Source organism: Haemaphysalis longicornis, unplaced genomic scaffold (assembly GCF_048455015.1).
Source record: "Haemaphysalis longicornis isolate Haplotype H1 unplaced genomic scaffold, Haemaphysalis longicornis Haplotype H1 scaffold_13, whole genome shotgun sequence".
NCBI lineage: Eukaryota > Metazoa > Arthropoda > Arachnida > Ixodida > Ixodidae > Haemaphysalis > Haemaphysalis longicornis.
Window position 1 is genome coordinate 65,062,643 of NW_027526233.1, and position 144,179 is coordinate 65,206,821.

General features: G+C 48.2%; 3 protein-coding genes across 4 annotated transcripts; 1 reads left to right on the forward strand and 2 right to left on the reverse strand.

The window, feature by feature from the left end:
- Nucleotides 1–50,327: 50,327 nt before the first annotated feature.
- LOC144164319 (uncharacterized) lies at nt 50,328–74,006 on the reverse strand. Of its 2 annotated transcripts, XM_077694814.1 has the most exons (9): nt 73,710–74,006; nt 71,401–71,496; nt 65,965–66,043; nt 63,559–63,642; nt 62,881–62,928; nt 59,371–59,441; nt 59,186–59,265; nt 53,811–53,872; nt 50,328–50,443 (listed from the first exon to the last, which is right to left on the reverse strand). In XM_077694814.1, the coding sequence occupies exons 1-9, from the start codon at nt 73,744–73,746 to the stop codon at nt 50,389–50,391; spliced, it is 612 nt and encodes a 203-aa protein (XP_077550940.1). In that variant the 5' UTR covers nt 73,747–74,006; the 3' UTR covers nt 50,328–50,388. The 2 variants fall into 2 exon arrangements, with proteins under 2 accessions (XP_077550940.1, XP_077550941.1); XM_077694815.1 differs by lacking the exon at nt 63,559–63,642 and having other exon boundaries at nt 73,710–74,004.
- LOC144163870 (uncharacterized) lies at nt 73,888–110,650 on the forward strand. Its single transcript, XM_077694548.1, has 6 exons — nt 73,888–73,896; nt 74,633–74,732; nt 75,227–75,250; nt 79,075–79,194; nt 92,737–92,892; nt 106,893–110,650. Exons 1-6 carry the CDS (start codon nt 73,888–73,890, stop codon nt 107,090–107,092), a joined length of 609 nt encoding a protein of 202 aa, XP_077550674.1. The 3' UTR covers nt 107,093–110,650.
- A 2,807-nt stretch (nt 110,651–113,457) lies between these two features.
- LOC144164320 (uncharacterized) lies at nt 113,458–120,450 on the reverse strand. Its single transcript, XM_077694816.1, has 2 exons — nt 120,012–120,450; nt 113,458–115,143 (listed from the first exon to the last, which is right to left on the reverse strand). The coding sequence occupies exons 1-2, from the start codon at nt 120,291–120,293 to the stop codon at nt 113,938–113,940; spliced, it is 1,488 nt and encodes a 495-aa protein (XP_077550942.1). The 5' UTR covers nt 120,294–120,450; the 3' UTR covers nt 113,458–113,937.
- Nucleotides 120,451–144,179: the final 23,729 nt, after the last annotated feature.

Genomic DNA, 144,179 nt, shown 5'->3' on the forward strand with positions numbered 1-144,179 from the left:
TAGTGCTAGAGCTACTGCAAAACGGAATACCAGAGTCGCTGTTGTTTGTGCTGACTTCATACAATATCTCGTAGGTCTTCTAACCACAGCCGCTTTCCATTCACCTGAACCGTGCAAGATGAAGAGTTCCCAGATATCATCTATATTGCTTTTGAATTGTGCACCCAGTCATTTCAATTTTGAGCGCTTTTATTGATATCGATTAATCAAGACAGTTATATAGAGAGGTCCGGCATTAACTACACTGCTTTTTGCTTCACTGATATAAATACCCCTACTTTATTTATGACCACATTTAAATTACCGCAGCTGCTCGGACATCTCTGCAGCCTCCGTTATCGAGCGGTCGTGCCTCTACTATACGGGTCCCCTAATGAAATACCAGATGCCCCGACGCGGAGAATTTAGTAAAACCCGTATCATCACCCGCTGTTGGAATAGAGACAAAGCGACAAAAAAGCGGCACATGTCCTCCCGAGAGTTCCGCCAGAGTCCTTCAATGCTTTACTGGTCACGAAACTTCGGCGCTCGTTTCATATAGGGACCGCGCGCGCCACTAGAGGCGCCACCGCCGCACGAAGGTCATCCAGCCGCCGCGCGTGCGGCGTATTGGCCAGCTCTTGGCGTGCTAACGATTGCTGCTTTTGGTGTGTGCGCGCTGATTAAGTGTTTTTTTGTAGTAGTTAGCGATGAATAGTCCAGTCATTGTGTATATCACCTGCCTTCAATGGGGTTTTATTTTTCGAAGTAAATTACCGTAGACTTCAGCCGCGAACGGCAACAGCTTCTGTGTACTCTGGCACAAGCGCTGCGCCGTCATGTTTACGGATTTTAAAATCTATTTTGCTTCTTTTCTTAAACCAAAGTTGTAATTACCACTTATACGGTAGCTGTGTAGTCACGGACTGCTGCGGGCCTATCGATAATACAATAAAAAAAAACTGAAAGAAACCAAGTACGCGTCGTTCAGACTACGCTTAATGAATCCGTTGATTGCTCTGGAATGCACAGAACGCTAAAAGAGGTAGCCCAATAGTATTGTCGTTTCGATGAGTGGGTACAAACTTGAGAACATCTAAAAACGCTGAAGAAACACGAAGGATCAAAACACGAAGAGATATATGTTGCACCATGTGTCTTTCTGCATCCACGCTTTGCAATACTTGCAAAAACAGGAAGCGAAAAAAGAACAATAAAACTGATTTTATCACACGCAACAAAATATTAATGTTACGAAGGGAAACAAATGAGCGTGGTCCAGCGTAAAAAATTTATTTTTTCCCGCTGCGATGTGCAGCACACTGAGGAAACGGAATGTTTCCGCGTAGCCAAGAACGAAGCAAAGGTTTTCTGAACGCAGCCAGCTAGCGATCTCCTGCACTACAAAAGACTAGAATGAAACACAAACGTCGAAGAAGCAGTCCGCAGTGTGACGTGCACAGATGAAAGTCGATAAAGTGAGTTGCGCGGCGTTTGCTATGCATGCATTACTCTCGGAACGTTATTAATTTGAGATCCATAGAAATAGGATCGAGAACATTGTCGAAGAAAGAAAAAATCAAGTTAGCGACAAGGTGGCATCCTTCCCATATCAAACATTTCCCGACGGGACGTACGACAAACAGAGCAAATGGGCGCTCCGGTTGAAACGCCACATAAGAAACCGGAATCGGCCACGCGCGGTTACAAAACAAAACGAACCCTAAGGGATAATTCGCAGAAATATGAAAATTAAAAGCACAAGGACGTCCCAAAGCTCTTTTACACGCGAGCCTGAGCGCAAGGTAATACAAGTTTGCAAACAGGTAATGAAGCACCGCTACAACCTGACTGATATGACAAAAATCCGGCTTTAAGTTAGCCTTGTACAATTATAGGTCCACGATGCTCTCAAAATGGTACATTGCTTTTTCCATTCTCACACACAGTGCATTTCCACACACTGTCGCACACTTATAATCGAAGCTGAAATCTCCCGTTGCTTGCCTTGGAATGGCGCGCCTCCAATTCTCACGCAGCTGCCCGTCGCTCGGTCAACAGAACAAGGAAACATTTTCTGTGGTATCGTTGTACAAGGAACGACATCCCAGGACGCAATACATGTTCGGCACCGTTGTTGCACTAAGTCGCATCATGAGAGCGCGATATGCAGATTACATTTTTTCCCCGCACAAAAGAAACACAACTCGCCGCGGCTCCGCCGTTCGAGCCAGCGCAACGCCGCCCGAGGAGTGACCTCAGTTAGGGTGTCTCGAAATGGCGGCGGCGCCTCCCGAGAACCGGTCTTGGCGGCGCCGACCCCTTCAAAGAGTGGCGCCACCCTCAGCGGAGCGGGCGCGCATCGAGGCACCCTAACCTCAGTGAGAGGGTGGCGCCACCGCGCGGCGGCCAGACGCAACATATGAAGCTCTCCCATTGAGTTACGGAGCAGAATCGTGACCAGTAAAGCATTGAATGACTCTGGTTCCGCTCTTCCTCACCTCAACGCACTCCTCTAATACCTCCCCTTAAGTTGACCAAACCGGAGCGTAAAGGAAATGATAAAAGACCGCTTTACAAAAAGGTTATTTAATAAATTAGTGCAAAGGGAAAAGGAAAAACGTGAAAATTTTTAGACACTTTTGTTAAAAACAATATTCGCTATTTTAGTCCACAAATGTTCTTGAAAGCGAGCTAACTCGCCACATAGTTTTATTATAACAGTTTTGTTTTGTTAAAACATTTTATTCTCTAGGGTATTTTGTTCGCATTTATTTCTAAAACAATTTAGTGGTTTGTAGGAAAAATTCATCGTTTTATTATGGTATTATGGTATTACAATGGTATTATGGTATTACAATATTTCATCTACGAAGTGCAGCCACTTCGGTGTTTCTCCCTACCAGATGGTTTCAAAGATTTGAAGCGAATCGGTCGAGAACCTTTTCTCTATAACTGTACCCTTTATGAGTTTCCTAAGCCTTCTGGGTGCTTATTATGATTGAAAGACAGCCATATCTAGCTCGCATTAAAAACAAGGAGTTACGAAATCAGTGTTTTCTGCGGCTAGTTGGAACTAATATAATAGAAAGATGAATGTTGTTTTTGTCACAACTGCTGCCCACACCCTTTTGCATTCTGGGTGCCTGTTACGTGTGCGATAACATGGTCCGGTTATTTCACTGTGGTAGGCTGTATGTTCTCCGTTTGCATAAACAAATGCTTGATGGTGTTCCACAAAAATTCGCGGACTGTCCGCAACGTGATTAAGGATGACCACAGAACCTGGGCGCAGTTTAAAGGGCGCATGACACAAAATACATTTTTTTGTAATTTGCGATCGAGCATTGTTCCGCCAAAGCGCCTGACCCCTGTTATCTTGGCTGTTGAACCCAGCCGCCGTACTGATAGGCCGAGTGGAATGCAGCCCGGCTACCCAACGGCCCGTGCGAAACATGCCGCGGCCTTCATGGGGCCAGCCAAACTTGCAACTGTGAGCCTCCGCCGCCAGAATGGCGAAGCGTCTGATGCAATACCAATTCGTCGAATTGAGACAGCCTCGAGTGGAGGTTCGTCACTGGGGAAATTTGAAGGGCTGGAGGATGAAACGGATACATGGGGCTATAAAAGCCGGAGGCGCGTGAGGGGGGGCTATGACGGCGCCCCGACGGAGGACGGGGACACCAGGCTGGGACGTGCTCTGCGAGCCACTTATCTGCGAGCTAGTTAAGTCACGCCCTCGTATACATGTCGACACCTATAAATATAAGTGTTCAACTGAATGACTGGCTGACTGACTCCCTTACTCACCCACTCACTCACTGAGGGACTCATTGATTGACTGACTGCCTGACTGACTCACTGAATCATGGATACCCAACCGAAACTACTACACCTAGAGACAGAATTCTTGGAGTTCATCTGTGCCGGGTTGTAGGGGCTCACTAAGGCAGGATTGTGCGAAATATTAATTAAAAACCAGAAAAAAAAGGCGAATTTGTTTTCGTAAATACGTCCTGATCTCGTGCACCCGTTGACATATCGAAGTGCTTTTAGATGCCACTGCATCTCATTCACTCGCCTTGTCCCTCCATACGGCGTTGTTGTTGTCCGTCCACACCCCTCCCCCATTCTCCTCGCCGCGTGAGCTGCACTCTCCGCCGCTCACCCCCTCTCCTCTCCGATAGCGAACACTCTCTCGCGAAAGCATTGGATTGGATTCGATTGGCTTGGCTTGACTTGGCTTGGCTTGGATTGGATTGGATTGGATTAAAGTGGATTGTGTTGGATTGTGTTGCGTCATAGCCGCGCCACGTTGCGTCATAGCCGCGGCAGGGGGTTCAGACGCCACGTTTCACGTGATGGGAGAATCAACCTAACGGAAACAACAACGGAACCCCCTATGCGTCGCATCTACACAGGGGTTCCCGCGCGGGGAGGTGGGAGAAATTTTTTGCTCATGTGTGTAGCCTTTAGAGGAGTGCTGACACGAAATTTCCGTGTTACGTTTTTTTTTTTTTTTTTGCTGCTATGCGTGTCTACCAGCCCTTTAATAATAGAATGGCTCATTAGATTGTCAATCGCAGCGTAAACAATCATTTACGGCGTCGCTCATTCGTGTCAGTTTCGGTTTCGACAAAACTAGAATGTACTAGAAGTTTTAGAGTGGCCCGAGCGGCGGCCTCTCCCATTGCTCCGCCGGGTCGACTTTCGCGCAGAAAATAAAACCGGTATAGCGGCGGCGCTGCTGTCGTCGACAACTGAACAGCCGGCGCTCCCCGGCAGCAGCTCCCAGCCTGCGCGTGACAATATTTGCATTGCTCGCTGCGATGTTTAGAGCTTGCGAAGCTGATTTGTTTTGGATTATGAGGTTTAACGCGCCGGCGCTACACAGGCGATGAGGCAAGCGGTACTGGAAGACTCCGGATTAATTTTTACAACCTGAATAACTTTACCGCGGGTCCAAATCTCGAAGACAGGGGCATTTTTCGCTTTTATCCTCCATCACAAAAGCGGCCGGGAAGCGAGCCTGCGCCTTTGGTCGGCTGATTTATAAAGTAGACGCAGAAACGTTATGACTCCGCTTCAGCAAACTTTAAACTAGTACGACCCGACATAAATTTATGTCTGGTCCCACCCCCCAACGATATTTTCTCATTTTTTATGCGTTTTCTGAAAACGTTAATTGCTGATATACAGTATTCTCTCGTTAACTCAAAGTCGTAAAATTAGCTGAAAATTTTGAGATAAGCGCGGTGTTTCGAGTTAAGTCGAATGCAGAAAATTTGTAGCCAGGTCCCTGAAATAACAGCTGGGGCTGCTAACAAAAGCACTATTGCACAGGGGAGATTTCGTAATAAAGGCAAAATAATTCGCAGGAAAAAGAAACTTTTATTATTACAGAAGAAAGAACTGTGCTGCGCTCGGCTGTTTCGCGTTCGCATCTGCATCCAGAAAAGCGTACCCGAGCTTCTCAATGCATCGCATGAATCGGTGGTCGCCACCGCTGCATTCTATCTTGTTACAACGCAGACGCAGCATGTATGCTGTTTCTGCCGTTTTAGGCACTTCTGGAGGCTCCTCCTCGTCCGCATGATCAGCTGCGTCGTCCACACTGCAGCTACCTCAAGGATGTACGCGCCAGACAGCATTCCGGTAACGGGGTCGCGTAGTCCGCGCAAACGTGCACTTCACGACCGCGTTCGGCGAGTAGTGGGAGTAATCATTCGAACGGGGACCTTATCAGCTGCCTGCAGCGGACTTTGCCTTGTGTCCTCTCTGCCAGTATTTCGAGACATCCGTAGTCCTCCGAAAATACGTTTCGAGGTAAAGCGGGCAAATGCGTAGCGCCTATGGGAGGTAAACACACGGTGAGAAATAGTTTCGAGAAGATATTTTGAAATAGCAGAGTTCAATTAGCGAGGGATTAATTTGACATACAGGCAACAGGAATACTTTTCCCTTCCCCTTCTTGACTCTGCGCATGAAGCAAAAGCGGCAGGGCGCACATTATTTAGGCTGCAAAAAGTTTACTGTTTCTTTACGTTCCTATTTGGAATGAAAATACCAAGAGCCTTCTTCTGGGATACCCCTACCATTGATGCTTGTACTATCGTTAGTGGTCTTTCTTATATTATTAACCGGCTATGCCGCATATTGCAGGCACTTGGTAAGGAGGTGTGTACTGAAAACGAAGCGCCAAGTCTGCTCGATCACCAGGGGAAGATGCCGCTGTGTTTACTACCTCTTGTAATTTGGGGGGACTTCTGAATCCTTCCGTGCATTTTTTAAGGTTTATTATCGATCTGAACGTCGTTTTTACGACTGGCTTCGGCGACAAAGAGCTTCACCATGACAGCGTTATAAATGTGCTGCAGCCCTTATTCAGAACAAACACCTTAAGGGTGTTGGTTGCGCCCAGCACGTGAGACCTTGACAGCAAATTTGGTTGGGTTCTGTATACATTGTTACACGGATTCATTTCTATATAAAAGGTTTAAACAAGTTCCGTGATTACATGCGAAGGTGGGAGCAACACCTTAAACTTAGCTGTCGCTAATGATCGAGGGCGAGTTATGAAAATGCGTTGGCCAAAAATGTCAATTTAAATCTCTATGTTAGCGTTAATCCTAAACCTTTACCTGTGTAGACTTTGTGCATGATTTCCCGCGTTACATTTCATTTGCTGGGCTAATGAAAATGAAAACAAATGTGTATTTTGTTCCAGTTCCGTTTATTTGAATCTCCATGTTAGCGTTCTTGAACCTTTACCTCTATAGTAGACGTGTTATATTTCATTTTTGTCGCGGTCAATATATTTTCTGATCCATGTTTTGCATTTGTTTTATGTGCGTGTAACTGTACTCTCAGCATACTTGTGAATTAAATTTGTGTTAATTTGATTAAACTCCTTTCTTTGCCGAGTCAGGTGAAAGGTGGTGCAATTAATAGAAGGTTGCGGGAATAGTTCTATGAAAGACGATCATTGGGACAACGAAGCTAACCGCTGGGCTAACCCCTTTTTAGTTATAAAGATATCTCGCTCGCGCATGTCATTTTCTGTTCGGCCACCACGGTGACCCGTAATTATCCCAAGCCGGCCACTGCTTAAATACTGCTATAATAACCACTCACGCAATAAAAAACAAACGCAACTTATAATATTAACCCACATAACTCCAGTCCGAGTGTAAATTGCAAGACAATAAATAAGAAATTCCTCTGAGAAGCTATCATCCCAGTCCTCATATTTTTCCGTGTCATTTGCGTAGGCCAATTATGTCCATCAAGCAGCGCAATAAGGACACAGCCATACAGCAATCATGAACTGGTTCATATCAGGCAATTTCACGCAAAATAATTTTTTGGGGGAAATTGGAATCGCGAAAATGTCGCTGCGATTACTTTATTTACAAATCCGTTACGAATGCTGCACCAAAAAAAAAATCCGTAATTTTCCTTGTTGTTGTCGAGCGGGAAGGCCAAACTAACGCAAAATGAGCTGCAGCGTTTATTTTTCATTTCGTTATTCACAGTCCATTGTACCTACAGTATATTTAAGCAATCGGCCGACCCACAGAACAAATTTCGAGCGCTCCGCGCGTAACGCAGCAGGCTTTCCTGGCCCGACTGCTGGCGCGCGGCCGTGCGCGCGGCCGGCCGCCGCTTTCCCTTTCAGTGGTCGTTGACTACAGCGCCGCCGCTATTTTCTGCGCGAAACGAGCACCTCTCCGGGCGGCCGGTCGGGCCACTCTAAAAGTTCTAGTACACTCTAACAAAACGATGCCGAGCGGCCGCCATGACAGTAGGTATCACGTGACGTCACCATTCTTGCCGTACTGCTGCCGCTCTGGACGCGCGCGTGCCCAGACCCGCAGAGGTCTTAAAGGCCAACTGCATTCAAATTTTTTTTTGTCGAAATAAGTAGGCTATGGTCCTTAAATCACCATGGCGAAATCCTTAGCTTCGTAATCACAGAGAGCGCTAGGTACCGCCGTTCAAAGTACCTCCGAGCAGACGACGTTTGCACCTGTCGGAGAGTCGCCGTAACAAGTTCCGACCGGCCTGTGACGGAGGTTCGGGAACCTGTCCCGTGAAGCTCGCGCTTCTCCGGCGACTTGCAGGGCGCTCCGCCGGGCGCAGGGATGCGTTCGCCCAGGGTTTCTCTGCTACTCTCGCGCGCTGTATCCGAGTCGCTATCAAGTGTTTAAACTAACCGCATAGGCAGTAATATCCCCTATTTTTCTCAATGCAAAAAAAATGATTAGAAGCCTAAACCTATTCAGGCGCTTGCGAACGTGTTGGAGTTACCAAAACTCTTTTTACTTGAAAGTAATGTTTTTACTCAAAGAAAAAAAATAGCGCGAAAGGAGCACTTGCCTTACATTTGTCATTCCTATTGCATTTACCACCGAAAAAAAAAGATATATTATAAATTATTGACCACTTGCACTTCCGCGTCCAATATTGGCCTTATTTGGGCTGGCCCAACGCCACCTCTATCCTTTAGACATCTCCAAAAGTTTTACGGCCCAAATAGAGTTCCTGTACACGCGGCTATAAACATTTGTGCGACCTTTGTCTCCCTAGCTAAGTGAACCAAAATCAGCCTTTCTCGTAGTAACAAATACACCCGCAGAAATATTGGCCTTCGTATTTGGGAAGTGCGAAAACTAAACTGCTCCTCTCCTAAACAATAGATTATATTTTTGTTCGACTCCCAAGTGAAGTATTTACTTTGAGCGTTAGATTTAGTTTATTTGAAAGTAAAACGTTTTCAACAGTACCTGTCTCTGGTTAAAGTAGAAAACAGCGGTAGATAGGAAGTGTTTTCGTGTTTTAGTGCGTCATTTAGCTCTGGAGGCGGGCTTATAGTTTCAGATCCCTTTTATAATGCGATTCTCGACGTGCACACAGGGGAAAAAATACTGGGCCGATATTCACGAAGCTGTTTGCATGTAATGTATAGTAGAAATAGTGATTTATCTCCGCCCGCGTGCGATTTGTTCCCTTCAGAGAGGGCGACGTGATGGCCGAGGGGTCGGCTATAATAAAAGGTGCTTTTCGATATGGTATACGAGCAAATAGCTTTGTAAATCAGGGTCCGTTTTCTACTTGCAATGCCAAAAATTGCTATTCCGGCAGTTATTATGATGGAAAAAACTACTGTCGGGTGGTCTACTTCACCTCGATTGATAGCAACGGGATGCCGGAATTGCGCCCAACTCCATTATCATGGGCAAACGTTAGTGGAAGTTCTTCTGTGGAAATAAAAAAGCGAAACGCGGCGCTACCACGCGCATTTGAAGGCGGCTCTGAGCGGCCGCCGGCTCTGGCGCGGTCGCTTCCGTTCCCTCACGTACGTCACGTCCGGCCGCCGCTATGGCCGCCTTTTCTATTCAGTTTCGGTTCCGAAAACGCGAATGTCGCGAGCCGTTTGCGTCGCGCGCGTTGATGTTTGAAGCGCAGTATTTGGCATTTCGCACCTTTTTTATATGAACTGTTTAGGTGACATTATTTTTACGTAGTCGAAAATTTGAGTGCAGTTGGCCTTTACCCGCCCCCACGCGCCCGGGCAACATGACGTCATTCCCTAAACCCTGGCCTGTACACATACCGGAGCAGCGCGCCAACCAGAGCCAGCGCGTCTGCTTCGTCACGGGAGCCTCGACGTCGGCAGTTTGGGGCAAGTAGCAGATGATGTCATGTCGGCGCGCTGTGGGCTTTCTCGAGCGGGCGAAGATTAAAATAGACTTAAAATATCTTACGCCGAACGGTTGCTGTTGAAACTTGCTGGGAGATATCTCCTGATAAAAGGAAGCATTTTACATTTGCTACCTCAGCTTTGAAATTTCGTGTCAGTACTCCTTTAATTTAAGAATATCTAAAAAGTAGTTTTATGGTTTCGCCCTAATCAATAGTACTGGGGTGATTTCGCATTTCGTAACAGAATCGGTATTCTTAAAGGACCTACAACAAGTGTTTCAGGGATTGATTTATCGAATCGGATTTTGGTAATAAACGTTTCTCGCATGAATGCACAAAGAAAATTTTAATGATTTCGTCCTGCAACGTCGCTAAAAGAGAAAATTGGGTTTTTAAATACGCACCCAGGACAGGCCGCGACGAAAATCACCCGCCCGTCTGAAATATACCTGGGCTGAGTGGCTGAATCGGGAACTGGACTGCATGGTTTGGCACCCTGGTGAGACATTGTTATGTCAATGACATCCGGTTTCCGGAGTTATGTCAATGACATCCGGTCTCCGGAAACCAGGTAGAATGTTACCCTGCAGAATGTACTTGACGACCTCGTCGTCCAGATAAAGCCGCCGGCCCTTAGCCCCACAGCGTATGACGAACTAAAAGATATTGTCCTGAGCCACTACGGCGTGAAAACCCGGCCGACGACAATGACAACACAACCTGCAGCCGTTACCACCACCCGCCCTCCTCTATCGCCTCCCTCGGACCCTGTATCGGAACCATAAAAAGGTTATGGGGCCGTGATACTCAGAAGACATCCAAAGCTCCCATACCTCTACGGCCTTTCGGACATCTGTGCAAACCGCTGCGAAATCTGGTTTATTCAGTTCGAGAGCTACTTCTTTATCAACAACGTAAGCAGTCAACCTCTATGCTACCACCTCGCACAGAAGCGACTACCTGACTTGCTTCTCGCACAGTTACGGCTACCACCATCTGGGCCACAAATGTACGAAGACTTGAAAAAGGCTGTTCTGGAGCACTATCGCGGCTCAGGCAGCACCTTTCAAAATTGCAGCGGCGGTCCTGCTGACATGCCCACCTCCATCACGCCTACACCGACACCAACGTCCACACCCTCGCACCTTCCAACATCACCTGTAGATACAACTTCGCGGGAATGACCAGCCTCGCCTCATCGAGAAACGCGAGCCCCGGCTATGACATTCAGCACTATAAAGTCGACCTTTCATTTCATGTACTCGGCACAACACCATGACGCAGCGCCACGCGGTGTTGCATCTGCTGCACAAAGCCATCGAAGTTTGGAATTCTTTGCCGCTCGCAGCTGGGGAACTCCACCGCCGTAGCCGCACAGCACGGGTGCGAGTGATCTCCAAGACCACTCAACTCCCGGTGCACGACAGCCCTCTTCCTCGCGCCAGGATGTACCGCCTCCAGCAGGCACCTACAGCTCGAGGACTCTGGAAGTCGAAGTTAGCCTCGAAGGACGCCAGCTTGCCATAGACAATCCTCACACCCTGGCTGCGATGACAGGGTCAGAGCAAGGATTGCGCGGCAAGCCTACAAACAAGAATCCCCGGAGGCTAAATCACGTGCCCGTATGCCATAAAGAGACGCGTGACAAGCTGGTGACCAGACGTGGACCGATTCCCTGCTCAAGGTCAGTGTTCGCCAGAGGCTTTATAGGAGCTCAGCTGTCTGTCTATCAATCAGACGAAACAAGCTCGCAGGATGGGAATCTGATGTCATTAGAGTTCAAACGCAACTCATCATTGCAAGCCTTCGCGAATCCGCCTCCCACCGAGCGGGAAGGCTGCCCAGGGAGCGACGAAGCCACAGAGCTCACCACGAAGCACAGTCAAGCCCGCCCGACGGCGTCATTGCGCCGCAACACAATCATCTCGTCGCTGTGCTTCGAGTTAAGTCTGCCCTTCACTGCATCATCCATTGAAGCCGTCGACATCGGGCAACGCGTCGACGGCCGCACTGCCAACCTCGACCATAAGAGGTTGCCCCATAACCCCAGACATTTCTCGCCGACGACTAGGTCCGTGGCGTTCATGCCAAATGACCACCACCTGCCCCGATACTCGAGCTACGGACAGACATTTTATATGCCTGTTAAGATCCTGTGCCTCTAAAAAAGTGCCTCCTTTGACACACGCGCGCGTTAACGTACCGTACTGCCCAGAACTGCCGCTTCCTTTCGTTCGGCTCATTTTAAAACATTCAACTCTCGTTTTTTACGCCGCCCGTGCTAGGAAGGAGCCCTGTAGCGCCGCCATCATCATCATCACGTTCATCAGCGCCAGTATCATCATCATCAGCAACTGGCTCATGCTCGGAACACCCTTGGCAGCCGGCCTGGTGCAGCACCCTGTTCTAAGCTCCCCGTCCTGGCCATGGCAGAAACGCCAACCTCAATAAACGTGGGCTCAAGCATCCCACTTTGTCCGCCGCTTTCAGTATACTTGCCCGCTCCGAAAGTTGCTCATTAATGTGTTTACGCCCCGACTGCTTGATCGCTCAGATTTGCGGTGCCATCTGAGCGGGCTCAGTAAAGCACCTTCACCACAGCATATTTCGTAGCCAATTAGCTAAATGAAGCTTTTAAGAAATCCAGCTTTATTTTAATGGGCAAACATAGGGCTGTAGATTTCCCTCCGGCGTCTTAGGCACCTTACTATATTGGTAGCATGAACGTCCTGGTTAAAATTACCATTAGCACAACGGGCATGTCATGTGTGAGACATCAAACCTAGCTGCACTTGCCCGCCTTTTCCTCTATCCACCCTTGACCCGTGCACGCAGAAATAGGCAAACTGCGAAGTGATCCTGCATAGACGTAACAGACATCGGTGGTATTGTCGTTAGTAAAGCCATTCTACTGTACGGGAATTATTGGCTCCCAGCTACGTTTCGAACAGACAAAATGCTCTCTATCCAGGAGGGTTCTCCAGCTAATTAACCAGCTGGACTTTCAGGCGGCAACGACAGTGGTTCCGCCTTCTGCAGCAGCCGCCTTTCGCTGTCTTCGTGCCCATTTGCGCTTCGGTGCGTGCCGACACTCCTTCAAATCCAGCTCTTCTTCCTTCGAGCAGAGAACACGCTTCCGTTTCATATTGAGTTCAAAGTGTAACTGGTGATAACGCCGCCACCAATACGTCAGTGCAAAGTTACAGAGTTGAGGCGCAGACTTGTGCTTTCTGAATGCTGATTACAATAACCCTAAAAAGTGGTACTCCGCGGACCTCAAAGACCCAAGAAACGGTTCGGACTTTAAAGTGACGGAGCAACAGTAAGTGCGTAAAAACAGTAAGTAAAAAAAGAGACGGAGCAACAGTAAGTGCGTAATATAAAACTATAGGCGTAGTAAATAAAAGGGGACAAAAGAAAGCCCGTCAAATTAATAGCTGGGCCAAAACTAAACTTAGATGCGCCTGTACTGAGGAATCAAATTTTGTTTGTTTATGGTGTTGCCTGGCAAAACCGATAATGCTACGCTTAAGCTCTTTCATGCCGACACAGCTGACAATTGACACAAACAAGAACCCACAAAATGTGATTTTTCGTGCTAGAAAACCATGCTTCCCTCGTGGTTTCTCTATCTCCTCCACAGCGGAACGGGCGCAGTAAATATGGTTACGGCAGGGCCCTGTTTAAGCGTCCATAAATATTTTAAAATTTAAAATGGTGACTTTCCATGCTAATACTTAATAACTCCATTATTCGAGAGAAACAACAGAGTTGGTTCTATGAGAAGAGGTGTAAAAATAATTTTCGTTTTATTGTTAACACTTTGCCGTTGGAGCGAAACTATGTCTTACCATTAATTACTATTGGGTTAACCTCGAATTCAAAATGATGTCACACGCCTATTTTCTTCAAAGCGGCTTGTTATTCTCCTATAAGCACAACATGCTCCGCAACCTTGCCGAGGCAGGACGTCAGAGAGATCGGTCTGAGGTTTTTAAGTCCGAGAGGCTTGCCCGGCATAGGAATGAGTATCATATTAGCGTGTTTCCAAGTATCTGGGACGTAGCCCTCTCTCCAGATATTATTGATTTGTCTGGTTAGATAGCTGATGGAATTATCCTCAAGATTGCGAAGAATTCTGTTCTAAATACCATCAGGGCCAGCAGCAGATTTACTGTTAAGCTCCTGAATAGCAAAACGAACTTCTCCATCCGAAAAATCTCCGTCAAACGCGTGGTTGGGAGAACCCGTATACACTACCGGCGGAGGGACGAAAGTCTGCGTTTTTATAAGTGGCAAATACTGACCGGCTAGATCTTCCAAGAGCTCGTCATCCTTAGTTTCCTTCCGCGCCTTGTGAATTATTTTGCTCTGTAGCGACCGCTGGGTTGGCTTAGATCTGGAACCTCCCTCATCTAGTAGATGTCTGAGGAGCTCCCAGCCTCTCCCTTTGCGAAGTTGGCCGTCTAAGGAATTGCATATCTCATCTCATTGTTGTTTACATAGAACTTTACAGCACTCCTCAATCTCTCTGTTCAGCAGCGCGATCTTTTTCCTAAGTCTCGTGTTCAGTCGTTGGCCTTTCCATCGTGCTAGTATTGATTGCTTAGCCTCAAGGAGATTAGCTAATGTGTGGTCTATCTTCTCAGTTCCAACATCCGTGAGGATGGTTCTTTCTGGCGCGTGAATGTCCAGCCCAAGCTGCTCTATCCAGCTCTCGAGCGGAGGATCTGCCTCATCGGGAGAGGCATCGGGATTAGCCCTCAATTTGTGGAACTTATCCCAATCAATCAGTTTAAACTCCCTCAGCTTCTTACAGACTACCTCGAAGCTGACGACTACAATATAGTGATCGCTGCCTAGGTCAATATCAGTATTCACCCAGCTAGGTTTCTCAATTCCCCGGACAAAAGTTAGGTCCGGCGTCGAGTCCCTGCACGTAGAAGTGCTGCATCTAGTTGTTCAAGTTCAAGTTCAAGTTTATTTTTCCAACATTACAGTGTTGGGGGTCCACCAGGCGAAAAAGCGGTCAGTGACCACTTCACGGGTGCCCAGCAGCCCGTAAACACAGCAGCTGTCTGGTAAAGGTAACAAGCATACACATGCTAATATATACGTGAAATTAACAGATATATACAGATGCATAAGTGTACATGCAATAACAATGCATAAGTGCACATATTCGTAGATAATATTAATCATGACATACATTAAGTAACAATAGAAAAAAATGCATAGACACAATAAACACAATTCTGAAATATAATAGAACCAGCTATACCTTATCCAAGGCATGCGACACTTCACTGTGCGAAAGAAAAAGAAACCAGTACAAACAATAAAAGCCTATACAAGTGCACAAAAATTCCCCGCATTTCCCCGAGGGGAAGAATGTGAAAGTGCGAATGCACGAGTTGAATTTGCGCGGTTCGGTAATGTTCGCGAAAGAGAGATCACACACACACACACAACTACAAAGAAAGAAAGATGCATTTATTCACAGACACCTATTTGTGTTGTCGTTGTACTTGATTGCTAGAGCGGATCTCAGCTTTGAAATTTCGTGTCAGTACTCCTTTAAGCGGGTGCATTAGCCCTTCTCACGCCCGATTCCTGGCCAATCCCCCACGTGGGTATGTGCCATGTCAGCGGCCAGGCAGCGCGCGCCCATCTCCCCTAGTTGCTAAGGAAGACGAGGAGCGCGCGCACCCGCAGCTGTTGCTATGCGGACTACGGCGGCGGACGATTCAGGCTCGCTTAAGAAGTGCATTCGCACTTAAAAGTTAGACCAATAACTATCTGGCCACAAAATATTTTCGCAGATTCGTCGTCGTACACTTTCTGTAGTCGATACCATCTTTTTGGAATTTGTTAAGGATCGAGGGAAATGAATATTGCAAGGACTGTAGAAAATACCCGGTGCGCCGAAGGGAAACGAGCCACCTGTCACCGCTGCGTGTGCGAGAGTCGCTTGCTTGAGGAGTAATGCTTGAAATTGTTGTAATAAAGTTTCTGAACTTGTCATTAGAAAAAAGATACGAATTAAGTAGACGGAAATCATAGTAATTCTTCGCGCTAACTATTTCATGTCGGGAAAACAGCGGTGCACTAGGATCTCTGAAAGGGACATTTGAAATAAATCGAAGTGCTCTCTTTTGCAGGCGTAATATTAAGTCTAGGTTATGCATCGTAGTTGTTCCCCACACTAGGTGGCAGTAGTTAATGTGTGTAGCAAATAGGGCGTGGTAAATTTTTAGCTTAATGTGTTCTGGGAGAAAATGGCGACATCGCGATATCACACCAGCGGCGGATGACAGGGATCTAGCTAGCATTTCAACGTGCGACGTCCATGTGAGATCTGCAGAAAAGGTGATACCTAGTATTTTATGTTTGTCAACTATTTCAACAGGCGTTCCCCCTAATGTTAATATACTTTCCACCTTTGCTGCTTTGTTCTTAGATTTAAATAAAACTGCCTTGGTTATACCCGCGTTAATTTTAAGTCCATTGGTGTTTGACTATTCAAAAACTTCAGTAAGTGCTTTTTGAGCTTTTAACATGATTTTCTCTATATTACTGCCCGAAACAAAAAGACTGGTGTCGTCTGCATACAACAGGAAGGTAGCATCACAAGGAATGTTAACGATGTCATTGACATATGCATTGAAAAGTAAGGGCCCTAGAATGCTTCCTTTGGGTACACCACAGGAGACTGTTTTGAAAGAAGAATAAAAATCGCCTATCGCCACGCGTTGCAGCCGATTAGAAAGATAGGACGTAAAAAGGGAACTTGACACGCCGCGTATTCCGTAGTCATACAAGTTATTTAGTAATATTTTATGATTTAGATAGTCGAAGGCTTTGCTAAAATCGATAAATATTCCTAACGTCATTTCGTTTTTTTCTATGTTGGCGATTATAAGCTCCTTCTGGGTTAATAGCACCGTCTCTGTAGATTTGCCTTTCTGAAAGCCATGTTGGCATTCCGAGGGTATGTTATATCTACACAAAAAGCTGTTTACGCGTGAGTAAATTATTTTTTTCTAATCCTTTTGAGAAAACCGGAAGTATGGATACGGGTCTGTAGTTATTAGGGTCATTAGCATTGCCACTTTTGAAAAAATTCCCCCGCATTTCCCCGAAGGGGAGTATGAGGAAGTGCGAAGCACGGGGTGATGCTATGAGGGGGAGTTTGTTGAAGTTTGGTGGCATTTTGCCCGTTAGTTACATTAACACCCCCTCGTGATCACGTTCGGCTTAACACGCCTCGTTTGTCCCTCTGCGGAAATCTTGGTGAATTAACGTGTATGTTCGAGAGGAGGAGCGCACCGCACCGCAGCGCACCGCAGCTGCGAAGCGCCGACCGGAGTGAAGGGAGAGGAGGCGCAGTCACGTGAGAGAATGCAGAACTAGCGGGTTTGTAGTATCACGTGTACACCACGCAGTTATCAAGCCGCTATAACGCCGCTGAGTCGCCAACGCACGCCGCTGACGACGTAGTTTGAATGCGTTAAAGATATAAGGCGCGTTACTAACACTGATATCAACGTCGCGTCCGTGGACCTGTGCGCAGTGGCCCCGAAGAAGTTGTACTGGGACCTGGTGGAACAGATCCTTCCACCACCCATGTATCGCTCACCACCTCTTGGGCGCATGAAAAGTGACGTCCTCCGGCGAGTGCGGAAGCTCCCCATTCCTTCTGGTTCGAAGGATTTCTTCTTCCGCTTTCACACAGGGGTTCTACCCACTAAGGCAAGACAGGGGGAGAGGGGCTTCTTTCTTCCTGGAGGGACCAACTGCTTGTTGTGTGGAAGGAGGGAGACGGCAGGGCACGTCTTTTTGGAGTGCAACACGGCGTCGTATTTCTGGGACGAGCTGCAGTGCTCTTTCGACACGTACTGGCAGCTCACCTGGATGAACTTGAGGTTCTTGGAGGCGGCCTCGGAGCACCCGCTCCTCCGTGACTGCGTCCACGTCATAGGTCTCCACTCGCTATTGAGGGCGAGAGTCGACGTGGTTGAATGTGCCGAAAACCCGCGGCCAGCGTGGAGGCACTTTGTACAGAAGGCGCAGTGGGCAGTGGCCGCCCTCGACGGGCCCGATTCAGACACTGAACTTCGCGACTCACTGGCGCGGGGCTCACGAGCCCTCATGAAGTTTAAGGTAGAACAGCAAAGGAGATGGGACTTGATCTGAGGGTCGGAAGAGGGACAGCACCATGGGCCACTTCTGCCCACCAACGACTTCTACGCCCAACCCCTCGTCCCTATTACATTACCGTATACTGTAAACAAATGACACCATCGCCCATTTGTAAGTGTTTCTAATAGGAACCACGCCACCACTGCGTGGCTTTGCTGGCACTGTCTACGAATAGTTTCCACTTCCCTGGCGAAACACGCTGAATCTTGTCTTGGCTTGTTCAGTTCCCGAACGCGATTATTTGTCTGTGTGAGCAAAGGATGTTGCACTGTTCTCTGAAACCTCTGTAACCACTTCATCTGGCCCTGTATGTATATTTGTAAATAAAGTTACTGTTACAAAAAAAAAAAAAGTCGCGTCCGTGGCTTAGTCGGTAGAGCGTCGCGCTGCGGCCGCAAAGTCCGCAGATCGAAACCTGGCGCCGGATGCTGTTTTTTTTTATATAGTGTAGTGGCCTGGCTGGCGCGCCGAGAGAGGGTGTTGCGAGCTGGAGAATAGTAAAGGGGCTTTAGGAGAGTAGGCGAGGGGGGAGAGGAGGCGCTATGCGAGCGCGACGATTCAGGCTCGCTTAAGAAGTGCATTCGCACTTATTCCTGGCCAATCTCCCACGTGGGTATGTGCCATGTCAGCGGCCAGGCAGCGCGCGCCCATCTCCCCCCGTTGCTAAGGAAGATGAAAAGCGCGCGCACCCGCAGCTGTTGCTATGGGGACGGCGGAAGGTTCGGGGTCGCTTATAAAGTGCATTCGCACTTAAAAGAGAGACACTTTCGCCTTCTTCATAGCACGTGGGAAACAACCGGAACACAGAACGAGATTAAATATATGTACAAGGCACGGCACGAGAATATCCATTACATGCTTAACGGGTTTTATTTCAATATCGTTAACATCTTTAGCCGTGCTGTTTTTTAAGCCCATAAATGTCCGGTAAACCTCAAGTTCATTTGTTGGACTGAGAAATATTGTGTCATCGTTCTGAAAATAGGTTGGGGAGAAGGTAAGGTTTTTTGCTGGTCGAACCATATTTACAAAATACTCATTAAAATTATCACACAAAGGAACGCCTTCTAAATTGCGGCCCTCTACAACTATGTTAGAAAGAATATTTTTTTCCTTTTTACGTCCTAGAGCTTCATTAATAATTTTCCATACTTTATCAGGTCGTTGCTCTGAAACGTTACCAAAAAGCTTTTGGTGGTATAATGCTTTCGCCTTCTTTAGCTCAGAGGTTACTTTGTTCCGATATTTCTTGAACGTCGAAAAGTCAGAAGGATTTTTTGTGCTTAGAAACGTTTTGAAAAGTTGGTTCTTGCGTTTGATCATGTTTATGTGTTGTGGTCCTAACCAAGGCTTCCTTATCTTTGTTTTAAATTTTGCACTGATCTATGGAAAACAGGCATTGTAATGTTTACAAAAGATGGACAAGAATTTACTGTAACTAGAGTCTACATCGGTCTCAGCGTAAACGGATGACCAGTCTTCATTTACCATGCACGTCCGAAATAAATTAAGGTTGTGGTTTGAGAACGATCTGAACTTTACTTTAGCTTTAAGCCTGCGAGGTTCTGCTAGTACGCTACTTGAATAACGAATAAAAATAGGACAGTGATCGCTAAGGCCGCAGCTTATCGTACCAGCCAAATGAACCTCGGTGTCTGCACTAACGATAAAAAGATCAAGAATTGATTGACCAGATTCTGTTACACGTGTCGGCGTTGAAATAACATTCTGGAATCCGTACGAGGAAATATGATTACTAAATGTCCGGGAACTAGCGGCATTATCTAGCAAATTGATATTAAAATCACCACCGAGCAGCATTTGGTACTGATGAAAGGAAAAAAATTCAAGCAGTTCTGCTAAGAATTCAAAAAATGCAGTTACATTACCAGAAGGGGGGCGATATAAGACAGCGTAAATGTTGCTACCATTTGTCAAGCACAATACCTCGTAGTCCGGAGTCACACGTGTGTACTGTTGTAGCACATCGCACTGCAAACGCTTTCTAACATGTATCGCCACCCCACCACCGCGCATTCCAATTCTGTTGATAAAGTAATGATTACATTCATCTAAAATTAACATGTCACTATGTATGTCGTACCAGGTTTCAGATAGCATTATGATGTCGAACATAAATTGAAATTCAGTGAAAAACATGGTCAGTTCATCTTGTTTAGGCGAGGCGGAACGTGCATTAATGTGAAGAGCAGAAACAGTGCTCTGCGCTTTTGGTGCAACTGCAATTTCACATGGCAAGGAATATTCATGATAAAACATGCGACAAAGAAGATAAAGAAGGAGAATGGGAGCTACTCGCTAAATCAGCAGATTTTGCTCAGGTCACGGTCTGTCTCGATGCGAACTAAGCCGCTTCCTTCTGACTGGCGTGCAAATATTTTCCCGTTCCGCGTCCAGACAAAGCGCCACTGACACTGCCTCTTCCTTCCTATAGCCAGTGACAAAAGACGCTTCAAAGCGGGACAGAGATGCTCATTCAAAAAAATTTGGGCTTCACTTGACAGACCAAGTTCGCTACTCTTAACGCGATGGGTGCGTGCCTTTGAATAACTACGTTTGTCTTTCCTGGTTCCCGAGTCGGCACTCGGTGGCACACTTCGATGTCAGCAGGCAGAATAGATTCTTCGATCGCTCCACCGATCTTGCCGACGATTTCAATGATATTTTCGTCTCCGGTTTCTACAAGCCCTTGGATTTCCAAATTCGACCTGCGTGAATACTGCTCACAAAGTACAACTCTCCTACGAAGTTCCTGAATCACGGAGCCTTGACTGGCGCACTGCGCACGCAGCCCGTCATTTTCCTTTTTCAAAGCCTCTCGTTCATTGCGCTCAACAAGAAGTAACGCCTTCACTTCGTCCATTGCTTCTTTCATTGCCTTTAACTCACTGCGCATCTCACGCAGGTCATTTCGAATTTCCCTATCTGTTGGCGAAGCGTTCTTTGTCATTTCCACACAAAAATTTGATTGCTATATACAATACTGAACAACCAGGATAAAACTAAAAACTGAAAAATTAAAACATAAAAAAACTACAAATAAAAATACAAAGAGCAGCGACACAACTTTTCACAATTTGGCAGCAGCAACAGCAAGGATCCCGTCTTGTGAGGAAAAAAAAGAAATGACACCAACCAACCTGCAATGCGACCAAAACTTGATTACACAGTGCGTCCACTGGCTGTTGCCGCTGCCAAATGCGTCGTCCGGTGTGGGTCCTCCTTTTATAGACACTTGCGGCGGTCGCAGAAGATCAACGGAGCACTTCCGGCGCTACGTCAGTTCCTGGGCAGAAGGGGGATTCCCATGCTGGAACTCGGCCACGTGCGTGGTCTGGTCAGCTGGGCTGATGACGATCTGCTCCGGCTGCAATGCGACCAAAACTTGATTAGACAGTGTGTCCACTGGCTGTTGCCGCTGCCAACAGACCCGGTGACCCGGGTCTGTAATGAGAGTGAGACTAATGTCCGAGGCGTGCGTCCATAACCTTTCACCCTTGCCGGTGGAGTAAGGGTATTTCCACGCTTGGTGAGGGGCATTGAAATCCCCACCAACGATCAGAGGAGCGTTACCGGCTAGCCGTGCCACTTTAGTTAGGATGGCCTTAAAGCTCTGCCTCGATTCTTTAAGGCTACTATACAAATTGAGGAGAAATACACTGCTGCTGTTGCCTATATAATTATTACGATAACCACATCTTCGGGATCCAAACTAATTAACACTGCGAAAGCGGGCATTAAGGACGGAGCCGATAGGAACACGGTTACTCAGCACGGTGACCGCAGCGCCCTCTCCAAGATGGGGGAAAGCACTTCGCATTGTAGCGTCTCCGGTGACGCAGAGGGCGTTCATCCACTGCGTACACTTCAGCTAGTGATTGTTACGATTTCAAGCCGCGCTGGAATGCTTATCCGACGCATTCTGCAGCTGATCATCTGGCAGAAGTCCTCTATGCCGATTCCTGAGATATTGAGTATGCCCAGCTAGCAATATTGTTGGATGCCAAGCATTTTTCAAAAGCGGAACCGAAACTGGTTTGAATTCTAATCTTGGCCATCGTCCGATCCCATTCCATCTCCAATAAGCGTCATGCACTGCTGTTAGCTGTTGCGGCTGGGCAAATGTACCATGGCATTATTTTTTCTTTCATGCTTCATAAATGTTATGCAACTTTATCGACAGGCAAAACGATGAAAAGTGTGTTTGTATGAAACTGTATGCTTGATTTGGCCGCTTATCTCCTTCCTTAATTCACTTCAAATATCGTCCACAGACGCTAATTTGCCACAGCCACTGCTACCTTAACCACCTCTCTTTTCTCCAAATCTGACCCTTCATCCGCTATGCCCTTTCTTCTCCCATGTGGAATTCATCCAATGTTTGTGCGACTCAGTTTTCCCGATCGCCTCAATTTTTCCTGTTGCGTGGAATGCCACGCAGGACGTATCTTTTGCAGGGACGCCGCGCGTGGTTTTCGTCTTTTCTTATTCACGAAGCAACATCTTACGCGTTTTTTTCTATCTAGCCCCTCTTCGGCACAATGGTTTAGTACGTAGATATTTTTGCTATCGTTGAAACAGACCAAAGTTTTTTTACAAGAGTTCTTAATAGGAGTGTGCGAATAATCGAAAATTTCGAATATTACTGTAATATTAAATATGATATATTCGTATTCGCTTCGAAGTCTGTGTATTCGAAATATTTCGAATATTCCAACGGGGTCGAATAATCGGCTATTATCGAATATTTGGGTTGATTAGTATAAGGGGGGACGCGTCTTTCGACTTGGGAAAAAAGGACCACAACATCATTTTTTATTGATAGCCACATATCCGGCTTCTATGTTTTCTATCCTGTGCATTTGCAAAGTTTTTCTGCCGAAAACCGTCGCAAAGTGGCACAATGTCAGCGCAAATGGGCGAAAAAATTGACTTTCTGGAGGGCTGTATCTCCGCAACGGTGCCACCGATCGCGGCCATTTTGGTACAATTGGATCGGCCGAGCGATCCTCTTTTCGGTCCTTACTACCTCTTTTATCTTCGTTTATTCACAAACGCACGAATGGCAGAAAAAGAAAGGCGCACAAACAGAGTGAGATACAGATGCCGAAGCACGGTTGGCCTTCCTGTCGGCGCGCGTTGAAACGGCCCTCCTGATTGGGCGTCGCTGCGGAATTTCAAGATGACGGCCACGTGAACTGCGTAATGCGCTTTTCTGAGTTCATTTGCACCGCTTCGCTGGGCCAAGTTTCTGTTCAATCATTTTATCTGCTTTGGTATTCAAACAAAGACATTATCGCGATGTGAATGCCTGAGATCAAATTCATATTACGGGAAGTTGCGTGGCTCGAAAGGCGGATCGGTCACCGAACGCTTTTCGTGGTGCGCGTGACTTAAGCCTTGAGGGGGAAACGCGGTGTGCGCGCTTGTGATAGCGGTTCGCGCAGTGAACTTTTAAAGACGGTAGTCTTTCTTGGGCTACTTAAACCCAGAAATTTTGGTCTGTCTGTATGTCTGTCTGTCTGTCCGTCTGTCTGTCTGTGACTCGATTCAGCCACCCTTTTTTTTTTGTATTTATTGCCTGTCTTTGACAATTCACAACAGATTACATCTCAACACTGCAAATATGTACACATACAAGAGGTGCAGTTGCCAGCCACTACAGGGCTAACGTTGTCCATTTAAAATGCCCTCATATTGATTAGTTGCTCTATTTGCGGCAGCCAATCAGGTACTTCCTGGTGGAACTTAATAACTTCAACAAATCGCCCAATGCTCTATTTGAAATACTCCCTTGCACATCGCGCATCAACATCATTGTACAACCTTGCTGTACGAGAGCGCCATATACTATGGAGACCCAGTGCCATAACTAAATCGTAAGGCACCCCATCCTCATTGTCTATTGCAAGGAAACGTATACCGTGAGGATCTAGAGGAAAATCTTTGTGTAATGTCCTCTGTAGCACATCCCAAAAATATACTCCCTCCCAACAATGCAAAAATACATGATCTATTGTCTCGGGGGATTTACAACTAAAACAATCTGTCCCCCATGGTACGAATAACCCCCTTTCTTCCATAAATGTTCGTACTAATAATGTTCCTGTATGTAACCTAAACATAAAGGATTTGACCCCTGGTTGAATCTGCATTCTTTTAACCCTCTTAAGCACATCGCTACCGGGCCTTCCAAAGTACATAGCCCTGTACATGGGAACAGGGAACACAACATCGACAATATCATGGTACAATTTCTTACGCGCAACCGTAATTAAATACTCTTTTGAAAATCTTGCGTTTAAAAACTTTACGCTGGCCACGACCTCCTTAAAATATCCAAAGATACCTCCCGTCATGTAATCAGTCGTAATCACAAAATCGGGGAGAACCCTACCTAGCCTTAATTGACACACTGTACGAAGAAAAGGGTCCCTTACTTCTCTCAAAAAAAGAAATCTATTTACTAGTTGTCGCACAAATAAATGCGCTAGCCCCACTCCTCCATCTTTCACACGCCTAAAAAGGTTGTTACGACTGCACCTCTCCCAATTCGAGGCCCAAACAAAAACAGCGAACACTCTATGCAACTTTTGCACGTTCATGCGTGAGCAGTGCAACACCTGCATCACATACCACAGTTTGCATACTAAGACCAAATTACACACGGTCGCCCTAGCAAACGTGGACAAATAAGCCCCTTTCCATTTGTCCGCTTTCGCGCGAGTTTCTTTTGTCTGTTCTCGCCAATATGGTTCGCTATCCCTATAAAACTGTAGGGGGGCTCCCAGATACCTAACTGGGGTTGTTGTCCAGGCTACGTTGGCAAAAACGCTGGGGGTGGATTGCCATTCGCCATGCCAGAAACCAAGACATTTTCCCCAATTTACTAGGCTTCCGGTTGTGGTACTGAACCGTTTTGTGACCTGGACTACTCTATAAATGCTCTCTTTGTTTTCACAGAACACAGCAATGTCATCCGCATAAGCCAGCAGTTTCACTTCGGTCTCCAGGAGGCGGAATCCACGAATCTCTACGTCATTTTGGATACGCAAGCACAAAGTTTCAATGTAAATACAAAACAATAGTGGGCTAAGTGGGCATCCCTGGCGCACCGAGCGTTGTACGTCAATGGGCGCTCCCAATGTCTTATTCACCACTAACCGCGTAGTGCAGTTTCGGTACGCCAGAGCCACCCCATCTTTGATAACAGAACCTACATTAATATAATCCAGTATACAAAGCAACACTTCATGTGACACACAATCAAAAGCCTTCTCGAGATCCAGCTGAAGAACCGCGACACCTACTTTTGCGACATCGCTACACTCAAGCACGCACCTGGCCTTGTGAATGTTAGTACATATAGATCTCCCTCGTATACCGCAGGTTTGATGAGAGCCTACTATTTTATGGATCACTCCCTGAAGTCTACTTGCTAATATTTTCATAAAAATTTTATAATCAACATTCGTGAGTGAAATGGGCCTGTATGAAGTCACTTGTTTAAGTTTTTCCCCATCCTCTGTTTTTGGGATTAATATCATGTGAGCGGATCCATACGAAGGTGGCAGGACATTCAAATCAAACGCTTCATTTAAAACTGCAGTTAGAACTGTAGCTATTTCACTTTTAAATTCTTTGTAGAATGCCGCACTTAAACCGTCCGGCCCTGGCGACTTCCCCGGTTTTAAATTGTCAATAGCTTCTCCAACTTCTCTTACTGTTATTGGCTGCTGTAACAGCTCCTTCGTTTCACCATCCAGTCTTGGCATGTTGCCAAGGAATTCTTTCTTGAAGTTTTCAATATCAACTTCCCGGAAAGCGAAAAGCGATGTGTAGTACTCGAAGAACGCTCGCTCAATGTGATTGTTATCGTCTGATGTAACGCCATTCCAATCAATCTCGCTTATATGGTTCCGACTAGCGTGCGCCTTCTCCAACCCCAAAGCCCTCTTTGTAGGCCTTTCAGCCGTTATCACCTGTTCTGCTCTTGCTCGCACTAGCGCTCCTTGATAACATTCCTCATCTATTATTTCTAGTTTTTGTTTTGTTTGTCTTATGTCGTCTCTGTAAGCCCCCGGCTGTTTGCTTTCTTGTTCTGTTAATGTTTGCAGCAAAGCTCGTAGCGATGTTTCCTTCTTATTTTTTCGTACTTAATGCAGCTGCCCCTTTCGATAGCTTTAATTTTGACTGCTTGTTTAGTTAGTTCCCACATTGCCGCCACCGTATTTTGGCCGTCCTGTTCAATTTTGCTAAGTTTGTCCGTGACTAAGCTAGTGAAAGATTCGTCATTTAAAAGCTTTGCATTTAACTTCCATATGTCCCATGTGAAACTATTACTCCGTTTTTTGCACCCAATCCTACACTTGACCATACAATGGTCAGAAAAGGACATTGGCAGAACACTGTAGTTGCAGCACTTCGGAACCAGTTCTAAAGTTATGTATATCCGGTCCAGCCGGGCGTGGCTTGTACCTTGGAAGTGGGTGTATTGTACGCTTCTGGCTCCCTCCATACATTCAGCAACATCCTCCATCCCGTATTCTACAATCTGCTGATGTAACAACTCAGTGCTCGCATCCCTAAAAGACCGGCTGCTTGTCTTATCACGTGCGGTTAAAACACAGTTAAAGTCCCCTAATAATATTATCATCCTATCATTACATAAATGCCTGCCTATATTCGCAAAAAAATCTACCCGCTCGTCGACTAAATTCGGCGCATAAACACACACAATACGCCACTCAACCTTACAGAAAGACAGATCGCACACAACAAACCGTCCAGACGCACAAGCGATAACAGATTGGACCACTAAACCCGGCAGCTTTCGCACAAAAAGTGCACAACCCGCCGAGGTTCCGACTGCATGACTAACGCACACGTAGTATCTCGCCGTGAACCGTCGCACCATGCTCTCAGTCTCTGCCTCCCCCTGAATTTTGGATTCCTGAACGGCTAACACATCAACGTCATGCTCAAATAACAGTCTGTGCACTTGACTTTGCTTTCTTTTGCTTGCCAATCCCCTGACGTTAAGCGTAGCTATGTTCAGGGCGGGGTCCTGTGCCATTTCAGTTCAATTTGAGGCCGAGAGCATGGCGCCTACCTTTCGCGTCACGTGACGCGCTACGCGTTCTCTCCCGCTGCTGCACTGTCACTCGGGCTGCGTTGCCCGGGCGGCGTTTCGGCAGGGTTCCTATCCGGTGGGATAGTGGGCCTGGGCCTCAACGAAAGCCGTCGCCCTTGAGTCGCTTTCACTGGTGGCTCTCCGATGTGAGCGTCTCCTGCGTCGTCTTTCTCGTCACCGTGCGGACGCTTGGCTGAACCCGCCGCAGTCACAGCCATGTCCGCGTCCATGGTTTCCTCCCCTGGCACCAACGCTTCCCCGGAGGCCCCGGCGTTCGAGCGTCTTTCGTCGCTCTTATCCGCGCCCTCCTCCTCGCTGGTCAGCGTTCCGCGTGAGTCCTCAGCGTCTCCTTCCTCCGCGTCGGCGTCGGCTTCACTCGGTGTCGTCGCGGTAGTTCCCGGGGTCTCGCTGCCACCCGTTCCTTGCGCTGCTTCCTCTGCTTCGGCGACGTCCATGAGGTGCTCAGCAGACGCATCGGGGTCAGCGCGCCCCGTTACCGACGCGTACGAGGGCACGCACTGCGCGGCGAGATGTCCGAATCGCCGGCACTGCGTACAACGCGGCACCTTACACTCACGGCGCACATGTCCCTGTCCATTGCAGCGAAGACACTGCATAGGCCGGCCCGGCACCACCACAAGGGCGAGCTCTCCCGCGACTCTTATCTGATGTGGCAAGTCGTCCAGCTTGATGCCTCTTTTCAGCTTGAGCAGCACCGTCCTCGTCGTTGACACCTTGTCTGTAACGCCTTGGACACGCCAGCGTTCGCGGTTCACTTCGGCCACTTTGCCGTACGGCGCGAGGGCGGCACGAATGTCTCTGTCGGCGACGCCGTGCAGCAACCAATGCAGTTTCAATCGTACCTGTTGGTCTTGCGGGTCAATGATGACGCACCGCCGGCCCTTCACCTGTAGCTCGGTGACTTCTAACATCCTCTTCGTCGATTCGGCACTGTTGAATGTTATCGCCCACACGTGGTTTATTTGGTAGGCCCCCAAGGCGACAACCTCGGAGAGCAAACCAGTCCGTGCAAGCGCGTACCTGAAGTCTTCGACCTTGAATGGTCTTGCTTTCACATCACCGTGCAAAAATTCACGACAATACGACCGGTGGGCAGTTGGGGCAGTATTACCTGATAATCCTCGCTGTCGCTTCCGTTAGGCCTGTTTCCGCGGCTCTGCTGAGCCGCCATTACCGCTCCGCCGGAGCTCATGATTCGCACGTCCGAACGCTAGGGCGACCCGGCCAAAGCAAAACAATGCCTGCGCAATAGTCTTATATAGTCACATCTAAATGTGCCCGTCTAAGTCCGGTGTAATGTTCATGCTTGTCAATATTGTTGAAGAACAACAAGGCATTACGCATATATAAGACAACAAATTAATACAGAAGCAATATTTGCAGCGTTCCTTTATAAGAAATCGTACATGTTTGATTTTGGCGAGATTAAATACTTCATCAACTGAAGAAAAAAAATATCACTCCGCCGTCGCCTGCTGTCGCCCGCGCCATATAGCGTCTGACGGCATTTGAAGAAATCAAGTTGCAAGAGTTACGAAAGGTTCCACTAGATAAGTTCCACGTTCTGCTTGGAACGCACGTGGGCTAGGGCAACGCGGTTCTATAAGCGTTGAAGTAGGGCGCCTCGATTCACAAGTGTCTTCGCCGTACGGAAGCGTTAGCATCGAGACACCCGCTTTGGAGCAGCGGAACGCGGGAAATTTAACATGATTTAAGCAAACCTACGGCGTCTTTACCTTGGGAGGAACGCGACGCAAGAGGAAGAACATGAGAGGTGAGCGGGAAAGCGAAGGGAGGCATTTACTTGGCAAAAGTCGATAAAGACTTGACGACATTTGCAACGAAAGAAGCAGATACGCGGCCAATTTTTCGCCTTATTTTCGATGCTTACGCGCTTAGTTATTGCTAAGCTTGGCAGTAAGCTCGCTAGCCTTGGGAAAGAAACGGGCGACGCGTCAAAAGCTTTGGCTCGCACGGCGTAGCTGCTGCGCGTTGGAGCATCGCCTGACTAGGCAACCTGGTACGATTGAATGCCAGTAGTTGTAATTAATGCCTGTGGTTTTAGATTTAATCTTACGAATGACCTGACGGGCCATGTCAGGGGTAAACAAAGTATGACATGTTGTGGTATACGAGCACCGCGATGCGGGTGAGCCATATCGCTTTCTTGCGGAACGTTTCCCGTGCACTTCGAGTAATCATGCAAACAGGTCTGAGTTAGGAATAAGAACGTGTTCACAGTGTTGAAAACGTACCTTAAAGTCATTGAATTTAACAAATTGATTTAGGGAAATTATTATTACCAATGCATACTTATATAGTTCACCAGCGCAATTTTTCCCTGCACTATCACTCCCTTTCACGCATTTGCAAACTGATTTTCAGCAAGAGTCCCGCTCTGGCCGGCGTTCCCAAGTTTTAGCTGCTGCAGTGTGTGCCGTGTCGTGCATACACCTCACGTATGGGCTCCCTGTCGACCGACTGTGCATGCACAGTCGACCGACTGTGCACCTTGCACCGGTGGCGCGAGTAGCCGCGTTCCCGCCTGCATAGACGCTCCGTGTATTTCAGCGTTATTTATACCTCGTAAATGACACGCTATATCGAAAACTTATGTCTAAGCTCGTGTGACAGATGGCGACGATCGACATTCGTCCCTACTATGATACGCCAAGCAGCCGGTGCCGGAGCGCCTCTCGCCGGAACCGCCGAAACTTGTGCCTGCGTTTCCCGCAGAGCCGACAACGTTGATCGATTGCAGCATTTAAAGGGGCGCACAAATAGCGGCGTCGTACTGCTCCGTGCTTCGTGCGTCATAGAGGATGCGTCAGAGCACAAATTTACCTCATAATGTGCGGTATGGCGACCAAGATCGGTAGGTAAATAGAGAAACAAAGGAAATCTTTTCGTTTGCTTGTGCGGCCCCAGCTTTAAGCAGTGGTGTAATATTTGGTATACGCTGTCGTGAATGGGTGCTCTAGCGATTGTGGGATTGAAGTGGCGTCCTTCGGAAGCCCATTTAGGGCCCCTTCATTTGGCGTTAGATTTCCTACTGGCGTACCAGTCAGTGAAGCGTTGCAAAGTGCGCTTGTGCGGAGCGAATTTCACTTCATGCACCTTGCTAAGCTTGATACATTATAGAAATTAACAAACTAAAGGCGCATTTTCTTAGGCACAAACGTGCGGTGGCTTAATTAGTTTCAAGTGAGTAAACGAAATGCAACAAATTGCGCCGGCGACCGCCGATTGGCTGTCGGAGGGATGGCGAGCCGCGCAGTAATCGGCAAGAATGATGCAGAGAGGAGGACAGCTGATTTGGAGTATGTAATGACCCGTAGGTAGCCGTGGGCGTGGTGGAGGAGAGTCTGGCGTGCTGGGAAGTCCGGTGGACCACAAGAAGTTCAGGGATCGTGTTATGAATGCCTAGTGGCTTCAGGCAATTTAGGTTTGTGATATGCATGTAGGAGAGTTGCTTGAGCATGCGGCTTATCAGAAAGCTGTGTACTAAACGAATTCGGTCGTGCTCCGTTAAAAGGGCCCTAAAGACAGAATACAAGTTCGCTTTATCCGAAAGAGTTCGTGCTTTATAGTGTCCCCGGCGCTTGCCTGGATGCAAACGATGTTTTATTCACTGCGACATTAATCAATTTACGTTAAAATTGTGATTTTCCCGCAAAGACAGAATACAAGTTCGCTTTATCCGAAAGAGTTCGTGCTTTATAGTGTCCCCGGCGCTTGCCTGGATGCAAACGATGTTTTATTCACTGCGACATTAATCAATTTACGTTAAAATTGTGATTTTACCGAAAAATCATGTAGTTTTAAGTGCGAATGCACTTCTTAAGCGAGCCTGAATCGTCCGCCGCCGTCGTCCGCATAGCAACAGCTGCGGGTGCGCGCGCTCCTCGTCTTCCCTAGCAACGGGGGGAGATGGGCGCGCGCTACTCTCCTCCTCCTCTCTCCGCTCAGTGACTGCGGGTGTTGGGCACCTCCTCTCCACTTCGGGCGGGAGAGCTCTCGCGTAGCGGGGTCTCCGCATTCCGACGCGTGAGGGCGCTCGTGTAGCCCTCGCCGTAACGGCGGGCGCTACTCTCCTCCTCCTCTCTCCGCTCAGTGACTGCGGGTGTTGGGCGCCTCCTCTCCACTTCGGGGGGGAGAGCTCTCGCTCGCGTAGCGGGCGCTCCGCATTCCGACGCGTGAGGGCGCTCGTGTAGCGGCCGCGTGGCGCGGGAGGTTATTAGTCGAGCGAGCGCCGTCGTCGAGAGCGGTCGCTGGTCCTGCATCTCGATAACGATGATGGCGGACCGGGCAACGGCACCAGCAATAACGAGTGAAATATCTTTCTTTGTAGTTGTGTGCGTGTGTGTGATCTCTCGACTACTCATTAAGATCACGATATCCACCGTAATCGCGCAATCAACAACCGTGCATTCGCACTTACACACTCTCCCCCTCGGGGAAGTGCGAGGGAATTTTTGTGGTCTGTAATGACATCACAAGAACCGACCGACCTGCAGCAGATGGGAAATGCTTGTTTACCGGTAATAAACATAGATGGCGCCACCATACCGTGGCAAGCCGTTTTCTGCCTCTGGTTTGTTTTTGACCGCATTTGAACCTAGGGTGCGTACTATGGCACTCGGCCATACTACGCACCTTAGCGGATACTAATTGCGCCTCCAGAACCTACAACTATATCAAGACGTTCTTAGAAGATCGGAAGGCCAAGCTCTCCATAGGAGGACTCGAGTCACATCTAATTGAGCTGGGATCACGGGGTACACCTCAGGGTGCAGTTCTCTCCCCTTTGCTCTTCAACTTCGCAATGAAGGATCTGCCGCCCAGACTGAACCGGGTGCCAGGAATTTGTCACGCACTGCACGCGGACGACGTCACAATATTGTCAAATCAAGAAACTAGGGCCGACATGGAGGACAGCTTCCAGCGAGCGATAGAAATCGTGCAGACCTTCGCCCGGTCCCGTGGCCTGGAGTGTGAACCTGATAAGTCGGAACTACTGGTGGTGCAGCCCAAGAAGCCCAAATACCCGAAACAAGACCCCATCAAGCTGCACGTGAATTTCATATACCTATTCCCACCAGGCAGGAGATCCGTATCCTCGGCGTGCACTTTCCTAACATGGCACACAACAGCACAGCGGTGAGTCGCCTTATAGCAACGGCCAACCAGGTAGCCCGAATGATCAAGCGAGTCACCTCCAAAAACCACGGAATGAAGGAGACTGAAACCACTAAGCTGGTACAAGCCTTTGTGGTCTCTAGATACACGTACGTTGCTCCTTTTCTGAACCTCAAACCCAGAGAGGAGGACAGACTCGTCCGGGCTCTTCGTAAGTGCATCAAACTATCTTTGGGCCTTACAGTATCTACATCCAACGAGCGCCTAATGGCTCTGGGGGTCCATAACACCACGAAAGAGCTCATAGATGCTCAGAGAATAGCGCAACAGGTGCGTCTCACGAGGACAAAAAACAGGCAGAGCCACCCTCAATAGAGTAGACAACCCCTCTGACCACGGTGCAAGATCGATTCGGAGTCGAGGGATAAGAGAACGCATTCACGTCCATCCCCTCCCCAAACCCATGCACGTGGAAACAATCAAGTCCGCAGAACATTCGGGGCCCAATACCTCTTCAAAACGTGGGACTCCCACACTGCTACAATCTACGTGGACGGTGCTGGCCCCACCAAACGGGTGACCACAGCAGCAGCCTGCTCGTCCAGTGGTAACCTCATTGCAATGGCATCCATCAAAACGACGGATCCGACCCACTCGGAAGAGGTCGCCATCGCCCTGGCCATCTCTTCCCATCCTCGCGCCATTATACTAACTGACTCCCAAGAAGCTTGCCGAAATTTCCTCAGAGGCAGGATATGTCACCAGGCCCTTTGCATAATCGCGAATCGGCTGCCTGAAGGGGCACAGATCATATGGTTTCAGGGTCATCAGGGACAGACCGGGGGAAAATTTTAGGCCGGGCCTCCTGCTGATTTCCCTATTAAAAGAGAGCAACCAACAACAACGGCAGCAACGGCAACCACAACCACAACCCCAACAGAAAGACATCCCCCTCGCGAGGGGCACGATCAAATGCACAGTATTTCCGAGGGGGTGCGCCGGCAAGTCGTATCTCTCGATCGCGGGACCCGTGTCGCCATCTTTCGGAGGCGCGGGACAACTTGTGGCGCTTTCGAAACAAACCAGAAATGAGTGAAGTGTTCGGTGCATCGAAATCTGTGTCGGTTTCGTGGCTCGGTCGGTAGTGCGCCGGGCACCTTGCGTTCCGCCCGCGGCGTCATGGGTTCGAAACCGGGCGCCGGAAACTGTCATCTCTATTATAGTGTAGTGGCCTGGCTGCGGACTACGACATTTCTTTTATAGTGTAGTGGCCTGGCTGCGGACTACGACAAGGCGCGCCTGCGGACTACGACAAGGCACGCCAACGCCGCGTGACATTGTGAGTTAATAAAATGCTATGCATTTAAAAGTCGCGGCGCGCGCGTTTGCCCGGGATTCTTTATTTCGGTCGTTCACCCCCGCTGGTTGCCCGCCAGGCAAGGGAGCTAGCCGATCACCTTCACTGCGTACCGCCTACAGGGAGATAGTGCTTGAACAGAGGCTCGGCAAGAGGAGATTTCCAGCCCCTCATCCCTCGATCACAAGAATGGAGGAGGTGTTACTCCGACAGCTTCACACAAACACACTTCCAATTCCCGCAACCCTACATAAATAATACCCGGACATCTACCCAACACCACAGTGCCCGCACTGCGACCAGACGGGAGATTTACTCCACACGATGTGGCACTGCACACAAAATCCCAACATGAAGAACATTACACCGAACAACAGATCTACGACACAATGGGAGGCCATCTTGCTCAACCCGCATCCAGCAAATTGCCAAAAATGGCTCACGGACTGGGCTGAGAGCTCACGGACTGGGCTTTACTCGTCGGCCACCGGAAGCCCCGGACTAGAGGGCCCGACCATGGCTCTCGACAAAGGCTATCGTCTTTTGTCGACATTTGCAATAAAAGGAGCAGATACGTGGCCAATTTCTTGTTCAGGAAAAAAATAACCGTTTCGTGAAACAGCTAGTGCTCGCTCGACAAATATGGTCACGTAAGACACCGTTGTTTGCGTCAATCGTCCAGTGTCGTCTAAAACAACCCCAAAGCCCCGGAGTGTTGTGCAGCTAAAACAAGCATAGTGCACGCAGTACCGACAGCAGTACGCTTCGGTACTTTTATATTTACGTGTGCTCTCGTAACTTCCACTGTTGGTCCCACCATTCTTACTGCTTTAAAAAGAATGTGGCCTAAATTTCAGCGCAAATAGCCTGTTCAGCAAGCGCAAAGGTCTGCTTAATTTGCATTTGCTTTTGCCGCGGCCACCGCCAATCGCAGGTATGACATCATAGGTTCTGTGGCGGGAAATGAGTGAGTGAGTCGCATTGCCTTTTCCTTTTTTCCGAAATATACAGCTTATTTGAGTGAACTTTACATTAAAAGGGGTGTCAGTATATATGATTCTAACAAGGCAATCTTTTGAATGAAACAAACAATTGTGTTTTGCCATCATGGCTCCTTTAAGCCATGATGGCAGTTGGCAACGCGTTTAATGAGGTTTGTAGTTTGGGCTGAGTATTTCTTAATGTAGTTGAGTGTGGGGAGCGCAGGCCTGTTGTGTGTGATAGATCCAAGATTCTCAGCTCGCGAGTGGGGTGGATGGGATGCATTCGAAGATGACGCGCTCACTTCGTTTCTGCCGCTAAACAAGCCGCCCGGCTGCATAACCTTGGGAGCTATATAGAGGAACTCTAACCCGAACGGGGGCTTAGCGCCGCCGACGGCGGTATAAAGAGGTGCATGCCGCTGCACCAGCAGCTATGCGAGGCAACAGCAAGCCTGCTCGCTTCAACAACAAATTCCCTAGATGTCCCCAACTTTTGTCCCCAACTGAAAGTGGTTTTAGGAGCCAATCAAAACGTGGAATATTTTCCTCCTTTAAGCACCACTCCTACGAACTTTCGATACGACGTACCGCGACGGCGCGACCTGAGTTAACAAAGGATAAATCCGTGATTGCTTGCCAGCTTGACTGGCTTGACTCGGAATCCTCTTGACGCACCCAGGCTTGGGCCGCCGCCACACAAGCGCCACATCTTTCTTGTTTTCTCCGCTTTCTTAGAAACTCTGAAATGACTGCAAGTGAATTTATTCCTGTCCAGGTATTAACCGGTTGCCTGGTCTCAGTGCCCAACCAACAACCTTGTTCCCCTCCCTTCTCCAAAGGGGCATTAGGACGAGGACAGGAGCAAATTTAAGGCACCACCAAAAGTCTTTGACTACTTTCATTCTTGACAAAGGCCGGTCCTCCGGCGTATTTATAGCATCGTCATCCAACGGGGATAAAAGTATACATTGCTAGAAAAAGAAATACTAATGCAAAAGATGCGGTAGCAGAGAATTAACTGACAAGAATAAATGCGGATGAAAGAGAACGACCGGAGTACAATTAAGTTATTCCGAAATCAGCGTGTTAGCTCCTCCCACCATAGTCGATTCTCGCAGAGAGACAAGCAAACCGGAGACATTAGAGGAACGCCGCTAATATCTAGGAATGAAACGAGATATTCAACAAGGGAACAGTGTTGATTATCGCAGTACTAGTAGCTTATCGGAGTAGCGCGCAAGCTTGAATGCTTGGCGTCATTACGGGAAGAGTGCACAGGAAGCGGGCGTAGCCGCACACAGGTTTCAATAAATCAAATGTGCAGGTACACAGAAAGCGCAGTTATATATATAGATCTCCGGAACTGCGGGCCTGGCTCAAGCATTCAGATCTCATTAGCGTCACCATTTTGTTACTTCACACACCTAACATTTATCCGCATCACTTCAGCTATTTAACGTCATAGTTGACGCCTGTAATAAAATAGCGTCCCTGAGAGCAGAGGTTCTGCGCTGCCGAAATTGGGCACCAGTATAAGAGCAAATAAAAAAACGTATGTGCGATCTGATGGGATTTGAAAGCGCAGCTGCACAGTCTTCGCACGTTGCCAGCTAGAGTAGAACAAAAATTGTCGTTGTTCCTTTCTTCGTGGCACGTACTCTTGGCCAGGAATCGACAGCTTTGAGCGGCAATGTGCGCGCTTCACAACATTCCCAAGAGCTAGGATTTTGAAATATAAAAGTTGTATATTAATGATGCGTGCTGCGTGACATGGATTCATTATTGATTGATTGCGGGGTTTAACGCACCGAAACTACACATGAGCTATGACAGAGAAAAAAAGAATAAACTTCTTTATTAGCAAAAAATTGTGAAGTGGTGTCCTCATTTCCGGACGCCATTCATGGTGCCAGCTGTGGCGGCCCTTCCCACCAGCCGAAGCTGGTCGTCCAAACTGAAACTGATGATCAAAAGTAATCATGAGTGCCTCGTGGCCCATGGATTTTATGACAGCTATGTGTAAAAAAAATTCCCTCGCACTTCCCCGAGGGGGAGAGTGTGTAAGTGCGAATGCACGGTTGTTGATTGCGCGATTACGGTGGATATCGTGATCTTAATGAGTAGTCGAGAGATCACACACACGCACACAACTACAAAGAAAGATATTTCACTCGTTATTGCTGGTACCGTTGCCCGGTCCGCCATCATCGTTATCGAGATGCAGGACCAGCGACCGCTCTCGACGACGGCGCGCGCTCGACTAATACCCTCCCGCGCCACGCGGCCGCTACACGAGCGCCCTCACGCGTCGGAATGCGGAGCGCCCGCTACGCGAGCGAGAGCTCTCCCGCTCGAAGTGGAGAGGAGGCGCCCAACACCCGCAGTCACTGAGCGGAGAGAGGAGGAGGAGAGTAGCGCCCGCCATTACGGCGAGGGCTACACGAGCGCCCTCACGCGTCGGAATGCGGAGCGCCCGCTACGCGAGAGCTCTCCCGCCCGAAGTGGAGAGGAGGTGCCCAACACCCGCAGTCACTGAGCGGAGAGAGGAGGAGGAGAGTAGCGCGCGCCCATCTCCCCCCGTTGCTAGGGAAGACGAGGAGCGCGCGCACCCGCAGCTGTTGCTATGCGGACGACGGCGGCGGACGATTCAGGCTCGCTTAAGAGGTGCATTCGCACTTAAAACACGGGTTGTGAGGCGCGCCTTAGTGGGGTGAACTGCTGGTAGAACTATGTCATCTGCATATACCAGTCCCGGGATCTGTTGTTCCACTTACTGTCCTTTGTGGCTATAACACCATAGAGGGGTAACGCTCGCAGGGCCCCTAAACGGTTCGACCCCTGTTTTTGCTTCACTTTTAATACATGGGCCTATGGGGCGTTTGAACCACTCTATATTCTAGTTCACTCTACTGTCAATGAGATTCGCCACCAGGGGGCTGAGCTGTTCAGGTACAGTCCACATGGGCTGTATATTTTCTCACTTTTTGTGGCGATAATTCCATGACCACCTTGGAAAGAATCACTGCATCGAGTGTCTCCAAGCATCCGCTACCTGAGGACACCAAGTTTTGGAAGATAGGAACCCCGGCTGGCCTTCGGCCAACTTTTAAATGCAGATCATTTCAGTAACTCACGATGTCACCCGCGTTGACGTCCGTAGTCGTAGTCAGCACCCCTCCCCCTACACTATATAAAAGAAATACTATCCGGCGCCCGGTTTCGATCCCTCGACCCTGCGTGCGGAACGCAATGAACATGGTGCTCTACCCACTGCGCCACAAAGCCTACACAGAATGGGAGGCTAGGAACGCGCCTTATATCCTTGACTCATTCAAATTACTGCTGACGAGCGCTCTCTCGTCAGCAGTTGCCACAAGTGCAACGACATTAACGTAACCCAAACTACTTAACGTCGTGCGCCCCCGGAAATGCTCTGCATTTGATCGTGCCCCTCGCGAGGGGGATGTTTCACTGCGTCGCCATGCGAACAGTCTGCCATTATAGTTTCCGCCCGCTCCGATCGGTGTCGCCACGGTTCAAACCACGGCAGGGGAGCTGCGCGGGCGTTCGTTGATCGGCGTACGTTCCGGCGTGGTGGTTTGATGTTTCGCTTACTTTCGTAAGAACCAACCCAACGAGCGTTCCTAACTAAATGAACGCGGGTGCTGCCTTTCAGATGCCTAAGCTCCCCCGAGGCCACCAGCCATAAATACGAGGCGGCCGCTCATAATGGAGCCTCCTGGAAGCCGGCCGGTCCCGCCAAGGGAGCTCAGGAAATGCCCTCTAGTGGGGCATTGAGCATAAGCCTGCTTTCTTCGTCCAGATGTGTTGTGGGAGTGGATCCGTCAATATAGAACTTGCACCGATTTTCGGATCAATCCAGACTATATATGTGCGGACTTAGCGGTGGCACTTGCGGTTAAAGTTTCATCTCAAGCGGCCCAGCCCAGCTAACCCTACTTCGAACATCGGCGCACCGAGGAACGGCGGCGACGGCCGCCTCCCCGCCTAGACTCACGGGTGACCATCCCCCGAGCACCGGAGTCGCAAAATGTAGGGCGTAGAAGTGGAAGGTGAGCCCATATCGCCTGAAGAAATTACGGAGGAGGCAGGCTGGCTCACAAGCCATTGTCGACGTGGCGCTCGCGCCATCGCTAACATGAATCTGACCCCTCGTGGGCAAGACGCTGGCAGCGCCCGGTCAACGAACCAGAGGCCACGTGCACAACAGCAACTGCGCAGGCAACGGCGAACGCCTCGCCAACCGCACCTGCCCAAGGAAGGCATAAAGATCGTGCTGCGGCCGAGAGAGGGCCTGGACATGACGAAGATCAGCCTCGCTGGTCTGCGCGACGGCGTGTTAAGCGCGACCGGCCTCGCAAGCGAGGAAGCGGAAGAAGACGTCCTCCGCATCCACACCACCAAGAACATCATCGTTGCAAGTACCCCCAGCATGGAGCGGGCAGAGAAGTACAATGCAATCAAAATGCTCCGCATCGGACAGAAGACCTATGAGGTGTCCGCGTACGTGGCACCGCCGGAGGACACCGCCAAAGGGATGATACACAACATCCCTGAATATGACAGCGCCGAAGCCACAACGAAGAGTCTCGTGTACAAGAAAAACCCCACGATTCTACAAGCAAGAAGGATGGGCCGGACCAACTTGGTCATCATCGTTTTCGAAGGCGACAGAGTACCCCACTACGTCTATTATCGCGGAGCCGAGTACAGATGCTTCCTGCAAGAGAAGCAGCATGAGGTATGCGACGCATGCGGCAGAGTGGGACATCGGTCCGATGTGTGCCCCATACCAGGCAGCAAGGTATGCAAAAACTGTGGCAGTAAAAACCCACCAGAAAACCATCCGTGCGAGACAAAATGCGCTCTGTGTGGACTGGATCACCCCACCGGCGACAAAAAATGCCGGCAACGATTTTGTACTCCCTACTTGATTAAAAAAACGACAGTGGGAAAAGAAACAAAGGCAGGAGGAAAACGATAAGGGAAAACACTGCGGCCGACGTGGGGACACATCGTCCATACTCAAGCACAGCGAGAAGCAGGACAAGGAAGGCGATAGGCGTGATCGTTCCAGTTCCTTCCCGCGTCTCCCTCTTCACGAGCGACAGAGCAGGAAGGACTCAATCCGCGCATCTGGTGTCCGAGGTGATTCCACCGGGAGACAGCACCGGTCGAGATCGGAGTCTCCACGCCGAAGCCCAGTGCCGCGGGCCACCAGGACTCGAGGCATCGATCAAGGTCCACGTCTCGCAGCGGAAACCTTCCGCCGAGTGGAAACCCACAAAGCAAGGTGAGCTGGGCCAGCGCGGTCTGCCACAGCGCAGCTTCGCGGACGAACGCGGAAGGCGGTGGTAGCAAAGCTAGCTCGGCAGAAATAGAACAATCAGAAATCACTAAAATCAAACAGATGATGGCGATAGTACTTAGCGAAAATAAGGCCCTTAAAGCAGAAATTGCGAAACTCAAGGGCGCAAACGGGAATCTACTGGCCACGCCGCAGAATTCAGGCGCACCCCATCGCAGCCTCGCGCAAGCGAGCATTATACAGCATCAATCTCATAAAACATTGGTGAAAAACGAGCCGTCACAAATCCCCATATTAGAAGCTTCGTCTAGTGACGAGATGGACGAGTCGACACCTGAGTCGCCTGAGTCCCTCCCTCCGAAGCGCAGGGCGACTAACCAAGAACAAGGCCTCTCGAGAAGCCCCGAGGTATCCGGGGCAAGTGAATGGGGAAATCAAGAAATGATTAACCAATTTGGGGAAAGACTGAGCAAGATGCTAAGCAAAAAATTCGAAGCCATGCTGGCAAAATTCGCCGAAAGCATTGGTGCCAAAATCGATGCCCTGAACACGAGAGTGACACTACTTGAAACCGCCACCCGGCGCCTTAGCGTGGGAGGAGGAGGAGGCGCGGGCCCAATAACACCTACCAAACCCTACTCCAGACCCACTTCGGTGGAAAGTGCTAGAGCCACCCTCGAAAACGCTCAGCAAAGGAACTATGGCGCGGAATAAGACAAACAAGCTTGTCGTTTGGCAGTGGAACTGTCGGGGCTTCCAGCGCAAAAGGGGTAACGTAGAGCAATTTGTTAAAACCAAAAATCGAGATGATACGCCGGACGTTACTTGTCTCCAGGAGACGGGTGGCCCAGCAAAATTATAAGGCTATAAGTCCTACTGTGAGCTGGAGAATGATGCCTCGGATGATGAATCAAAAAAGAAATCGATTGTGGCGACCCACGTCAAGCGTAACTTGCCGGCCATACGGCGCGACATTGATGACGGCACAACGTCCGCGGATCACGTTCTTGTAGAAATAATACTAGACAGGAAACACAAGGTTGGCATGCAGTATCTTCATACTTAATATATACAGCTCCCCTCGTAAAAACCACAGATTTGCAAAGCTGTTCCGCAAAACACTAGAAATTGCCAAAGGAAACACATTGATAATCGTAGGGGACTTCAATGCCCATCATCCTGCGTGGGGATACAAGCGGGAAACGATAAAGGGAAGGAACCTTTGGCTTGACGCGCAGCAGGAGGGCCTTACCCTGATGACAGACCCCACGCACCCTACCCGGACAGGCAACAGTGTAAGTGGAGACACATCACCGGACCTTACATTCACGAAAGGTACACGAACAGACGCCACATGGCTAAATACACATGAAAACTTAGGCAGCGACCACTTCACAATTGCGACCACATTCGAGGCAGGGGTCGCAAAACACAAAGGGGGGAGGCGACCAAAAATTATCGACTGGGATATTTTCCGTCAGATCAGAACAGCCGAACTTGACTCAAGCGACAGCACTAGCACCCAACAGAGGGATATTGAAAATATCGAGGAATGGGCGGCACAGCTACGTAGTAGCGTAGCGCAAGCAACTAAAGACATACCAGAAGAAGCAAACCTCAGTCAGGCGGATGCTAAGCGACTGCACATGTGGGAGGCCAAGCACAAAGGCGACTATAAAGATGAAAGTTAAATCGTAGTTTACGCAGACGTCTGGCATCCCTGAACCGGGAGATTGATGACTATGCAAACCAACTAACACGGAAAAATTGGTACAGTACATGCGACAGCATGGAACCCCAGATTGGCCTCGCAAAAACTTGGAGCATTCTTCGCTGGCTTATTGACCCAGAAAATAGCAAGAACACTCAAAAGCACAACCTGAGCATCTTACTGCACCGATTCGAAGGCTCGGACGATGACCTAATAGAAACACTTCGGGATAGATATATAAGGATGAACGCCAAAGAGGAGCTTAAAACATACACGGGCAAGGAGAATGAATTCATGGACCGTCCCATCACGGTGGGGGAAGTACGAGGTGCCATTCAGGACCTCCGCACCAGATCTTCCCCGGGCCCAGACGGCATAACGAACAAGATGCTGCGCAACCTAGACGACGCCTCTGTCGGGGCCTTGACCCGGTACATGAACGTCTGCTGGGAACGAGGTCAAATTCCGGGGCAGTCGAAAACAGCCAAGGTGGTGATGATCCAGAAGCCCGGTAAAAAGTTGCAGATAGAGAACCTCAGACCCATATCACTTACGTCATGCGTAGGTAAACTAATGGAACATGTCATATTGAAAAGGTTTAATAGATACGAAGAAGAGTAAGGGCTTTTTCCCGAAACGATGATAGGTTTTCGCCCAAAATTGTCAACGCAAGACGTCATGCTCAGGCTTAAGCACAATATCATTGACGGAGATAATTGTTCCCCTTTAGATACTAGGGCAATTGTGGGGCTCGACCTAACCAAGGCCTTCGACAACGTAAAACACTCGGCTATATTAGAGAACATGGACAAACTAGGAATAGGCCGCAGGACGTATGAATACGTCAGGAACTTTCTTACGGATCGAACGGCTACACTTACCATAGGGGGGCTCCAATCGGCCACTTTGGAGCTCGGGAGCAGAGGTACGCCTCAGGGGTCTGCCCTCTCGCCCTTCGATTTCAACGTGGCCATGATGGGTCTTCCAGAAATCCTAAATGACATAGAGGGACTATATCACAGCCTGTACGCCGATGATGTCACGCTCTGGGTGGCCAGGGGTAGCGACGGGCATGTACAGGACACTCTACAACGGGCGATTGAGGCTGTAGAGGGGTATGTAGGACCGAGAGGCTTGAGTTGCTCCCCACAAAAATCTGAGCTGCTCATATATCGTCCGACCAGCAGAGGGCGCAAAATCGACTCGACCACTCCAAACATTCACCTTTTTGCAAGTGGTACTCAGCGTATCCCTACAGTTCAGAGTATAAGGGTTCTGGGCCTCAGAATTCAGGCCATTGGGCGAAACATACAAACCATACGCGCGCTGGAAAAAAGCGTCCATCAAACAATTCGGCTCATCTCGGCTCATCGCAAAGAGGCACCACGGAATGCAAGAGCATAACCTAATAAGACTGGTGCAGGCTTTCGTTTTAAGTAGAATCACATATGTTAGCCCTTACCTGAACCTAAAGCGGGATGAGGAGAACAAAATAAACGCTATGATAAGGAGAGCGCACAAACAAGCCCTCTGTATACCTGTAACAGCACCAAACGCACGCTTTGAAGCGCTCGGCCTCCATAACAACCTTATTGAGCTCATAGAAGCCCAGCTAACCGCCCAAATAGAACGGCTTTCTAAGAGTCAGACAGGGAGGAAAATACTAGATTCTGTCAACATAAACCACAGAGGAGCGCAAGGCGCGAAAGTCGAAATACCAGCGGAGATAGCGACCCACATACATATCCCTCCACTCCCTAAGAACATGCATCTGGTACATAACGAGGAGCGATGACAGGCCAGAGCCAGGGCTCTGCACAAAAGATACTCGAAATCCGAGGACGTTGTGTACGTGGACGCCGCCGAATATACCAGCCGCGACGCTATGGCCTTAACGGTAGTGAATCGACAGGGCGATTGCATCACCTCCGGCTCGGTCTGGACGACGGACCCGGAGGTTGGCGAGGAGGTGGCCATTGCCCTGGCAATGGTCGCGTCCTCCAAGACCAAAGTTATAGTAAGCGACTCCAAGTCGGCAATACTAAACTACGCGAGGGGCTGCATCTCACCCGAGGCGTTTCGTCTTCTAAAACCCGGCTTGACTATGGAGCGGGACGGCAAAATACAACTAATATGGGCACCGGCCCACTCTGGCCTGGCCGGGAATGAGTGTGCGCATGACGCGGCTCGAGGTTTCATTCACCGAGCCGATTTCGAAACTCCTGACACAGACGCGCACTCGATACGACGGTCAAGAAGGGACAGGCTGGTGTCCGACAGAGACATAGTTGACCATTATAGACTGGAAACGGCCAAATACCCAGCCCCAGACAAGACACTGAGCAAATGGCAGTCGGTAGCGTGGCGATGGCTGCAGACAGATTGTTTCCCCAATCCAGTGGCTTACAGCAGATGTTATCCAGGGCTCTATTCAGATAAATACAAGGCGTGCGGTGACAGGGCTGACCTACATCACATGGTATGGTCTTGCCCTCTCCGGAGAAATGACCCGCAAAGCAGTAAGGCAGGGCAGCCTGCACTCAGCATAAGTTCGAAGGAGCAGTGGGAGACCGCGCTACTCAGCTCCGACCCGGGTATCCAGACCCGGCTAGTCCAGATGGCCACGACCGCCGCCAGGGACCAAGGACTCCTGACCGACGGCTAAGCGACAAATCTGGGCAAATAAAAAGTTGTTCAATCCAATCTACTGTCAATGAGCATGTGCGTGATTTCTTCTTCTTGCTCAAGAGAAGTTCAGGCACTCGGTGCCAACTAACTACAGCATTTAAAAGAAACAACACGTAGTATGTCAAGGCAGGGGCAACACACCCGACTACCGCCAGTTTATTGTCACCGAAAAAAGTTCCCGCTAGTGGTGTAAGCTGAAGGGGCAGCTCTCGGTATGCATTGCTCGGAAGACTTCATTTCGAGGCTGCCGCGGTGCCCAACTTGAACTGAAGGTTAGGGTGGCGACTTTTCTTCGCGAGAATTGTGTGGCGTCTCTACAAAATGGGTGGGTGGCGACAACTTCAAGACGGCTCGCCGCATATACAGACCGGCTCTCCCGACGTTCCACACATGGTGTCCCATGCTTGGCTCTCGCTTCGTGATGGCACGGTCTTGTGAGTGGCCAAGAAGTGCTCCACAAGCGATTCCCCGGACTCTACTTAGGCCGAATTGCTGTGTGGGAGACAGCCAGGCAGAAGCGGTTGTCCGACAAGACACCAGACGGCTGTAATGGACAACCTTAGACAGTCAATGAAACCTGGAAGTGCAGAGGAAACGGCCAAGGCAATACAGTGAAAGAATCAAAGACAACGACCTGGAAAAAGAGGATGGACGCAAAGAAGTCCTTAGGTATCTAGAGGATTGGGGAGCACTAGGAGATCACAAGGGAAAAATTCTTCGGTAATACCAGAGTCCTTCAATGCTTTGAAGGACTCTGGTAATACCCAAGGGAGTGCATTGCTTTTTGAAGCCCGGGCTTCAGAAAGCAATGCACTCCGTTTGTGATTTCGGAAGAAAAACGCTTATCCGCGCACCGGTACAGGAAGAACTATGCGCAGGCTGCGGAAAGGAGCCAGAAACCATGCTACATATTGTAACGGAGAGCAAAGGTATCCGTCCAGTCCTCAGTGATGAAGCCATCCAGCCTCCGGAAGACCAGCCTGGGAAGACATGCGAACAAAGACAAAGAAGTCAGTCTACCACAAAAATTTCATAAAGGGTTTCATTTTTTTTGCGTGGTGATTGTACAGTGGTGTTACGACTAAGGTCACTGTTCAACATCATCCCGTTACAAGGGGAAGTTGCTAAGCATCGTCGTCATCATCAGACAAAGGAAATGCTTATAGGTTTAATAAAATGATGTGTAGCTTTTTTCCCCATTTTTAGTGCGCAAGGTAAGTGGGTCGACCTATATTCCGACTTAGACAGTATACTCATCTTTTGCCGGTCTCATTCCACTTTCTTACTGAAGACTTAATGCGTGCCTTCCCTCCAGCCTCGTCTAGAATCCCGTCACATGCTTGCCCCGACCAGGCCACGCCCAGTTGCCTCAACATGAAAGGTGATCAAAGATGCCACGTGCAATTAGAGGTCCACTGCACTAAGGCTCAACCAGGGCCTATAGGGCCCAAGCGCTGCAAGGGAAGGTGCTGGATTTCTGTAAACTCCGCAGGATTCCTTGAAATCGGCCATAATCGAACACACAGACGACATTGTGTATTCACCTCTATGTGAAAATACCCCAAAAAACTCTTTCCTAGCACTGAATTTGCTCTGTAGAATTCAACAGTGCCTGTATTTCACAACAGCACATGCGCTGCCAGTGAATCGCACTCGGCACACAGCTCTGTAGTTTTTTAATGGCGGTGTAGTGGCCCACACACCCACCCACCCTGAATGTCAAGAGAGAGAGAGAGAGAGAAAACTTTGACTGGACCAGAAGGAATTGATCAAGTGGAAGAAGGGAGTGCACAAGGCAGGGACTGTCTGGAGTCGCGGATAGGTGGACGGTAAGCAGCTTCAACTTGCCTGTACTACACCGAAGACAAGGAATGCAGCACATGCTGGTCCCGTATTTCAGCGGCGTGTCCTGTATATTTTTTCTGTATTCATGCAGGTTCGAGCGGCTTCCCATCCATGTGTGCACTGACTAACTCACAGACTAGATCCATTCACACGAGCACTTTCTCTCACCCCACCTGGCTACACACAGCCCATGTATCTAATTAAGTAACACGCAGAATATAAACTCTGTTTTCAACCGGGCGTCAAGTGTACGTGCTCACAAAACCAGCCCTCTCACCTTTTTCCTCCTTTCTTCCCGTTTGGGAGCTGTGGGTGAACCCGATGACCGACACCTACCTGAACACCCAGCGACCACTACTGCACTCTAAAATTGGTCACGCGTAGTAAGCGTGAAACACGCTGCTTGGCATCACAAACTTCTTTTTGAGCACCACGTGACTAAAAATACGTGTTGTTCTCTTCCTTCTAAGCGTGAAGCGGGTCGAGAAAACCCACATTGGCTTTCTTTTGCGCGTGATGCAGGAGTGTATGCGTTTGAACAGGAAAAAATCGCGCTTAAGAAAACCCCGCGTCGGCGATCGCGCCTTTCTTCATCACGCAATACTGGGATACATATATGGTGCCGTGCGGTGGGTTGCTGCATGCGGGTGTGACTCACGCTTCTTCTGCTTCTTTTTTTTTTAAACGCGAATGCATTGAAAGGCGGCGCTCGCTTCAGTAATTTTGGCGGGAAAACGTAGTTAAAGCCGTTGGAGGCGACAGCCGAAGCAGACCCTTTGTGCGTCGTGTCTGCCTGTCATTCAAGTGTGTGCTGCGCGGAGTGCTCGAAGCAACAACGTGATGAGTAACTTGACATCGACTGGCCCGTGTGGTGTGCCGCGCGGTAGGTGCGAGAACACCGAACTCAACTTTTCTTTCCGGGTGGCGTTGTTACAGTGGGCAGTCAGCTGTCATCCACGGTCACGTGGAACATCCAGGGAAGCGAATTATTTACGGACGTTTTTGTCATTAAGTATTTTAGAACTATTTTCGGAATAACGACGTCCTTAGTGTATTTTATAGGTCTTCCTAGCTATTGACCTAGGAAATTTGCATTAGTGCCAAGCCTAGTTCTCTTCGAAGCTTCTGTTTGACACGGGTCATGTGGTCGACCAGGAAAGATGACCATAAAGAAGGAAGGAGTGCGTTTCTCGTTGTCGTGGCTTGCGAGTTGTTTCTCTGCACATCGCGGCGGCAGTTTGTGTGTTGTTCCAGCTATCATGAACCAATTAAGCTTATTTAAAAAGCGCAACGAGAAGAAAACCTAGTGCATAATGTTTCCAGTACAGTGGAGTAGCGGCCAGCAATTTCTTTGTTAATGATCAAATATCGATATTTAATTAGCTAAATAACTATTTTTACAACTTGAGAAGTACTATCCCAATCATAAAAGTGTCAATTAGGCACTTGTAGGTACCCACGAGAGACATCTGACTGCGGTATTTTAACCGACGTGCATATAATTTATTCCGACTGATAAGGAAAGTCCGCGAAATATTAAAAAAATACCGCGTGGCTGAGGTTCAGCTGGTTCAGCCCGCAAAGCAGTGCCCTCGAACAGGCTCCCTCTGATTTAGCCGGAATGCAATAAAGAGAAAGAAAGAACAAATCGCGACCGAGTTTGTGCCTTCTGCCACATGCGCCCCGCAAAACTTGCTGTTGCTGCTCCTTCCATATATATGCCATCATCAAGGTGATGCGCTGCCTCTTGGGGCGTGTGACAGGCAAAGCAGGTGATTTCAATCAGCTTATTTGAAAGCGCTAATTTACGACGCGGGCGGGCCGCAACTCCACTGTACAGGCATGGACAATGGAAATACCAACCGCGGAACGCACGGCCGAAGATACCGGTGCCGTCACCTGGCAGCGGCCGGGGAAAAGAAACGGACATGCGCAGCAGAGGTGTCGAGAGCGAGGCTGCGTGCCCCACTGCGATATGTTGCCCTTACCTCGCTCGCACGCTCGCCTTGTCGCCATGCCGCAAGAGCGCTGCAAGCACTGCAAGATACCGCCGTCGCCGTGCTGAGAGCAATGCGGCACGTCATTACTTGAAGCTGCGGCCAGTGTTTGTGCGGAAAGCGCGTGCACGCTCTCGGAAGGCATACTGTTCAGTGAACCAGCGCACAGAAATGAAGACAAAAATAAATGCATGCCGCCCAACTTCTGATGGCTTTGCAATGTTTTGCGTTCGTGCTGCAGTGGCTCGGGAATAGAACAATGATCTGGCTGCAAAGAACACGCTTTTGTTTGACGCAGTCATGGCTTAGTCACATCGCGCATTTGGTGCTTGTAAAAAACAATAAAAATTTCACCATCTTCCCGTAGGGGAACCCGGAGTAGTATATATGCGCAGCAGCCAAGGGGTCGACTCAAGTTCCCATTAGTTTTCAGTTCGATCGCGGCGTCGCTGGAGGAGAATGAGATACCATGGAGATACCGCGGAGCTACAGTGGCGCCCCCAGCGGAGTATGCAGCGGCTACCGTCGCGTCGCTAACCCTAAGCTGTTTCGCATTTTCGCGCGCGGAGCCGCAGGTGTTGCCATTCGTTGCGCAATCTCGGAGAGGAGAGGAGCTTCGGAGAGGAGGAATGTCTCGCATACTACTCAGGGTTCCCTTACGGGAAGATGACGGTGGTTGAACGCGAAGCTATCCCGTGATGGATTCTTTGGTTGGCCAATCCCTAGGGGCATCCTGCCACAATCATCATCAGCGGTGCCTGGCCAGGCATGCGCAGTGGGTGTGCAGACGGCGGACAATGACAAGGGAGGGAGGGACACAGCCCCGAGCATGAGATGCTCCGCATCTAATATACCACCAGAATTTGTCTCCAATTATACATATTGACTGCAAGCACTGTGTGCGCTGGTATAATTACTAACAGAATTCTAATATTTATAAAAATTAAGAAGTTAAGCAGCTCCAACCATTCTATAGGCCAGTTGCCCTTGCAGAACAATGTCGACGCGGCCCGATTCTTTTTTTTTTCCGCTGGCACCTCAGTGGTTGTGGAACCAGAGCGGATAGCAGTGAACATGGCTTTGGGCATTACACGGGTGTCTACTGTTATTTGCTCAAGTTACTGCACCACACATGAAAAGATGTGTCGGCAATGTGACGCCGGCACTGACAGGAAGCAGGGGCTCGTGTGCGCAGAGAACGCAGTGCTCGCAATTATCTTGCGCCGCATCGCTAACGGAATTGTTTTCAGCACTCATGCGGCATTGCGACAAGGCAAACGTGGGAGCGAACAGAGGACAGCGTATCGCAGTGGGACGCACACCCTCGCTTCCGACACCGCTGCTGCGCATGTCCATCTCTTTCCCCTGGCCACTGCCAGGTGACGGCACCGGTATCCTCGGCCGTGCGTTCCGCGGTTCCTATTTCAATCGTCCATGACTGTACTGTAAACATTATGCACTAAGTTTTCTTCGAGTTACGCCGTTGCTCTTTCTAAAAATCTTGGTGCATGATAGCTGGGACACTGTGCATAACTCTTATAACTATTATACTGAAGCAGCCTTTTATCTTTTCCAGGTTTCACCCGTGGACGTCGTTTGCTGGTATGAGGCGACCACAAGCAGCTGGTACACTGCAGAACCCAGAGAAATCGTGAAGTTGCAACTGGACACGTCGCTGGAAAAAGCTTCGGGGCTGTGTTTGCGCGTGTACTACTTAGGGGACGTTACGTATCCGTCTGCTTTTGGGTAGTTGCAAATATTCCTTCAGGTACCGCTTGGACGGGATGGCATCGACGAAATTCCATCGGCGCTCAAAATGGTGCGCGATTTGCTGATATAATTATACTTCGTCTGAGTTAAGGTCATAGCAACGCTGACACGCTGGTTTAAAGCGGCATGAAGAGTTTATCTGAAGATTATTTTATAGTTCCTGTCTGTATTTCTGGGATTCCTCTGTGTGGAAGCATTCATTCTTGTAAGTTATTGGGAATAAAAAAGTTTCACTCAAATTTAAAATTTGTTTAAATTTCTTGCTCTGCGTTGTCCCTCAGCTTTGATTCAAAATCTCGACCTTTGCAGCAATCCATTTCATATATTTTTTTAACAACCCAACGAAATTTTCTGGATGCACAACTCACCTTACTGATGCGTTTGTGAAGGATTACTAAATGCGGGCAGCTGACACCACCATTCCCCCGTACAGGAAAAGCAACGGACTCAGCAGTGGACAAGTGTTTATTCCAGCAGACACCCCAGGGGAAAACATCATACCAGCACGCTATGCAACGTAGTCCAGAGGACGATTGAAGCCTCCCTTCCGATTCATGTACTGGCTGCAAAGAGAAAGAACACATGCACACACACAGTGTTAGACATGCTTCTTTCTGACTAGGTTGAGTGTGTTCTAGTCAGGCAAGTTACACAAAATACGGATTAAACACCTTAAAGGCCAGCCTTCTTCTTCCGCTGTCTTTTTTTCTCGTGTATTCGCCTACTACACTGCCCTTCAAAATGTTAAGGTATGTCAACACGTTTGCAAAGGCGTTTTTATAGCATTTTTTCTTTGTTACATTTTGAGAACCACCAAACATTCTAAAATATTCTGCAGAAAGAATCATGTTCTTACTTTAGTTGGTTAACAAGTTATAGACAATTTTCTAACAGCTGGTGAATTATTCTGAAACTGAAACTAAAGCGGTCCGGTAACAGAAACTGGAATATCAGCAGTGCACATTGAAAATTTTTCGGTGTATTTTAGTCTGATACGTAAACGATTATTCAAAGACAATATTTAAGGCATCCTTTTTTTAAATATTGCTCTAAATTTTCGTTAGGGGTGTGCATGCATGACCACACAAGCGTCTGTTTGCTTTCCGCTCGCTTTATGCTCCCGTGTGAATTCTACTGAGCTAGTCATTCTGACAGGTATTATTCTTAGTAGAAACAGTAACAACATAGGCTGGATGTTTTAATAGAAAGGCGTCGTCAAGTTCGCTAAACAGGCGACAGAAGCGAAAGTTTCGTGAGGATCAGTACACAGTGAATGCTCCAACCAAAGACCATGTGGACGCGAAGGCATCGGAGAGTGCTTCAAAGCTTGGAAAACAATTGTGCAGTGCCGCTGCGAGAACCTTCACTGCAAGGTAATGTGGTTATAGGTATGCGGACCCTATCGTCTGTTTTCGCACAACTGGGCTGGTTTGCGCAAGACGTCCAATGAGCCTGCCCATCCCACTTTTTGGTGTATAGTGTTATGCTCTGGGACGCTTTCCCAATAGCAACAGAAGTACAGCAGATACTTTGAGGCCAGCAGGCATCGAACCTGGCAACCACACTCCCGTACCCCGTTGTACCAGGGACCAACACCGCGTGAAGAAGGGTACGCGCCAGTCAATGGGTGAGACAAAACATCTCCACAAGAAAATACGGGCAGCAACGAAAGACAGAAAAGAGCTCGTGGCACCTAAGGAGGGCCCTAGCAATGAACCTGGTGAATTTTAACTTTACGGGGCAAGATTATTGGGTTTGCACACCAACCAAAAAAGTTAATTCTTGTTTTTCTCAAAATTTGGTTTCTAGCACTTTCTTTTTGTGCGAACAGTTGGAACTTCGAAATGAATAACTCTTTTTCAATAAAACTTCGCAGGTTCGTTTATTTATTACTATACTGTACAATGAAGTAGGAGTTTTAAAAACAGACGGTAAGTTTTGATGAAGTCACGATTTATTTAAAGGAATAAAGACGAAAATTACACATTTTTAAATTTTTTTCTTTCCTGTTATCACTATAACTTGATTCGTAAATATTGGATGGCAAAGGTCTTAGCTAGTTGCCCAGAAGGGTTAGTTGGGTAAATCTGTGCCAACATTTTTGCAATGCCTACAATCCATTCAATAGTTATGAATGTTCCCATAACAGGCAAGTTTGAGGTATTTTTAGGCAATAAGATGCATGAATAGCGTTATTTTCGCTATTTTTAGCTCTTGAATATCATAAAAGATGATCCTTTATAAGGTCCATGAGAAATAAAAATTTACTGGTCGAAATTTTAAGGAGTTTGGGAAAAGGTGGTGACATACCTTAAAGGCCAACTGCAACGAAAATTTACCTGCCCCAAATTCTGCTTCAAGGTGTGGTATGCACCACTCTTGTGACCTAATTTTAAAAAAAAACACGCCACTTCAGCCGACGCAGCACCTCGCGGAGTGTCGCCACAACTTGCCGCCACTGCGGCGAACTTCCGGATTTGACATGCCAGTCAGGTCACCCGTGCGGTCGTCACCTCTCATCAGTAGCCCTTTTAAGCGCGGCCTCACGCGAGTGGAAGTGAAATCCGCTCTCTTGCATGAATAATTTCTTTCACGCGTTTCCGTAATGCGAGAAGCTGAAGAAGTTTTGGGTTGCCAAGAAATGAAGAGCAAATTCGAAGAATGCCGGGGCCGGTCTACGCGAGGCAATACACCGTCGGCGAGCGAGTACGGCAGTTGCACAACGGCCGATTTCGAGGTCGTGACGGTGGCAGCAGGCTCTCGGTCGACTCGACGAGCACGCGAGACGCGTGAACGGCTTACGCGAGGTGATAGATACGCTGCTCGTGTGGCTGGTCAGTGCGTCGGCGCACGAACGACTATGGCAGCTGTATGGCGCACTGCAAGCTCGCAGCCGGGCGTCGCAGAATGGCCGACGCGAGACAATACACTGTTGTCGCGGCCGGTCGACTCTTCGAGAGCGCGAGTACGGCAGGCGTACACTGTTGTCACTGTTATCGCCCGATCAGGGCGCGAACAAGTACAGCTTGCGGCGAACTGCACGTGCCAGTCAAACAACTTCGTCAAAAAACAAACAAATACCAGCTGCTGTTACATTTCTCTCACCAGTTAGAAAAAAAAAAGGGGGGGGGGCACATTTGGCAACATTGAGCCCCAAGAAAGGTCACAGTTTCAAGAGTGCTTTTGTCGATGCATGGCACCATACTATGCTAACGGAAACAAAACTGCCCGTGTAATAATGAATTCTGGGTTTGAACTTTGATAACATGCGCTGAAATCGAATTCTTACAAGCTAGCTGGCATGTTTCGACGCTTTCCTCCCACGGTAGCTCTTTTTTTTTCTTCTTTTCTCTCACAAACACAGGATAGTTCGGTCGGCACAGGGCATATTGGCTGTGCCGGCGATCATCTAGCGTTCAACAGTGCCTTTTGGGTACCAATTTCCTAGCTCCTAGCTTCACCTCTCGCGGTGCCTGCATTTACATTTTACAGGACGACTATGGGCGCGTCTCTGCAGCTCACAGCGATGCAATAATGGTTGCACGCACTTCCCCACCCCTTTTCGCGCATGTTTGAAATGCCTGAAGAAACGGACGACCCGAAACACATCGAATACGCGCCGTCATCTCACAGGCAGCCGTGGGAGAATCTGCCGGCTGCGCCTACTCGATTCCCGAGTGTAACGTCACTTCCGACCGTCCGAAATGGCCGCCCTTTTTTTCCAGTTTCGGTTTGAAAAGAGCGTTTTTGATCTTCGTTTACGGTGCAGCAATGCACATTTGGGCCTACAAATTTTGCAGGTAGCAATTTTTAAGGTAATACTACCGGAAAATAGTACATTTAAGGAGCCGAAAATTCTGTTGCAGTTGGCCAGCCCTAACTTGCCCAAATGTGGATTCTTTTGCAGTACGAAACAGGCATCGCACTCACCGATACTTGCGCTTGTGGATAACGTGCACAGCACCCACATTGTTGCCCGGTATGTGCTTGCCCTGCGAGTGGGAACAAATGAACACACAACACAATGCCACTTTGAGACGGAAACAGATTTGTGCGAGCATTAGGGAAAATATTTCCCGGCCTGCATTCTCAAAAACTACTGGAGGTGTGTGCGTGTGTTGAATATTCGAGCCTTTGAATATCTGGCAAATATGCTTTGCTATTCAAATCAAACTGCAGAGCACCTTTAGCGTCTGAAGGATTAGAAATTCATGAATAATAATAGAGCAATAAAAGTCTTGCTCTGTTATACGATATTTCTTTAAAGATGCAAGCATCACCCCACCACATGTCCCCCGTGGTTTGGCTTCACTGCATGCACCCAAGCTGTGCAACAAAGCCTGACACGTGCCAGCCTTGAACCAACGCTGCCTGTATAAACATTGCCAAACGCATCGCGCGCTTTTCAATGGGAAGGGTACGGACGCTTAGTTCCGGCACTCATCCGCTATTTGGTGCGTGCCGGCCTTACATCACTGCTCATGAGTCACGAACGCTGCACCCACTTCTACAACGTGTGTCTGTCAGCTTGCCTGTTGGGCTTCAAGAGCCGTTTTGCTCACATCTTAGCCGCGACGGGGCGATAGTACTGGGGTGCACTGAGGATCTCGTTCAACGAGCTGCTCGCTTCATACTTGCTGCATTTTTCCAAACATAACTGACGGAGGCGGGACTGAAATAGTGTAAGAACATATTAATTGCATAGACTTTCATACTAATATCTACTAGAGGGAAATCTGTCGCTGCAGTTGTGGACCGCCGTGGGTGGCGCCATTGCCGCTAGCGATGTTCCTCACCTACTTGGCTTAGCTAGCTATATGGCTTCTTTTTTGTCTCGAAGCCAAAATCAACAAAAGAGGATAAAATTTCTTTCTTGTTCATCGTGCATGAGGCTTCTACATAATCACTGACAAATGAATCTTTTTGGAGGCTCAATTTCAATTTTATGATGATAAAACAAATTTGATGAACCTTCTAAAGTAATATTGTTAATTTTTTGCAGCCAGAGCCAACTTTTCAGCCTGTTCATGAGCCAAGCCAAGGACAAGTGGAACGTGCCTGCCCGGTACATGACGGAACGCTCGCCGAAGCGCGGCTCCCCTAGATAGTGGCGCAAGATTTCCCTCTAGTGTATATTAGTATGAAACTAAATGATTAATTGTCGGGTAGACAAATAGCGAACAAAAAAACGATATTTTCGGATGATGCAGCCATTATTTTACTGATATTTTTCTCTCTGGAGGATTTAGGGAAGAAAAAATTGCATGCACATTTTTTGTTCAGGCGCTCACTTCTAACATTGCATTCCAAAAATATCACGTGCTTGTACATTTCAGAAGATTATAGAAAACAAAAGGATGAGCAGCTGAGGGTCCCGCCATGCTCTCCGGGCGCTTCTACACTACAGTCCTCAATTTTATAAGTGCGTGCCAAAGCGGAGTGCGAACAGCAAGGACAAAACAAGACTGAAATGCGGAGGGGATAGAGGGGGGATGCCCCACTCTGAAAATTGCAGTTACCGTGATCCAAGTAGAAGCGTGCAAAGCTGGCATCAGCCTGCTTCAGCACAAGTGATTTTGCTCCGTGGCAAAGGCGGTTTTATCAGCGACGGACCAAGACAGACAGGCATGTGAGAAAGAAGGCGGCGTAGGAGCGCCCCCTGGAGAACGCTAAGCAAACTGTCAACTATTTTGCATAGCTTCCGAGAAGCGGCGCTGGCCGGTGGACATGAAAGCACGCAGCAAGGCTACAGAGCGGGGAAGGATAGGAGACAGCAACGGGAGAGTGGCTGTTTGGCCATTTTTCGCTCACGCAATAGGCAATGATTATACAGGCGGTGTTGCCTTGCACAAAACAAGAATAGGCTACAGGTGGTGAGGTGAAACGCTACTTGCGCAAAATGCATAATCCAGAAATGGGTTTGCTGGCGGTATGGAGGCATGAGTGAGGAACTGAGCACTGCTTGCACTAAGGTTGCACCAGACACTAGCACGTGCCTAGTCTCTTTCCAATGACTACAGCAAGTCGAATGCCCTTCCGCCATTCACGGCATGTTAAGAAGGAACCTACATTTCTCCTACAGCCCTTTCATTGCTTCCAGCGCCGCCTATTTACGTAGCACCAGCCTTTAAAGAGTGCTGCCACCCAGTTCCACTTCCTTCATTGCTCCAATTCCGCTAGATTTGGCACATTTGCTTCCTTCCATTTCCGCCGGCCATATTTATGAGCGATTTGACGCATCAGTGTTTGTTGCAAATTACATGTACACTAGTGGGTTCGCGTGCAATATGCCGATGTCTACTCTCGGCTGATATCCGAGTGGAAGGCAAGAACAAATGCAGGTAGCTAGCATTGTGACGCAAATGGATGGCAACTCCTGGTCCTTACCGAGTTTGGGAACCTCTTCTAGCGATCCGTAAGTGCTATTTCGTCCCATCCACCTAAAAAAACAATCACCTTTCTCCCTATCGGCAATTGGATGCACTGAGACAGATTCAACCAAGCTATTTCTGTTCAACAATAGTTGTGTAATCAATTCTATTTGTGGCTACCTTGGCTTGCGTCGCGAAGATCGGTGATGTGCGTGCCTTTTATGTGCCAAATAAGAAAGCTCTGCCCACATTGCTTGTAGTACAGGCATAATGAGGCTCGCCTGCAAGATCGTTGTGTGAAAAACAAGCGTTATTACTGTCAGAATTCCTCAAACATGACTAAAACCGGACAGATCTGACAATATCTGTTGGCAACTTAGCTAGATAGAATTCTCACAGCATGGCCATGTGCAGAATTAGCCGAGAGGTAATGCCACCACCTCCTGCACTTCAATGCATGTGACAGAGGTTGGTGGTTTGGGCCTCACCACCCCCCTCCCCCCCTCTTTTTTTTTGCTGTGACAGTTTATAAGGATACTTTTTTCTTCCAGGATATCCGCCCCGTTCTTGCCTTTCTTTCAACCCGCAAGTGATGTTTGATTGAAACCTCAATTGCAAGACTGCACTGCACTTAGCTTCATGCTTTGAATCCAAACGCAAGATTGACGCTCCCGGGCAGGTAGTCAGGGCTGTTCACTCCACTCACAAGTTCTAGTTACTTCGTGGCAGCGTGTGCCACACTTTCCTTCCACTGCCTTGCCATTTTGGCCAAAACATTCACCTTTAATTTCCTGTAACGACTTCTCATCAGTACATGGACACCTAGGTACACTAAGTTCCAACTGCCCAGGATACGTCTTGTTCGTAGCAATGTTTTAGAAGCTCCGTTACAGACTAGGGTAAAGGTATTTGTACTCAAAAATATTCGATTCAATTCACCGTGAGTTTTTCCTGAATTTAATATTCAGGTGTGCCTCAAGGTTACGCCATTGCCCTCACTTTTACAGTTCTTTTGTGAGCAATGTCACAACAAGTCCCCGCCACAACACCTCCTAAAATCTTGGCAGAATCTAAGACCTCAGCAGGGGATAAGGCCTTATAACATCAGGCCATCCCTTCTTAATGAAGATTGTTTCTTCCCTCCTTCCTTTGCCTGAAGAGCTCACCCACAACCGTATGCGCTGCAAGACCCCAGAGTGGCCGTACTAGGAACGCTGCTGAAATGTTTCCACTCCCAGTTCTGCTCGTACTTTAGAAAATGGGCACAAAACGCACAGACGCAGCTGAATCCAGAGTCACCCAATGTACAGCAGCAGTGAAACTCCCCCCGACCCCCCGTACTGGGGGAAAGCAGGGGGCAGGCTCACTACCCTGGCATTTGTCGACAGACATGACGTTAAGCACTCGAGCCATACCTGCAGCTGCTGTCATATGTCGTGACAGAAGAGCTGTGGAGGAACATCAGTAAGCATTAGCCAATTTAATGTTACCAAATGTGAAAAGTAATTACTGTCCAGAAAGGTTTTGTTATTATACGCTCAGTTTCGTCCCCTGGGTGCCATGTGTGATGAGGCGCTGTTCGAAGAGCACGAGAAGTGCTGAACAAGAGGGGAACGAGCTGTGGTCAGAAAAAAAGGAGGAGGAAGAAAAGAGATATGAAGAGAGACTAACAGGGCATTGGCCAGGAGGAGGAGGAACAAGGTGTTCGGGGAGCCACCAGCAAACGACCAGGGAACCTCAAATCCGAGCCACATCTCCCCCCGGAATCACCACCCGGTAACAATGAGGCAACTTTCGGCCGTGACCAACCATCGAGCGCACGGGTCAATTCCAACGCATCACCTCTTGGCCGTAGAAGCCCCCATGACAAGCGCGCCACTCTTAGTGCTCCTAAGCCACCGACTCCCCACACACCATCCCGAACTTTTGAGGGAAGGACCTTTTTGTACAGCGATTGTACTCATCAGATTTTTTAGATGCAACGCATCTCTTTAACTCGCCTTGTCCTGCGTTGTTGTCGCGACGTAGTCCGCATCCCTCCCCCATTCTCCTCGCTGCGGCAGCTGCGCGCTCCGCCGGTCTCACTGCAGCGTGCAGCTTGCGCTTGGCTGCGCTCGCTCCCGTTGCCGTGCTAGCTGTGCGTCAGTGTGCAGCTTGCACTCGGTGTAAAATTTACACCATCTTCCCGCGAGGGGAACCATGGGGTAGATGCGACGCATCGGGGGTGAACATGCTGCGTAAATAGGATACACAACAACAGCAATCCACACGCTGACATCGCTAACATAACGGAAACGCAATGGCAACCCGCGATGCGTCGCATCTACCCCACGGTTCCCCTCGCGGGAAGATGGTGTAAATTTTTTGTTTCTAATTTGTGTATTTTGCTACCTGTCCAGTGAATATCATCTTTCTTTGTGCGCCGTCAACACACCTCGTCCTTCTCCACGAGTTCCACAATCTGCATTACACCAACCCCTCAGCCACAAGGAAGCAGCGGTGTTTGCACAACCAGTATTCTGATATGCAGCTTTGCAAATGGTGTAGGGTTAAACTTCAGCTCCAGTTAAACGCACCATGTGATGCAGACAGTTCTGCAGCGGGCAATCAGGATGCCCACGGCCAACAGAAGACACGAAAACGTGAAAAGCCAAAAAGTGAAACAACTGCCCTTGCAGCTGACGTCAATAGCAAGTGTCAGTGCAGCAAGGCGTGTACCTCACCACGATGCAATGCTTTGGTACAAGGGTGCGCCCACTTCGAATGTCGACCTACTGCTTGGCTAAGGAATACTCACTCGCGCACTGACGACTGAGACCTGCTTCTTGCCAGTCCTCAGCAACATCTTTGTAAGGGAACCCACCCATGGCGTTCCCTCACCACTCACTAAGCATCGCCACGCATGAATGGATGCACCCAGAGGGCAGCACCCACTTTGGACGAGTCGAAGCTGCCGAAGCCCATGAGCTTCATCATCTCCTTCTCCTCTTCCGTCTTGCCTTCCAGGTCCTTGGCTGCACACAGGGAGGAAGGGAGGGATCGCACCGGGGCTGTCACCATCACCGCTGGCCGCTTATTAAAGGGGCCACGAAGCGGAGGAAGAGAGCCAAGCCACGTACCAGTGATGGGCGGCCGCTCCAACAGGAATTTGGGCAGGGCTGCGGGGGTCTCCACTTTGTCCTTGCGTTCCCTGCGCGCACAGGATTAACCAGCTCACGTCAGTGAATGACGCCACCACGGCCAACCAATCCGCACTGGTACCACCCAGCAACTCAAGTAGACCTGGTGACAGGATGCTACACTGCACTGTGTCGAAATAAAACAGCCAGGCCTCTCGTCCAGCAGTCTGGAAACAAAGGCATGCCCAGCTAAGGTGGTGCAAACTGCTCCTTTGAAATGCTGATAAGGAAGATGACCCTCAACAAGGCCTCCAGCAACAAGCACCCGAGTGCGCACAAACAATGACAGCAAGGACTGACGCAATTGAACCCTGCTACAATGAATGCTCCTGCTCCTGTTCAACGAAGCACACCTTAAGGCACGGCTGGGTTCCTACCTTTCCTATATTGTGAGCATCAGTACAGCCGAGCCGAGTTTATAATGGCCACAGTTAAAACGAACCCTCGGTTGCAATAAACGAACCCAGCACCACCATCACAGTATGCACCAAGCCTACGGCATTATGTTTCAGATATCTTGAATGCTCGCAAGGGCGCAGCAGCCTGGGTACAGCAAAGACCAACCATTGTCCGAGTGCGGCAGGCGTTTGCAGTGGCCCTTTTTCGACTGGCTTTCCTTGCACGCGAAGCATCAGACGTGCCGGCTGGGATCACCCCGTCCTCTTCTCGACGGAGCTGATGGAAGCCGGCAAAAGAGAACCACAGGGGTGAAAGACCACACAGACGTCCGCTCCCTTTCCCCCACCCCTCAACTTCCCCCACCACCAAACTCAGGAAGGGGGCAACGGTAGCTGACACACGCACTGCCCATCCACTATTTCCTACTTTCACTAAAACGAAATGAAGCTCTTCCACCGAGCCACTCTACCTCCCAAAAGAGGGATCCCCAGTAAAGAGGCCATTTCAATGCACAGCCATTTTTAGTAAGAAAGCGCTACTACTAGCCTAAGCACACTGGATTTCGCCTCTGCCTGAGTGTAGCCTCTTCTGAGCCAGTACGGAAAAGAAAAAAAAACTTTGGGGGGCCAGTGTTGAACTTCGGTCCAGTCAATTGTGAAGCTGATGCCTTACAGACTACACCACACCAGTTGGATGCTGCTATCCACTCATAAAGCATCGAATGTAATGTCTGCACAGTGCACGCTGCTACAGATGCCACCACCTCACCTTCTGCGCAACAATGCCCACACGCACAGGTGTAATATAAATACGGAGAGCAAATACCCTAAAGAAGGGGATCACTGCAAGCTCAGCAACAGAGGCAGGCCCAGAGCGGTAGAGGTGTATTCGGCAATGCTGTATCAGCAGAAATTCATGCTCTTTTTGCACGATCTTCTGCAGTTGGCTTCCTAAGCTGCCTGCCACTTTTTAATGAATTAATGAATTTTAATGAATTTCAAATGAGAAGACATCCCTCTGCCACAGAAAACTCTCGCAATGGTGTAATGTGGACAGTTTTCATGGAATGTTCTTGCAGTCGCAATCGTCTCACTATGCACAAGACATAGCAGAGCAGATCAACATATGCTGTAAACTATGTTTCTCCCAAGACCAATGTGCGTTGCTCTGCGCTACACGGGGCAGCCATACAAGAAGTGGAGATATACAACAACTAGAGCGAACTTTCATTCCGTACCGCGAAGAACTTTACTCCAAACAAGACATCCAGAGGAAGTTAATAAACGGCGAGATTTAGGTTTGAAGTTTCCCGATTCGGGTTCAAAGGAACGTGGGGTGAGGTGATATGGGCCCCTTGTGACTGCTAAGCAGCTTCAAGTTGTCGCTTTGCCTATCGTCCGCAATTTGTCACAGGCGAAGGGTCCTCAGCTTTCTTTTATGCACAATAGACGCACCTATAATTTCTGGTCTGAAAAATGCGGCAAAAGGTAGCACTTTAGAGCATTCACGTAGATGATTACAGCTAGCTTGTACGAGTCATACGCAGAAATATGCCATGACATTTCTAGCACATACAGCATGAGGTTGACACCGGCAGACAGGCACTACGACAATTATGTGGTGAAAAAAAAAGAACGGCCAATGCCTCACTTTTCGTAACAAAGGCACACCCCAGAAACATGTGAGAACTCTGCCTGAAAGACGCATCTATATTGGGGATATGCGGTACGTCTTAGTGTTGGGAGGCAGAGGCTGACGACCTGGCATCAAAGTACTCCCTGTTAGAGTGAGAAGGAAGATGAGGGGGGAGTCACCGTTTTATGGAGGTGCATAGGCCATAAAATGCCAGCTGAGCAGAGAGCACAGTCTCGTCGCTCAAGTCGCTCGCACATGTGCAAGCCACGGGGCGAAACACCCATTGGAGCATACGCTGTCGAGCGACCACATACTGTCGCCACGAAAACTAATGTGAACGTTCATAAGGCTTTGCAGCTGCAATGCTGAAGGATATGACAGTGGCACCTGACGGACTAGATAATAGACGGGTACGCTAAGTTGTTGCTGCACAGCTGAGTGCTGATCACGGGGATTCTGCAGGTCTTGAGTTCTGTCCATCTGATGGCCTTCTGTTAAAAACTAAAGCGCGGGACACTAGGACATGCAACGAATCGTTACAACTGGTTGTTAGGACCGGTTTTGTCGTCGTTCGCTGGTCGGAGGAGGCTCACGACGTGCGACGGGCAAGCCAGATGCAGTCGTGTCATTGCAGAGGAAGTTTCTTTCAAAGCCCCGAGGTGACGCCAGTGGCAATTCCGAGTATTTTGTGGGGAGCAGCTCAACGCCGCTGCCGCCACCGACCCACGTGCTAGAGTGCACTAGAAGATCCTTCTAGTACACTCTACGCACGCTGTCCACCTGGTAGACACACGTTGCCAGCGGTACCTACAGCATGGACGAGTGGAATCATGGGTGCTAAATTTTTTCACACCGTCGTACTGAGCATATAAAAACGAAATGTGTAACGTAAATAGCACTATTCATTTTCACTTCAAGTTGATAAATGTTTTTTTTTTCCTGCTGGGATTTCGCTTGCACATATCCAAATCGGCCGGCGTGCGCCTAAACAGGGAGACAACCATGGAGCAAGAATAGCGGGCGGAGCAGCGCCACCGACGCATCGCACGCTCGCATTGGACCACGTGTCTCAAATTCATGCGTACAACTAGTTGTGGCGACCGTTGTAACGATCAGTCGCATGCCAATCGCATGATGTAGTCGTCCATGTGTCTTACGCTGAATGCATTCTTGCGCAAAAGATGCCACTGGCTGAATCCCTGTGATGTCGCCTGGCCTCTGCAGGGAGCGAAATTTCCCCTCCCGTTTTGTGTTTGCTCCGTGGGGTAATCAAACGCTCTCTGCTCACTTCAAGCAACATTTTCTTCTTCCCTGACTGAGGCCTAAAACGCTAAAATTCCGACATTCTCCCGATATTGTTCAGCTCGCCAATTACCCCCCCCCCCCCCCCCTCCCCCACAGAGAATGGCGACTCACCTGCTCCTAGACCTCCGCCTTGGAGAGCGGGAGCGTCTTCTGGGCGACCTACGGCAGGACAGGAACAAAAAGGACAAGAGAGAATTCCCATTTGAGCACCGAGCACAGTTAAAGCCGGCTACATAAGACAGGGCACCAACTCAATCTGTAAGAGCATCCAACTGCCACATTCTGGGTGCTATACTGAAAAGGTGGCATTGCCCATGTGGCTGCAAGTACATCTGTTCAAGATGGGATTGTTCCAATGACTGTAGCACATAATTCCCCCCTGATATGCCTACCAGAAGAACGTCCCCCAGAAATAAGCCCTGAAACAGCAACTTGACACGTAGCAACAAGGAATGCAGTCTGTTTTAGTGTCCGTGGTTGTAATAAGTGTCCTGAAGACTGGGTAATTTTAATCACATGAACAGCAAGGCTTCAATGCAAACCACTTGGTCTCTGCTAGGCAAGACTCACACCTCAATTCTGCCTAAAAACAGCAGTAGTTAAAATATGGAAGGCATGACAACAAGCCAATGCCTGCCTTGCATATTTTATCGGAAAAAAAAATCAGAACCACGCAGCTTTGAAATAAAAGTAACCCAGTAAATAGGAACGAGCAGATGCCGAATGAATTTCTTCCAATCGGCACCTGCATTCGTTTCCTCTTGTTCTTTTTTTGAACTCTTTACGTACGTGTCAAACATACTCTCCATGGTCAGCCAGCTTAGACAACTCGGCACATGGCTAGGCGGGCTATCCCAAGGCTGAAAATCATTCCTGAAACCAGAAGGCAATGTTGCCGTCACACAACGACGCAATCAGGCAACCCACATTTCCGAGGTCCTGTTGGCTAACCCTCCATTTCGGTTCTCATCGGCTCTCAGTAGTTTCAGTAAAAAAACCTATGACATTTTTCTCTTTCATGAAAACCTGATGACACTATTTATGACCACTCAATGGCCACACACAGCACACACCAGTAACTATTCTAACTATAGAACGAATTCTGGTCTGTCCTTCTCTCACGCACACTCACCTAAGTCAAAACTAACGAAAAATGCGCTAAACAAGAAGGATAAAATCCTTCTAAAATAAACTGCTGAATTTCAGCCCAATGTGCGCATAACACAAAAAAATTAAAAAACCCAACTGCTTTCAAGTTTCCAGTAAACCTTGTCATGTAAGAGGCCAGAATGAGACCACAGTCCTTACATAAGGCTTTTTGAAAGCAACGCTACCAATGTTGCAGAAGCTTTTCTTGGCTGCATGAATTTTTTGCCAACCTGCTGGAGAAAAAAAAAAAAGTTCCTGCAACTGAAACACAATACCAGAAACAGTGCAGGTCAGAAAGCTTCCAATGCATGCGTCACTGAGTGCTGGTGCAGTAGCCTCATTCCAAGCTGTCAAGAAAAAGTGTTTTATTTCGCACATTCAATCTAATTTTGCTCAGAGTCTGTTTTCGCGACTTCCATCAGCTCGGCAGTCTCATTCCTGGACATTTACGCACAATCTTGGGACACTTTTAAGACGCATGGATGGGCAGAGCTTGAAGTAGGCCCATCCTGGCAGAAGGCAACGGCGAGAGATGGAATGCGAAACCACCTACTGCAGTCACGGCTCTTCAACTGTACGGAATGTGACAGTTTTGACACTTTTCAGGCTAGAGAAAATTTTGTGTATGTGATGGTGAAAAAAAAAAAAAAAAAGAACATCAGAATGGTGAGGGTTCTATAATGGTAATGAATGGATGGAAAAGTAGGTAGGCAACTAGACCTTCCTGAACCCAAACAACTGCCAGGTTTACCAAGGTGTGCTAATCAGTAATCCCACAGAAGGGATAAGCTACTGAAGCAGTGGTTCTAGAATTTTAAGGTTGGGACTTATCGAATGCCTCTTGCCACTTTTTTTCCGTCACATTTTTCTTACTGAGTTTGCTTGCATCTTATTTTAGAGCCCCAGGCCTGCTGGCAGATGATGTTATTTCCAGTGTTGCAAGTCGCTGCACTTGTCGCACTAACACGTTCTAGCTTAGCCTCCACACTACGAATCTTATAGCAGCGTTACTTCCGTTTACATTTATAGAACACCCCCTTTATTTATGGGTGTTCCACTAAACATCATTTATGGAACACTAGCTCACTCAATGCCCCGAAAGGGGGAGTCACATAAGCCAGTGTTACATAAAAGGGTGTTCTATAATTGATGTCAGGCAACTCTACCAGAAGATTCATGTACAGGCAAAGTTTTTTTTATTCAGGACAGCTTGAGATGAGTGCCAAGATTTCAAACGTCAAAGACTTGAAATAAGTGGAAAGAAAGGCAAAACACAGAGCCCCTAATGTGATTTTTTACACGTCTAAAAGGTAACGTCATCCGAATCAGATGACAGGAGCTTATTTAGGGACTTGCAAATGGAAACCTGGAACACGACTCGAAGATCAGGCACTTGATGGCAGTGCGCATATCAATCAGGTACTGGTTGCTTGAAACACGTTCAAAATAAGGTTCTTGTGCGACAGGAGCTGCACTGGGGCTGCTATGGCAACTCACACCATCAGCGCCAGGGTTAGCCTGGACCACTTGGAGGTGGTAATGCGCGTTCAAGCATCTGCCTAACAGCTGCCACTGCTGGGAATGGGGCACACGGCCTCTTGCCCAGCAGTGCAACAACTCAGCCAGCCACAGGGAAGACATGGCGGGTGACTCCAATGTGCGGACGACAGCGACTCTTCTCACGCCACCATTCACGAAATCTGCAGTGGCTGGCAGTGCGTCCTCAGATGCTACCAGAGGCCGTCACCGAAGGCGCAAATGGAAACAGGCGTGCGGGGAAGCACCACAAAGGGGGAGACTGTCCTTCTCCACACTGGCTGCACCCCCACGCTACAGGTAAGTGGCGCTATATTACAGGCACCAAGTCAAGCTTGCACACTCAACTAAACGTTTGAACAAACACAAATCTGGCGTAGTAGCTGCGCTCTTTTGTGTGAAATACGTGCATTCCTTTCAAGACTGTGGAGCTGAAAGACACCACTTATTCCTTAGCCAGGGCCAGCAAAACGGGTGCCAAAAGGGGACCGAGAGAGAAGAGGCACGTACCGGCTCCTGGGTCGACGCCTTGGAGGTGACCGGTTGCGAAGTCTGGGAGACAGAGAGCGAGACCGGCTCCTGTGGCGCTCTGAGGGAGACAAGGGCACACAGGGCGTTCTCATTCAAAGCTGCCTCCCGCCAGACGCTATGAGGCTACCCACGCACGTTTACACTTTCCTTCTGTTCCCAGGTTTGCTGATTCGTTGTTGGTTGCAGACCACATTTAATGTTTCATTCAGCTTCAGGGCCTGCCACAGTTCACCAGGTTGCCTAAAAACTGAACCTTCTGTCTGCCTGGGTATGCTTTTGCGACATCATCATTCTTCTGTGTGTGGACAGGTTTCGGACTTTGCAAGTGCAGACTAACAGAAAGCCACTCTTGCACTAAGAACTCCTGCCCATGAGGGGCACTCGCACAGAAAATGGCTGACACAGCAAACAGTGCCCAGGCAGACGAAGGGCAGACGTCACTCAAAAAATTAGCCATTTTACTCAACGTAAAAGCTGTCAGAAGTGCAGAGCAGTGATTCGCCATAATGGGCTGCAGCACCGTTATCCGCTCACTGCTACCACCCAATGCAATTCAAATTTCCTGCCTTCGCAGTGCTCGCGTGCCCCCTGCCTGAAACTGCGCCAGCAGGAGTTCTGTTCTTTTTACGCTTGCTCTTCCTCCCACGCATGCCGACGTTGCGCTGTCATTTTTTTCGCTTACTATCTCACAAACCAACCCAATGAGTGTTCCGAACTAAATGAACGCGGGTGCTGCCGGTTAATTACATATATTTTGCCTCAAATGTTCCTGCAGTTCTGTTTGCACTAAACAACGGGGAGATGTATGACAAGCACCAGCGGTTCACGAGTTTCCAACAGTCATGACTATTTCAACCACTTAGTTTTGAAGCCTCTGCGGGACGCCCTACGGCAGAACGCCGGGCTCTACTTGGGTCCGTCATCTCGTGGCACCGCCTGATTTCGGCAGTTGCTTGACATCCAGCATTGCAGCTAGCTACGACGACAAGGCTAGCCCCTAAAGTGCCCTGCACTTAAAACAAAACAGCCCAGCAAGAGGTGCCCCTGAATTTCGTGTCAAAGGGTCAGCCAAGCAATTTTTGTTAAAGTTGGCTTTCTATCCTAAATGAAAGGGCATTACTTGAAACGCCTTGAACAAAATGGTTCTCCCGATAGGGCCCTCGAATAATTGAAAGCGGCATTTTCATATCGATCAGCCTCATAGGCAAGCTGCCCAGAAGAATCCTGGCAACCGTGACAGTGGGCCGCATGGCAGTGTACTTTTAACAACTGCACATGAGGTGAAAAGCAGTGTTCAAAAACTTGTCCCCGCCTAAAAGAACGATAAAGTGCAGCCTTTCCTATTCCTTTGTGTGTGTTTTTTAATCGTGCATTGAAAGCAACGCAGCTGTTTGTATACGAACAGTAGTGTCATGCTGAGACACTAGATGGCGCCACTTTTGAGATTTCACAAGGTTTAGTGCCAAATTTAAATCGACTCCAATTTACTCACAAATTCCTCGCGGTTACCCCACTGTATAAATCATTGCTTTTCGTACGAGCTAGGAGACAAGCACCCCACAGGAATCGGCTGGATGTCCCTGAAACTAAACGACCGCACAAAATGTGACCTTCCTGCAAGAAATCTAATCCGCATGAAGGAACGTGTCTGGAAAAGGAAATGGCACTGTGGGAATAGCGGGAGCTTTGCAGCAGCCTGCAGGGAGAAGAAAAGATGAAAAACTGGGTGGGCAGCAAACGGGTGGGCCAAGAAGGAGGAGGCAGAGGAGGCAGCGAGAGGAAGTTCCATACACGAGCTCATTAGTTCTCTCTGAAGTTAAATTTGTCATTTAATACGCCGACATACCTTCAAGTTATGATTTGAAAAAAGATTTATCTGTCGCTAGAGGCAATTTGTACTCACAGCGAGAACGCAACAGGGCATCTTAGAATTCCTGATTGCGCGCACACACGCTCACTCAGTTGTTCTCTCTATGCCTGTCTCTCTCTTGCACACACATGCACAAACACACAAAGACATCAGTTTGGCCATTGTAGAAAACACTAAGGGAGGCAGTCACGATGTTTGGGTGTTGTTTCGAATTGTGCTTGGAAAAATAACCCAAGCCAAAAAACTGCTCAGCTCACCCTGCAAAACTGGAAAAAGAATTTTTTTTAAATGCCAGCGTTTTGTATAGTGGGGTGACCACTAGGAATTTCCAAATAAATTGGTGAAAACATTTTAAAGACTTGACACCAATAAACTGTCCAAAATCTCAAATATGGAAACATGTAGTGTCTACGCGGGACACTGCCACTCGTATAAAAGCAGTTCGCTCGGTTTCAATGCGTGAATGAGGAAACCCATAAAGGAACAGCAAAAGCTGCACTCTACCACTGCTTTGGCTCGGGACATGATTCTAAACACCGCCTTTCATCTCGCATACAGTTACACTACGCTGACACGCGGCCCACCGTCACGGTTGCAACAGCATCAGTTGGCAGCATAGCTACAAGGCTAGATATATCGGAAAATTCCACTTTCAAACATTTAGGGCCCCCACCAGGAAAACCGTTTCCGATCGAGGTGTCATTTGGGGTAAAGGGCACATACGCCAATAAACCTAGGCTGGCTGTCCCTTTGGGAATCTGCAGAATCATCCAATGTTCACTGAAGGCAAGCAACAACACCACCACCAGACCTTGTTGGGAAACTCTAAAGCCCCTTGCTTCAATCAGACACGCTGGGAAGGAAGCCTGTGGAGAAATGCCCATGCAGGGCTCAAAGTGTGCACAGCAAACGCGGATACGCATCCTGGACGAGAAATCCAGTGCGAAAGCAGAGACCGCACGGCTCGCTTCAAAAAAGTTCTTCCCTGGGAATATCATGACAAGGTCCTCGTTACGGACACGCAGTCGCTATCTTTTAAGTTTCCATCTATGTTAAGAACACACTTACAAATGTGGGATAACTGTTTGCTTCAATGTGTTTCCTTTTTTATTCACACGTGTTTGTGAGTGAGAATGATGCTTTTCACCTCTTTCATGCCCAAACAAAATACGCCATGGGGCTAGAACGGCTGCCTTTACAGTATAAGTACACTGTGGTTCTTTCCAGTTATGGTGATGCGCTGTTGTGTTGACGCAGCCGTCAATTATTCACCGGTTGTGTTACCTTTCACTCGTGCTTTCCTACTGTTTCCTAACAGTGCAATGTTTGTTTTGCCTCAACATTGCACATCAGTACGTAAACATCTGCACTAGAGAAACATTACTCTGACTTCCTTTATGTTGACGGTTACACATACAATGCAAGGTTAATATGCGTGGGAATTATTTTGGATCAATACTTTATCTAATTACGTAACTATTATGCAAAAAAGGTGCCCTTGATTCACCACCGTATTTCCGTATATGTATACTGGCTTTGTTACGACAATTTATTAAACGCATTTGCTAAACATTATTTTTAAAATTCTTGCCTTCGCACCTGCTCTGCTGTGGACAAAAGTCCACGTTATAAAAATGAGAGCCGATGAAATGATGGAATAGTCACCAATTAAAGATCAAGATGTAGACATGTATAGCAGGTTATCAAAACCCCATTTTAGCTGAAAAAACCAAACATAACAAGCAAAGCAAGGGGACATTGCAATAAAATTTGCACTGGGTGCATATTGCAGAAGTAAATGCACCGACCGGGCTTGTGGCCAGCGCATGTGTGAATATTTTCACGCGGCTGTTTATGCATTTCAAAATGTGTTGCCAGAACAGCTTGTCCCTGAAAGACAACCGGCAGCGCCAAGAAATGCCTGGGAGTGCGTTTAAATGTGTTCCGGCTTTTTCCAAGAGTTCAGTAGGGCCCTGCTGTTCCCATATGAATTCTGAGTTTTATGGTGCTTATACCAACCTTTTTAAGCACTTCTTTAAGCATGTGAAATCGACAAAAATGGAAGAAGCTGCTCATATACAGGACATAGTAAGAGAAGTTTGTGATAACCTGGCACGAGCGCACAGTTGATTCTCGCAAATTATAAGCCGACCAATTGATCACATTGTTCTTACAACATCCCAGCTATGAATCTGGGCTGAAGACTGTAGCATTTTGAGCAACTTCTAAAACGTGTCACATACTATAGACCTGGGCATGTCTTGCAGGTCTCAACTACTAATGGTGGATACACCTCGAAATACCGTATTTTCGCACGTATAACCCGCACCAAAAATGCAAAAATTTTAGGGGTGAAGTAGAGGTGCAGATTATATGCGAGGTATTTCCTTTGGTGCACACACAGCGCAACAATATACCAACATGAAAAAATGTATGCAGCAAGACATATCTACTTACGCAGTCAGCTTGGTAAGTTCTTTTGCATAAACAAATGTGTAATGTTACCTAAGTAGTAGCTTTGGTCCATACTTTTATGAAGAAACTATGCGGGCAATACGCGGGGGTATATTTTTTTTTATTCGTCGACGGAAAGTGGGGGTGCGGGATATATGCAGGGGCGGGTTATACGCGCAACAATACGGTATACTCTATCCGTGGTTCCTTTGTATTTTGTTTTGAACTGCTCACCCTCCAATGTATGCTCACAGAAAGGAATGCAATGCATAACCTGAGCGCAATCTGAATGTACTAAGTTCACACTCCTACGAAGCAGCTGCCAACCTCGAGATGAAACATCTAAGGTCTAACAAAAAAAAAAAAAAAAAAAGGAGTACTTGGGAGCGTGCTTTTTTATGATCTCCAGAAGCTAGGAGTGCCACACGCTACTGTGGAGGACATTATTTTTTCTAGGGGCCACTGGACTGTTTGAAGAGAGACTCTTGTCTCCAGCTGGGATTTTTCAGTCCACGAGACAAAGTGATGAGTGGTGACTCTCTGTGTCTCTGACATGTTAATTGGATTTACTAGGCGGAGCGATTGCTGGCCGCTTTACGTAAGTCTCCCTCACCAAACAACACATACGCACTCCACAGGAATTTACTTCAAGGAGGGTGCTCCAACAGAGAATCTGGCAGCATTGTTGCGGGCACCTTTGCAGATCTGTGTTCAAACCGTTCTCAAATTCTAGCTTATTTCCCTATACTGTTGCATTTGAGGTCAACTTACGTCTGCACCAAAACCCAAGACTTGGCACATCATTTCACAACCAAGCGAAACACATTCTGGCCCCTTTCGAAGCACCTGTTTTATTGCCTGGAGTGGACTGGTTGCAAGGAAGAAATGGGATCAGTTTGGAGATTTGTTTAGGGTGTCCACAATAGTGGCGTGACAACCTGCCCGTGTAGGCCAGTGGAGCTCCGTGAAGGCCCCTCATGTGTCCCCGTGACAAAACTTGCAAAAGGCAGCACGTTAAGGGCGATAGCTCTGTGACAGGGGCCACAAACCGTGTGCAACAGCAGGGAATGCTGGGTAAGCATGCGACCCACCTCTGGGAAGCCGGTTGCGCTCCCGGTCGAGATCCCGGTCCCGTGGCACGTCTCGAGGGACGACATCCCGCTCACGCGACCTGGACCGGGCCCGCTCTGCGCAAAGCAACAGGGATGATGATAATTGTTAGTGGTTACACGCGTAAGGACATAAAAAGGCAACGAGCACCAAAACAATAACTACTTGTGAACTCGTGCAGAGTAGAAGTACAATCAGGTGGTCAAAGTAAAAGAGGGCTTAAAATACAAATGGTCTGTGAAAAGGCCAGGTTGTAGAGTACACAGTTTAATACTAACGAGATGACTGCTGTATAGTTAGGGTTACCAAGTGTCCAGAATTTTGTGGGACTGTCCCGACTTTTCATACAGCACCCAATTACTGCGCCGTCCATGTCAGGACAGGTATTGTCCTGGATTTGTTATAGACGGTCCAGTTAGAAAATTTTACGTGATTAACGCACGCCCAACAATGCGCGTCACACTACGGAAGACGAAGTTAGCACAAATTGCGCACATGCAGCAATGTTGCGGTGGTTGCGAGGGGCTTGCCTGCAAGCCACTGCATCAAACCTCCTCAAGCTTGTCATTTTTCCTGTTCCCGTCAGCAACAACCTTGTGGAGATGGTATTCGCGGTTATGAAGAGTTTGTGGGGAGAAGAAAGACATCGTATGCGCGTTGAACGCGTCCAGCCAGAGCTGCAGGCAAAGCTGAACTTGCCCGTAAAGCATGACACATTTTACGAGCGCATTTTAGCAACAATGAAGAAACAATGGATATGTCTGGAAGATATTGCAATAAAGAAAACTGATTTCGCTTGCTCCCTACATTAACATACACCCCCTCTTGTCCAGACTTCCATTATTGAAGAGTTGGGTATGTAAGTTAAACTATGGGTGGTATAAAATGCGGTGTAAAAATTGGATCTCTGTCCCGTTCAGGTGAAGGCACTGATTGCAGACAAAAACGCGGCTGCCTAGCTATAAACTTGAATTGCCTAGTTGTTGACATGGGGCACCTTTATGAACTCGCTGGAAATACAAGCGTTCAAACCCCGCTGCCCCGATAACCCAGTGTGACGCCCGTTTCACAACTCACGGTGGAAGCAGCATGTTTTGATATTTTGGAAGTGTCTAGCGTTCCATCTAGACGGAACGCTAAAAACTGCTAAAGTTCCGTCCAGACTGAACGCCAAATCAAAACTAGCCAATTAGCCACCATTTCTCGTCCTGGGATTTGGTGTGCGGTTTCGCCACTGACTACGGACGTTGTAGTCCTTGGTTCGATTCTCGCAACGTTTTTGTGTGTGTGTGTGTGGCCGTGGTTAGCGTTTTGTAATAGCCATATACTTCACACCCGCTTCACAATTCACCCGGTGAGAGCAGTCAGTCTTGGTTTTTTACTCCAGCGGCTCAACCGCTCCCGCTCACTGGAGCCAAGGCCTACGTAACCATCGCCAGCTATCCCCGATCACCTGTAATTATTAATAATGATTAATAATTATCAGTGACTCTGGCTAGTCAGTGAGCGGTAGTGGTTTGGCCGGTTGGGTAAAAACCAAGACCGAATGCTTTCGCTGAAATATTGTGAAGCGGGCGTCGGGTGGCGGCTTGATGATCCGTCTGGATTGAACTAGAGTTAGTCCGATCATCTGTAATTATTAATAATGATTAATAATTATCAGTGATTCTGGCTAGTCAGTGAGCGGTAGCGGTTTGGCCGGTTGGGTAAAAATCAAGAGAGAATGCTCTCAACGCGAGTTGTGTTTCCTGTGGATGGAACTTAGTGAAAGTTGCCGTTCCGTCTCGGAACGCTAGACACAGCCTTTGATTTTTCCCACACGGCCAAGGCAGAGTCACTTTTAATGATTAAATACTATTTATTGGTTTGGACGGTGGTTCTTCCGGACATATTGGTTGCTTTGGCTGGGATTTCGCCCCCACGTGACTATCGCTAGACTTACGTCTGATAATCTGTGATTAATAGTAACTAGTCATTAACACCAAACATGGCTAGTCAGTGAGCGGCCGCGGTTTGGCCGGTTGGGCATAAATCAAGACTGCTCCCACCATGACGTGTGAGGCGGGCGTGACATTAATTCGCCGAGGTAAAGGAGGGGGGAATTCATCGACGATTATTAGACACCAGCCATACACGGCAGCGGCACAGCCACAAAAAGAACCCGCAATAAAGATTGCAGTAGTTTCGGCTGTCGTCCCCGTCGATTCTGAGCACATAGATTTTCCTCTATTCCGGGACTTGAGATAAATACAAGCACTACTGACATGCGAAGCTTCGTATGCGAGCTTACCCCGTCTTTGTGGCGAACGAGATCGACTTCGACCCATCGGAAAGCAGAACTGGTACCTCGCTGAAGAACACGAGCCCCGGCGCCTTCACACAACTGTTGCTAGTGGCGATTCAGTACATAAACACATCGGTGAAAACACCGCACCATACAGTCACGCTGCTATAATTTAATGTCAAGCATGGAAAGGGTAGAACGGGCCGATTGCTATTACAATGGTAGCAGTTCTCCGCTTTCGGCGGGCCCTGTTCTGTGCGCCAGTTAACGCAATGTTTACGTTTGTTTTTTGGCTAGAGGCTACTGGCTACATATGGCCAATATGGCCACGTATGGCTAAATTGCGGAGCGCAACCTATTTTTCCGGCCTGTGGATTACCCATTTTAACATACAATGTGTTTTATTTGCTCTCAAAATAAAATTTTAACCTGCTATTAGTAGTTAAATTTTCACTACACATTTAGTTACTAGCGAAAAAAGCGCAGCAATGTCATCATCAACTCAGTGTCAGCTGTTTGCTCTTGTTTCCCGCCATGTTCCTCATTTTCAACAGTTGTTTACGAGCAACGTTGTTCGAACTCTGATTTGTGTTTAGAAAGTACCTGTTTTTGAAGTCGGAAACAACAGATCAAACCAACAGACGTGAAGCTACTCTACTGCCGAGTCATGACAACGCGACAGTTCGGACGAATGCCGAAGGAATCTCCCGTTGATACCAGGCTACGTGTCGATGCAAAGAAGCTGCTGCGTTTTCAACGGCGAAAGAACTGCCTCGTGCACGTCCTCCGCTCCGAGTTCAAACTCATCATTCGCATAATCATTTAATGGTGAAGGTCGTTCGGGCCCCGCTGCGTCTCCTTTTGAAGTCCGAAGTGGAGCCCAGCCGGGGACCCTAGCACGTTCGGGTCTCCCCACGCTATGCTGACAGACGCTTCTCGGAGGCCCGTCAGATGACACGCTGGTCCTCGCCGCGCCCTACAACGTTCGTCTCACGCCTCCGGGCCTCTTCGTCAACTACGTGTTCGTCGGCAACGCCGAAAGATGAGACACTTGAAGCTGAAATCGAAACGTAGGTCATTGAGCTGACCATTTGGGATATTACTGCCGGTCATTCGGAAAAGCCGAGCATTGGTGCCATTAAGTCCAATTAGACTCACTTCAGATCCCATTACAACTCAATTGAGTCAATAGGTCCAATTGGACGTCCTGTTGGGATATAGCATTCAAGTCAAATGTTTCAATTCAGCGTCCAGTCGGTCCATTGCACGCGTCCTATTAGAACAGGTCAATGTGTCCAGTTGGAACCATTTGATTCATATTGGATGTCCAATGCCCTTTTTTTGACTGGGGCACCATCACACTATGTGGTGGTTCTCGTGACGCGCAGCAGCTCGACGGGCTGCAGCTTTGGAAGGTGCTGAGCAGAGGAGGCTCATGGCAAGGTGGCCTTCTCTGCCGCATACACGGCCGCTTGCCCCGCTTCAAAGGACACCTGGTGCTTGTGCTTGAGCCCACTCTTCAGGAGCTCACAGTCCCGGAGACGCAGGTGAGTCGCTTACCTTACTCTTGCCGCTGGCTTTGGCCATGCCTTTGCCTCACACGCAAGGCGCTTATGGGGACCGGGCGGCCGTTGCATGGCACCACCGTCGTTTCAGCGAACAGCGCCGCCCGTGGCGAACCGCTCGTCAGTGGAATGCCGGTGGCGGTCAGCGCAGCGTAGTTGTGCATGGCTTTCTGTTGTTTTTCTGCGGTGCGGCTTGCAAAGCGAACGTAACCCCACGTGCATTTTTCAGATCGGTAAATCTTGAGTGTGGATGTGACGTTTACAAGGTATGCCATGTGTGTTATTTACGCCCATACTCAGTATTTACGAATAGCAGACGACGCTCAATGCGCCAAGCTGGAAATCAAACTGGAAGAGAAAGTTCGTTGCGTCATGTAATTTTTTCATGCCTGCATGCAGTTTTGCGAATCGAGGAGTATATTCCCGCTAAATGCTCCCACAAAGCCGGTGTGTGCAACCGATCTAGGAATGCTGCGGTGAAGGCCTTTGGCAGTTGATGACGAAAGGGCGCCGACGTCGTGCACAAGCGAAAGACAAAGTGGCAGGGTGTCTTCGAAGATTTACCTCAAAACAGAAATTGTTACGGATGACGCTTCCGTATCTTCATTACCTACGGCTGAAACGTGTTTAATTTCACAGAAATGCTCTTACTACAGTCATCGGGAATCCTTCTTGATAGAATAAATACCGCATGATAGTACGCATGATAGTAGAATGTTATTGCTTGTCGTGGAGAAGCATTGCTTTACAAGAATTGCAATGGTTTCTGGCTAGTTGGTAAATGGTTTTTCAAAAACCAATTCCTGCGTGACTGAAGGACGCAAGACAGGAGGGTGCCCGAAACCTGTACTCAGCTTCACAACTGAATGCTGCGGTCGGTTTACAAGCTGCCACCTACGCTTGAAAAATCATGCACACCTCCGTCTAACGACGATGATGGTTTATCGCAAAGCTCTATCGCATGGGTTTCCTTGGTTGCCTTCTGGATTTAAACTTTGACTAGTTAAGCGTCGAATTTGACCAGCACGCAGTTTGGTCTTTTGGTCGCAGCGTCTTTGACTTTGACCATTTCCCATTCGATTTCGCACGAAGAAAGCTTTGTGTTCAACCATCATAATCATTAGATGAGTTTGCTGTTTAATTTTGAACTTCCATGCCCCCTCTCCAAATCTAAACTTTTTCCAGTGTGTCAGAAATGTGTCTGTGGTGGAGGACTCGGGCTCATGCACCCATATTTGAGGCAACTAATCGCTCGTTTTTCGTGTCTTCACCAGGCATTACACGATTTTTTAGGTACTCTGTAAAGAATACTTAAACATTAAAAAACACCGGCTGATGTTAACACTGCCACATTTTTTAACTATCGGTGCCAGCCTTTATTCTACGCAGGGGGTAAAACGGGAAGGGGAGGAGGGATGGTTTTTAGCTTGGGCTGTTGAGTTGGTGAATAACTTTGGCTCTTGATAAAATGACCAGCAGAAACGTGGGTTTTCCACTTCGGCTTTCAGGCTCCCATGCTGTCACAGTGTCGCTCACCAAAACCGAAGGTACAAAGCTCACGGTTACAGAAACTGTAAACTATCGCAACATTTCTACGGCTACACGGTAATCCGTCTCATATGCAGGTGCCTTTCTATTTAAAGCACACGTATCGAGGTATCCCAGGTCTAAGGCTGGCGTGGAAACCGTATTCATTGAAACCAGTGAAGATAATTTGAAGTGGTAGAAGTGAATTTTAATATTGCTAATAGTTTGATTCCTACTCAGATCGCGCGGGGCCAGGCGCAGGCGCTGCAAAAGCGCTCGTGTCAATGTAGCCCTTCCCCAACCTTACAAGCATCCAATAAGTTTGCGTAGCCGTGAGTGCATTTAAGAAGAAAATAATACTAATAATAGTAGTTTTATTCGTACTCAGAACGGGTGGAGCCAAGCGCAGATCGCTGCAAAAAGCGCTCATGCCATTGCAGCCGATACCCAACTTTAGACGCGTCCGACAAGTTTACGTAGTCATAACTGCATCTAAGAACCCAACACATCTGTTTAGACTTTGTTTAATCTCACATGTCTGCTCACAACGCCACCAAAACATACAAAGCACCGAAACAAACACGACAAAAACAACGGGAGGCTGTGTAGTCCAATGCACCGGCTCATTCCACTGACGAGGGGAGCGCCGAGTGGTGGCGCCACCCGTCCAGCTGCCCGGTCCCTATAGGCCGGGGCGGACAGCGTTGGGGTGCTCCCAGTGCCTGCTTTGTGTTCTTTGCTGCATACATGTGCCGCGCTGCCCCATGGAACAGGATGTGTGACTACACTAAGAATTTGACTGAGGTCACTTTATTGTCCACCTCACAGCCACTTTTAGTTCAGCTCTGCCATGTCGTTAACCATTAAGGGCACTGGGTAAGGGGGAAAAAAAAAAAAGACTTTTTTTATTCGCAATTAGGGAAGTTCAGTTCCTTGTGCGCATTTTTCATATTCACACTTTTCTTCGAAAGTTGTATTTCTCGTTCAAGAACAGTTTTTTTTTTTTCATAAGCAAGTAGTAAGTGACCACTTCCTCTTTAAAGATGTTCTCTGTGTTTATTGTCATTTTTTTTTCATCAAAAAAACACTTGCAGTTCCAGATCAAAACGCTCTTCTGGAGCCAGCTGTATTAAGTAATTGCTTAGCAACCATTGCGTAGCTGATTTTTCAGCGAGGGCAATCTAGAGACGCTGTTGCACGTTTTTTTCCACATTTGTCCTTCGGAGCCACGCACGAAAGAACGTCTTTTTTTGGGCTTCACACTCTCAAGATCGCAACATTGGATGCTATTGTTTCATTTAATGCTGATAGCAATGCACGAGCCAGCATTTTGAAATCATTCGGCTCAAAACCTGGGCGCAACTCCGCCATCAAGTGGCTTTAAAACGTTGCCCACAAGCGAAAATACTTTGCGAACAGAGCTGTACGATGGTGCACAAAATACGCAAGGAAGGCCAGACGACAGGCTGAAAAGCAAGCAAAATGACTTTGACGGTCATTACGAAGCTGGGGCTTTTTAAACAAATGTTTCAGTGGTATTTTTGGCAAAAAAGTATTGTTTTTAACTTCTTTTTTCACTTTAAACTCAATTATCTCAAAACAACTTTTTTTTATTACATAGGTACCATTATTTCCTACATTTTCCAGAACGAGCTGACTTTTTTTCCCTATCATCTACATAACTTGTCATACCTACTGTACTGGAATTGAAAATATGCACGCAACCATTTTTTTTTTTTGTTACGTAATTTTTAGTACTAAAATAATGCCAAAATTTAGGTACTAACGGGCAAAAAGTCATCAATTGAATTTTCGATGGATGTCCCTAATTGTACTACAGTTAAAAGGACACAAAATTTGACAGAAACTGGCACATACATTATGTAGATACATATATTAGATGCCGAGAAAAATGTACCACAAAGTGGCCAAGAATGCATGGGGAGTATAGGGCTTAGCCTGGGCCCTTAACCTTGAAGGTTGACCTGGTTTGTTGCTCTCTAATGTGTTACGGGTCGTTTATAATAACTTATTCCACTGGTCAGTCTCGAGTGAGCAACCGAATGTGCCAAATAGCTATAAAGTTACGACCCGAGCTATCAAATCCAAGTTAACCGGGGAACACAGTTACTGATGTACTTCAGAAGTGACAAACTGAGTACACCTTCAGTTTCTTGGGAATGTGAAAACATTGTGCGGTCCGACAAGCCAGTGCACACCACCTCTGATTCCAGTGTTCTGGGGCCACTCTTCAACTACACTGGTTGTGCCCCGTGCAGGTGCTTGTGATCTGGTCATCACAGGAGAGCCAGCCGTGTCACCCGGGAATCTGTCCAAGTGGCCGGGCACCTTCACGGCCGACTTCTCCAGTCCAAGCAACGGCCAAGGCGGGACCAGAGGTAATTGGACGTTGACTGGTCTTAGCTTGGCTTGGATGGCTGAGATGAGGTGAGTCGTTGAGATGAGTGGCCACTAGAACACTGAGTGGTTGAAATGGACTGCCCAAAGTGACACTACAAATGGGGACCCAAAGGGGAAACGCATATTGTCTTGTGAAGTACATAATAAAGAATACGCCGACCACCAGAAAAAATAAAACAATGACGTTTCGGCGCCCCGAACGGGAGCCTTGTTCACACTCTGGTGGTCGGCGTTGTTGAGTAGTGTTTTCTCTGTCGAAAACAGTACGGAAAACTGCAGGCGTGAACTTGCCTTTAGATATTAGCGAGTTCCCGCTCGACTGCGCGTAACTTAACGGGGCGGCTGGTGCCGCGCGCGCAGGAGATCTCCAAGGAACGATGCGAACAGTATGGGTTCACTTGAAGCTCTGTTTTATTATACGCAGAGGTATACGCTACTGAAAGAGGGTAAGGGCACGAACAAAGAGGAGAGTCTCGGTGCCTCAAGTGGCGATGGTTGGCGTCGGTTCGTCTGCAAGCGCGCACACACATAAACACACGTCGCTCGCTGGCGCCGCACCGTCCGGGGTCAGTGGCATGGTGTCGGATGCGCCGCATGGTGTAAACAGCGGCCGCTTTTCGTTCCGATCCTCGTCTTCGGTTACTTGATCCGGGGCCTCCATGATCCGGGGCCTCAAGGTCCTCCCGAGCTCTTCCCCGTCAGCGATGTGTGAACTTTAGACCCGCCTTCCGAGAACGGAGGAATTCTTAACATCCTCCCCCCCAATGAGCCTCTGCTCATTCTTATTACAGCTCCAGAGGGTAAAGCGCTTGAACTGGCCGCCGTAATTCTTTCTTGTTAGGAAGAATTATTCTGCAGGCCCGAGCTTTTCCGTCTCGTCCGGGAAACGTCTCAACCACCCTGCAAAGTTTCCACAGCTGGCGAGGTGTTTTATCTTCGCCGAGCAAGACAATGTCTCCCTCCTTGACGCTCTTCTGCGGGAGCCCCGCTGCGAAGTGCGCCGAACGTAGCTCCAGCAGATATTCGCGTCTCCATCGTCTCCAGAACAAATCCATAAGGGCGCTGCGTCGCTGCGATTGCCTTGTGACTGTACTTTTCGTAGATGTCGTTACGATATTACCGCCGGGGGAGGGCAAACTTGTAAGCCTACGTCCGATGAGTAAGTGCGACGGGGTCAAAGGCGTGAGTTCTTCCGCCTGAGAGTGCACGTAGGTGAGCGGACGAGAATTGACAACCGCTTCCGCCTGAGTGAGAATGGTTACTATGCTGTCGTAGTCGAGTGCACTTCTTCCAAGAACCTTTCGGAGAACGTTCTTGACTGTACGTACCATTCTCTCCCAGAAACCACCCCACCATGCTGCTCTTTCCACTATGAATTTCCAAGTTATTCGATGGTCACTTAGGTATGCCTGAGTGTCGCTTCCCTTGATGGCGTGGAAGATTTTGTTCAGGTCCGCTGAGGCTCGCTTGAACGTGAGAGCGTTGTCCGAGTACACAGTTTTCGGTATTCCTCTTCTCGCAATAAATCTCCTCAACGCCATAAGAAATGTCTCAGTAGTGAGGTCTCTTACCAGCTCTAGGTGTACCGCCCTGGTTGTAGCGCAAGTAAAGAGCGCTATATAAGACTTCCGCATGCTTCCTTGGTCCGTGTAAAATATAGGGCCCGCGAAGTCTACACCCGTAACCTCAAAGGGGTCCGCCTGAGTCACCCTGTCAGCTGGTAGCGGGGCCTGAGCTTCCGCGGCAGGTCGACAACTCTGTCTTTGACACGGCACGCAGCGTCTTATGGCTGATTTCACGGCTTGTCTTGCACGAATGATCCAGTAGTTCTCACGGAGGTGGGATAACGTATCTCGTACTCCTGCGTGTAGAAGCCGCTTGTGTTCCCCGCGTATCAGAAGGCCAGCGTAAGGGTGCCTCGCAGACAGAATGATCGGATGTATTGTTCTCTCTTGCTCTGTACTGTTTTGCAGCCGACCTCCAACCCGTAGCAGTCCCTCGTTGTCTAGGAACGGGTTCAAATCTTTTATCGGGGATTTTCGGTCGAGCGGCTTGGATGCACTGAGGGTCCTTACTTCATTTCCGAATGTTTCCATCTGTGAAATCCTCAGCCAGTACCTCTCCGCCTCGGTCATCTCTTCGGCTGACAGGCTCCCCATCCTTTTCTCCGAAGAGGTTTGGCAGTTGTAGAGGAAGCGCTTGATCCACGCTGTTGTCCGAAGCACTCTAGTGAGGGAACTCTTTTCGCTTAGGTTTATCAGAACAGCTGGTTCGCCGTCTGTTATGGTGTTTAGCACCGGCGTTCTGATTTCTTCTTGCCAGAGTTGGGGATCAGCAAGGCAGGGTTCGAAGGCGGGGTACGTTTTGCTTCTGTTGAGCCACTCTGGCCCTTCCCACCATTGCTTAGCATTCACCAAAACTGATGGTAAGATACCCCTGGTTAATATGTCTGCGGGGTTTTCCTTTCCGGGACAGTGCTTCCACACTGCGGGATTGGTCAGTTGTTGTATCTCCTGGACTCGGTTTGAAACAAAAGGCTTCCATTTGGAGGCGGAACTTTTGATCCAGCTTAAGGCTATCGTTGAGTCTGTCCAGCAGTGAACTGTCATGCCTTCAATTCCCAACTGTTTCGTCAGGTTTTTTGCCAGCCGTGCGCCGATAACGGCTCCCATCAATTCCAGTCGCGGTAGTGACAGTCGCTTGAGAGGAGCCACTCTCGCTTTAGCCATCAACAATGTCACCGTGGTGCATCCATTTTCTGTCCTTGCTTTAACATAAGCAACAGCGCCGTATGCCTTTGGGCTGGCATCACAGAACACATGGAGCTCCACTTCTGTGCACGCATGGCTGAGGTCACGAGCGAGCAGCCTAGGTGTTGCGATCTGCCTCAGCATAGGCAGCTGGTGGCACCACTTGTCCCACGTCTCAGCTATATCGGGCGGGAGACTTTCGTCCCAGTCTGTCCCTCGTTCCCACAGGCTCTGAAACATTACTTTCGCAGTAGTCGAAATTGGCGCGAGGAAGCCAAAGGGGTCAAACACGCGTGCAGATGCCTGCAGAAGAAATCGCTTCGTGTCTTGTCGCTTGCTCAAAAAGTCAATCAGCGTGTTCATCTCAAACACAAAATCGTCACTTTCTGGCCTCCACTCGACTCCAAGAATTTTTGTCATCGTCACGTCGGAAAATCCGCTTTGGGTTCGATCTGTTTCCGACAATGCCTCTTCGAGCTTGAATTCGTTCGATTTCCATTTACGGAGGTTCATGCCAGCTAGCTGCATGATTTCCTGTGATTCTCGACAAATCTTTTCCGCCTCCTCCAGGGTGTCAGCTCCCGTTACAAGATCGTCCACGTACAAGTGGTCACGTAGCATCTCTGATGTTGCAGGAAACAAGTTATACACAGAGTCGAGATGGTGCTTTAAGGTAGCTGCGAGCAGAAATGGACTAGAGGTAACTCCAAAGGGCACTCTTGTCATTCGATACTCCTTGATCGGAGGAAGAACTTCTCCCCGTCTGGGAACGCTTTCGTACCAAAGGAAGCGTAGTGCATCGCGATCCATTTCCGCAGGCCCAACCTGGAGAAAGGCCTTCTCAATGTCAGCCATGATGGCCACATTGTGCATCCTGAACCTAATGAGAATATCCGACAGGTTCGGATTTAGGTTCGGCCCAGCAGATAGTACCTCATTCAAAGATCGCTGACCTGGTGCGCTTGACGAAGCATCAAAAACTACTCTTAATTTGGTAGTTTCACTGCTCGGGCGCGTTACGCCGCGATGCGGCATGTAATAAACAGGCCCCCTCGGGGACTCACCCGCTTCGGGAACCTCCTCAGCGTGTCCGGTAAGGAGGTAGTCCCCCATCGCCCTGTCGTAGGCCTCAGCCGTGCCTTCACTGCGCAAAAGCTTTGTAGTCAGAGAGGAGAGCCTCGCAAGAGCCGTCGTCTTGTTATCCGCAAGCTCGTGTATGTTTTCTTGCCAGGGAAGGGCAACGCAGTAGCGACCGTCCTTGTAAGCGACGTTTTCTTTGAAGTCCTGTAGCACTTGCTTCTCGGTGTGGGTGTTATCTGGCTTGTCCGTAATGCCTATGTGCTCCAGCTCCCAGAATGATTTTAGCTGCTTGGAAAGATTGTCGTCATCCAGGTCGGCGCTTACCGTTACGCGCAAGACCCCGGTGCTGGCGTGATAGGCGACAGCGGATGACGAAGTTGACGCACTTCCCTGCAACGTCCATCCGAAAACCGTCTCCACGGCGACGAGCCCGCTTTGTAGGCGCTTGATGTTACCGGTGGCCACCTCCCAGTAATAATCGGCTCCTAGGAGGAGTCCTACTTCGTCGAGACGGGACCCATCGACCGAGCAGTCGGCGACCTCCATTCCTTGTTCTTTAAGGTATGCCACGGTGGTCATCTCAGGAGCTGGTATCACGTCGCAGCAAATAAGAGGGACCTCCAACGCTTCCACTCGGACTTCGTTTCCGCTGTGTTGGTTGCGCAGCCACAGCTCGACGCGGCGGCATTTTCTTTGCTCAGTGGGCCTCTCGTTGCCAAAGGTCATAATTGTCAGTTTTTCCTCTCCCAGGACGCGGAGTTTTAGCCGTCGCGATAGTTCTTGTTTCACAAATGTGCGCTGACTTCCGCCGTCGAGAAGGAGTCTCACTTTGGATCGCTCGTGAGGTCCCTCTGCCCAAACTTGAGCAGTTTGCAGCATAATGCGGACAGCGCCAACCGTCGCTGCCACCTGAAGTGACGACTGTGCGGTAGGCGCTGGCGGGGCCGCAACCTGGCTCGATGGTTCCTGGGCGGGTCTGTTGTTGAGGCCGCAAAGAGCAGTGGCGTGTCGAGCTGAGCACTTCGCGCAAGTGAGCCATTTTGCCGTACGACATTCGGCTGCTCGATGGTTTCGTTTGGTGCATTTGAAGCAACGTCTCTCTTGTTTCAGTATGTTGCTCTTTTGTTCGGGAGAAACACCCGCCTGGCAGTCGGCTGTCAGGTGATCACGTGCTTTGCAAAAGGCGCATGCATTTTCCTTCTTATTCGCGAACGCTGACAGGACTGACGACGATGCCTGCTTTTGGTCGTTTCCCATGCGGTTCTGTTTGTTTCGTGGCGAATGAGACTCTTGAAACCGACAAGTACCGTACTCTGCTCTCTCTCTGCTCTCGATTTCATTTCGCAGGAAGTCTAGAAAACTCAGTAGCTCATCCTCGGTTCCATCACTGCGAGCTGTCTTCCTGCGACAGTACTCCAAGCGAAGCTCCTTTGGAATGCTCTTTCGGAGGACCGTGAGCAGCAGCACTCCGTAGCCGCTCGGCGGCACGCCCAACGCCTCCAAACTTCGGACACCAGCCTGAATTTCATCGTACAGCATCCTCAGCCTCCCTGTTTCCTCGACGTTCAGCACGGGTCGAATCGACAGCAACCGCGACATATGATCCTCGATGATCACTTCATCTTTGCCGAACCTCTCCAAAAGGGTTTTGACCGCGATCTCGTAGTTTCTGTCTGTCAACGTAAAGCCTTCGATTGCAGCGGCAGCTCGTCCTGTCAGATAGCTTGAGAGATACTTAAATTTGTCAATGGCTGGAAGCGCTGAATTCTTGTGGATTGTCGACTCGAATTCGTTCCAGAATTTCGGCCATGAGCGCACGTCTCCGTTGAATTTTGCAATTTCGAGCTTCGGAAGTCTGGTGGTTGCCTCCTGTGATTGAAACGACGTCGTACTTGACGCGGGAGCCGAGGACTGTGTGTTACTCGTTGAACTGGGGTTAACTTGCGATGAAACCGCCGGGGCAATGTCGCTAGCTGTTCCCATTTTGATAGCTCTTTTGAGGATTGTTTTCATCGAGCTTATTTTTGTGCCGTACGCACTACAGCTGGCCAATTCTTCATCAAGCTGGTCGATGTCTATCTTCTTTTCGACGTTCTCGTTAGCTACTCTAAGCTCTTCATATTGTTGGATAAGCAAGTCAAACAATTCTTCCAGCTCACCGATCGCTGCTGGTGACGCTTGCAGTAGCTCGTTGGCGGTTGCCATGGTCTTGTCAATGCTGTTGCGAATTGCTGCTTGCTTTCTCTGGAGTCGATCCATGATGCTCTCGGTGTCGCTTGGTCGACTTCTCCCGGGTTTCGGCACCAAAAATGTTGAGTAGTGTTTTCTCTGTCGAAAACAGTACGGAAAACTGCAGGCGTGAACTTGCCTTTAGATATTAGCGAGTTCCCGCTCGACTGCGCGTAACTTAACGGGGCGGCTGGTGCCGCGCGCGCAGGAGATCTCCAAGGAACGATGCGAACAGTATGGGTTCACTTGAAGCTCTGTTTTATTATACGCAGAGGTATACGCTACTGAAAGAGGGTAAGGGCACGAACAAAGAGGAGAGTCTCGGTGCCTCAAGTGGCGATGGTTGGCGTCGGTTCGTCTGCAAGCGCGCACACACATAAACACACGTCGCTCGCTGGCGCCGCACCGTCCGGGGTCAGTGGCATGGTGTCGGATGCGCCGCATGGTGTAAACAGCGGCCGCTTTTCGTTCCGATCCTCGTCTTCGGTTACTTGATCCGGGGCCTCCATGATCCGGGGCCTCAAGGTCCTCCCGAGCTCTTCCCCGTCAGCGATGTGTGAACTTTAGACCCGCCTTCCGAGAACGGAGGAATTCTTAACAGGCGTATTCTTTATTATGTACTTCAGTGTCATTCCCGACCAGACGGGCGTCCGTCGAAGCCTCGATTTCATTGTCTTGTGATTGCAACACTGCCATGTGGTGGTGAGTGCTTTTTTGCGTCCCTTCAGGGTTTCCCCAAGAATCTCAAGAGGAATCCCCTGAATGCTGGCAGTGTTTTGCCAGTGCCCGTCGAACAAAAGCTGAGAGAGCTCAAAATTACGCCCACCTCCCCTCGCGGAAACCCTGGTGTGATGCGACGCTGAGGGGGTTCAAGCGCAAGCGGAGAGCAACCGTCGACCGAAAGGCCGCCGGAGAGCGGCACACCGGTTATATGCGCAGCGCGCCCGAAGGAGAGGAGATCGCGGAAGAGAGAGTACTGCACATGCGCCGGCGCCAGTGCGTCTGTCGCGGCTATGACGCAACACAATCCACTTTAATCCAATCCAAGCCAATCCATTCGAATCCAATCCAATGCCCCTCGCGAGAGAGGGGCAGCGGAAAGGAGAGGGGGTGAGTGGCGGAGAGCGCAGCTCGCGCGGTGAGGAGAATGGGGGAGGGGTGGATGCCGACAACAACGCCGACGACGCTGCATGGACAAGGCGGGTGAATGAGATGCAGTCACATCTAAAATATGGAGTCTTTTAGTTGAAAAAAAAAGAAGCCCTTAGAGTTTCTTTAAGAAGTGCTGACGCCAAATAAAAGTGCTGATCGTACCGGGCCATTTCATTCGGACCCAGCAGCTTAGCAGCCACCTGTGAGCCAGGGCGCTGGGAGTGATGCCTTGCTCTTTGCTGGCACTGGGACCATATCCACTGCCCTTGTCGCTTTATTCACATGTGCGCACTATGGCTTTCACATTTGACTGCACCATAAAAAGTGTTTGGCTTCCCTCATAGTTTTTTGCTGTGTTCCTGTTGCATTTGGGAACCCAGTGTTCCCCCCTTTGGGACAATTCTGTTCAGGAGTGGTGGAGTTTTAAGAGGAACAAGGAAAGAACACTAAGTTCTGAAAAGTGCGCAGACTGAGACGAGAAACTTCCAAACAATGATAGCAGCAGAGGTTAGTGGCACACGAGTCAGACACTGGCTGAAAAATGAGTCGGACAGGCTTGTGCAGCAAGACTCGTCTGAAGTGAAGGAGCAGTTGCTGTGAAGGGGTTCGTTCGTCTCTGCCTGACACCAAGTGGGCACTGAATGGCGCAGATGTGGCACCACAGAGATACGATCGCTTCCTTGGGGGTGGTTGCGCTGTGCTGCCACTGGTGTGGAACTTGCGGAAGCGGTTTTACGTGGTATCTTTTGTGCCTCACTCAGGTGGACAGATCCAGGGGTGAGACAGCTGCGCATTTTGCGCATTTTTGATACAGTGCTGTTTTCCTGCGCCAAGCTGCTCCAAAAGCATGAAAATTGCGAAAAATGCGCCAAACTGCTCCAAAACAGTCTGAAAGGCTCGGATTTTGATGCTCATGTCAGTTTCAGCGGAAAATAAAGACTCCCACATCCCGGTCACCGGTTTTATCGTCGGTCAATTGCGAACGCAGAAACAGCACAAATTAATAGACTGAAACGAAGCAAACGATAGCTTCTAAAACGCAATTGGCTTTCCGTCCGGGTTCGCTGAGACGTCCTTCCCGATTGGGCATCACTGTGGCAACAAACCTATGACCGCCACCTGATCCGGCTGCTGCTGCTGGATACTTCAGGCGCTCAGTGCGCATCGTCAATATCTTCCTTGGTTTATTTTACGCTATCAGCTGGGTTCCAGTCTATTCATTCTGTCTGTTGTGGCTCTGAACAGTGATGTTAACGCGGGGATAAGGTTTGAGATTGGTGCCAGATTACAAGAAGCTGTGCGGCTCAAAAGAAATTCACTGAAATGCGATGCCCACGACTTCGGCGTGATTTGTATTTGAGGGCGAAACGCGGTGCGCGTGTCTATAATCTGGGATCGTGAAGTGAACTTTTTGGCCCGTTGCGGTGTTACAAAACGCCGAGTTGTTGCTGTGTTTCGAAGCGAGATCGCGAGCCTCGGGAATGGAGCGGTCGACACGAAAGTCACGGGCTGTGGTGCGGCGCCGCGACCTGTTCAGGCAGTGTCCAAGTAGCCGCAGGACTGCATGGTTACCATAGCATGCGAGTAATAGCACTTGATGTATGCGAAGTCAAATTTAATGCCAAAATCTGGTTGGCTAAACATAGTATAACGCTACTCAAATGACTATGGGGTGAACGTGCGCCTCGGGGGATTGAAACGGGTAGGCTGGTGGGGGCTATGCGACCGCTATAGCTCGAACCTCAACTCTGGCCGTGACTACACTTGTTCGTAAAATGCAGCCTGGGATTACAGAAATGTCAATTTGAGCATTCAAAGGGTAAAAAACACGGCATAATTGCAGAGCCCTTAAATTTGATTATGTTAACGGCAGTTTTCGAAACGCAATACTATCACCAGTTAGTAAAAAGGTAGTACCAATAGTACTTTGTGACACTCAGACTCTTAAAAAAACACTTTCACGTAAGGCTGTTTCAGTGTTCTCTGTATTTAAAACTGATTGAAAAGTGTACTTGACCCCCGAAATTGCTGAAAATGATTTTTTAAGCTCATGAGACGACGTAATCAATGTCGTTAACTGGTCCAAATCAAGATTCTTCAGCTCCAAAATCGACATTTCGCTGCTCCAAAAACTGCCCCGAAATCTCTTTGGGCTGTCTCACCCCTGCAGATGAGGCATGTAAACGGGAAATCGCTGCTTGGCCACGCAAGCAGCACAACCCACGGGTGGAGGGAAGTCGACAATTTCAGGTTGAGGCTGGGATGAAAAATTGGTTTTGGTGATGGTTTAGAGTTTCAGGTTTAACGTCCCAGAGCTACTCCAGGCCTATGAGGGGCATCGTGGTGGAGGCCTCCGGAAAAATTTCCACCAGCTCTGGGATTTTTAACACGCGCTGAAGTCTCGACACACAGGCGTTTCTGCTTTTCGCCTTGACCAGAAAAGCAGCCACTGTGGCTGGGACCAAACTCGTATCCTTGGGCTCAGCAGCCAAGGCCTTAGCCACGGCGCTGCTTTGGTGGGTGAGCTAAAAGAAATTTGAGGGCAAACAGGGGACTAAGCTGACGCCAGAGGTGGATGGAGGTCACTGGAATGTACCGTTGTCCCTCAGTGTGTGACGATGATGATGGGGTCACCCAGTATGCCACAAGGTGAAGGCAGTGGGAGTGTGTGAAAGGGGGCATGATTTTGGTCTGTAGCCTTTAACTCGTATGAAGTTTTCAACGGTGTCAGGTGTTGGGAATATGTGGGCGTGTGAGGAGTGGCATATTCCAGTGGTGCTGTTACAAGGGCCCTTCATTTTCAGGTGAAACCCAGCATTGTTCAATATCCTCTAATCATGTCTATAAAAATCTGGTTAAACCCAGTTTTCTCTCCAATAACTCGCCACTAACAAGTGTGTATATGCTATAGCTCTGCGAATACTCAAAACTTGCAGCATTTGACAAGTAGTTTTTGCTGCCCGCTTTGCAGGGCAGTTTTGCCCGTCAAAGTTTTCACATATTCAAGGTTTATCAATATAATAGAGCCACAGAGGCTGCCTCTGCTGCAAAAGTTGCAAAATATAAAGCTTCACTGCACAGCATGCCCCTGCAGGTTGGCTTTGGTGCACGCCACAGAAGCTGTGCAACAAAGCCCAACAGCCGTATGCCTTTATTCGTGAAACAAGTGGACTGACCGGGTGTGTGTTAGCTGAAGGGAGGAATGCTACTGGTGTGAAACTTGTGAGGCGAAAAGAGCGTTCATCTCAGTATAGTTCCATGAGTGAAGAACCAAGAGGCATTACTTGTTGGCAACGCTTGCAGCAAGGTGCTGGTCACACCAGCCACCAGCACGTGTAGCCGCTTTTCAATGACTGGAGGGACCAGCAGAATACATTTTCGGTGTCACATCATCACACCCAACTTTTTTCAGGCAATGTAAGCAAAACGTTTGTTCCCACTGCTTTCCCATTCTGTTGCAACTTTTTGTACCATAATGATCTTATCTCCTTTTTGTAGCTCAACCTAAACCTCTGGGCAAGGGAGCTCCATGTGGGCATGCTCTGAGAGAATTGCTAGGTGCCCTCACACAAGCCCCGGGCCAGTGCTTTGATAACATTGTAGTTACATATTGAAGCAGCCCTTAGTTGTAGCATGATGGAAAATGTTTTTTGTAACTCCCGCTAAGATTTGGCAAATTCAGCTTCGCTTACTTTTGTGCTGTTATTAGCCATACAACATACACTGCCACCAATGAAGGTTTTTAAGCGTAAAAAGACGGTGTGCTGTATAACAGTTTGTTGTCAACGTTACTAAAAACTACACCTCGGCCCCGACTCGCCTTATCCAATGCAGTACCTGATATTTTCACTTGAAATTTTGAAGTTTCTTACTCATTGAGGGGCCATGAGCACAAAATACAACCCGCTTTACTTTTGAAAAAACTAGTTCTTGCTCGATAACTCAGTGGGCTCTATTCTAGCCATGAAAGATGTTTTTTTTACGGGGAAAAAAAGAGAAAACAAGAAATATGGGAGAACTTTCAAATGTAATGGTATGGGCCGGCAACAGATGTAGTTATGAGTGGTAACTGCCCTTTGGCCGATGGGATCAAACGGAACTGGTGGCTCCATGGCAACTGTGCAGGGATGCTTCTTGGAGGGGGATTAGTTAGGCCAGTGGCTGCCAGTCGCGATTATTTGTTTGAGGTTTGCGATACCCTTGGAGTCATTGCTATCGGGACAGAGCGGCTTTTTCCATAAACCAAACTTGTGTAATGTCTTTGACGGCATTCGTCCGAGGACGGAGCGGGCATGGCAACGCTTCATAAACTGCAAACCGCAATTCATCAAGTTCTACATTTCATACCAGCTCCAACCAGGATTGCCAACAACATCTGGTAGATTGGGCGAGACAGGCTGCCAAGACGTAGGGCTTCCTGGTCTAAGGAGGTTCCCCACCTGGCGGTCAACCGAACAACATTGACTGCTCAATTAAACGTTTATTCCTCCTCCCCTTATTGCATTCACCGGGGTTCATAGTATTGGAAAATGTAAAGATTACAGTTTTATGACCAACTCTGTTTTGTCAATTGTTCCTCCAAAAATGGCTAATTATCTCTAATTATCTTGGGAATTAATTGACCAGCTGAAAAAATAATGGCACATTTGAAATCAGTGGAAAAAAAGCACCGCGAGTGGCAAGCTTCAAATTAAAAGGAGCTGTTTTAAGAGAAGTGTCCACCCTTAAAGAAGCCATGAAGGCAAAATACAAGTTTGTGGTATTGGAAAGATTTCGTGTTTTGTAGCGCCCCCAGCGCTTGTCCGAATGCAAACGATGCTTTATTCACTGAGAAATTAATTTAAGTTAAAATTTTGATTTTCCCGCTAAATCATGCGTTTTCATGGTCTGCAATGATATCACGAGAACCGATTGCTCTGCAGCCGATTGGGAAGCCTTGTTTGCCGTTACAGAACTTAGATGCTGCCACCATACCGTGGCAAGCCATTTTCTGCCTTTGGTTTGTTTTTGACCATATTTAAACCTGGCTTGTTTTTGTTCAGGGAGGAAATAATTGTTTAGTGAAACATAGTGCTTGCTCAACAAATGTGGTCACGTAAAACACTGTTGCTTGCGTCAATCGGCCAGTGTCCTCTGAGACAACACCAAAGCCCCGCAGTGCTGTGCAGCTAAACCAAGCATAGTGCGCACAGTACCAACAACGGTACGCATCGGTACTTCTGTTTACATGTGCTTTCATAACTTCCACTGTGTGTCCCACCATTCTTAGGGCTTTCAAAAGAATGTGCCCTAAATTTAAGCGCAAATAGCTCGTTCGGCAAGCTTATAAGCTCTGCCTGATTTGCGTTTGCTTTCGCCGTCCTCCGCAAATCGCAAAGCTGTCCGGTATGACATCATAGGTTCTGTTGCGGGAAATGAGCTGGTAGGTCGCATGGCCATTTCATTTTTTCCTAATTATGTAGGTTATTTGAGCAAAGTTTACGTTAAAAGTGGTGTCAGTATGATTCTAACGAGTCCATCTTCTGAATGAACCAAACTTGTGTTTTCTCTTCATGGCTCCTTTAAAGGGGCCGTGAAAAGGAAATGCAGGTTTGGTTTATTAAAGAGACTACTTTGCCCCGATAACAATGATACCAATTTTATTGCAAACTTCAAACAAATAATCAAGATATTGTCCAAATCAAATGCAGCAGTTGCAACTATCCAGGCACTTTCTGGCACTTTCTCTGTGACGTCGCCGACTTGTTGGTGCGACTGGCAGCCGCTGGCATAAGCCGTTGCCAAGAGACATGATTGGCCGATGTTCGAGTGTTAACTTGCCGTTGACACACTGATAGGCAAGTTTTCATTACTGGCCTGCATTACGTCACTGCTGTCGTAACACGTCAGTCTAGGGCAAAACTTGAAAGCCTCAGAACAGGTTTTCCATTTTCTCCGTTAAAAAAATACCTGAGATTGTAGCTGACTGAGTTGCCAAGTTCTTGCAAAGTGAACAAACGTGCATTTTCCCTTCATGGCCCCTCAAAGAACAGCGGCAATGGATGCAGTGCTTCATTTTTCCGAAGCCACAGGCACGTGTTGCAACTTGTGCGAGTGTTGTTAAACGAGCTTGCGCTTGACGCGTGGCGCAGTTTATCAGCAGTTGTAAGCCTGCAATATCACGCAAACAACTCGTGCCATGTTCGAAATACTTGCACTGGCATGCTCTTTGTGCTCTGCGTAGGAACAGCCACGTACTGGCAAGCACGAAACTTCCAGTTTGTCCTCTCTGAGCAACCCCTTCTAGCGGTTCCGTGTCTGTCCTTGCAGCAGGTGTTGGTGTGCAACCCGGAGGGGCTGCAGACAGACGTCCTGGACAGGCTTGGCGGTTGGCGTTGGGTGGTGCAGACGAAGATGTGGCCTACGTGAGCTCCACCTGCACAAGCAGCACGGTCGCTCGCGCAACCCACCACCTGCCTTCGCCTGGTGAGCTCTCTGCCCTCTCCATTTTTGCTCTACAGTAATCTTGCGCATGCCGAGCAAAGGTTTGTCCCTCTGCGCCTTAGCGGAGGGCTTGTTCAGGTTACCGTACAAATGCGCTTACAGCTTGAACCCGCATATGCTAGTCCGAGATGTTAATTTGGGAATCGCAAACAAGGAGAAAAACGTTTTGATTCGCATAGAAGCCGAGGGAAAGTGTAGCCGGAAACATTTACTCGCATAGCCACTCCCCGTTGTCCGTCAGAGTCGCCCCTGTTGGAGATGTTGTCTTCGGTGCCGTCAGGGGCATTCAAGACAGAGCACTTGGACGATCTTGCTGCGTCAAAATGTCACCAATCCATGAGCACAGCATCGCTGGAGAGGCCCGTTTGAGCCGTCCAGCAGGAGTCGCTTCAGGCTCTGAAGTCTCTTCAGGCTCTGGAACACTGAAGTCCTCTGTGGCAAAGGAAATGGCATGCAGCACATACGAGACACCCAGTGTTTGCTTGCCTTGAAGTCCACTCGCGGAATGTCTCTGTCTGGAGCGCTTTTCCTTGCCTCTCTTTACCTGCAGCATCTTAACAGTGACTGCAAGACGCACGGCTCCTCGCTCTCGAACACAGTCTGTCAGGTCCTGTTCAACATCAGGAAGTGCTCCATTTTTCTGCCTGCAGAACTCCTCTCTCTTCTGCCACTGCATGTTCCGCCAGCCGCGAATGCTCTGCTCGTTCATGCTTAATGGTTTCGGTGTTTTTCTCTTAAGAGCAGCCAGGCACTGCTTTCACGGTGCCGACGTGACGTAAACTGTGGCTGCAGTGAACGGTGGCCATCCAGAAAAGTTGGTTGCAAGTTGCAATGGCGACGGATAGGCGCAGTGCACGGAAGAACGAGGGAATGGGCATGCCTGGGGAGGTGGGGCAGCCGCGGGAAAGACTAACACCCTACCGCTATGTTTCTGGGGACCAAAGCATGGCAATGCGCAAAACCCCAACGACAGTGATAGCACCGCATGTAACTAATTTTACAACTTGTTAAACTGTGGCGGCACCAGTGGCAAGTAGCCATTTTGAACGCCCTGCTCAAGCACCACAGTTTAATGAGCTGTAAAGTTAGTTCCGTGCGGTGCATAAAAAAACAGCTTCTCTTGTTGCATTCAAGAGGGTTCGTAATATTGGAAAATGTGAAGATTTACAGTTTTATCACTGAAACCATTTTGTCTACGTTCCTCCAAATATGGCTGTCTCTAATTATCTTAGGGACTAATTGACCTGCTCAAAAAAGAATGGCATGGGTGAAATCGGTGGGGAAAAAGCGGCAAGACTGGCAAGTTTCACATTGTTTACTTGAGAGTTAAAAGAATTTGCTTGAAGAGCAGTGTCCCCCCGTAGACAGTATGCTTACGCACTTGGTTTGGCGGGAGCGAAACAGGTGGTCACGAAAGCAGCGTTATGTAGGGCCCACAGAAATGACGTGGCATGACAATTTCTCAGCTCACTTCAAAAATTGCACACGCAGGCAGGTAACAACGGGTGAATTGTGAGAGGTACAAGGAGCCCCACATCCCGTGTCAAGCGCCTGCAGTCCCCTCCCGCAATTTGGGTGAGCAGGGGATTGGCATATACAAGTGCCGGGGAACGGGCTTGGGTCACGAGGCCACTCACCCCAGTTCACGATGGAGCTCTGTACTCCCTTGCAAACGGAAACATCTGACAGCAATGGCAGCGGTCTCTGGGCTGGTTTGTACGTCGTTTGGGGGGAAGCTTGAGGCTGTGGGAGTGGGAAGGATGAGGGGGATGGGCTGAGGGGAACAAAAGTCGTGGTGAGGATACGCTGACAGGGACTGCTTTACGAGTTCACCTGTGAGTGCTGGGATTGGGTACACTTGTGGTGCGAGGGGTTTTGCAGAGCAGCATGGTTGTACACTACAGCTGAGCGCGTCCCAGTGCACTGCATGCGAGCATGCACAGAGTAGTGTGTACGTACAGCAGACGGTCAGAACGGGCGTCATGAAACAATATAAACGTGTCAGTTGAGGTTATTTGGCAATATAAATCAATCAGTTGGCTTCAAGCCGCCGATTCCTAAATCTTCACATTTTTAATTCACATAAAAAGGAATTGGCATACCAGAAGAAAAGGGCACCAAGGAGAGAAAAATTTCAGCGTCATTCCACTCTGGGAAGCTGGGTCACCAGCGGAGCTGTTTGTGGGTTAGTGGTTCGCCACAGACTCCTGCACAAACCACACTGTGGCAGCAGGGAAGCATTCAGCAGGATTGCAGCCACGCCAATGTCTTGCGTTTTCCATATCGCGTTATTCGGGGTTGTCGGGCATCATGCTTATGCTTCGCGTCCACAGCCCAATTTCGTTCGCGCCCATTGCTGTCTTTTCTTGTTTTTTACAAGTAGGCTTTACTCTGCAGCACACAATGTGGGAAAGTCAGCTTACAGAGACCAAGCTTGCTTTGATCTCACTTCGAAATGCAAATGCTTTGCTGGGAAGATGCCTTTGTTTTCCGGTAGCAGCATGCGCCATCTTATATCCAAATAAGAAGTGGTGGAGGTGAACAGGCGGTTGAAGGGAGAGGGTGCGCAGAAGTGAGGGTGGTGCGGCTTTCCTTCTACGCACACAAAAAAATCGGGGCAGTTCGCCTACGACAGTTCAGCTCTGAATCATGGACATGAACTAGTCAGGCCAGTTGTGCCAATTACAAAAGGTTGTGGGCAAAGATCAGTGTGGGGCTTTCAACTGCTAGATAACTTTTGTCTTTCATTCCTGGAGCAGTTGACTTGGAATAGCAGAATGTTTAGAGAACAAGTACATAATGGTGTACGTGGCAGCATATGCAAGTTAGCTGCAGTCATTTCCATTTCAATTCAGAGGAGCCAGCCTTGCTTAGTGGCAATGCAGCCTTGAGAAACTATCTTCGTTCTGTGACTAGCATATCATCATCGTCATCATCATGACAATGACGTGACGCTGTCCCACCGGGTTATGCGATCGTACGAAAAGGTGTTGCACTCCTTTTCAAAGAAGGAATACGCTTTTCTGTCATGCCGGATGCCACCGATGTTGAAGCATTGTGGTGTAACGTGTATCTCAAAGACAAAACCGCAAAAGTTGGTGTAGTTTTAGGCCATCCAATGCTGATAATACATATCTTCAGTCATTTCATGACTACATCCACTCCAATGTGTAATGGGGGGACAATCATACTCGCCGGTGACTTTAACCTTCCCGAAATCGATTGGTGTTCTCTGCGCACAGAAAGTAAAACTCAAAAGTGTTCTAATAGATGTAATGCTTACACTTAATCTTGACCAGCTTGTTCGTGCACCAACACGCGCGCAAGGAGCATCGTCTTCAATGCTGGATATAGTCTTTGTTAGTAACGATGTTACAAAAAAAGAAACACAAATAAACATACTCGATGGGTTATCCGACCATAAAATGGTTTTATGCACACTGCCTTTGGTTAAACAATCCAAGCCACATGGTCCAGTAAAACAACTACCCGCATTTAATAGAGCTAATGATGCTGCTATAATGACATACCTTGCGCACGATTACTATGAATTTCATGATAGTATGTGCCTTTCACAAAGCCATAGCATTGACGAGGTTTGGTTGAAATTCAAGTCTCATGTTGCGTATTGTATGGAAAACTTTGTTCCTACTGTGCGCGAAACAACAAAAAAGTGCACCCTTGGATTACGCGTGAAATAATCCATAATAAACGTAAACTTAAACGGCTTAGAAAATCTAATAAACACCTGACTGCTCCAGGCTACCGTTCCCAAATAAACGCTCTGAATAAATCCCTCTAAAATAGAGTTTGTTCCGCCAAGCAACATTTGTGCAAACATACGCTACAGGCGTTCATGACAGAATCACCGCATAAATTTTGGCAGTATATTAATTCAATGAGCACTTCACCAGTTTCATCAGGTGGTCCAGAGGACAAAGTTAGGGCAGTGGATTTCAATGCTTATTTTAACTCAGTGATCACTACTGATAACAGTGTCATCAGGCCATGCAGGTACAATGAAGATGTAACGCTACCAAACGCGCCTGTCATATCAGAAGCGGGAGTACTTTCAGTCCTTCTGAGCGTAAACGAAAGGAAAAGCTCCGGTCCAGATCGTATTCCAAATGGTTTCCTAAAACGGTACGCCGAACCTGTTAGTAAATACTTGTTGTTTCTAATTTTCATCAATGACTTAGCTTACCAAGTCAACGTTCCAATAAGGCACTTTGCAGACGACTGCATTGTCTAAAACCAAGTAAAGCACCCTGAACACCAGTTGAAACTAAATAACTCGTTAAAAAAGATAGCTCAGTGGTGCGACGACTGGCAAATGAAGATCAACATCGACAAAACAGTGTGCATGTCTTTTACTAAGAAAAATTCCAAATTAAATTTCTCGTACAATTTTAACAATATGGAAATTCGAAGTGTAAACCATTATAAATACCCAAGCGTGACGATATCTTCTGATCTTGGCTGGACGAAACATGTCCGCTACGTCACAAAGAAAGCATGAAACAAATTATTTTTTATCAAAAGGGCACTTTATCTTTGCACCCACGCAACCAAACTCCTCGCATACGTCACGTTCATAGGGCCTCTCTTCGCAATAGCAACTGTTGTCTGGTTCCCTCACACTGCGTCTAGCATTACAACTCTGGGGAGGGTTAAAAGCAAAGCAGTGCGCTTTATCTACAACAGATACGGGCGCACCGACAAGGCAACTGAACTATTACATCGGGCAGGGCTACCCACCCTTTTCAGCCGGGCACATCTTCTTCGACTAAAGTTTCTATATCAGATAATCCACAAATCATTGAGAATAAACTCTGATTCCTTCTTGACCTTTCGCGACGTTAGACCAACAAGGCAACGCCATTCTTGGGAATTCGAAGAGTATTCATTTAATAGCAACACTTATAGCTACAGTCGAACCCCGCTACAACGAACGCCGCTTCAACGAAATTTCCGCTTCAACGAAGTATTTCCAATTCCCCGTCAGCTAGCCATAGAAGTCAATGCAACAAAGTCCTCGCCACAACGAACCATTTGTCAGGCTTGCTTTCGCTTCAACGAAATTTTCGATTATTTGGGCTGGGTTTGAACAATTATTTTACAATAAAATAAGCATAGCGCCAGCTATCTGTAACTTTTTATACATTCAGGACGCTTAGTTTCACCGAAAACATGCGCGTTGCGGCCACACCGCCACCCAAAACAAAAAAAAATAACTCAGGCGCACGCCATTGCTTGATGGTGATAACGATGTGGCTGGCCGTCTTTACACGAGGCGCAGGCCCGCTTCGCCAAGGCGGAGCCCCAGAGCTACAGCCAATCCGTATCCAGTTGAAATTGCATGAATGTGCTCCGCTGCTGGCGCGGTGCCGTCATGTATGCGTTATGAGCAGCTGTCCTTGCCGTTTTCCTTCAACCATTCTTCATAGCCAAGAGCAAAAGTCATGTTTGCGTGTTTGGTCTTGAAGCCTAGTCATCCTATCTTAGTCGCGAGCGCACGGTCATGTTAAATGCAAGCGCGCGCGTCTTGCCTGCCAAGGTCAGTAGCTGCCGTGCCCTGTCGGAGGATAAGATAACGGCACTGCTCCTGCCACAAGCGAGAGGGGGCTTCCGACGGCCTAGCAGCTATCTGCAAGTAATCAGCTCGGTGGACACGCCTTGTTGTACAGCGATACGTTTTGCGCCTGCATATCTTCACCCCCCTCCGTAACGCGTTCTTTGGGTGCAGTGAAAAAACAGATAACCATTGGTATGTTTGTTATCCGAATAAACATGACGTTATTGCGCGTCACTCCTTTTTCTAAACATTGTATTATGCTGCCAATGTTGCGGAAACGTACGGGGCTATTTTTCTGGCCTTTCCGTGGTGTGTTGGGGCAGATTTCGCCTCAACGAATTTTCTCTTCAACGAAATTTTTCGCACGTCCCGTCAATTTCGTTGTAGCGGGATTCGACTGTATTCTTTTTTTCCACGCAGCATTCGTGAATGGAATGCATTAGGCCCTGTGATCACTCAACAACCAAGCATTCAAAAATTTTTGGAACTTGCTGAAAAAAGTGTGCTAGGTTGTGTATCTCGATGGATGGTGTTCATACTTACCTTGTATGCAATTGGTGTGCGTCATTACTGTGTGAATTGCCTGAATACCTTGAAATGTATGTAATGTGATGCTTGTATGCATCTTGGTGTGCGCATTGTTTGAGTGTGCATACTTGTTTCTTTTTTACTGTATTATTTTGATTGTGCCTACTGTGAATGTGCACTGTAGTACTGCAATAATCCCGGTGCTTTGCCTGCACAAGTTGCGCATCTTTTCTGCAACTTGGAATGTATATGCTCACTCCTGTAGTAATCCCCCTTGGGAATCGACAGTATTGTGTAAATAAATAAATAAATAAAATAAAATCTTCAGTAGGAGGAGGAGCGGCCTATTTTGTGTCCATTGTGGGAGTAAGGCCTTCCTGATGGACCTCAAATCCTGCAGCTATCTGAATCCTTTCCTTGCCAACGAATCTCCGTATCTCATTCATCCCTCCATTGAGTTCTTCCTGAACTTCCAGTCCCACCTTGCAGTAGAATTACTCTGGGCAGAATTACTGAGAGGGAGCGAGTGCTAAAGCCCAAAGGCACACTTCTTTCTGGTTGCCAAGCCATGCACACTGCCCCAAATTCATACCTGCGAGGTTTCCCGAATTTTCCGGGAGACTCCTGAATTTTCATGGTTTTGTACGATTGTACGACCGAAACAAAAATCTCCCGAAAACGCACCCGTCTAGGTCAAATCTTTTTCCCAGTCTGGCCACAATGCTCCGGAGGTATACCTGACAATCCAACCTGACACCAATCGGCATCATTATCAGTGAAGTGCTTAAAGGAGCCATGAAGAGAAAATACAACTTCGTGTAATTTGAAAGAACTAGTATTGAGTATCTCACTCAGCTCCACTACAGCCCGAAAAGATGTTTTTTTTAACGACAAAAAAGCAAGAAGTATTTAAAAACATTCAAATTTTGCGCCACAGTGACGTGTTATGAGCAAGAATGACGTCATACGGGCCAACAATAAAACATAATTTTCAGTGCGTTAACTGCACGTTAGCATTCAATTCATGCGGTCAAATGGAACTAGAGGCCCCATTACACACGTCCAGTCATGTGTCGTTGCGAAAGGTCAGTTAGGCTGCCGCCAATCGCACAAACAAGGTTCCGTGACGTCATAGAAAAGTTGCGGGAAATCGGCTAGGGGGTCGCAACTGCTTCACACGTTTTCTTTAATATCTCCGTTATTTTTTCGAAGATTGCGATGATATTGGTATCGTTGTTATCGGGACTAAGCAGTCTTTCTAATACAACCAACTTGTATTTTGTCTTCATGGCTCCTTTAAGCGTAGTCGGCCATGCTCAGACGGTGAACCTGTTCGTCCCATTGTTAGTTTAATGTTGATAGAAGCGCAGCGCCACCGCCGCTTTCATTTACGCACGAGCACGGCCGTTCTGAAGATTTAGCAAGTCTCCAGTGGTGTAGCTTGTTGTTAGTTTAGACAAAACAACAAAACAGTTCAGTCCCTGCTGTTTTGTATTGCACTTGCAGTACTATTTCCAGGACTTTCTGAAAAGGGCGGCGTTAGCAACATCGAACATTTAAGTGGTGTAGCTTGTTGGTAGTTTGGGCAAAGAAACAGTTCATTTCCTGCTATCTTGTAAGTAAATAAAAAAATGTGTGGAAAGTTACCCATTCTGTTGTTTCTACTACCCCCCCGCCTTCCCCCGCCCCCGGTAAGATCTCCTTAATGCCATCCCGGCAAACCTGGCAGGTATGCAAATTCCTCGAGCAGTGGAAGCTAACGGGACTTGCTGCATGGTTAGGCATGGTTCTCTTGGTGGGGGGGATTCTCAATGTTCTCAGTGTTCTCTCCTGCCCACACAGAGGGATAAGCCAGGGGGCAGTGCAGTTTGGCTTTTCATAAGGAGGGTGGGACAGCTAGAGAGCCTTGCAAGGCAGTGTCGGGAAGTGCACAGGATGCCTGCCTTTTGCAACGGTCAGTAGGGTTGCCTTTGCTCACCTAGCTAGCTCCATCTCTCCTGCAGCTGATTCACTTTTGTCTGCTTCAGTCACTCGTATATTGTTACACGAGTCACATAAATGACTCATGTATCCTTACATCCAACATCGTGGCACTGGAGCATTGTAATAGGCGGCTTATTTTGCCATATACAGTTGAACCCCTTTATAAGAGACACGTACCGGGGAGCAGTTTCTATCTCTTATATGAGATGTCTCTTATAAGCAGGGTGCCATGTTTTCACTTACTGATCAGACCCTATTTCAATGCAGGCACTATATGACTAAAATAAGCTCAAAAGAACACTAAAACATGTTGCAAAAGATTCATTCTAGGTAATTTATGTTTGGCCCCACGAATTTATCAAACGGTTCTGAATCTTTGTTTGCTTCATGACTGTATTTACACTGTTTTTTACAACCAATTCTACGAGCTTTTTTTCCTTTCCTTGTTTGTGGAAGATGAATCGTAGATGTTGAGTTCACAGGCCTGATGAATAGCCAGAGCGCACAGCTTCTTCCGCTGTGTGCTCAGGCTATTCATTACGCTTCCAGGATTCAACATCTGCGATGCTTCTTGATTGGGAGCTACGCGAGTGGGAGAGCCCGCATGTGCGATTGCGCTCCATTCAATGGACGGCAGTAAGCTTCAACCACTTCTGTAAGTTGCATTTCCATTGGCAGGGCTTCTCATCGTCATTTCATAGCTGACTGAACCACTGTGTGTTTGCTGAAGTTATAATAAATAGCAACTGCAGGCGTCTGTCGTCCACCTGTGTTTCCAGAATGGAAGCAACTGCAATTAGTGACTGGTGGCACTGCATCTGAAGTTAAAATGTCTGTTACAAGCGAGAATATTGGTTAAACTTCAAGGATGACTTGTCCCTTATAACCAATCTTCTACATCCGATGTCTGTTATAAAAGAGGTCAATTTAATGGGAAAGATAGGGCAGCCAACCATGTGGGTGAATAGTGTCTCTTATACCCATTTGTCTCTTACATCCATGTCTCTTATAACGAGGTTCAACTGTACTACTAACGCATACAAAAGTGGATGGTGTCGTAGTTGTTCACCATTATATCCGATTAATTGCCATACACGGTATCGTTATGAGTGGACTCAACTGTAGTGGTATTTGCCTCATGCAGAGGGTGGGACATTTCTGAGAACGCAGCACATTAGGAAATCGGAGTGTCCCGAGTCACCTTGAGTGGCTGCGCGTTCTTGTGTGAGACGCACTTTTGCCCGTCCAGTGCCTCTCTTACATCATCCTGTTGAAGTTCCGCGAAAAATAACACGAAATATAGTTGCGAACTCGAAGTTAAGCTGGGTTGCAATCCTAGAGATCAGACTGTATTCGCGCGACGAAAGCTTCATTGGTAGCGCTTTAAAATTTTGCCGAAGCTCTATGCAGTAAGAACACATCACAGGACTGAACTTGACTTGGGTAAACTGTAAACACGGGAAATCTATAGCTTCAGTTTTGGTGCTGCAGCCGTGGCGAACACTGGCCGCGTAACGGTCGGACCGCATATAACTCACGTGATCGGCCTCGCCGCAGCACTCGCTGCGCGGCTCATAATTGCGAGTTTCGAAATTGGAGGCTTCGCCACTGTTACAGACCCAAGTAAACAACCTTCGCTTAACGAAAGCACAACCTTACGCTGCCTTGTACGAGATGTACAAAAACTGCTAGAACAACGCGTACATGCGTAATTGGTGCGTAGGTACGACGGGCTCCATCAAAACGTTAATGTCTTGCAAAGGTAAGTGAAGAAAACTTCTTCACAGGTAAATACAGCAACCCCATTGTTTGTAAAACTACCATATTTACACGATTGTAAGTCGATTCAAATGTAGGTTGACCCCCCCCCTCCCCCAAAATTGTATCTTAAAAAAAAAAAAAAGAAATGCGAGCGCCAGCTAGAAAATCGCATCACAAAAAGAGGCTCTTCCATCAACTACCAATACCCCCCATACAGCGGCTTTTCTATCATTGATCGCTGCTCCCGCAAGAGCCGTGTGCTCGTGGTGCTTGCAGTAGATGTTAAAAAAGAAAAGCTTTTGCATAAGCTCGTGGAGTAACCATGCGCTGTGGGTTGAGCGAAAAACTTTATGCACAATTATGAGAACACATTTGCTGCGAAATAACAACCATCGAAGCTACCCGCAGCAGCCACTGCCGTGCGATACCAAAATCAACGTGGCGGCTGACAGAAGCGACCGCTCGCAATTTCCTTTTATTCGTGAGTGTGTTACTCACATTAAAGAAGCGTTTTGTTCATCTCTAATAAACAAAATAAGTATTCGTGAATCCCTTGGTTCATTGCACGGTGCTAATGTAGCCACAATCACATCACATTGTTCAGTACACTTCCGAACGCAATGGTGGGAGGTTAGTCGCTCTGAGGTCGGTGGCAAAAGGGCCCAGATCGAAAATGTCAACTTTCAAAGTCGGCACCACCTTTATTGACGCCAGAATGTATGCAACGGTAATGTAACACGCTGCACTTCGACCATAACCATCGAAACGAGGGTGCAAAGCGGTCCCCACATCGTAGCACCCATGATTTCACGTTTCCCTTGTCGTTATTAGTGGTACACAGTTCGATTTCGATTCTCAGTCGACCCCCCAACATTGTATTGTCAATTTGAAAAACAGGGTCGACCTACAATCGTGTAAATAGGGCAAATATGAGTGATAGCAGAATATTCTCTGCGCGATCAACAACTGCCTCGAACGGGCAGCAGCTTCAGCAGTGCGCTGTGCGCGCGGGTAGCCTGGACACGGAATTCCCCTTCCTTGACAGTGGGGACCTTAGTGGCAGCTTTTGTCCCTGTATGAAACGGAGGCTAGAGTTTCATGACCAGAAAAGCACTGAAGGACTCTGCTCTACCTGAGGAGTTTGTTTAAAAACGGGAGGATTTCACAGTGCTTACAGTAAACCCACTTGAGACCAGGGCAAGTAAAGCATGACGGGACCGAACGTGACACAGCAGGACCAACAATATAGCACGACGTGAAAACAGCAGAGCAACAAAGCAGTGGAGCAGCAAAACAGGCTGCAACAAAAGAGCAGCACGCGGGAAAAAATTACACCCACCTCCCCTCGCGGGAACCCTGGTGTGATGCGACGCTGAGGGGGGTTCAAGCGCAAGCGGAGAGTAACCGTTGACCGAAAGGCCGCCGGAGAGCGGCACACCGGTTATATGCGCAGCGCGCCCGAAGGAGAGGAGACCTCGGAGAGGGAGAGTACTGCACATGTGCAGCACCGCGTGCAACGCCGCCCACCGGCGGAGTGAGAGCGCGCTGGGCCGCACACCCGCCCATGTTGAGAGGTCTGCCGCGGCTATGACGCAACACAATCCACTTTAATACAATCCAATCCCAAGCCAAGTCAAGCCAATCCAATCGAATCCAATCCAATTCCCCTCGCGAGAGAGTGTTTGCTATCGGAGAGGAGAGGGGGTGAGCGGAGGAGAGTGCGGACACCGACAGCGACGACGGACGCACGCAGGAAGGACAGGGCCGCTGACAAGAGATGCTCTCAGCGTCGCATCTAAAAAACGCTCCCGGACGCAAACCAGCCAGAGTCACTATATCAATTAACGTGACCCTGGCTTGTCAGTGAGCGGACGCGGTTTGACCGGCGGTGTTTTAAAATCAAAACAGTCCACCAGGGAGCAGTCTGTTTTGTTAACCTGACTGGTGCAAACGCTTTGCTCACTGAATGGCCAGAGCCACTGTGATGGATACCACACACGTTAGAAATGCAAATAATTGACCCACCAGACGTTCTATGAAAATGTGCCGTTTTGTCGCTGTGCCCTTATGTCGCATGCTGTTTTGATGCCACCCCAATTGCACCATTATGTGACATACCAAGAGCCCCACGTGGAGCGTGCAACACCTGAAGAGGGCACGTGTGCCAGCGTCCCGTGGTGGGACAGGCACACCTACTACACAAGCATGTGCGGAGGCGAACAATGTAATCCAGCGAGCTGATTCTCATTGTATTGACGCTTCGGGATTTTTTTATCGGCACAGATGAGGAGGCGGGCTCGAAAGTAGTCAAGAGCAAGCACGTTTGCGGCGCATTTGTTAATGTGGCGCTGCTCAGAACTGCACTGTCAGATGTCGCTGCACCCATCCAGCGAACCGTAAACGCCGTAACCAAGGGGTCTTACGGTGTCGCAGTTCAGGTTTTGGACCACTTTTAATTAAACTTTAAAGCTGTCTACATGTAAACGGTAGTGCAACTACTTCAAGCAAGACCCGTCTGACATTAAAAACTGGTCAAAAAGAAAGCGTTAATGAATGCTAGTTACTTCTCGTGTTCCCTGAACTTATCAACCGACACATGCTTACCTCAGGCAAAAAGCGCGTGCTTGTGTTTTGAGGAAATTGTCCTAAGGGGACACCGAAGGGTGTAAACTAGTTGGCCTGTATTGGTAGGTTACGAAGCAAAGACTTGTTTAACAAGGCAGAACAGTCCAGAAACATGAAAGCAGGTGTTAAAGCCCTGTACAATTTTGGGTACTACGCTTTGTGATGCCACCGTGTGCACTTTGCGCTAAAGATGAAGTCAATGCTTCTTTACCCCAATTACTGTATTTGTTCAGTTGTGCGCACAAAAGATGTTCTTGCTGTTCTGCTGAGCGCATTGCCCTAGTGCAAAACAACATGCGGTAAACGTACACCAGGACAGGTGACAAGTGCCGTGATCGAATGCTCTTTTCCTATTTTACGTGAATCACATTCAGTGCTGACTTCGCTGAGCTGAGCTGTCATTATTGCTGATCAACAAAGAGTTCTCATTGTATTAATTCCAGTAGCTGCAGCGAGCAATGCGAAAACCCGACAGATCCAAAAAATGTCCGCAATGCTGATCCAGCACAGTTGTATCAGAGCAAAAAAAAAATATCAGTTGAGGTAGCAGATCGTAGTAGTACTCCACAAAATAAGCGAACCACAACACGTATCAGTGTTGATCTTAAAATCATTTGCTACAGAAAGTGACAGATTCCCGCGATGGCTAAAGAAAATCACCGCAGTGCACACGAAAATAAGGTGGCATTAAGGTTTCTCGTCGTCAGCGAAATACTCTCTTAATTCAGCAACCGATTTCGAGACACGAAAAGTATTACCTGTCAGTAGCAAAAACAGAAAGCTATTTTTCCACGACATATAACTGTAAATATTAACTCTCTCTCTCTCTCTCTCCCCTCTTAATTTCCTCTCCATCAATCTGTCATCCCCTTCCCCCACCCACCACAGCAGCGGACGTTCAGGCATCAACCCTAGGTTTGACAAGTTACGCCTGCTGCTCGACTTTTCTTTCCATTCTCCTGACAATTAGTCATTTATTAATTCAGACAGACTGGCATTTTATAACTGCAGTGCCTGTCCTCAGCTATCCCAGACATTTGCGTCAGGTAGCCGGAAACGTTGTAGGGGTGTGTGGCAGAACACTTGGATCCGGCGATTGTTCATCACTGATGAAATGGGCACTGCATATTCTTATCTTCTTCACCTGCTACCATTTCGTTCCACCTGTTAAAAAAAGGAAATGGGCGTGCGTCCTCCGCACACGGTCATACAACTTCCTTGGTGCGTTGCACACTGTGTATCCATTGTGTTCGCTGGTCATGAGGAGATGAACACGCCAAAAATCGAAAGAACTTCGTTTCTAGAGGAGATATAAAATGTTTGCACAGCTCGCAACGTAAACACTCCTTGCGCACACGATGACGTCACTGTCTCAGTGTAACTACATTAGTGCCACCGCGTAGTGTCAAAAACCCGGTGGCGCAGCCGTCCTGTTGCCCGATCCCTGCAGTTCCTCCTTGTGCAAGTTTACTGCCTACTTCCCCCGAGCTGATTGTCTCTCTCCGTGCAGGCCTTGTTCCTGCCCACAGCTCCAACGTCCGGGTGATCTTGGAAGACCTCCAAACGGCCCGCTGTGAGGTCATCCAGAACAAGATGGCCGCCCCCACCTCTGTTGCTGCCGTCACCACGTGGACCTGCAGAGGGGGCCGAGGCTGCCCCAGCTTTCACCAACAGGCTGCCTGCCCGCACACAGTCGGGTGTCAGGAATAGAGTTTTACACCAACGTGTACTACGGGGAAGTGTGTTAATGCCCTTCCCTGAGCATGCTCTCGTGTACCGGTAGGAACGGAGGTCCCCTTGTCCTTAGCTTCACTCATGATCACGCTGAAAAAGCTGCCTCCTCTGGCTGCCAAATAAACCACAGTATTATCAGAGTCCTTCAGTGCCTTTCTGGTCATGAAACTTCGCTGTCACGCTATGGGAGAGCTTTGTACGCTGCCCAGGGAGGCCACGCCGCGGCGCTGGTGTTGATCGGAGGGCAGCCAGGGGCGTGGTCAGAGCGCGTTTGGCAGGGAACGGGCCACGGAGTAAGATAAAACAGACGCTCGCCGCCTTATCAGCAGTGCGCTTTCGCTTTACGTGTCGTGGGCCGCTCAAATGGACTTGTCATTCTGTGAGTGGCGAAAAAACTTGGTGCGAACGGGCATGCTGCTACTGCGTTCCTGCCTGCCGGTCTGACTACAGAGCAGCCGCGGCTGCGCCCAATGCCCTCCGATCTGCAGTGGCGCCCGTCGCGGTAGCCTTTGTCCCCGTAAGAAACTTGGCCGGGAGTTTCATGACCAGAGAAGCATTGAAGGACTCTTTGAAGGACTCTGGTATTATCGTAAAGGATTACTTGACCTTGTTTTAATAATACAAGGGCGAGGCTCCAAGCTTTATTTGCCAGCAGTTATTTGGAAGCTTCATTCAGCATGCACAAGGAGATAAATGCGAACCCTGTTTGCTAATTTTGGCTGCGGCAGTGAAAAGAAGACATGTGGCTAGCCAAGCCAAGCCAAGTAGGCGAGCGCTCTTTTTACCTCCTATGACTGTGGTGGCAGCCTTGCTGGCACACGAGTGCAGCGACAGACAGCACATACTGGCATGGAAGTCTACGGTGTCGGGCCTGTGCTCTGCTTAGTTGCTTTCGTGCAGGGCTGTCATAGTCGGTGGAATTTCAAAACTCTTGTAAGGCCTCTGTCTCAAAAAGTGGCCCTGTGTTCTTCTCCTCGGTTCTTAAAACTGGAGATTGGACTGGCGCTTGTCAAAGAAGTGAGACTAGCAGGCGATGGAGCGCAGCATTTTGCAGGGGTCGTAGATGTTGGCCACATCTTTGAGGGTTTTCATCTAGTCGTTGGATGTGCCGCTTTTTTTCACCAGTGGTGGTCCTGCCTGCATATCCCTCAAAGGCCGGTCATGTTAATAAAGTGCCATGTTGAGTAGAACCGGCCTCTTTGAGCTTGTCCTGTTCTGTTCTACTTTAAAAGACATTTCGGTTGAGCAGTTTAATCACTGCAAATTCCATGGGCTCCATATGTGTGAAGGCGATTGTGTGGCGACTACAGTTGTGTACAATACAGAGATGGAACAAGAGGTGCATTAGTAAATTACTGGGGGCACCTAAAGCGGCACTGAAGGGGTAAAAGCAAGTTGGCTTGTGTTAGTAGATTGGAGTGTCGTGAATACTGGTGTGCCACTCGCAACAGCAGTAGTTCGCTACTAACGCAGGAAAGGCCAAAAGCACAAGAACACGTATTACTGTCTCATACGCTTTCACCCACTACATTTTGCGACATCACAAATATTTGATTGATTGATTGTAGGGTTTAACGCGCCGATGCAACACAGGCGATGAGGCGCGCCGTAGTGGAGGGCTCCGGATTAATTTTGACCACCTGGGGATCTTTAACGTGCGCCGAAATCTCGTACACATGGGCGTTTTTGCTTTTCGCCTCCATCAGAAAAGCGGCCGCCGCGGCCGGGAATCGGACCCGCAACCCCGTGCTCAGCAGTGCAACGCCTTAGCCACTGAGCCACCGCGGCGGGTACATCACAAACGTTGTTTAACGGTAAAGTGCGGGATTGGCGGAGCTTGCCGAAGCATTTATCTGGAACGAACATGAAGCCAGGGGCATGTAAACATAGAAGGAATGTTTGTGGCAACTTTTGCTCATCATGTGCTTTTCTGAAGGACTCGCTCCTTAGCTAGGCAACGTTTCGAAACAGGATGCCAAAGGCCAGGTGGTAGGCTTTGATTCAGTGTCAATTTCATTTGATGTGTTTCGCCTTGTGTTACAAACACGGTCAAAAGATGCCACGTGCGGGTGAAAGTGAGAGCTCAGCATACCTACTCACAACTAGCATGTATACACAGCACTGGAAAATTGCAGATTATTACCGTAATCTGTTTGAAACGGGACAGCCGACAAATCCGTCTGGCAATTGCACGTGCATTTGTGACACCTGCTCCCAGATGGCAGCACGTCTTTGAAATGCTTTGGCCAACCTTGCCTGGGTGCTGCCATACCAAGATGTCAAAAAACAACCCCTCTCTGATTGCCTTCCAATACTTTGTGGCTAAAGCGAAAGCCGATGGGAACACGCACGGGGAAGATTGCATTGATAGAGTTGCAATGAAACGAGAACTCTGGCTTGCTCTAGCCTTATTTTGCGACATGCTTGGTTAAGAAGGCATCATTGCCCGTGGCACAAAAGCCAAGAGAGCTGTGAAACACGTGATCTTTCTCTTAACGCAAAGAGTTGCTATTTAGCCCTTGGTATCCCTTCACAATTCCCTCTGTGATTTGAGTGTGAAAGCATTATGGCGGTGAGAATTGGTAAATCTGCTACGAACCACTGACAGTGAGGCTGTCATCATCACTGACCAGTCTTCCTAAGTGGGTCTGTTGTTGCGACTAGCGTCACTAAATAAAGGCTTTTTGAGTATCGCCACTCTTTTCTCTCATTGTTATGTGCCGCCGGGATTTCCATTGGTCGGTCGGCACCACGTGATGTTTGTTTACATATGGGCGCAGCCATTTTGTTTTTGGGCGCATCTCCTCTTTCTCTCTCTCGGCTGCGGGGGCGCTTGAGCGGCCGGTCGCACTCTGCCCGTCGCAACCGGCGGCGGTTTCGTTCGGAGAGATGGCAACACTGCAAGCCAGAAACAAAATGGCTCCCCCGACGCCTCCGGGTGCGCGAAGTGGCGGTACTCTTAGGCGTAGCTTATTTAGTGACACTAGTTGCGACCAGATGGGAATAGGTGAATCAGTTTTTGCACTCTTGTAAGGCTGTGCCATCATCACAGGCCAATTTCTGTGATGTGGAATGTGGCTATTCCAAAGGCCCTTTAAAAACATGTATTCAATTGACTGAAGTGTACCTCAAAGACCGTGTGTCACAAAGGTGTGGGTAGCTCACTCACCTGCCAACATGCATTTGCGGTTTGAGTCAGGACTGTTCCAGACTCGGTTCTTTTTTAAGCTGAAAGTGGGTGTAATTTTGGAGTCATCTGCTGGTAACTACATCGCGTTTTGACCCCTATGGGCACGCAAAGCTTCCCCAGCAAAACAGCCTCAGGGGACCAGTGGTGCACACCCAGGCATGGTGGAGGTCAGTACATCACCATCATCAACCTGGATAAAGGCCCCTCCCAAAGACCTCCAGCCACGCCTATCCAGTGCTAGCGGAGTCCACCCCTTTCCGACCACATTTTCCTAGCTCCTCCCTCCGTCCAGTCCTCAGCCAACCCCAACTGCATGTACGGTCATTGGCAGCCACTCCGTTAAAAAGATGCTCCACATGTTGTGCCTCATGCCACGCGTGGGTGCCACCCATGCCCATTTCCTTGGCCTAATCTGAACTAGGATGTCTTCCAGACGAGTGTGTTCCCTAATCCACACAGCTCTTTTCCTATCCCTACATGTGACTTCAAGCGTTATTCTTTCCATAGCCTCTTGAATAAAGTTTCCTTTCAAGTCTCTGCTTGTTATGTGATGCCAAGTTGCGACGACTGAGGTGCCGGAAGAGATCTTTCTGGGTTTTTCTTTTCTTTTTTTTAGTACGAAGAGCCAGTAATTGTGCCGTAAAGTAGGGCTTGAAACTGCTATTTTCCATACTTTTTGGTTAAGGCTGCTTAACAGTGCTGCTTAACAGTAGTATAAGTACTCCACTGTTTTGTTACAGAAAAAAAACGCGTCTGGCACTACATCGCTCTCCCAGATGTAACGTAATGCAACCTAAACTCACATGACCTAATGAACAGACAGCAATGACTTCAGAACCCAAAAACTATCGTAAGCTGTGAAAATTCGAATCGAAAATAAAAACGAAACACACAAACAAACAAAAAGATGGCAACAGCAGATGGAACATTGCCTCTACAGCGCAACGGCAGACGCTCCGTAAAGTGCCAGCCTAGTCTTCAATATTCGAATCTCGTCAGACAGCACTCTGAGCATGGCTGCAGCACTGAGCTGGGGCGCGGTTGGATGGCATTCTGGACACTCGTATAGCGCATAGTAATATGCAAGAGAAGTGTAAAGCCCTTCTTAACGCCAAAAGAAACGCACGTCAAAGCAAACCTGCGTGCCTTTACGAAAACAAAATGTAGGAGACCAAGAGTAACGACGCCCGTGTGGCATCGGCACCGGGCAGGGAACAGGTTCTATTCGGACGGGTCAAGAACTATTGGCATAATGGAGACACTGCTTACAGCTTAGTGGCCAGAAGTTACTGCCTTAGCCAGTGTGAGCTTTTTTAAACGACTGGAGAGGCTGCATAAATGAAAGGTAGTCGGTACTTGGGACAACGTTGGTCATCAACTGTTATTCCTCTGTGGCAATGTCGGGCAAGTACGTTTGCTTGGTTACAGTGCTATCTTGCACAATATTGTTGCGCTGGATGGTATTGATGAGCAAGGGCACCTGGCACGGACAAGACGAGAAGAATAAAGTGAGCTGGGTTCTCTGACTTTCAAGGTGTTTGAATAAAGTGGAGGAAAATGAGGTTGCTCAGGCAGTGGGCTGGCCGCCTTGAGTGAGCAGTCGTTTCCTCATCAATGAATAAATCTTCGTTACCTGCATGTGACCGGTATGAAGATATTTTCTGAACAAGTACCAAAGAGCTACTATTTACAATTTTCTTTTGTGCCATTTCTTCAATGAGCAGTAGGATGTAAACACAGAAGTGTGTATGACAGCGCATAGTCTTTTCCTTTTTTCTATAGCTAAATTCAGAAGCTCTGTGCACAGTAAAGCAAAGAAATAGATGTTCATGTTCAAAAACATTCAATTTGCCTTCAAAATTATTTTTTGTTACTGACTGTACCGAAAATTATGTTCATATCACCACACCTCATTCACGAAAAGTATGTCAGTAGTGCAGGTAATCTTCGTATGACAATGCGTAAGGCAACCAGCCGCGATAACTTGCTGGGGTGAAACCACCACACAGTTCCTCATGGTCTGGGAAACTATGCTGCGGTCTCTGGGTTCTGCTCAAATGTCACCTTTCTCTCTAAATCCTGTAAACACTGCCAACCACATTTTCATGAACATTTTGCCTAATAATGTAACGAGGTCGCACAACATCCATTGTTCTTGGTGTGATTTCAAATATAACATGCGCATCTCCCCTGTCATGGAACGCGAGAACTTGTCAACTTAGACGCCTCCAAGTGTTAGCCCTTTGATGTCAGCTGTGCCAGAGCCTAAATCATGGCCGATATAAGTACCAAAGTCCACTAACACAAAAATACTTGCACTGGCTTGGTCTGTGAGGCAAACACTTGTACATATCAACTGTAGCAACAAAGGTAATCACCCTCGGGTTTTGCAACAACACGTGCCATCTTGTAACTAATGGTTTGACACTCGCATATTACATCGCACTCACGAAGGGGGGTCACTACATTTGCAACTATGCTTGCGATACTCATTTGCACCAGCCCTACCTGCTATCTCTTATGCACACGTAAACTTAAAAGCACCAGTGCGTGCTGCGTGCACTGTGCCGGTTATAGCTGCACAGCATGCCAGAGATTTGGGGTTGCCTCACACAACACTGCCCGACTGGCGTAAGTGACATTTTCTTTTATTACCCTGTTTGTCGAGCATACCCAATGTTTCACAAAACAATGACTCTCAACTGCAACAAAAATTAGTCAGGTGCAAACGCGGTCAAAAACAAAGCGAGTGCTGGCAGTGGGTTTGAGCAGTATTGTGGCGCCCTCTACAGGACAGACGTTAAACAAAGCAGCGAAAGACGTTTCTTCGTCCACGGCAGCCCCAGTCCACATACTTGACATTTGTTCCAAATACCTGTCCTGGATCCGCCAATGCTGACGTCACGAAATACACGATTTAGTGGGAGAACTGAAATTCTGGCCTAAATTGTGCAATTTCTCAGTGACTAAAGCATCGTTTGCTGCCGTAGAAGTGCTGGGGGCACTACAAAACACCTAATCTTTCGAAGAATACAAACGTGTATTTAGCTTTCATGGCCTCTCTAAGATGGGTGGCGGAACAAGGCCCATCATCGGCGCTAGTGCAGGCAAAAATTTTGTTACCATTAAGCATTGCAGTCAAGGGCAAGGAGAAGGAACAGCATATTTATTCTTTGCTTCTGTTAGAACAACGGCTTGTGCGGAAAACACACATTCTTTGCGAGAAAACAAACCGTCCTCCTTCAGAAAATACTGCATTCGTTGCAACGCAAAATCACAACAGGTTGACGGTGCTTTAAACATGACTGGCACAAGGTTTAGCGTTTAGTGTTTCACTCTTGTAGCTTTTGGTTGCAGCATCAAAATGTCCGGCCACTGAAGACAGGTAGGAAAATTCACAGCAATTCAGGAGAGTATCTGGTAAAGACGTTGGTCACTCTTTCCACTCCACTTACACTTCCCAATACCAAAGGTTACATTAGGCACTCGTGCAGTAACAGTGTTTAATTAACACTGCACAAAACTGGACTGCATTACACAAAAAGCATATCGGTCAGACACTTTTCGGCTTTTCTTGGAAGCCAAGAGTTTGCCACCCGTCCCCTAATTGACCTTCCTTCTCATAACAAAGTCACGGCAAGACTTCAAACCTCACCGTGAGTTTGTCGTCTTTTACGAAGCCTGCATCCTCCAGGAATTTCACCTGCACACGTTTGTTGCTCACCAGTTTCTGACTCTCTGCCTGAGAGGGTCTTTGGTACTCTCTGTGATCCTGCAGTGCTGTGTCCAGATAAACGCTCTCCATTATCAGCTTGTCAGCTGGATGAACGAACCACAAGAACAGCTTTTTCTTGATTGGCCATGTCACTTTATGGTCATGCTTGCCTTGGCATATTTGAAAGCACACGTGAAGCCACTGGGTGCCAGCAGGTTCCGTTTTAAGCCAAGCTCCAGGAAGGATGAAATAGCCGTAGAAGTAGCTGGGACTCTTTGCCCAAAATGCGGCATAACCTTTCTTAAATTCAGACAGCTGTTCAATGGTCCACTCCAGGGCATTGGCAGAGTTCAGCTCGTTGCAGACAGGACCTTTGAGAATGGCTTCCAGACGGCTGAGCTTGCCAATGACCTCTTTGTGATAGCGTTCAAAGTTTTCTTCACAGGCAGGTTTGATGTTCATCCGCCCTTGGACCATTTCCTCGAGGGTTTTTAACTTTTCTGCACTTTCCTCTCTCTCCGCCGCCAACCTGGTTGATAGTGCATCGACGCAAGACTTGACGTCACGGATCAACGAACCCTCAGTGGCTTGTACTTCACACATCCGATCTTGCGATGCCTTGAGGGCGGAGACTCTATCCGTGACTCCGTGCAAAGAAGCCACAACAGCTCTCATATTATTCCGTAGCTCAGCCACTGCCTCAGAGGACACTGCAACTGCTAACATGCCAAGTTGCATGCCCTCTTTCAGAGTGTTGTCCAGGCTGTGGACACATTCCAGTACAGGCGAGTGTTGGACCGCTCTTTCAAAAGACCCTTCCACACGTCGAAGATCCTTTTGGAACGATGCCTGCATGGAAGAGACCCTGGCGTCTAGGCTGCCAAGTGCGTCTACGACTTGTGCGACTCCCGACGCGACGGTCTCATTGGAGACGCTTTCGGTCACGGCAGCCTGGGTGCATGATCCCGACCTGATGTGGTTGACAATGTCCTTGTGAAAGACAGTCTGCCTGCATCGTGGACAGGGCACTTTGTGGTGCTGACACTCTTTGTAGAAGTGGTCCAGGACTTCGGATGCCAGACCCGAAACGTTGCAGCCGTTGGCCGCATTCCAGCACTGAATCTGCATAGAGCAACAAGGGGGAAAAAAAAGGGAAATTTCTTGAGGTCTAGCCTGTCACCACTTCCCATGGAAGCAAAGAATTAGGTGCCAGCAATGGACGAGTTCACCAATGTGCCTTTGAAAACTCGCACTGAAGACTGATTTTGAGAGGATAAGTAATTTAAAGTTTATTTAAATTTAAATTTAGCCAGCCATGAATTCTGAGTAGAAAACAATTTTCAGCAACCCAACGTGCCTCAAATGGCATACATCTGCTGTTCACTATGTCCCAAGTTAGTACTGCTGTTCAGAGGCTTGGTAAGTGTAGAACTGTTAGTTGCTGTTTGAATTTCTGTTGAGACGCCTCAACAATAATACCGCATGGTAATTAGTGACACTGACAGTATGCTAACTGCCCACAAGGCACACACCAGTGCGGCTTTAATGCTAGCTGACCGAGCATTTGCGATTGTTTAAACTCCGAGAAAGAGGATAGTTTAGCAGTCATCCCTGCAATTTCAAGAAGCCCTCTTGACAGACATTAACAAGGTTCCACAGTCGCACAAAGAACATTCCCAGAAACAGCACCCAGACAAAAAGTAAAGAAGGGTTCGCAGAAGCCGGAATGAACCCACTTCGGCAGCGACAACCTCGCATATTTCACTCTTGTGTCGGTCAGCCAAGGTTAAGACTAGGTGTACCTAAACTATAAATATACGCTTTAACGTCCATGTTTCTTGTTAAAACAAAAATTTTAGCCACGTGATAAAACCATCATTTTAAAGGCATACAATTAACCCCAAATCTGGGCACTTGATGTCTGTGCCTCGTAGCGCGTACAAGGCATGCCGATTTTCTCGTTGCACGTAGAGTTATTTGTGCATGTAACGATGGGTTCCTATCAACGTTCCCCAATATCATGGTTCCTCAGCTGCCCAAGACGTCGTGACAATCAATACAATAAAGACAAAAGGCAATTTAAACGCAGTATTCACTTCCGCAACACAACGCGCATGTCATGGGAAGTGACGTGACTCGTTTCTTTGGCGACGTACAAGATAGTTATTCACTCGCATGAAGTTCCCTACCCAAACCCTTCTGTTTCGATATTAGGGCGATCCTCAAACAAGGGCGATCCTCAAGTTCGGAGTAATTGGGATTAGCACGACCGCCTGGCACCAGAAAATAGTGACTCATCTTTGAGTTACACCAATGTATCTCGTACTGTAGTCACTGTATCTTGTACAGTAGCCGACCGATTTTTTGGACCTGGAGGGGAACGAAAAATAGTCCGACTAAAAGAGTAGTCCGAGAAATCTGCGAGTCATTACTCCTACGCGACAACTGACAGTTCTTCAGGTAAGTCCAAGTAACGCAGCAAGTCCGAATTTTTGGAGTCTCAGGGGTGCTACTGACTAATTGCAATTTGGAGCAATTTTTGGAGCACAAATATTTAGGTTTCGGATCACTTTTGGAGCAGCCAAATAGAAGTTTTGGAGCACTTTGGAGCAATAAATTATGAATTGTATAGACATATAGGAGGGTTTTTCGGGAGGGAAATCGCAAGTAACAATGGGTTGCATCGAGAATGAAATGCTGCCTTAAGGAAAACTAGTATATGTCTATAAAATGGGCACACTGAAGACAGTCAGAAGATGATCACAACTTCTTTATTTGAAATGAAACTGATGACCCCACTGCACGCGCATTCTAGAGCTACATTGACAGCTGCCAGCTTGGCCATGTTCTCGGCAAGGCTAGAATTAGCCTCAGAAAGTAGCACCTGGCTACATTAAACATCATCCATGTTCCCCCTAGTCCAAAATATTCCGAGAGACTCCTTCCTTCAGCTTTGTTTTGACACTCTTCATTGTGTTAGGGCCGTCACTAAAAAAACAAAGGAACTTGTTCCTTGGCAGGTCAGCAACACTTTTTTCAATAGAGTCAACCAAAATGTTGGCTGTGGCACGACCCAAGTTAAAAGACTGCAAGTGTTCAATGACAACTTTGCACCAAGCCCAGCACATGAAAGAAAACACAGCATGTTGACTGAGTCACGAAATGCTTTCACCCGCGGCCGCACTGCTCAAGAGCATCCCAAATCGAATGCACTGAAAAGGCAAGTTTCTCGCACAAGGGCGAAGACAAACGCAAGCGGAAAGAAGAAAATTGTAGGGCAGACACGCAACTACACCGCGGCCGCCACTTTCAGCCCAGCGGACCGACCGCGCACGCCATCAACGCTGCCGCCGGAGCGCCGGAGCCGCCGCCGCAGCCGCCGACACAGCGGAACTCGCGACCGGAGCGCCCTCTCAGCGCCTAGGGTAAAGTCGCGCCCGCTTTGGAAGGCGCAGTTCCGAAACTGAAAAAAGTATCTATAAACGTTGTACCGAGTGGTAACTGTGACAAATGCGACAAATGGCGCCGAAGAGCAACGCCTACAAGCATACAAGGCCCGCCATTCTCGCGCTGTTTTGGTACACCCGCCAGGGGGCGGTAACAACTGACAAAAAAATGCTGGCAGTCATTTTGGAGCACACTGGCGCAATACTTTGTGTTTATATCAGTTTGGAGCAGAGAATTTGCCTTGGCGCAAATTGGCGCATTTGGCGCAAGAATGGAAGCCCTGGAGTCTGAAAAAACGGTCGGTTACTATTTATCAATCAGAGACTCAAACAAAAAACACCGGTTCGTTTCGAGTGGCTTCGTTCTGCTTTGGTTCGACAATGCGACTTTCCAAAAGGATTTCCAGGTGGAAAAAATAATGAAGTTATTGGTTTGTTTCATATCTGAAGATAAGTGTGCAAGGATGCAGTTGGCCTCCGTTCATGCTATGACGAAGAGACCCTATCTGCATCCCTCGTAGCATTATCAATCAACCAAAGCTTCCATGCGCATGCATCTAATGCAGACAAAACAGTGCATTCGCTGCATGAGGAGGATCTTTCCCCATGAGTACATATATTCGCACAGCATCAATCCAGGAATGAGTCGCATTGCATATAGATGTAGATGCTGATATATAGGGAAGGAAATGCCATATCAAAGAAAAGCGAGGCGGGATTGGTGCTCACAGGCTCTGATTTCAAACAAAGCACCCGCCGACGGATCAAGCCATGAACAGTGCGTTTTAGCTAGGCCGAGTGCTTTAAATGCTAGATAATACCTCAAAAGTGCCACATCTGCACTGTACGCAACGGTTTGTGACAAGAACTTTCAATTTCAACAAGCGAACAATGAAACGTTCGATGTGCAATTTTCAATATGACAGGGCTCGGGGATATTCGAGTTCCCAGTAAGGTCACAATTAGAGTTCCAGGGGTGAGACGGCTGAACCAGATTTGGGAGCAATTTTTGGAGCAGCGGAATCTCCATTTTCGAGCAGAAGAACCTTGATTTGGAGCAGAAGAACATTTATTATGTCACCTTAGGAGCCTAAAAAATCAAAATTTTGGCAACTCAGGGAGGGAGGGAAGTGGACTTTTTAATCGGTTTTGAACGTAGATAACACTGAAACAGCCTTTCGATAGAGTTCTTCTACCAGAGTATCAAAAGGTACGAACTGCACTACATCTTTACAAACCATTTTTAAATTCTTAGGCTCTATGCATGGATAGCGTGGAGCGCCGTTGAGAATATCGAATTGAAAAAAACTGAACAATTGTAAGGCATTTTTACTATCATGTGAATGCCTAAATTATTATTTGTGCATTCCCAGACTGGGCTTTACACACAAGTGTAGAGCCACGGCAAAAGTTGCGCACAGCGAGGTGATAGTCGTAGCACCCCACCAGCACCCCCCCATTTCAATTCCCAAGGTGCACGTTCACAACGATCGTAATTTGAGTAAAGTTGGTATATTTAGCCACCTCCCTTTTGGCATTAAATTTCACTTCAGATAGATGAACCTTTAATACTAGCGTGCAATAAGAGCCCGGACCGTCCCGGTATCGGACACTGCTTGAACATTTTGCGGCGATGTAGCCTGCGCCGCCACTTCTGCAGTGTCGATCGTCCCATTCCCGCCGCTCGCCAGCTCGCTGTCAAAGGCAGCAATAACTCAGCGTTTTATAACACCGCGACGAGTCCAAAATTTCACTTCAAGCGCGCACCGCTCCTCACACTCAAGGCCGAAACACGGCGAATTCGCGGGCCCCACGCTGTTTTAGGATGAACTCCGGTCTTTCAATTCGCGGAACTTCCCGCAACAGATCAAACTACTAAATGTAAACCCAGCCACCCCCATAATCAAAACAACGGTAGAAATCGGCGAAGAGCACTCTGCCTGAAACACGAGCAACTGCTTTGCCCGGCGGCCATGTTTTCCAATCTTCTCCACACCAAGATGGCGGCGCCCGGTAATGCCGTTCCGGAGATACAGCGCTCCGAGGATTGTCATTTTTTTTCATCAACTTACACAAGTAAATTTCATGCGGGTTTCTATTGAATGAGCAATCAATTTAACCTTCACAAACATCACCCTGGTGATGCTTGAAAAGTATGCCGTCAGTAAGCATTTTTCCCCACTCAAACTGACGGGAGCGTTAAAATTCTTGGCTCTCAGACTGTTTTGGAGCAGTTTGGCGCAATTTTTGCTAATTTCAAGCTTTTGGAGCAGCCCGGCGCAGGAAAACACATTTGTATCAAAACTGCGCAATATGCGCAGCTGTCTCACCCCTGCAATTCAAAACTCGGGCCACAACCCTTGAGACCTCACTAAGGGGAAAAAAAAAAAAAGTGCGCCCCTGCAGCGAATAGGTTTGCAAAGCAGAACAAGCAGCAACAAGCTACAAAGTGAGACAGCAAGAAATGCGGTCTACGACAATGCATTTCTGACAGAACAAGTGGGACGGAAAAGATCCTCCGGGCCTACGCTGTGCACTGTGTACCTTGCGGCCAAGGATGCTGTGTGTTGAGAACGTGGACCAGACAACGTCGTCGCGCACGATGTCCTCGCCGTCCAGGCAGCAGCGGCCTTCGCATATTTCTCGGCAGCGATCGTGGCACGGCTGGCAGAGCACGTGTCGGCAGGGCAGCAGGGCGATCGCGGAAGGCACGAGACCGCACGCGCTGCACACGCGGTTGGGCGAGATGCCGTGCACGAACACGGTGGGACGCGAGTCCAGGCCGCAGTCGAACCCGAAGACCGTAAGCGTGTCGCCAGGCGCCATGGATGGTTTCGGTGCTCTCTGGTACGCGTTAGTAAATCTTTCAGCGAAGCGATAGGGCGTACGAAAAGTGACAACACGCTGATCGCTCAAACAAGCGACGTTCGTTTACACGCCGGCTCAAACATCAGTGGACAGCGCATGCAAGAAAGGCGGGAAAGTAGCCGGAAGTTATTGCCGGAAGTAGCGTACACGGCGTACACGCATGTGGGGTGTCCCTATTCGCACGTCACGCGGGAACAATTGTTATTTTTAGTTAGCACGTCGCGTGGGAACAATTACTCTATGATTTTTAGCTCGCACGCCGCCTGCCAACAAAAAATAAAATTGTTTCCACGTGACGTGAAAATAGGGACACTCCACTTTTTTAGTTCGCACGCCGCTGCAAACAAAAATGAAAATTGTTCGCACGCCTTCGAGAGAGAGAGAATCAACTTTATTTAATGAGAGGATTCAAGCGGGCGGTTTCCTCAGTTCAGGACTCCGTTGGAGCGTCCAGCCGCCTCAGCCCGGTGGATCAGCCGAAGCTGCTGCTCTTCGAGGCATAGAGTTTCTCAAGCTAGTGAGAAACTCTATGCTTCGAGGCTAGAGCTGGCCAGCACTTCCTCCCACTGCTCAATCGAGGGATTAGATATCGGGGAAAGCGAGGGGTTAAGCTGGCACTCCCACACCATGTGATACAAGGTGCAGGGCGCGTTGCAGAATTGGCACTGTGAGTGAATAAGTGGAGTTTGGTCGGGTGGGGGAACGTGCTGGTTTGGAGGAGACGGCAGGAGCGCTCCTCTGCCTTGCTGAGGGAGGGGTGGCCAGCGGGTAGCATAATTAAGCCTGGTGAGCCTGTACAATTGGGTCACCTCCTGGTATGAAGTTACAGGAATCGCTGTCTCTAGCCAACTTTCTCGCGGCGCTCGGCTGGTTAGACCTCGAGCAGTCTCATGAGCAAAGACATTACCCCAGAGGGAAGCGTGAGCTGGTGTCCAGACAATCGACACCCTTTTCTTCGGAGGGTTCTGACCGAGGATCTTCATGGCGATGCACGAGATGCGGCCTTGGAGGTAGCTCCTACACGCTAACTGTGAACCTGTGATTATCACTTCCGCTGGGGTCTGTGTTAGTGCCAGCGCAATATCACGCCTTCGAGCCTTCACCCGCTTCGCCTGCTTCGCGACCAGCGCGGCTTGCGCTGCCCTTTGGAATCACCCTGCTCGCACATGCCTCAAGCTTTGTCAAGCTGCCCGCATAACTGTTGGCTAATTTCTGGTAGTAATTAGCTCAGTAGTTGGTTAGTTGCAGCGATAAATTTGTTAAAAACATGTTAACCAGCATGTATCCGCTGGCCACACGTTGAGCTGTTCTTGGTTGAATGCTTGAATTGTGTTTCGAGAAGTTCTTGGTTGAAGCTGACTTATCTCCCCCGTTTACCTTTTCTTTTTTGTAATTCCAGTAGGCATTCTGATGTTGCTCCACCGGGAAAAGCTCTACCCCAGTAGTTTTTCTGTGCTCTGTCATATGCATGTTACCGATGAGGAGCTGTCGGAGGACCATCGTGTTCAGCGGTTAAGTGCTGCTCTTAGAAATATGCATATTTCTAGAAATACATCGCTTGATACTTTATGTGAGTACAGCAGGCACGTGCAAGATACCGTGGTGAGGAAAATCAGTGGTACGTATTATTTTTACATTCTATGGGTGTTGTTTGTTTAAAGGGGCCCTGAAAGGCATTTTGAGCACACTAAATGAACTAGCGCAACCGTTAGATTGAGTCGTCAACGTCCTCTGTGCCAAGTATTACTCTTTTACGCGCAGCGGAAAGCTCACACTTTTGTTGCAAAGTTTGTCGTTTTTTTCTCACCCTTTCCTTCGTGTTTTTGGACGCCGCCATCTTCACATGTCTACATCATCGATTCCCAGATGTTCGTCATGAGCTAGACATCCTGCTATTGGGCGGCTTTTTCACGCACTTCCGGCAAAGAGATCAGTCGTCTGCTCAGCGTCGGCCCGCCGGCTGATCTGCCAGCAGAGTGCCGGAGTGCCATGGGCATTTTACGACAAACGAAACAAGTGTAAAACAAACGCTTAACCGTTTGTATTGAATGCAACACGGCCATAACACGACATGGATATTCTGTTACCTGAGTACGTTCCATAAAGCTTGGGAAGCCCCGTGGCACTTCTTTCGTGCAATCGCAGAGAACGCCCTGAGCCGAAGGCCCGGGTTTGACGCATACATTTTATTCAACTTCAAAACAATCCAGAGATGCGTTTCTAACGAACACAACGTCACAACATGCGTTGAAAGTCTGAACCACGATTGACAGAGGAGGGGTTGCCTCCTGCCCGTCGTAAATTCGGTACTCACCTCGCGCGCGCTTTGTGGGGACGAACAGAAAGTCACTTAACTCTGGCGCACAAGCCGATGGCTTTTAGCCACGCACACTGCACATACCCCATGCGAGGTTGAGTCGTACGTCGCTCGAGAAAGATAATCCAGACCATGGGAAGCACTATCCACCCGCAGAAGCATCGCATTTCATCGCGAAACAAAGGCGTTCACAACACACACACCATCGCCTCCTGTAATGCCAAACGCATCTCGCACTTCCCAATGGGAGTGAGTGGTACGCCTGCAGTGCCCACATGTAGCAAAGTGGCGCCCCAAGCTGAACCGGGATCACGCAACCGTAACTCACTTCTAAAGCGGTTTGTGCCTTGTTGCCAAGGCAACCGATGTTTTGTCAAAGAAATGGCGCTCGGTCCAGCGCTAGAAAGCTCAGAGCCGCGGAGGAGCATGTTTTGCCAACGTTGCCGCTCTCCACCACGCGTCGCCCCAAGCTAAACTGGTCACATGATTGAAGCGTTTTGTGCACGGGTTCTGTATTGGTTTAATATGACTTTTTCACATGCCGCCGGCAGGAATTACCACCACCGCAAAATAAGACCCGGCACCAGCGGGGCCACATCTGATACGGCGCTTTTTGGATAAACAGTGCGCGGTGCATCAAGGGAACGAGCGCACGACCCTCCCTGTGCGGCTGCGAGTTCGCCGCCGATAAAAAGTCATGTGCCGCCAGCAACGTACACCGCGAAAGGGCAAGGCCAGGCCGCCGCATACATGCGGCCAGATTTTTCGTTCGCTTTCCAGCCTTAAGCGGAGGGCGGGATTCACTAGTGTCAACAAAGCTTGCCCGTAGCAGACGACAGTCTGAGCAGCGCAATAGCGGAAGTACGTCACCGCTGCGGAGCGCAGCATCATGGGAGGCAAGGCTCGCGCGCCGTCAACAGCGGAGAGTAAGTCGAAAGGAGGAGGAAATGCAGAGCGACGATAATGTGCGGTTTTTGATTTACGATTTCTCAGCTAATACTCATCGCTTTAACAAAATTCTTGCGGGAGGAGATTGCAAATACATTGCTTTATTTGGGTACTTGTACATCCATGCATCGACGGAAGGTATTTCAGGACCCCTTTAACATGTCTTTTAGAGACACGAAATGCGTGCCGGAAGTTTCTGCAGAACATCATGAACTTCGCAACGTTTTAATGCCATAGTTAGATACGATTAAGTAAAAGAAACTTTGAAATGTGAAAGATGGATCAAAATATTGTGGTTTTGGTGTCAGCGTCCTAACTCCACATATGTATTTTCATTTCATTTCATTTATTAATACTGTTAGCCCAGAAGTGGGCCTTTACAGGGTGGAAGGACAAAAAGTTTCACTCGAAAGCAGGTTATCAAATTGAAACAATATTTCTCGGGGATGTAGCGAGCAACAGCTCAAATTATACATAAAAATGGAACACTCACGGAAAGGAATACACGCGGTCAGAGCTGGACAATGACTCAACGCTTTCACACAACGCTTTGCGACGCCTGGAAGGCGGCACCAATAAAACAAGCATGGGCGTTATCATGCGAGTAACCAAAAGCACTCAGACATAAAACATAAAAAAAAAAAGAATGACATTCAGCCACAGTATTATTCACAGAAAAAACCGTTTCAGATTACCTTCAAATGACGCAAGCGAAGAGCATCTGATTGTGGCCTCAGGCAGCATATTCCATTCTTCGATTACACGTGGGAAAAAGCTGAACTTAAAGCAGTCGTTATGCGGGGCTAGGGGTGGGATGTACATGCTATGACGATGCCTGGAGTGTTCTTGTGTATTAACCTGAAAGAAATCTGAATGGTGTAGTTTGAAATGATTGTGAATTAGCTGGAAGAGAAATTTTAGTCTCTCAATTTTTGACCTGATTTCCAGACTTTCAAGGTTCGCTGTTCTACAAAGCTCAGTGGGGGAATAATGCCGACGATACTTATTAAAGGCCAACTGCACTCAAAATTTCGACCTCTTGAAAACCCTATTTTCGTATAGTCTGCTTAAAAAGAGAGCAACATGCAAAATACAACAGCTGAAATACGCGCGTGGACGCCGCAAGCGGCCAGCAAAAATCGGCGATTTTGAAACCGAAACCGAGCAGAGCGCGGCCATCGCAGTGACGTTGCAGCCGTCCAGCGAGCGGCTGGACGGTCACCAGCTCGGGAGAAGGTCTGCGCGCAAGCTCTACGCGCGCACGTGCGCAGCCGAGCTCGACCGGTTCTCCGGCTGCGTGGCTGAGCAGAGGAAAAAGCCCCCGTCGGCTGGAACGTCACAGGCGCGTCATGGCTGTTTACGCGATCCGCCGGCAGGTGCAGCGTGGTCTGCGGCGGAGCTTTTTTAAACGCTTACGGCTGATTAACGAGGCGTTTTACCGGGCTGCCACTTGTGTCACAGCTGATTTGGGGGTACTTACTACACATTAGAAATAAATTTGGTCGAGGTGAAATTTGAGTGCAGTTGGCCTTTAAAGATAAACCTCGCTGCAAGTCGCTGTATCTTTTCTATTTTATTGCAGTTGGACTGTGTGTAGGGGTCCCATACAATTTTAGAGTATTCAATAATTGGCCTGACTAAGGTCTTATAAGCTAGGCACTTGATATCAGGAGGGGCGCCATAAAGGTTACGCCTAAGGCTGTACCATGCTTTAGTAGCCTTGGAGCACACATAGTCAATGTGCGTATTCCATCGGAGATCGGGTGTAAACAATACCCCCAGATATTTATATTTCTGTACGCGCTGAAGCCTAGTATCGTCAATCTGGTAGTTATATTCTAGCGGTGTTCTCTTCCTTGTGATTGACATAAACACCGTTTTTTCAGCGTTTAAAGTCATTTGCCATTCTTTGCACCAATTACTAATTTTTCGAAGGTTGTCGTTCAAGTTAACTTGGTCACGTAGTGTCTCAATTCTGCTATAGACAACACAGTCGTCGGCAAACAACCTGATTGGAACCGTGACACAATTCGGTAAATCGTTTATAAATAATAAAAATAAAACGGGGCCCAATACGCTCCCCTGAGGAACCCCAGAATTTACAGCAATCAGTCTGGACCGTTTGTCTTTTATTTGAACAAACTGCTGGCGGTTGATTGTGTTGATAGGAAACATTTTTCGTAATAAAGGTTAAAATTTGGCTAGTTGTTTTCGCCAAGGATGCACCGCTGTCGTCTCCTTGCTTTCAATATGATAGAACCAACTGGAGCTAACGTATTCATGTACTTTATGCACAGGACCATTTGATTTGCGGATATCTACAGAGGGACGGGGAACTTGTGAGCCAGCAAGAAAGGGGAACCGCTCCTGCACCACATTTTATCGTAGCCAGTATAAACGACAATGGTCAATAGATGGTGCACAGTATTCAGCAGCAGGGGCCCTATTCTCGACTGCACAAATTGCCGGCAATTCTCGGCAATTTTCCGGAAGTTCTTTCTGATTGGCTTTCACTTTTGGTCACGTGCTTCCGGTTGACAAAGCGGTTGTGTGTGCTGTCGTCATTTTGACGTTTTATGACGTGTACGGGCACCGGTTCTAAAGTTTGCCTTATTTCTCTTTACTGAAAGCACATAATTCTTGGCCGGCAATGAAAAACTAGACCAAATGCACCGTGCATGACAACGTAAGCCTATCTTTGCTATTCAACAACAATACTGCTTTTAACACAAACCCTCTCTGTGATTGGCTGAGAAGGCGTGACGTAGTTTAAACACTTGGCGGGAACGATTACGTCATGCGTTGGCAACTTCAGCCTGCGTCAAAGTGACGTAAGGCTACGTAACAGCTTGAAAATGGCGGCTGTTTTTGTCGCAAAATACAAGCAAAATAGGGCAAAAAATTGCCCGGCATACGGCGCCGCGAAATGTGCGGCAATGTGCAGCCGGCGCAGTTTCGCATAAGCAGCACTTTATTTTTACATTGACCATAAGCAATAATACTGTAATTCGTTTTAAACACAAAAACTTAAATTTGCTTAAACTGTGCATTTTTTAATCTCCAAAAAAATGTTTTTGCTATGTCGGATATAGCTCCATACTTCCGGAAAGGAGAGAAATAAAGAACGCGAAAATGGCGGTTCCTTTCGTCGTCGCCTTGATCGAGTGGGAGCTCGATGAACGTGTTTATCGGCTTCACAGGGATGCTTTCCTGCTCTCTGAGGATGCATTTCGGCGTCAATACCGATTGACGAAAGAGCTGGTTCGCTGGCTGTGTGAACGACTGCAGGGCGAGCTCACCAGAGTCCGGCGAAACACAGCTACCTCTCTCACCGTCGAGCTGCAGGTGTTGTGCGCGCTTCGTTTCTTTGCCACTGGCAGCTTCCAGGGCATGGTGGCAACAGATGAGCACTTGGCGACCAGTCAGTCTAGTGTCAGCCGCTGCATTCGTGCTGTTGCTCAAGCCATTGTAGACTGCCTGGGCGAAGAGTGGATCGCGTTCCCTTCAACTCGGGCAGCTGTGGCTGCGACGAAGGCAGCCTTCGCTCGTCTAGACGACCGGTTCGACGGCTGCGTCGGTTGTGTTGACGGCACCCTCATCGCCATTCAAGCCCCTTCCTCAAATGACCCCGACATCAACAAGGCGGCTTACTTTTGTAGGAAGGGATTCTACGCGCTGAACGTAATGGTGGTAAGCCATCTGTTGCACTGAATGATAAAAATGGCTCCTAGTTTTGCAGGCACCGTTTATAGCAAAATGTCATGCCGTGATCGCAAACTTGCATTAAAATAAAGTAATCACCGCTCAAAGACCTTTGCTTCGAAGCGATCTAAGCCAACGTTTTGCGAGGATAAGCAAAGCATGCCTTTCTTGCTTGGCATCCGCCAAGAATAAATGTTGCAACTCGATCCTTACCCGACCACTATGTCAGAATAGTGCATGTGCAGCTCTTGACATTCGTCGACAACAAAATATGGAAACGCAAGTTGGGGTATGCACAAAGTGTTAGTATGGTTATGCAATGTCATGTCAGAATTTTTGTTCCACCTTAGAGATGTCTGTTTTAGGACCATTATTGTGGATGGCTGATTCTGCGAGATGTGCCTGATAGGAGTACAAGATATGGCGTCAATTAAAGCTGAAGCATATGGCTATAGCCACAACAAATACACGTCCATGCTGCCTAGCCCACCGAAACATGCTGAAAAACTGCAACCATTCAAGCGATTCTTTTTTTTCACAGGTTTGTGATGCTGAAAAGCGCATCACCGCTCTGGACCCAACGTTCCCTGGTTCAGTGCACGATTCCTTTGTCTGGAAAGCCTCCTCGCTGCATGAGGAATTCGTCGGCGGGAGGCTTGTTCGACCAGGCGAATACTTGCTTGGTGAGTGCATACACAGTTACTGGAAGAATATTTAGTTCATTCAAAAGGAGGACAGTGAAGGGACAAGACAGATAGCACCAGTCTTGTTTTTTGCCGTCCTTTCCTATAATGCACTAAATCTTCCCATAACAATGAACCAACTCGCCCACCAACACGTTACCGAAGCATACCAACTTCATGCTTGTGGAACTTGTGCCTTGGAAGAACACCGTTACAGGCCACCAATCTCCGTACAAACATAGCGCAAGGCAAAAGGATTTTTATTGCGAAAAGAAAATGCCTCCGCAGTGAAGCTTACAAATACAACACAGCATGGTCATAATAAGGCACGCCCTCTTAAGCGGCTTTCAAAGTAATCAAATCGGCCTGATTTAGGAAACAGTGTGAAGTTGTTCAAATTCATTCAATGCATTGGCAAAAAAAATTTCACGTGTATATAACACCTGAAAGCAGCCCGGATTGTCACCTTAATGCTGACAATGGAAAGCATCACTATGCACAAACTTGTGAGAAACACGTTGCCGTGTGAGGTTTTTCCATGTTTAAATTGGGAGGGTTGCTCAGCGCTTACCAGTAGCTTGACATAAACGAAGGAAGGCTGAGATTTATTATATCGCTTTCCAAAGTAGTTGCCTAAAAATGGGGGTTAAGACATTCGCCTTGCTGTGAAGGTAAACATTTCATTTAACCTAGGAAACGACCGACGCAGTCACCCTTACAGACGCATTATGAATAGTTGATGACCAGTTTCAATTCTCTAAGCACTTCTCAAAAATTGTGCCTTGCATCATTGCTCACTGAACACATTTGTGTGTTCACTGCACATTTGTGTTCTTTTCTCGTCTTTTAGCTCAGGTGTTTTCATCTCGGCAAATGTGCATGTCTGGCGTGTCGGTGCGGGCAAATGTTTTTGGTGCAACAGATATGGATAAGGGTCACAGACATACTGGGGACCAACATTTTAGCCTGAATAAACTCCAGTCCTATCACAGCAAGCTCCTTCTGCCATGAAATAAATGAATGAACAAACATGGGAAAACTACCAAGGTTTCTTTGGGAGTACAGATATCCATCATGTCATTCACGCGTAACCATTCAAAAATCCTAGATGTTTCTGAGGGGGAACCGTTGTGTCATGGCGCAGGTGCCATCCACACCCCTGGTGAAGTAGTGGCGCTGCCTCAATTCCTATTATTTCAAGGAAGAACATGTGCTACAGAAAGCTTGCATGTAAAATCTGTTCATAATGGTATGGTAGTTCGGCAGTCGGTGCTCTTTAGATCTATGTCTATTTACAGCACGAACCATCTTTTGTGCCTGTATCCCAACTAGCTCAGTAGCAAACTTTTCTGAAGACATTTTTTTCGCAATTCTATGGCATAGTGTATCTGACACTACACTTACTAAAAGATCAACCTCCAAGCTACCACCAAACATGTGGATGAGCCTATCCGGTTGGCATAGGCAGCAGGTTGCGAGGCAAGTCACCGTGGGCTGCTAAAACGCTAATAAATCCTCTTGCTCCCCTCACAGATATTGGTGAAGCTCTTAGGCAAGCTCAGGTACGATAAAGAACAGAAGGCTGCGCTTGTCACGCCTGCACACCAAGGAGAAGCAAGAGTGCACTCCTTGAAACGTTTGTGTGTAATGCAGTTAGCATGTTAACGATAGCAGCAGCCTCGCTTGTGCATAAGTACACAATAGTTTTGTGTTCTAATCAGTCTAGTGGATGTCCTTGTCACCAGTTTGCCTGCAGTGGCCTCCTTGGCACTTACATGGCAGGCGGCGGTTTCCCTGATAGAACATCACACTCACGTACTGATTGGAAGACTTGCAAATTGATGACCGAGCCCCAGGGGCCGATTTTTTTCTCTTTCCTTCTGCACATGGTGCCATCACACCGGCTTGCCGGGTAATGCGGGAAATTGTGGCAGACTGACTTTTGCTTTTGCAGTTCTTGTGATACATCTTAATCTGTTGGTCGCACAGGTGACAGTGGATACCCCCTGCAGCCATGGCTCGTAACCCCGGTGCCTGGTGACCACGCAGCGAGGACTCCAGCAGCCAGATTCAACACGGCTCATGCGTCAGTGCGGTCGGTTGTGGAGCGCTGCATAGGGCTGCTGAAAGCCAGGTTTCGGTGCCTGCAAAGGTACCGGACACTGCACTATGCACCAACCACGGCATCAACCATTGTAGCAGCATGTGCAGTGCTCCACAACCTCTGCTTGCACTATGACTGCCCGGAACCTGACACCACTGGGGATGACGAGGAAGGCACCAACGATGAGGGAAGCACCGATGATGAGGAAAGCAACGATGATGAGGAACGAGGAGGGCCAGAAGGAATGGCACGACGTGGCAGGGAACAACGGGAGCAGTTGCTCTGCAGATTCTGTTGTAGCCGCAACTCGTCCTAGGCTCTTGGTGTGGCTGCTCCGTCTTCGGCACAGCCAAGTGGTGCTGGGGAACGGTGGTGTTGCTCCGTCTTTGGCACGGCCAAGTGGTGCTGGGGAACGGTGTTCGTGTGGCTGCTCCGTCTTCGGCACAGCCAAGTGGTGCTGGGGAACGGAGGTGTTGCTCCGTCTACGGCACGGCCAAGTGGTGCTGGGGAACGGTGTTCGTGTGGCTGCTCCGTCTTCGGCACAGCCAAGTGGTGCTGGGGAACGGAGGTGTTGCTCCGTCTACGGCACGGCCAAGTGGTGCTGGGGAACGGTGTTCGTGTGGCTGCTCCGTCTTCGGCACAGCCAAGTGGTGCTGGGGAACGGTGGTGTTGCTTTGTGTTCAGCATGGCCAAGTGGTGCTGCTCCGTCTTCGGCACGGCCAAGTGGTGCTGGGGAACTGTGTTGGTGTGGCTGCTCGACCTTCGGCACGGCCAAGTATTGGTGCCTTGGTCTGTGTGCGTCATCAAGGTCCAGTGGAATGACGTGGACTGTAGCCACATGCGTCACTCAGTCTCCACCTAAAAGTACAAAAAATAGGTGGTTAGACGCAAGATAGTTGTTTTCGCCTTTTGATGCGAGAGCAAGCACAGGTTTAATCCGCGTGATCAGCTTTGCTATGATATCTTTACTTTTGATAAAGGTAGACTAAAAATACCAATGTGTCGACATTTTGGGGCACGTTCAAGCTCCAAACGTGGTCAAAAATTACCCCGAAACCCTTCGCTACTGTGCGCCTGATGGCCCAGATCTAGCTTGGCACATGCAACTCCTCTAATTGTTTAACTATGTGACATTGCTTTGCAAGATCTGTAGTTTGTGATTCAGGCAATTGCTTTGCAAGGTCTGTAGTTTGTGATTCCCCTGCCTGTGTTGAATGTGAAAGCTAATGGTATAGATGGTGCAATTTCGGTTACGAGAACTTTTGTTTTAGGTAATGTCCAAATGGGCCAGGTTTACCTATTGCACCACCTACAGCACCGCAGATAGAATGCAATAATATGCTCCTAGGTTGAGGTTGCTGTGAACGTGGCAGTGTCTGCTGCAAAGTCCACATGCCAAGTTTAGCAATGAAAATTTACGTTTATGCCATACCTTTTCAGCAACATGTGCAGTGTGATGCACTATGGGGGGCACACTCACATTACATGCTTTCACTTCTACATATATTCCAGTTTTTCTTGAATGGGCTTCCAATGCATAGTTGCAGATTAGTTTTCTTAGTTTATGTAAATATAGAGATTTTTTTGTTTGCAGGCTGTTAGCATGTGCAATGCAAAACATGGTGAGTGAAGGTTCTTTCCGCGCACTTTCCTACAAGTTGTAACTTTGCTCAAACTGTTTTGCATGTCATTGAAGTGCTACCACGCTACAGATGAGGATTTATCAAAAGACTATGAATCTGCTATGCTACACAAATAGTGATCTCACGTTAAGGCTAATGAAGTGCATCGTAACTGAGTTCATGCTAATGAGATTCTACTGTATGCTGCACAAAATGTATGCCTGAGTGCTGCTAGCAACCTGCACACGTTCTGTCATGCGATGATGGTTCACAAATTGATCACCTAGCTACTTATGGTCTTTCATTCATCATATTGCCAATTTATAAATGTCCTAGGCAAGCAGCACGCGTCCTGTGCCTTAGCATTCACACAAGCACCTTTCTTACCATTGCGGGTGCTACTAGTTTGCGGTGGCTGCCTGCTGTCCCGCAGCTCTTGCAGCACCTGCTGCAGCACCGTTGTCTGCTGCGCTTGAGCATCAGCGAGACGCTCTTGCGCTTGGGCCAGGCGTTCCTGGCTACCGGCCAACAGCTCAATGGCCCGCACGAGCTGGTCACTCCGCACCGCCTCCTGTTCAGGAACACAGAAGAACAACTTAAAACAGAGGAGAGGCAGCAGAGTTCTATTATGTTGAACATCAATATTACTTTGGGTAGCTCGCAGAAATTTGTCAGTTTTTTGTCCCATTGTTCGCTTTTGTAAAGAGCGAAGCAAGAACAACGAAACTAGGACATGATTTTTTGCCCTTGTGGTATAATAGAAGGCACTTGTTTTTCCACAGTTTCAAAGCTCCAGTTCTGATATTAACCTGCATGGAAATGAAATAGCATCCTGTGAGGCATTCAACATTGTAAATGATAATGTTCGCAATTTCACACAGCACAAAAAAGCCAACTGCGGATACGTGACGTGAAATCGCGGATTTCATCGCCTATACCTTTAGTTTCAGTGTGGCTACCATTTGCCTCCCTGTGCGTGCTTTCCTGTTACATTTCTATGTTTACGTGACACCTAAGGCCTGTTCATACTTGAAAACTACAGTCCCAACGTTTTGCTGTGCCCAGGTGCGCCCTTGTGAACACAGCTTGCGTCTATTATAAAATGTTGGGTACGCAACTGCCTCAAGGTGCCGCTGAAGTGCCGCCCTGCACTCTTCTTCGGCAGCAAGCCGCTGGCACTGGATCGAAATCAAGTGCCGATGGTCTGCTGCCAAGGTGGTCGCAACATCGTGCAGGCTCTCCAAGCGTGCTGTCCTTGCACCACCGTGGCGGTTTGCTACAGCCCGAGGAACGGGTCTGCGGCGGCGCGGTGGCGTGAAGCGGTGCGGTGGCGTGCGGAGCTGTGGTGGCAGCCCGCGGTTTGGTGGAGTCCGTGGCGAGCCTGGTGATGCCTGCCTGCTGCTTGTTGGTGGACTTGGTGACGGCAGGGGCCACCGTGTCCGGCTGGTGCTAGACTGCTGCAGGGCTGCAAATGAAAAACTGCATTTGTGGTGTGTGCTCCCACAGTGATTCACGCACTAAAATTTGTGAACACAGTTATCCCAATAATTGCTGAAGATATGCTGGGGAACCCGTAAAATAAAATGGTGTTGAAAAGTTCCATCGCCCGCAAAAGTATGGAGTGCTCCTGGCTTCCAAACATTTCCTTACGTGAACTTTGATTAGTTTTCATGGTTGCAAGTCGGCAAGCACTACTGCTGGAATTCTGTTTATTGACAGGTTATTTTTGCGCCTTAGTGGTACCAATAGTTTTTGAATGGAGCTTTGCTATCTTGAAATGAGGTGTCCCCACGATCACGAGTTCAGGCTGGCCTGGCGCAATGTACAGAACAAGTGTAATATATGGAAGGGCAATGTGTGATAAAGGATGAGGGCGAAATTCAGGCTGCCTTTGACTCACCCATAGGAAACGGTAATTTGTTTTGCTAAATGTAAATTGCATACATGCGCGGTCACTCTGTGCCGCTGCCTGTGAAACAGCACTGTCATCACTGAGTATACGTCTAGCACCAAGAAAAACTGTAGCAACATGAAGCATTTAGCATGCTTCATTTGGGGGTATTACATCAATGACGCCCTCACCTGGCGACGCTGGTGGGGGAAGAGGCGGGGCCAAACTTGGCACATAATCATGGTCAGCCAGCGCCTGGCAGCCAGCCTGTGGGGATGCTTGTGGTGGCGGGTGGACAGCTTTACAAAAAAGTGACCTCAGTTAGGGCATGTACTACAATGTGTGTCTAATCGATACACTGATGTCTACCTCTCGTACCTGGTGGGTGGTCGGGCGATGAGCTGCCCGCAGCAGCATTCTCATCCTGCAGCACTTGCGAGGAGCCCTGGGAGGAGCCCTGAGCTGCTGACACGATGCCGAGCCTGGCTCGTATGGCCGCCTGTGGGTTAAAAATGATTTGTGGTGTATGCTGCAAGCCTCGGCATTTTTATTAAGGCATGGGTGTCATGCTTACGCGAAGCGGGCGCCTTTGATGCTTATCGGGTGATAGTTATGACATGTTTTAGTTTTCAGGCAAGTTGCTGCAGTAAATGCAGCAACTTTCCTGCCCCTCCCTTCATACAAGCATCACTTTTTGGCATATGAGGCAACTGCCCTTGTTTATGCAGGATGACCTCTATATGCATTAAAAAAAATGATTGCCTATTACAGCTTGTTTTTTTGCCTCTGCATGAAGCAATAATATACAGGTGATTTCACATTGGAAGATGAACACCCCACCCAATCACAGTAAAAGCAATCGGTGGTCAGAACATTTTCCACTCTTGAATGGCAAAACAAAGAAAAGGTCACCGGTGGGACCACCAACATTAGCTTCCAGCTTGACAATATTAAAATTAAAATGTCTTGCCAACCTTTCAATGTCTACCAAAAAAAATGATAGGGAATTTCCCTCATGTGAGATATATTTCCAGGAGCATGGCAGGCCATGAGTACTTCACCATGATGATTGCCAAATGTGGCACTTTCATTCAGTTCTTTTTTCTTTTTTTTCATTGTTTAGGCAGCTACGGTTCCATAATCTCAGCCTGAATGCATGCCCAAATTCATTTCAACGTTTTGCTACTTGCCTGAGCGACAGGGAAGGCACCAGGTCCACGACGTGCCGGGAATGAGGGGCCACCGCCACCCACAACTGACTCGAGGCCAGCGATGTTGACGACACGGACAGTGTCGTCGTCCAAACCATTCAGCATGCGGGACGGCCCCGCACCTGTGACCCTGTCATGGAAAAGAAACATTGCCATGTTTAGCAATTGTTAAGCATTAATATTATGGAAAGGGGCGCGCACATATCTTGCATGTGCACAGAAACCTAGTTTGGCGAAACTTTCTTGGTCATAGCAAAAGTAATTGGTCCCAACGAATTAAGTGGACTATCTTAAATGTTCTCATGCGACCAAGTTCTTTTATGACAATAACACAGGCTCTTTGCCGAATTTCTGGCATGAAAAGTTTGTCTTGTTCAAAAGTTAAGCTTGCATTTTGAATTCTGTGTGACCTATGAACCTTTGGCATGGCCTAGAAACTTTTGACAGACTGCAGTTAAGCGCATGCACCCGTATTACTACTGGGGCACCGTCCACGCAAGTGCATGCGTAAATTTGATGCACGCGAACGGTAAGAGCGGCATTTGCGGAGAACTTAGTTTGTCACACCTGAAGTCGGCGACGGCCTTCGCTGCTTCAGCCCGTGCCGCAGCCACACGATGACGCCACAAACGCCGCCAGTTGTCCACCGAGCGTCTGCCTGGCCCTTCCCGGTTGAGGAGCCTCGCCAGGGAGTTCCACAACTGGGTCCTCAATTCGGGCCTAAGCTCACTGGCCTCTATCTCTCCGCTAAGCTCACTTAGCGGAGAAGCTAAGTGGCTTCTCGGTCATAAAGTTCAGCATGAGTTCCCACTGCTGTGGGCTTATGCGGGGCCCGCACGGACCGCGCTGCCTCAATGTACCACTCGTCGAGGGTTCGTCCATTGCGCAAGCGAAGCACGCGGGTTTGAAGCAGACGATACAGCTTGGTGATGCCGATGGCGACACAAATAACAAAGTTACGTCCTTCAAAAAACATATTTGCAACCAGAAGAAAATGCTAAATAAAATAAGACTCGCGTGTTTTTTTACAATAGTTTTAACATTTTACAATCGCTGTCAAATCTTTTTATTTAAAAAAATTTTTTGTTTTGTATTGTTATCAGATGAGCATGCTACCGACTCTAATTTTGACCAAACAACTGTGTTTTTTTTAATACGTTTCAACACTCACCTTTATTTTTTTTATATGCCTCAGCTGTTTTGTTTTCGTTTAGTAATAAAATTAGTCATCTGTAATAAAACTTTTATAAAAGACACGTCAAATTACACTGCATGTCGTCATAGCTATAGGTGCAGCACGTCACTGATTGCTTACGTCGTGCTTACGCAAAACAACATGGGCGAATTGCCGGCAATTTGTGCAGTCGAGAATAGGGCCCCAGAGAGCAAACAGAGAATTCGCGACGTTAGCCCCACGAAAAAATGGCGAGAAAACCAGAGCGGGCTGACAGATCCGTGGCCTTTACGGGCCCCAATAGGTTTGTAGTACCCGCGAATGTATGATGCGAGTTAATCAACAGTGGGAAGTCCTGGTCTGGAAACCAAGGTAGCCCCGTGAAAAAATGGAGGGAAAAATGTATGATGCGAGCTAATCAACAGTGGGAAGTCCTGGTCTGGCAACCAAGGTAGCCCCCAGCAAAAATGGCGGGAAAATTTGCAACCAGAGCGGGCTGACAGATCCGTGGCCTTTACGGGCCCCAATAGCTTTGTAGTACCCGCGAATGTATGATGCGAGCTAATCAACAGCGGGAAGTCCTGGTCTGGAAACCAAGGTAGCCCCGCGAAAACATGGCGGGAAAATTTGCGGGTACGCCAGCCGAAATGCTACCGAGATTGGACGATGTCCGAGGTTAGCATTCAAACAAGTTTCGGTTCTGTAAAACAACATGTTTGAAATCCGACGGCATCGTTGGATGGGCCTTCTCGATATCTCAGTAATCGCCGTACCGCCCTTCTGTCATTTTGTCGGCTTGGAATCGTAGAAATCACTAGCCGAGGCCTACGCAGTGAATGACGCCCTCCGCGTCACCGCTGACGCTCAAATGCCATGCGCTTTTCCCTCATAGTCGGAGCTTGCCCCACTCATGCCTGTATCGTAAAAAGCGTGTTCGCACCAGGTCAAGGGTGTGCTGATCCTGTGCCCACTGCCCGCAAGCAGCAGCACGCTAACGAGAACTCGCTATAGAGCGTCAGTGGCAGTCTGCGCGCGTTCAGCAAACTCGCTCGTGGAACAGGGAACGTTACGGCCCAAAAATGGTGAACTCAGTTTAGAAAACATCGACCGAAAACGAAAAAAATTACGCCCACCTCCCCTCGCGGGTGCCCTGGTGTGATGCGATGCTGAGCGGGGTTCAAGCGCATTCGGAGAGCAACCGTCGACCGAAAAGCCGCCGGAGAGCGGCACACCGGTGGAGAGGAGACCGCGGAGAGAGAGAGAGAGTACTGCACATGCGCAGCACCGCGCGCAGCGCCGCCCACCGGCGGAGTGAGAGTGCACTGGGCCGTACTAGAGTGTACTAGAAGTTTTAGAGTGGCCCGACCGGCCTCCCGGAGAGGTGCTCGTTTCGCGCAGAAAATAGCGGCGGCGCTGTAGTCAACGACAACTGAAAGCGAAAGCGGCGGCTGGCCGCGCGCACTGCCGCGCGCCAGCAGTCGGGCCAGGAAAGCCTGCTGCGTTACGCGCGGAGCGCTCGAAATTTGTTCTGTGGGTCGGCCGATTGCTTAAATATACTGTAGGTACAATGGACTGTGGGTAACGAAATGAAAAATAAACGCTGCAGCTCATTTTGCGCTAGTTTTGCCTTTCCCGCTCGACAACAACAAGGAAAATTACGGATTTTCCTTTGCAGCATTCGTAGCGGATTGTAAATAAAGTAACTGCAGCGACATTTTCGCTTTTTCAATTTCCCATAAAAAAGTATTTTGCGTGAAATTTCCTGGTATGATCCAGTTCATGATTGCTTTATGATTGTGTCCTTATTGTGGTGCTTGATAGACATAGTTGGTCGACGCAAATGACATGAAAAAATATATGAGGACTGGGATGATAGCTTCTCAGATGAATTTTTTATTTATTGTCTTGCAATTCGCGCTCGGACTGCAGTTATGTGGGTTAATATCATAAGTTGCGTTTGTTTTTTATTGCGTGAGTTGTTATTATAGCAGTATTTCAGCAGTGGCCCGCTTGGGATAATTACGGGCCACCGTGGTGGCCGATGAGAAAATGACACGTGCAAGCGAGGTATCCTTTTAACTAAAAAGGGGTTAGGCCAGCGGTTAGCTCAGTTGTCCGAATGACCGTCTTTCATAGAACTATTCCCGCAACGTTCTAATAATCGCACCACCTTTCACCTGATTTTTTTTATTTATTTACAAGATACCTACATCGCCACGAGGGCATTTTTGTAGGGGGACATGCAACATGTACAGAACAGAGTATACAAATACATTTATACATCCATACACTTTTTCGAAAGCACTTATTCATATAGTTGAATCAAATAAGTTGAATCAAAGGAAGGAGTTGAATCAAAGAAAGGAGTTGAATCAAATTAACACAAACTTAATTCACAAGTATGGTGATGGTACAATTACACGCACATAAAGCAAATGCAAAACATAGATCAGAAAATATATTGACCGCGACTACAATGAAATATACCACGTCTACTATAGAGGTAAAGGTTCAAGAACACTAACATGGAGGTTCAAATAAACGGAACTGGAACAAAATACACATTTTGTTTTCCTTTTCGATAGCCCAGAAAATGAAATGTAACGCGGGAAATCATGCACAAAGTTAGGAAAAGCTCTGACCAATTCATGGGATATTTTCCAAGATCGTAGAAAAGGCAAAAGTCATTTCTTCAATACCTCTGGACTACAGAAATAATTCATGAAGTAAATTAACAGCACACGGCGACAAAAAAGTGAAGGTTTAGGTATAACGCTAACATGGAGGTTTAAATTGACATTTTTGGCCAACGCATTTTCATAACTCGCCCTCGATCATTAGCGATGGCTAAGTTTAAGGTGTTGCTCCCACCTTCACATGTAATGACGGAACTTGATTAAACCTTTTATATAGAAATGAATCCGTGTCACAATGTATACAGAACCCAACCAAATTTGCTGTCAAGGTCTCACGTGCTGGTCGCAACCAAATTAAGGACTGCGGCACATCCATAACGCTGTCATGGTGGAGCTCTTTGTTGCTGAAGCAACTGGTAAAAACGTCATAGAGATCGTTAATAAACTTTCAGAAATGCACGGAAGGATTAAGAAGCCCCCCCCCCCCCCCCAATTCCCCAGTCCCCTCCCCCCCAAAAAATACAAGAGGTAGTAAACACAGCGGCATCTTCCCCTGGCATGCAGGATTGGTCATGCAGACTTGGCACTTCGTTTTCAGTACACACTTCCTTACCAAGTGCCTGAAATATGCGACATAGCAGGTTAATAAAATACGAAAGCCCACTAACGACAGTACAAACATCAACGGCTGTGGTAGCCCTGAAGAAGGCTCTTGGTATTTTCGTTCCAAATGAGAACGTAAAAAAAACATTAAACTTTTTGCAGCCTATATAGAATGGGCGCCCGCCGCTTTTGCTTCATGCGCAGAGTCAAGAAAGGGAAGGGAAAAACATTCCTGGTGCCTGTCCGTCAAATTAATCCCTCGTTAACTCGAACTCTGCTATCTCAAAATATCTTCTGGAAACTTTTTCTCACAGTGTGTTTACCTCCCATAGGCGCTAAGCATTTACCCGCTTTATCTCGAAACGTTTTTTTCGGATGACCACGGACGTCTCGAAATACTGGCATAGAGGACAAAAGGCAAAGTCCGCTGCAGGCAGCTGATAAGGTCCCCGTTCGAATGATTACTTCCGCCGAACGCGGTTGTGAAGTGCAAGTTTACGCGGACTACGCGTCCCCGTTACCGGAATACTGTCTGGCGCGTACATCATTGCTGTGGACGACGCAGCTGATCATGCGGACGAGGAGGAGCCTCCAGAAGTGCGTGCGTACAATGGCAGAAACAACATATACATGCTGCGTCTGCTTTGTAATAAGGTAAAATGTAGCGGTGGCGACCACCAATTCATGCGATGCATTGAGAATCTCGGCTACGCTTTTCTGGGGTGCAGATGCGAACGCGAAACAGCTGAGCGCAACGTTGTTCTTTCTTCTGCAATAATAAAAGTTTTTTTTCCTGCGAATTATTTTGCCTTTATTGCGAAATCTCCCCTGTGCAATTGTGCTTTTGTTAGCACGACTAGCTGTTATTTCAGGGACCTGGCTACAAATTTTCTGCATTTGACTTAACTCGAAACTCCGTGCTTATCTCAAAATTTTCAGCTAATTTTACGACTTTGAGTTAACGAGAGGTTACTGTATATCAACAATTAGCGTTTTCAGAAAACGCATAAAAAATGAGAAAGTATCGTTCAAGTGGAGTCATAACGTTTCTGCGTCTACTTTCTAAATCAGCTGACCAAAGGCGCAGGTTCAATTCCCGGCCGCGGCGGGGCCGCTTTTGTGACGGAGGATAAAAGCGAAAAACGCCCCTGTCTTCGACATTTCGGCGCACGTTAAAGATCCCCAGGTGGTTAAAATTAATCCGAAGCTCCCCAGTACCGCTTGCCTCATCGCCTGTGTAGCGCCGGCGCGTTAAACTTCATAATCCAAAATAAATCAGCTTCGCAAGCGCAAAACACCGCCGTGAGCAACGCAAATATTGCCGCGCGCAGGCTGGGAGCTGGTGCCGGGGAGCGCCGGCTGTTCAGTTGTTGACGACAGCAGCGCCGCCGCTATACCGGTTTTATTTTCTGCGCGAAAGTCGACCCGGCGGAGCAATGGGAGAGGCCGCCGCTCGGGCCACTCTAAAACTTCTAGTACACTCTAGCCGTACCGTGGCCTCCGCGATTTGCTGCCGGCGGCGCGCCGTTGCTCCGGCCGTTAAAACCCCTATTGGCGGTGAGCGCGAACACAGGCGGCGCTGCGAAGCGCGCCTCCGTGACGTCAGCTTAGGGATTCTCGCATTTGTCGTCTGCTTCACTCAGGATCGCTCTCCCTGCTGTTTCTTTGCGCTCGGTCAACGTCTGATGCTTGTCCGCACCAGAATTGGCGTGTGGGTAACTTTTTATCATAATAATAGGCTTAAAATCGCATACCCTAGCTCATGGTGTCAATTAAAGTATAGTTTTGGATACCGCTACGGGAGAAACATTGCTGGCGCCACCCCATTCCTTGCGAAGCCGGTCCTGTGCGGAGCGCGAAGAGTCGGAGCTAGGCGTCAGCTTCTCATGTAACCGACAAAGTAGACCAAAACAAATTCTAGGCCTTCAGGGCTGTCGGCTTTGGCAGAAGGCATCACGATTCCCGGTAATCATGTAAGGTAAAACAGTTTTTTGCAACCTTGCCGAACGCTCAAACGCGTTTTGTCACATCACTTTACGTTGTCAAGGCATGAAAGTTTGCCGACATGCACTATAGACTGCAAAAACTGTAGGTTGAGTTCCAAATAACCCAGTGGGTATATACGCGCGTGCTGATTCTATACCAGGCATCTAACCAGTATGGAGGTTTATTGAGCAAAACGAGTCACGTCTTCGTTAAATTTATAGTAACACATATATGTTTGTTAAGACCTGGAGAGATATTTCGGAACATTTTGCACAGCCATATCTTCCCGATATTCGGATATGCGTTATAGGAAAACTGCACTCAAGAGGCGGAGGAGGAGTAAGGGGAGGAGGGGAAAACTTTGTTTAACAATTAAATCGATCTGGTTAGTGGGCCGGGTCCTCAGTCCAGGGCAAGAGAGAAGTAATTTTCTTGAAATCATAGAACGCCATCCCGAGTAGAATAGGATTTGTTCTTCGCGCCTGGAAGGGTTGAAAAGCAATAAAGAGCTACTTGGAATTCTTCTTCGGTTTCGAGTCTTGTAATATATGCAGGTATACTATTTATTACGTTAGTTAGCGAGTATATCATGCCTTCAACACCGTAATCATGTCATCATTGTTCGAGTTGAGAGTCAGTTCGTTATGATAACGATATAATTACGATAGAAATTCGGAGCACAAAAGCCGCCTTCCAGTACTGTGGACCACGTTGTTTAGGGCGCGATCGCGGTGGCGTAGCACAAACCTTCTCATTGTATTTGCATGTGAATAAACAAAGCACGCTGCGGATATGCACCTTCTTCACGCAGCCGTAATGAAAGCCAATTTGTGAAGGAGGGAATGTATGCCATACAAAATGAAGGAAATATCCACACGACCTTTGTGAGGCTCCTAAACATCCCGAAACCTCCTAATAAGAAGTTGGTGACGGCGCAGAAAAATTAATGCGTTGGGCAGAAAAAAAAAGCAAGAAACATCAATCTCATACAAGACAACAACGAAAGAAACAGAAGAAAGCCGCTTTATTTCCTGCTGTGCGATGAGCGTGTAGAGGCCGCTGCTTGGTACGTAGTATTAGACTGTTGAGTCTTCATAGGAGCATCTCAAAAATACTGCAGGGAAGCCTACGCATTTTTAATACTTATCGAGAAGCTCTGATCGCTGATCCTCGCGAATAAGCAAGAAAGGACGAGTTACACACGATCTTCTGACCGATACTCTGAAGGAAGTTGTTCTCTATCTCTTCGTGTGTTGCAAACTTGCGGGGGATACAGCTTCAAATTATTCAGGTGCGTCAGACGCTGTCAAAATAACTGAGTCGCTAGAAATACGCTTTTTAACGCACTACAGCAACGAAGCGGGCGATTTCTAGCCCAGGCACATTGCCCCTCACAAGCGGAGTGTAGCAGACGACAGCGGCGCGAATCCCTAAGCCGACGTCAGAGCCAGGGGGCGCCACTCAAAGATCTCACCGCCAATATTTCGGAAAGTAGCGACTTTCTTGGATCTTTTCCGCCGTTTCCCTTACCCGCCACTTCCCTCCTCGCACACCTTCTCTGGAGGGGAGACGACGGGGCTTCCGCGGGCCGCAATTGGCTGCGGGGAGCGGAAACGTCAAGAAACGTCACCGTGACATCTCCGCCGCTCGTCAAGCGGGTGTCGAACTTGTTTGCATTTTTATTTTTTTCCTGCCGGACGCCATTTGCCGCCCTGTGGCCACGGCGCCTTTCAGAATGCTTGCGCTTCTTCGCGCTTGTTCATAATCGCAATGCCGTTCTTCTGCGTCTACCAATGTAATAGTAAAAGTGAAAAAGGATTCTCGCTGTTTACCATTCCGAGTGTCAAAAGAAATGTACAGCGCAAGAATCAGTGGCTGCACAACATCGGAAGGAAAGACTTTGCGCCTACCAGAAGGACATCTTTGTGCGACGTAATTTTTGGTATTTCCGCGCGTGCACGAGGAGTTGACACAATCTGGTGAACTCGCTCTTTCACTTTCACAGCTATTTATAATTTTTCCGAAACAAGGCTTCCCTGTTTTACGGAGAAGCGGGTCGGGACACCGCAAAGTGAGGTCCAGCTAAATGCCCGCCTCTGCATCGATTGCTAATGCGGATTTAAAATACTTTTATTTAAAATGTATACATTCATTTCCCCCTCTCTATTGGTCTGTAACGACGTACTATTTCGGTAGAATTTTTCCCACGTGTTTTTAAAAATTGCTGTACAGCTATATTTTGTTTTAGACAAGCTGTAAAGAAGTTGTTTTTGATAGAAAACAAAAAGCCGCTTACTGTAATATGTTTGTCATGTTCAGCAACACGTATTTTTTTTCAATATTTTGATATATAAATTTGTATTTTGTATATTTACACGGTTTGTTCATTTGTGAGGTTCTGGTTAGAGCTCATATATGAACTTCCGCATCACCACAGGATCACATTTAGGCTATCATTCAGTTCTTTTCTTCTTTTTTGCTAATCGGAATATTTTAAAACCAATACCTGAGAAGTTTTCGTGATACCATAATTTCAAATAATCGTATTATTGTTTTGCATCTCCATTTTAATGAAGATCTATTCGAACCATTGATACTGCAGAAGTATGAAAAAAAGAAGCTAAAACCAAACGCCGTTCCAACTTTGTTTTCCCACCGGCCGGCTCCAAAGAAACAAAAAAATTCCCCCGCATTTCCCCGAAGGGGAGTATGAGGAAGTGCGAAGCACGGGGTGATGCTATGAGGGGGAGTTTGTTGAAGTTTGGTGGCATTTTGCCCGTTAGTTACATTAACACCCCCTCGTGATCACGTTCGGCTTAACGCGCCTCGTTTGTCCCTCTGCGGAAATCTTGGTGAATTAACGTGTATGTTCGAGAGATCTTCGAGAGGGAATGTAATCACACACACACACACACACACACGCAAAGTAAAGTGAAACGACAGTATTTATTTCAGCACTTGTTTGTG

What these genes read in the sequence shown, in the direction of transcription:
- LOC144164320 (XM_077694816.1), bottom strand. Translation starts at nt 120,293, where the DNA reads ATGGCGCCTGGCGACACGCTTACGGTCTTCGGGTTCGACTGCGGCCTG. An exon ending in ACAGCATCCTTGGCCGCAAG is followed by an intron (nt 115,144 to 120,011) that starts GTACACAGTGCA and finishes TGCTCTATGCAG; the next exon opens with ATTCAGTGCTGGAATGCGGC.
- LOC144164319 (XM_077694814.1), bottom strand. Translation starts at nt 73,746, where the DNA reads ATGGGTCGAAGTCGATCTCGTTCGCCACAAAGACGGG. An exon ending in AGGCGTCGACCCAGGAGCCG is followed by an intron (nt 63,643 to 65,964) that starts GTACGTGCCTCT and finishes TTCTGGTTTCAG; the next exon opens with GAATGATTTTCAGCCTTGGG. An exon ending in GCAGCTTCGACTCGTCCAAA is followed by an intron (nt 53,873 to 59,185) that starts GTGGGTGCTGCC and finishes TCCCACTCGCAG; the next exon opens with GGCAAGCACATACCGGGCAA.
- LOC144163870 (XM_077694548.1), top strand. An exon ending in CGTCAACTACGTGTTCGTCG is followed by an intron (nt 74,733 to 75,226) that starts GCAACGCCGAAA and finishes CCCACTCTTCAG; the next exon opens with GAGCTCACAGTCCCGGAGAC. An exon ending in CGGCCAAGGCGGGACCAGAG is followed by an intron (nt 79,195 to 92,736) that starts GTAATTGGACGT and finishes CTGTCCTTGCAG; the next exon opens with CAGGTGTTGGTGTGCAACCC.